Here is a 144,179-nt window from a genome sequence, read left to right on the forward strand (position 1 = left end):
GGATAAAGCCCAGTAACTGCACACAAAACCCTTCATGACCCACTCTGCCCTCCTCAACAGACACAGCTTCTCCCCACTGAAGAAAGCTTATACTGATTCCTTTGGTTTCCAGATGTAGCCCCTTCTCTCTGGGTTCTGCATCTTATAAGTTGTATTTCTGCTGCTTGGAGTTATCTCCTCTTTTTTTATCTTCTTCAATAACTCCTTCTGGTTTTTCAATTTTCAGATCTAAACTATCGTCCTCTAGAAAGCCTCTCTTGCTCTCCACACCATAGATTCTGTACTCTTCCTCTGTGCTTACCTCTGCCACATCATTTATGATACTACCTATGGTGGGTATGGGGTTTGGAGGGCTTTTTCTTTTCCTCTCCAGATTCCTTGAAGGAAAGAACTATATATATTTTTCTTTCTATACCCAGAACCTAGACCAGAAAATAGCCAATAATAAACACTGAATGTTTGTTGAATCAGTAAATAATTGTACCTTTTCCAGCTTTCCCTCCCACTGTTGCCTCCAAAAACCATCTTCTCCAGTCAATACATCTTTTAACTTCCCATCTACATACTTGTTCTTTCTACTTCCACACCTTCATATCATTTCTCCCTTTGTTAACTGGTGGACAGTGATACAGTGAAACAGGGGAGGAGGAGGTCAACATAATAAATCGGGAACTTTGAGTTTAAGAGGCGTGCAGTAAGCAGTTGGATAGTGCTCTCTCTTATCTTTTTCTCTACTTATGTAATTATGCCTGAACTTCCAGGTCCAGCTTGAATTCTGTTTTCACCACCTGAGCACAGATAACCACCTATGACCTCCCTCCAAGTGTACTATCTTGGCTCTCATCAAATAGTATTCTGAATTCGAAGTTATCCTTTTGTGAATGCATGCCTCATCGCATCTCTTCCCCTAGAGCTTGTGCTCTCTTAGGGTAGAGGCCACAATGTTTAGCCATGGGCCTTGCTCATAATAGGCCTTGAATAGATGTGTTGCTGTGTGTTTAGTTTATACAGTGACTAACCATCCTGGTTTGCCCAGCACTGAGGGGGTTCCTAGGTCATGGGATTTTCAGTACTAGAAATGGGAAGGTCTTTAACAAACTAGGATGAGTTGGTCACCCTAGAGCAGGTGTCCCCAAACTATGGCCTGCGGGCCGCATGCGGCCCCCTGAGACCATTTATCCGGCCCCCCGCCGCACTTCAGGAAGGGGCACCTCTTTCATTGGTGGTCAGTGAGAGAAGCACAGTATGTGGCGGCCCTCCAACCATCTGAGGGACAGTGAACTGGCCCCCTGTGTAAAAAGTTTGGAGACGCCTGCCCTAGAGTTTCTCCTAAGCAGCTTTGAATGTCCGTGTGTGCAGTCACATAGTGTTTCCTCTGGCGCACATTTCCTGCTTTGTTTCCACAGTTGGACTTTAATTGATTTGAGCTTTCACCACTGGAGGCAAGCTCCATGCAGGCTGACTTCGTCTCATTCATCACTATACTCCAAGTACCTGGAACAGGCCAAGCACATTATAGGAGGTTAATGAATTTACCTCCTATATTTTTTTTTTGATTGAATGAAAAGAAAACATTAAGCACCATTATATCTCTTGATAATCTTATTTTCCTTCTAGGTAGTAGGCTCCATAGTTCCATAAACACAAAATTTTTAAAGTGCTAGGCAAGGACAATGATCTTATGGTAATCAAAGTCTAATCCATTCTAACTTCATTTTTTAAATAAATGTCTTTATACAGAGTGAATAAAGAGAGCCTTGAATTTCCACTGATTTTTGCAAGAAAAGAATGGAGAATTCCAAAGATGCTACAATACAAAAAATTGCTCCTGAACATGGCAGAAGTCATCAGAATAAACTCCCAAGGGAAAAGGGAGGAGTATCAGATGAGAGAGACTCTAAGGGGGATCTCATTTGATCACTTTCTGCCAGATTCTATTTTTTTTTTTTTTTTTTTTTTGAGGCAGAGTTTCGCTCTTGTTACCCAGGCTGGAGTGCAATGGCGCGATCTCGGCTCACCGCAACCTCCGCCTCCTGAGTTCAGGCAATTCTCCTTCCTCAGCCTCCTGAGTAGCTGGGATTACAGGCACGCGCCACCATGCCCAGCTAATTTTTTGTATTTTTAGTAGAGACGGGGTTTCACCATGTTGATCAGGATGGTCTCGATCTTTTGACCTCGTGATCCACCCGCCTCGGCCTCCCAAAGTGCTGGGATTACAGGCTTGAGCCACCGCACCCGGCCTCTGCCAGATTCTTTATACGAATGGTGCCTAGCATATAGTAGGTATTAAATTTATGGTGGAGATTATACGTATTTATTTTATTATTTTATTTTGAGACAGAGTCTTGCTCTGTCGCTCAGGCTGGAGTGCAGCGGCACATTCTCAGCTCACTGCAACCTCCGCCTCCCCAGTTCAAGTGATTCTCCTGCTTCAGCCTCCTGAGTAGCTGGGACTATAAACACCCACCACCACAGCTGGCTGATTTTTGTACATTTAGTAGAGGCGGGGTTCACCATGTTGGCCAGGCTGTTCTCAAACTCCTGACCTCAAGTGATCTGCCAGCCTCAGCCTCCCAAAGTGCTAGGATCACAGGCGTGAGATACCACACCTGGCCGACATTATGTTTATAATTACCTACAGACACAGATTTTTGAAAAAGCCACACTGTTTGCTATAGAAGTCAAAGCATAGGGTCTGAAAACATTAATTTCCAATTTAATAATTCCTGAAAAACCTTAGTACTACCAGTATTATTTTGTCAAATTGTAGCCAACACCTTACATAGCAGACAAAGTGAGTTTACAGGATTTCCAAAGTAATTTGACCCAAAATATCAAGCCAATGAGAGAGAATACATTGCTGACATTCAGCAGCTACATATTTTAAGACAAGGACTGCCTCAAAACCTACAGATGCTGCCTTCAGATGGATGAAAGCAGAAGACCACTTATAGATTTACATAAAACACGCATATTAGAGGAACACAAAGGAACCATATAGTACCCTTGCAATCGTTACTCTTTATGATATACCCAGAGGACAGTTATGTGTTGAAATTAATCTCTACTTTTTCTTTGCCCATCCACTTCCAGTCAAATTCTGACACAAGGTGTGGCATAATATATTCTCCTCTTGCAATGAAACTTTACTTTTTGGGAACAGCTGTGTGGAATAAGTAAATTCATTGAGATATAGAAATCTTCATAGTGATGGAGAAATGTGGTAAGCGAATTTCTTGAAGAGCAGGCATTGTTTGTTCTTTTTTTTTTCGGTCTTCTTCATATGAAAACTTTGTGAGTTTTTTGTTTGTTTGTTTGTTTTTGAGATAGAGTTTTGCTCTTGTTGGCCAGGCTGGAGTGCAATGGAGTGATCTCGGCTCACTGCAGCCTCCACCTATCAACCGCCACTGCAACCTCACCTACAGTGATTCCCCTATCTCAGCCTCCCCAGAAGCTGGGATTACAGGTCCATGCCATCACACCCGGCTGATTTTTGTATTTTTGGTAGAGACAGGGTTTCACCATGTTGGCCAGGCTGGTCTCGAACTCCTGACCTCAGGTGATCCACCTACCTCAGCCTCCCAAAGTGCTGGGATTATAGACATGAGCCACTGCGTCTGGCCTTTGTTTTGTTTCAAGTCTTACTTCAAATACTACTTTTTCTGTTAAATTTTCTCTTTCTTCTCAAACCAAATTAGATCTTTTATTCTACACCATAAGGAACATTTCTGATAATTGTTTGTTCATTTGTTTACGTTGTCCCTCCTCACTGGATTGATTTTAAGGCCATCCTTATCTACCTCTTCATTCCTAGTGACTGGCATATTGCCTGACAAACAGAAGGCACTTGGAAAATATTTGCAGGGTTGAATAAAAGTGTGGAGTGTCTGCTAACATCAGACTCTTTCGTCCCACTCTGCAAGGACAAGGGTATATTGGCATGACTTGATCCCCTTCACTATGTCCTGGTTCTTTGTCTATACAGGTAAATAATTGGGTAGACCAGGGGCTATTGAACATTTTTGATTACAGCCCATTTAGATGGGGCAAAATATTTCATAGTTACGGAAAGACGATTCAGCGATAATCAGAAAGTATAAGTACAGGAGCAGGTTTGCAGGGATTAATAATATGTCTGCTGTACCAACAGCACACATTCAGTCCATCTGCAAATCCTATATACTCCTCTTCCAAAATAAATCTCCAGTCTAGCCATCCCTACTGCCACTGACCTAGTCTAAGCTCCTGGTTGACCAACACAATAGCCTGTACAATAGCCCACAAAAAATGAAGTTAATCTTAATAAGCTTAACTAAAAGAAGTTTATAGTTAAAAAGCAAAAATCACAGCAATTGAAAACTATGACTTCTAATCATATCAATATGCTCTTGTGCTCCCAAAGTAGCCAAATAGACAACACAGAATTAGAATTCTTTTTAAAAATCTGGAAAAGTAGATAGTAAAATGGTTACTATAGTGAAGCAGATTAATAAATCTACCATCTTGGCAGATTAATAAATCTACCAAGCTGCTCTTGTGACAAGAGCAGCTATGATCTACTTATTTAACATAAAAACCCTAATATAATACAATTTTTTTTAACTTTAGTCCTATGTTAGATCTCTAAACTTAGTCATCTTACATATATGCTACTTTGTATCCTTTGATTTTGCATCTTCCTGTTTTCTGTTCCTCATCCCATCGCATTGTTTCATTCTGTGTATTTGAAATCTTTTTTTTTTTCCCAATCTACACATAAATGAGATCATGCAATATTTTTCTGTGTCTGGCTTATTTCACTTAGGGTAATGTCCTCTAGGTCCATTCATGTTGTGGCAAATGGCAGGATCTCCTTCTCTTAGAAGGCTGAATAATATTCCATTATATGTATACGTATATTTATAATATATATAAAATATGTGTCTTATAGTGTATATAATGCATGTGTATATATATGTGTAAAATATATATAAATAATATCCCATTATACACACATGCACACACACACGCGCACACACACACACACACACACACACACACACACGTACATGCCATTTTCTTTATATGTTCGTCCATTGATGGATAGTTAGGTTGTTTTCATGTATTGGCTATTGTGAATAATGCTGTGCTTAACATTGGGACTGCACATATCTTTAGGAAGTGATATTTCATATCCCTTAGACATACATCCAGTAGAAGGATTGCTGCTGGAATAGCAGTTAGGATTTGGTGCTCTCTCCGGCAGCTTCTTGAAGTGTGAATTTGCTAAGCCTTAAGCAATTAAATATGTTACATCTCTGGAAACATATGTAAGAAACTGATAGCAGTGGTTGTCCCCAAAGCGGGGAACTGGATGTTAGGAAACAGGAGTAGCAGTGAGACTTTTCCTGTTGCCCTTTTACTCCTTTTGAATTGTATATAATGTGAACGTACTTAAATAAAAATGAATGAGGCACTAAAAATTGCATATTTTTGGCCAGATGCAGTGGCTCACACCTGTAATTCTAGCACTTTGGGAGGCCAAGGCAGGTGGATCACCTGAGGTTGAGAGTTCAAGACCAGCCTGACCATGATGAAGAAACCCTGTCTCTACTAAAAATACAAAAAACTAGCCAGGCGTGGTGGCGCATGCCTGTAATCCCACTTACTCAGGAGGCTGAGGCAGGAGAATCGCTTGAACCCAGGAGGTGGAGGTTGCAGTGAGCCAAGATCACGCTATTGCACTCCAGCCTGGGCAACAAGAGCGAAACTCCATCTCAAAAAAGAAAAAAAAAAAAAAAAAAAAAATTAGCATATTTTTATAAGTCAGATGCTATATTGATTTAGATTATAGTAAAGTGGCTAGTAAGACACAAACATTTTAAAGAGATGTGAAGTTTTGTTTTTTTTTTGTTTGTTTGTTTTGTTTTTTGAGATAGAGTCTCACTCTTTCACCCAGGCTAGAGTAGAATGGCACTATCAGGGCTCACTGCAGCCTTGACTTCCTAGGATCAGGTGATTCTCCCACCTCAGCCTCCTGAATCGCTGGGACTACAAGTGCACACAACTATGCTGGGCTATTTTCCATATTTTTAGTAGAGATGGGTTTTCACCATGTTGCCCAGACCGGTCTGGAACTCCTGGGCTCAAGTAATCCTCCTGATTTGGCCTCCCAAAGTGTTGGGATTACAGATCTGAGCCACTGTGCCCAGCCATGAGAGAAATTTTATTTGTGTAAGTTTGGAAAATACCACTACTCTTTGATTCTGTAGATCTGGCACCTTGGTCTGGTGTTCTATTGGAACAGTATGGGAATCATGACTCTTAAGGAATGTTGACAGTTGAAACTTTGCTTGGATGTGTTCTAGAGAATTTCACAGTGATTTGAAAAGAAAACTCTCTGTGATGTGCTTTTAAAAACCATTACACAACCATTATTTTGATGTTGTGGATATTATTGTTTCTTACATAATTTTTCTCAACAAAAGAATAAGGTCATTAAGTGTATATATGTTTATAAACTAAGGAAGTCAAGTAACGTGAGCACAAACCATCCAAGGAATTTGCTACTGATGAAGTCTTGGCCTCTAAATTGCTCTTTACCAAGGAGCTTCACATATGGGAAGGATCAGAAATTCGATGGCATGGAATCAAAGACACTCTTCCTGCTTCAGGGGCACATATAGATAAGTACTGTCATTGCAGTTTTCTATTAGATGATTCTTAGTGACCAAAACTCTGTCTAGGATCCAGATACCTTATTTACTCAAAATAGTGGATGGAAAATAAATGATATACATGTATGCATAACATTTTCATATTACCTTGAGTTTTTTCTTTCTTGTGTCATATTTAAAACTCAGGCCAGCCTTGTGAAGAAGGCTGTCATTTTTTTTTCTGATGTACAAATGCAGAAAAAGTGATTGGATAGGATTTCTATTGATAAGTAATATAGAGTCATGCACTTTGATCCTTGAGATATTGTTCCTCCCCCCCGGAAAATGTTTAGTGACTTGATCTGGAATGCCATCCTCTCTTTTCAGATTTTGACTTGATCTTTAAAATTATGCTCAAAATTTTTCCCCAAGAGGCTGTTTCAGACAAAGCCCAGATGGTTTTTGCTGGTTCAAGACTCCCGGCAATTTATTTCCAGTATTTTCTATCTATTCTATCCAGTATCTATTATTGATCATATTCCAGTGAACGTGGAATATGATTTATTGTATTGACGTATAGAATTTGCTTTATTGTACTGATTTTCTTTCTGCTATTTGTCTCCCTTTCTTATTTTATGTAAATTATTATAAATAGTACTACTCCTGACTTATAGACATTTACCATCTATTTTTCATAACTTCCAAATAACTAGAGAATAGTAGCTCCAAATTTCTGTGTACATAAGAATAACCTAGGGAAGTTATTAAAAATAGACTTCTCAGTGCTTTTCCCATAGGTTCTACTTCTGTCGGGGAGAGGAGTTGGGGGAGGTCCAGGAATCCGCATTTTCAATAAGCACCCCAGAGAATGCTGTTGCACGTGATCCAGTAACCACACTTTCAGAAACTTTGCTGTTGAGAAATAAAAATGTGATTGTTATCTTCTGCTTATATGTATTGTGTCTATCCTCTGCTCAGTGGGGGAAACAGAGGTATAAAATAAAATAACTGAGTTCTTGCTCTCTTGGTGTTGACAAACTTTCAGGGGAGAAAGAGATACTGTCTGCGACGTCAGACAGTATGTGATGATAGCTGTGAATGGTGTGGACACTAAATTCAACAGAAACACAAAGAAGGGAGGCATCACTTCTGGCTGGATTGTCATGCTTCATAAAAGATTGGGGGTTGAAGAAAAAAGTTTCAAAAAGATGGAAAAAAAGTGGATTATTTCAAGATGTTGGACCAGTGAAGACTAAGTGTTGAGGATGCAAAACTGCTTTTAGGGGATCAGTATGTGGAATGATGTGCTTGAACTAAAAAGAGTTTGTGTAGGCACATGGATAAATTTATACCTGGAAAGACAGGAGTCAGATTGCAGAGAGCCTTGAATTTGGACTCTATCCTGCAGGTACTGGGTGGTTTTCAAACCTGCAGATAAGATAAAAGTGATCTTAAAAAGACTGATCTGGCAGTGAGTTCGACAGCCCTGAGCTACGTTTGGTGGTCTTTGTATACATTGGGAGAAAGACCAGTTGTGAAAATTAGATTTAGCAGGATCTGGAGCTTGACTAGATGAGAAAGATAAAGGCATCAGAAATGCTGCTGAAATTTGAACCTCCTTGACTGGGGGGGATTGTGTACAATTTCACCACCCAGTGAATCTGAAAGAGGAAATGTTTTGAGGATAGTATGTTTGGTTCTAGGTGTAGAATTCAGCTTCCTACCAAATTTGGAAATCTTCTGTACATATCCATCAGATAGCTGCTTTCAATATACGACAGCTATTTTTATCATGTCGAAGGAAAAAGGTCTGGAGCTCGAGGGAGTGGATTACAGATTTGGGTCCACTGGCGCAAAGGGAGACAGACTGTTCAGATTAATAATTATTTATTTTTATTTTTATTTTTTTAAAGAACTTTACAAGATAATTTTCTTTTCTTTTCTTTTTTTTATAAGAAAAAGAATAAAGAAGAGGAAGAAAGAGAAAGAGGAAGAGGGAGAGAGGATGGGGGTATTGCTTTATTGCCCCGGCTAGAATGCAATCTAAATATGGTTATGCCTATAATTGTCCTTAATAATGGAGATATAAAAGAAAATGAGGGAAGAGAATAACAAATAAGGAGCCAACCAAGATTTCGTTTAAACTTCTAAGTTGATATGATGTGGTACTGATAAGAGTGTATATTTTGTATATTTAAAGTGGAGAGTTCTATAAATGTTAATTACATTTACTTGTTCCAGATCTGAGTTCAAGTCCTGGATATCATTGTTTATTTTCTGTCTCACTGATTTGTCTAATATTAATGTTGAAGTCTCCCACTATTATTATGTGGGAGTCTAAGTCTCTTTATAAGTCTTGTAAGTCTGTGTATTCCTGTATTGGGTGCGTATATATTTAGGATCTTTAGCTCTTCTTGTTGTTGCATTGATCCTTTTATCATTATATAACGTCCTTCTTTGCTTCTTTTGATCTTTGTTGCTTAATTGTAACTTCTGCTTTTTATTTATTGATTTTAGCTCTCTGGTTGGTTGGTAAATCCTTCTCCATTCCTTGTTTTGAGTCTTTGTGTATCCTTGAATGTGAGATGGGTCTGGATGCAGCATACTGATGGGTTTCAGTTTTTTATTCAAATTGCCTGTCTGTCTTTGGATTGGGGGATTTAGTCAATTTAAATTTAGAATTAATAATAATATATGTGAGTTTAATACTGCCATTTAATATTAGCTGGCTATTTTGCCCATTAGTTGATGTAAATTCTTCATTATATTGATGCTCTTTTTGATAGTTTTTTTAGAAAGGCTGATACTGTTCCTTTCTATGTGTAGTGGTTCTTTCAGAAGCTCTTGTAAAGCAGGCCTGGTGGTGATGAATTCTCTGAGTGCTTGCTTATTCCCAAAAAAGTTTATTTTTCCTTCACTTGTGAAGCTTAGTTTGGCTGGATGTGAAATTCTGGGTTGAAAGTTCTTTTCTTTAAGGATGTTGAATATTGGTCCCCACTCTCTTCTGGCTTGTAGGGTTTCTGCTGAGAGATCTGCTGTTAAGTCTGATAGGCTTCCCTTTGTGGGTAACCTGACCTTTCTCTCTGGCTGCCCTTAGTATTTTCTCCTTCATTTCAACCCTGGTGAATCTGACGATTATGTGTCTTGGAGTTGCTCTTCTTGAGGAATATCTCTGTGGTGTTCTCTGTATTACCTGGAGTTGAATATTATCCTGCCTTACTAGGTTGGGAAAATTTTCCTGAATAATGTCCTGAAGCCTATTTTCCAGCTTGGATTCATTCTCTTCGTCACATTCAAGTATACCTATCAAGCGTAGATTAGGTCTTTTCACATAGTCCCATATTTCTTGGAGACTTTGCTCGTTCCTTTTTATCCTTTTTTCTCTAATCTTGTCTTCTTGTTTTACTTCATTGAGTTGGTCTTTGACCTCTGATATCCTTTCTTCTGTTTGATCAATTTGGCTGTTAAAACTTGTGCATACTTCACGAAGTTCTCGTATTGTGTTTTTCAGCTCCATCAATTCACTTATATTCCTCTCTAAATTGTGTATTCTTGTTAACATTTCGTCAAATCTTTTTTCAAAGTTCTTAATTACTTTAGATTGGGTTAAAACAAGTTCTTTTAATTCACAGAAGTTTCTCATTATCCACATTTTGAAGCCTGCTTCTGTAATTGGAACACACTCGTTCTCCATCAAGCCTTGTTCCGTTGCTGATGAGAAACTGATCCCCCGCTGAGGGAGAGGCGTTCTGATCTTGGGCATTCTCAGCCTTTTTTGGCTGTTTTCTTCCCTTCGTTATAAATTTATCCATCTGTGGTCTTTGTATTTACAGTCTTTGTAATTGGGTTGCTGAGTGGACATCCAACTTATTGATTCTCAGCGCCGAAATCTGAGCAACCCACTGCACCGACTAAATCAGCTGCGTTAAAATTGATGGTGCTTTTCTGACTCTGCACCAAGAACCGTCGCTCCAAGGCGCGGGCAAAACTGCCTCGCCGGTCACAAGAGTCGCGCTAGCGACCCGTGGGGCTCCTCCGCTGGGAATCTCCTGGTGCGTGAGCAACAAGAATTCATGTGAAGGTGTGGCGTCCTCTCATTCTTTGCGCTTTCACTGGAAGCTACAATCCCGAGCTGCTAGTGATCAGCCATCTTGGATCTCTCTCTATTAATAATTATTAACGGCCAGGGTATGGAAAGCACTGCACAAGAAACTAAGATGACCAGTCCTTGTCCTTAAGAAATTCAAAATCTACACGGAATTTCCAAGAAAGAGATCCCAGTAAGAGCACATGGCAAGCCTGCAGATCCACACACCACTGACCAATGAATTTGTACTCTTCTGGTTGGAGTAGTTGAGGGCCTTTGGCTCAAGGAAGAGTGAAAATTAGCAGGAGTAAATTGGGAACGAGAAACTTCTTTTCAGAGGGCGTGGACTTGGAGAACTCTGAAGCAGTAGTTGCTAGACTGCCCAAACCCCACGCGAAAGTAGCTCTCTGGAGTTGTGGAGTCCAAACCACACAAGAGCTACAAATTTATTCCGCAACTATCAATTACGTGGTTTGGGGCCAGTGAGCAGCCAAGACCCGCCCAGGTGTCTAGTACCTCGCAACGATTGGACGAGCTCACTTCCTTGCCTTCCCCAGGGCTTCCTTGCCCCTCAGTCACACTACTAGTTCGCCACCCGACCTTTGCTGCGCCCTCTTTCAGTAGCGTAACACCTGGCGCTCCTTCGCGCCCTAGCCCTCCAGCGCCCCAGCAGTGGCTTCAGTTCCCTATTGGCCAGCAGAGAGGCGAGGGAAGGGAAGAGGCTCTCTAACAACCCCTCTCAAGTTTCCCGGTCTTCTCGCAGACAGTCAGGAAAGCAGTGACAGCCTGGAGCTGTCGCGCATGAGCGCAGAAGTGCCCGCTGATGGAGGGGCGCTTCCCCTCCTTCCCAGGAGATTTGCCACATTGTTGTGACGCAGGGGCACCCCGCTGGCCACCTTCACTTACGATTGGCTATGGCCGAAGCCCGTCACACAGCCCGCCCCATTCCTCTGTCTCCAGAGGCTGCACCTCACGCCGTCGCTACCGCTTAGCTGTGCGATTGGCTAAGAGGGCTGGCATGCTTTCGCGACCCCTCCTCCAGCGCTGCACCGGGAGGCGGGCGGGACCCCGCGGAAGTTGTCAGTCAAACTCCTCCTTCCTCGCCCCCCCGTGAGGCCCCTCCCTGGGCCGCGCGCCCTGGCGCGCGCACACGCGCAAACACTCCCCGCTCGCCTGTACCAACCACCTTCTCAAGTAGTAGCGGTCGCTCGCCGGGGGCTCTCCGTGGGCGGCCGACGGGCGCGTGGGGGAGGGGGTTCGGTCCGCCCAGCGCGGGAAGGAGCGAGTGTGTGCACACCGAGGGCCGGGGCGACGGGACAGCGCCCCGGGCAATGAAGGGCCGGCGCTGACCAGGAAGAGCTGGCACCGCGGCGCGGCTCCGGGAGGACCCGCGATGGCAGCGCCCCGGGAGGAGGCTCCAGGCAGGGCTGACTGCGCCGGCAGCAGTCGCTGAGGTGCTGGCCGGCCGGCTGGCGACCGGGGCAGAAGCGACGAGAGGCGCGCTGGGCGCCCGCACCCCCGCGTCCTCAGTTGTCTAAACTTCAGGCTCTCTTCCACCCGCCCTGCGCGCCTGGAGTCAACAACTTCTTCACCCCCCTCCGCCCCCGCCCTTGCCTCCGTCAGCCCCGGGAGCTCGCCGCGCACCGGGGACCAGGAACCTCCGGCGCTGAGATGTGGCCGTGAGGCGTTGGCGGGCGGCGAGGAGAAGCTCGGCGGCGTCCCGGGGCCGGAGGGCGGTGGGGCCGGGGCCGGGGCCGGGGCGCAGGGGCGCTTGCACCCCGCGCCTCTCCCCAGCCTCCTCCCGCCGTCTCCGCCGCTGCCCGTGCCTTGCAAGCAGCAGCCGGAGCTGCCAAGCGCCAGGACCGCGGAGATGTCGTCGTCGTCGCCGCCAGCGGGGGCTGCCAGCGCCGCCATCTCGGCCTCGGAGAAAGTGGACGGCTTTACCCGGAAATCGGTCCGCAAGGCGCAGAGGCAGAAGCGCTCCCAGGGCTCGTCGCAGTTCCGCAGCCAGGGCAGCCAGGCAGAACTGCACCCGCTGCCCCAGCTCAAAGGTAACCTCCGAGGGCGCAGCCCCGGGAGCGAGCGCAGGGGCTGGCAATGCTTGCCTCTGCGCCAGCAGAGCCATTTCCTCCTGGGCTTGGTGCTTCTGCTCAGCTGGGACTCGTAGTGTGTGAGCCGAGTTCCCCAGATGCCTTGGCGTCCCCTCACCCCCTCCTCCTTTCAGACAGGTTTTCTGTGGCGTCTTGGCTCCTTCCTTCTAATTCTCACCCGCACTCTTCCCGTCCTAGGGGAGGCCAACATCCCTCCCCACCTGCGCGCTTGCTTAACCTGCACTTCTTATCTTGCGTCCCGCGAGGTAGAGTCCTTCACTCTTCCTCCAGGCTTGCCCTTTCCCGGTCTTGCTTTAAAAACTGCACGAACCTTCCCCGACCTTCACTTTTCCGAGTGTCATCTCCTCTGTTCGGCCACTTTTAGCTAGTCGTTTACTTTTCCAATTATAAAGCTGTCTGCATCCACCCTTTTCTCAACCCCACTTTCCATTGATTGCCCCTAAGAGTCATCAGACCAGGAATCCGAATGCAAACAACAGTTAAGAGTTAGCTGACCTTTAGATGTATTTATAAAGAACAAGCCTAAAAATTTGACCAGTGTTGTATCTTACTCCCTGGATCGTTAGGTTTAAATGTTATTCTTTAGCTCAAAGAATAGAAAGATTTAAAATATTCTGTTGTCTGAGACAATACACATGGTCTCTTTGGAAATAATAAAGGAGTAGGTAGTGTTGCTTTGCAATCGAATGGGAACTTAGTTTGCCAGGTAGTGTGATTCCAGGGACTTTGTAGGTTTGTACAGGAATTCAAATTGGTATCCGTGCCTAATGCCTTGCAGGAGAACTTGGCACTCTTTTTGGCTCACTTTTCCTACTGGATTTAGAGGATTTTTGGTGTTATTTCCTGGTGTTCTAGTTTATTCGTTGTGTATTACTAATTTTTAATTTTATAGTTTTAATATCGTTCCTTTTTATGAGATAGAAATGATGATGGAACAAGATGATAATGCTCCTACACATTTAAGTAAAATTCGCAACCTGACAGAAATCCCTATCATCTGTTTTGCAAGGCCGGGAAACTAAAGGTTCATACTAAAATAGATAAATGTTCAGCAGATTTTTCGGTTCATTTGAAAAAGTTCCACCATCCCCTCCAAGGCCAGTCTGGTTCTGATTTGTCTTTGGGCCTGTGAATCCAGCCTTAGTTTGGCAAGGAGTCTTAAGAAAACCCCAGATCAAATCATAGTTGACCTACAACAGCTCCAGAACCCTATTCAGACCCTACTTGTCCCTGACCCTCGGGGTGCTTCTAAATCATGACATCTCACAGTTGGGATCAAATTGGCTTTTGAAAAGAGGTTTTGAGATAGGATTAGTCTGTACAATCGAATTTATCATTTCATTGCTCTTTAGCATACAACAGTTGTTAAAATTTACATAGCAAAATGGTAGACTATAATGATAGGCATTGCCAAGACTTTAATTCTTGAATGATGTCATAGCTATAAAAGAATATCATCTTTGGTGTTCATAGATTTAAAATTTTACACTTATTTAAAACATCATAGGTTTTTTTATACTACTGATTTTTTTTTTCCCCATTAAATTGTCAAACTGTAATTTGAAGGTTTGGTGCTTGATTTGCTTTTTAGTAAGATATTCTAGTTTCTTAGTATTGTACTTCTTAATATTATACTTCTATTTAATAAAAATACTTGAATATTAAATATTTGCTTTCAAGCCAGGAAATGCAGCTTTGGTACATTTTGCTTTTATTTTATTTTTATTTTTGAGACAGAGTTTCTCTCTTATTATCCAGGCTGGAGTGCAATGATGCCATCTCAGCTCCCTGCTCACTACAACCTTCGCCCTCTCAGGTTCAAGCAGTTCACCTGCCTCAGCCTCCCAAGTAGCTGGGATTATAGGATTGGCCACCAGGCCCAGCTAATTTTGTATTTTTAGTAGAGATGGGGTTTCACCATATTGGTCAGGCTAGTTTCGAACTCCTGACCTCAGGCGATTCGCCCACCTCGGCCTCCCAAAGTGCAGGGATTACAGGCATGAGCCACAGAGCTATGTTGCCCAGCCACATTTTTCTTTTAAAAGACTGACAAAAACATGCATAGTGTCAGTAGCCATCTCAGTTATATGATGAAGGATTCAGCAAGTTGAGGTGCCATATAGTATTTGGTCCCTAGTAAAGAAAAAAGTAAATTGGAGCTTTATATTAATTGTAGATGTTTGCGTAATAGTACAGTATTCACCATAAGGAAAATTATGTATTCAGGATAAATTTATGCTAATTTAATTGAGGAAAGAAGACCCTTACATGGTTTACAAACTAATAGGAACAACTTTGTTTTACCCCAGATCCCATTCTTGAAAGTAATTTTTTTTTTTTTTTAATTCAGTTCCTTCAGTTGGAACTTTGGCAGTGCACTTGATACCACAGTGTTGTGTTTTTTCTGCCAGTGGTAGTTTTTTCCATGTGTGGCCTTCACAAAAACAGTGGAAAGCCTTTAGTATGTGTATGAAAGAGAATTTTCTTCCTTCTCTGAGAATATCATCTTACTGTGGAGTGATTCAGATAGCCATGGACTCCATTACTTTTAAGTGTTTATACCAACCTGCTTATGTTACACTGTGACCACATGGGTCTGAACTGGAAAGGTACCAACTAGTTTTCCTGAAAGCATAGTAAGTCTTAACAAAATAATCTAACCTTTTCACCTGTAAGTAGTTTATTTGTGCAAAATGTTTAGTAAGTGGGTTGTAGGATTTTAATGGCAAAATGTTCAGAATAAATTGTTTTATAATTGGAAGTATTTCATAAACAAGCCTTGTTAGAAGACTTTTTAGTCTATTTAACCTATTTTGTTTAAGACTCTGGAAGGATTGGTTTGATAAAGTAGTTGATGCCTTACATTTATATAGCATTTTAGCATTTTAAAATTATTTTACCTTAACAATTTTTTAAATTATCAAACAGTATTGTTCATACCAAGTGAAACAATCCAAAGATGTGTAACCCTTAATTCCTGTGTATCTCCTGCTTTTTCACCTATACTAAGGTTAATACTGTTGTTTGACAGTCCATGGCTCAATGTATTTTTACAAACATCATATTCATTGGGTTATCCCTGCAACTTTTTGCAAGATCAGTATTCCCATTTTATTGATGAGAAAGTTGAGGCCTAAAAAGAATGAATAATTTCAGGCCTGTGATTACTTATCTGGATGATGTTGCAACTGACACTGGGACCTAGGTCAAATGATTTCAGTATTTGTGCTGTTAACCTGTTTTACGTACATTTGAAGCAGTGTGATATAGTTGGGTCTCTGGGGTTAGTCCTGGGTTAAAGGTAAATTTTTAATCTTTCTAAGTAGTTTTCCTTATCTGTAAAATGGGGATAATACCTTCAATCTCCCCAGGCCTGTGGGGATTAAGGGAAATAATTGAAGTGCCTAAAAATAGTTAAAGAATGTTAGTTTCCATTCTCTTAAATATTTGAAAATCCAGATTAAAAATATTTTTAAATGAAGGATTATTAATAGAATTACTTAAATAGTAAACTTTCCTAGTGTGTTTAAAGTATGATTTATAATCAGTTTTCAAATATGATTTATGTGAAGTGCAGCTGTAACATCTTTCAGCATGAGTGTAGAAATGGAAACAGAGTTAAGTCAGCCTCTTTAAAATATTAAAAGCTATGGTAAGACTTTTTTTTTACCAAGCAAAGAAACCAAACTAAGCAGTAGAATTGCGTAGATGTGCATTCCTCATAGGAGATAGCCAGGAAATAGATAGCAAGATCAGACTGAAACTGGCTTTGAGATTGAAATCCCCTTCAGAAGAGGTAAAACTTTCCCAAGTAGCACTCAGATTCTTTGTTGGTCCATTCTTAGCAACTGGGTCCCCACTGAAGGTATTGAAGCCAGTAATTGTGGCGTTGACTGCAGTGCCTCCGTATAGGGGGAGAAATGTGTGTGTGTTCTGGAATAGGTGATCTAAGGTAATTGTGGAACAAGAACACTGACATTATCTCAAGTTTTATAACTAAACCTTTTTGTGGAGAGAAAACAGTACTACTCACTCAACTTTTAAGGTTTATAGAACTTCTCAAAGTTACTATCAATTCCATCTAAACACAATTGGGATGGCACTAGAGGAGAGTTCAAATTCATCTGAATTTAAGAAAAGTGTTTACAAAGGGACATAACATTTTAGTAATTTTAGGACTATTTTCTGAGAAGTTATTGTCATATCTCTTATGGAATATTACTTTAAAAAAAATTTAAAACATTTTTAGGATATACTAAGAGAAATTGCTAAATAAAGTATTCACTGCTAGTCCTCACATAAAGGAAAAACTTTTCTATTTGAACCTATTTTAAGATCTTTTAGGATTCCTGTTTAGAATTATCTCTTCCTTCTCTTTATTTTATTACCTTGTCTGATTTTTAATTGTGGATTATTTTATGTGTGGATTATTTTAGAAAGTGTCTGAGTAAAGTGCTAATCCAATAAAATGTATTTGGTAAAATAGTGCAACCATTGTAGTATGTTACTATCATATAAACAGTAGATTTAAGTTGTCTTCCTGTATCAGTGATGACTCATTGCTTTCAACTTAAGTTTAGCCGTTTTCACTTGCAAGAATAACATTTTTCCCTTGATAAAATCACAAAGATGAATTAGACTTTAAGGAGTTAGCGCTGCTTTGGATTTCAAAGAGGTTTACTAACAAAAATAACACATTTAGATTTTTGTGCTTCATTTTTAAAAGCTTTTTAAATTGTATAAAGCTGGAGATAAAGACTAGTTTGTTTTTATGTGTTTAGCACTGTGGTTCCCAATCCTGGCTATACCTGTTTGTTTTTGTTTTTTTGAGACTGAGTCTCGCTCTGTCACCCAGGCTGGAGTGCGGTGATACGATCTCTTGGCTCACTGCAACCTCTGTCTGTCTCCCAGGTTCAAGTGATTCTCTTGCACGAACCACAATGCTAGCTAATTTTTGTGTTTTTAGTAGAGATGGAGTTTCACCACGGCTGGTCAGGCTGGTTTTGAACTCTAACCTCAGGAGATCTGCCTGTGTTGGCCTCCCAAAGTAATGGGATTACTGGCGCGAGCCACACCGTGCCTATACCTGGAGATTTTAAAACAAAACAAAACAAAACAAAACAAAACAAAATCAATACCTGGGCACATGCCCAAGAGATGTAAATTAATTGGCCTAAGGTAAAATCCAGTTACAGTATTTTTAAAAGCTCCCAGGGTGATTCTGATGCGCAACCAGGCTTGAGAATCGCCGGGTTAGCATTGTCTGTCTATTGATTTAATTCTTTAATTGAGACTTTGTCCTTTTCTCTCTGATACTCATGGTTCATTACCCAGCCTATTAACATTTCCTGCCCTGGCTTCACCTCCTGCTATTTACATTTGACTCTCTTAACTTTGCTGCCCCCTGTGGCTTAGCTACTTTACTGAAGGGGAGATAGTGCTGTTAGATTCTGGAGTTTTGGGTATGATGGGATGATTCTATTGGTTTGTTGTCGTTATCATAATTAAAACCCAACTGTTATTTGGTGCCAGGTGGTCAATTTTCTTTTCTCTGTGATTTTTGGAGCTGGCAAGCAAAATCGAGAAGGTATGATATAGGTTTGCTCAATTTTAATCCCATCATTCAGCATAACAAGTAGTAATGATTCCAACCACTTTTGGGTGTAAAACTAGTTTCCTCTGTATGCTTACAGCAGTGTTCTGTTTCTTGAAGATCTAGGCCTACTACTATCATTGTATATGATACTGAACAAAGGAACTATTCTTGAACCTTACAGCATTTTTGGTCATGCCTTATTTTTATTTCACATCAAGAAATGTTTCTCTCCAGAGTGTTTTCATGGCCATCATCTAACTTAATCTTGACCACAGCTTTTTATCGAAGGTAGGGCAGTGAGAACTCAGGGTTGCTAATATTCCATATTTCTATTTTGTCTTTGTCTTTTCTGGTATCAGTTTGAGTAATACTTCTGTTTGTTGATTTCTTGTTTTGGGTAGGTGTTCAATTGTTATATTGTGATGCTCTCTCTCCAGAATGAGATGGTGAATTTTTTTGTGAAAGCAAAAGTCATTATCTGTTTTTTGTAATCCTGTTATGGTACCAAATACGGTATTTTGTGCATAATAAATGTAGTCATAGAGACAGAATCAGTGTTTTGATGAATAAATTGTCTATTGGTTGTCTTCTAGTTACCCCTTCCCCTTTATTGATTGTATCTCTTTTAGTGCTGTTTGGTGCTATCTACCAAAGATTGATTCTCTTCTGTTTTGTTTTTTGGTTTTCCTTATTATTTGAGACAAGGTCTTGCTCTATCACCCAGGCTGGAATGTCGTAACACAATTGTAACTCACTGCAGCCTCAAACTTCTGGGCTCAAGCCATTCTCCCAAGTAGCCAGGACTACGGGTATGCGCTGCCACACCCAGCTAAGTTTTTTATTTTTATACAGACAGGTTCTCGCTATGTTGCCCTGGCTGGTCTTGAATTCCTGGCCTCATGTGATCCTCCGTCTTTGGCCTCCCAAAAGCTGGGATTCCAGGTGTGAATCACTGCCTCACCCAGTTTTTTTAATTTTAATACATGTATGCCTAAAACTGGCTCAGGATGATTTAAAGCAGGAGTGTCCAAGGGAGAGCATGTTGTCTTGGGTTCTTAGTTTCTGTTTTGGGTTGTGCCAGTGAAGCCCCTACCTCGTTCCTCTTTTCTGCTATTCACTAGAGAGAAACTGAAAAACCATGGCTTCAGGCTGCTAAAAGCCTAAAACAAAATGAAACAGAACAACAACAACACAAAAATAAGGTGGATTGGACAAGCTTGATTTAAAGTAAATGAATTCTGGGTCCTTAATACCTTAGCAATAAATAGTAAATGTAGGGTTAAAACAAAAGATTATTTGTATTTTGCCGATAACCAGTATGAATGACGTGTAACATTATTGATAAGTTTGTTGCTAGGAAAGTTACTGTATAAGGTTCTTGAGGAAAAGTAATACTGGGTTGACTCCTAGATATGGACATGTGTATATAAAATTATGAAATAATTTGTAGTAAAATCTGAGTTTCAGATGCAATATTTATAAGGATGTCCTTGAAGGAGGTGAAAGGAACCGGTTTGAAATATATAATAAACTCTTAGTATATTATTATGTGACAAGGAGTCTAAATGTTTTGCTGAAAGACATGACAGACTGGGATTGTGCAAAATAAACTCTACTTTTCTGAGGAGGATATTGACTAATAAGCAGTTTCAAGCCTAGTTTTTGTCTCTCTTTTTGAACTCTTATCTGAAGGATTTTATTTATGTGGACCTTTTAAGTGAATAATGAAGAGTTTTAGAGATCCTGTAATTTTGATTGGGTTTCCTGAAGAAACATACTGAAATTTTTTTTTTGGCCAGGGTTGGTGGGGGGTGGGGGTTAGGGGGGTGGTAATCTAACTTGGATACTGAAGGCAAGGGATTTCTTAGATACACACTCCTCCTACTGGAATGGTGATGCTAATTGCAGCTACTATAACCTTACTACGATGTTGTATCTCGTTGAGCTTTCCAGTGCTGAATGGGATCTCAGAAGTCATTCTGGTTTAGCCTCCATTGGGATTTGATTTCACTTTTGGTATTCTAAATAAATACCTTGCCATTAAATCAGAGAAGTTTTCTTTAAAGTAGGGAGGAAAGTACAGGGTTTTAAAACCCTTATTCGCTCCGGTTTTGCTTAATGAGTAAACTGTTTAGATAATAGCTAAAAGAAGTTAAATACCTGAAACAGAAATTTTTAAATGGCTTAGAACTTGCAGTTCAGTAGTATCAGATCTAAAATACAGCTTCAAAAATTGCATATTTTTTTTCAGCAGAATGCAGATTTTTAAAAATTATATATTTTGTCTAATTGGTTTTACCTTCGTTTCACATTGTGTCAAGGATATTCCATAATTATAGCTATTACTGTAAGTCAATGATTATTTGAATTCATTGTTAATCCCCTGCCTCTAAATTGATAAGTGAAAAAAATGAGACAGTTTTGATTATAACTCCTGAATTTTGATTAGCAAAATTGGGGAGATTTTTAAAACATAACTTTTCAGACGGACTTAAAAAAAATCTATTGAAATTAAAAGTAAAATGAGACATAACTTCTGTAGGAATATATATCTGATTTTATTAAAACAACAAAAAGCTTGTTCTACCATTCTTTAAATTGGATAGAGGCAAAATATTTCGTTTGTTGCTGTGAAATTAGACACATACTTTATTTTCAAAAATCTAGTACAGAAATCTTTTCCTCTCTTTGGTTTTCCATAGTGCATAAAAATTTGATGAAAAAGAAAATTTTGGTGAACCACTGCAGAGATTAAAACTTGATAAAGTGAATAAAATGATGCATGTTTTTTTCAAATTTAATGTCTTTAGGAGTTTATAGTTGGTGGCAAATACAGACTTATAAGTAGGCAGTTTCAAATAGCATGATAAGTGTCATGATAAGAGTAAGTTCTAAAACGTTAAGAGAGTATGTGAAGGACTCAACCCAGTTTTGGTATGGGAGGGGACAGATCGAGGGAAGTTCCCTGGAGAAAGTGACAGGTAAATGGCCATCTAAAAGGCCAGAAGGTGTTAGGCCAAGATAAGTAGGCTAAGAGGTCTACCCAAACGACAGTATATGCAGACCCAGAGTTAAATAAGCATAGTATATTTTGGGAATTACCAGCAGTTTATATAACTGTGATATAGAATATAGGTTATATTCGGTATCTCTGTGTGATATACTCTGTATCACTAGAGAAGTGGAATATTTGGGGTCTAGTGCATAGTCTTGTTACTGTGTTGTTGCTATGTTGAAGAATGGATGTAGGCATTTTATTGCATTCATACCTTACAGTACCATGAAGTGTGTATTGGGAAAAGATTAGTGAGGATACTGACACAGTAATCAAGACAAGAGATAAAGGTGCTTTTCCAAGTGGAGATGGGGTGGTATCACAGGCAAGACCTGGTGAGAGGGAACAATCAACGATGATACATGATACATTTCTTTTTTTTTTTTAAGAGTCTTGCTCTGTCTTCAGGCTGGAGTGCAGTGACGCAATCTTGGTTCACTGCAGCCTCTATGTCCTGGGTTCAGGTGATTCTCCTGCCTCAGCCTTCTGAATAGCTGGTGCTACAGGTGCCTGCCACCACACCCAGCTAATTTTTGTATTTTTAGTAGAGATGGGGTTTCACCATGTTGACCAGGACGGTCTCAATCTTCAGAACTCGTGATCGGCCTGCCTCAGCCTCTCAAAGTGCTGGGATTACAGGCATGGACTGCTGCACTTGGCCGATGATACATTTCTAACTTGGGCAACTGGATGTATGATAGCAGTTTATTGAAAGGGAGAAATGGAGACATTAGATTTGGGAGGAGAAGATAATGGTACTTTGTTAATCAGGGCGAAGTGTCTGTGGGAAATTGAAGTGAAGCTGCCTAGTAGGAAGGTGGATTATTTGGATATGGAGCAATGTGCTAGAGATAATTTGAGAGTCTTTGGCTTATACGTGGCATTTGAAGCGATGCAAATAGAAGCGACTGCCCACTGAAAATGGATAGAATGAGAAGACGCAAAGAAATACCAACACTGGGATAATGGGTAGGGGAAAAAGGTACAACGAAGAGTCAAGAGAGACAGCTGGAGTTGGGGCCAAAGAAGACAGGAAAGAGTGAAGATAAGGATGTCAGGGGATAAAGTCTTTAAAAACTGGGGGATAGTTTGGGAAAGTAGTAACAGTGGAGAACTGTGGACAAGTCCAATAAGAACTGAAAAGTTTGCTGGGCACGGTAGCGTGTGCCTGTAGTCTCAGCGACTCGGGAGCCTGAGGTGGGAGGATTGCTTGAGCCCAGGAGTTCTGGGCTGTAGTGCGCTTTTCCGATCTGGTGTCCACACTAAGTTTGGCATGAATATGGTGACCTCCAGGGAGCTGGGGACCACCAGGTTGCCTAAGGAGGTTTGAACCGGCCCAGGTTGGAAATGGAGCAGGTCAAAACTCCCGTGCTGATCAGTAGTGGGATCGCGCCTGTGAATAGCCACTGTACTCCAGGGTGGGCAACATATCGAGACCCTGTCTCTTACTAAAAAAAAAAAAAAAGAAGAAAAAAGAACTGAAAAGTTTCCATGGGTTCGTTAGTCTTTAGGCAATATTGGTGACTTGAGAGGTGTTTGGAGGACTGATAAGTTGAAATTAGATTTTTGTAAGGTGGATAGTGAGTGGAAATTGTAAAAGCTGAATGAGTAAGTATGGACAACTCTTTAAGAAAGTTTGGCAGTTAAAAATTTAACTACTGTATAGAGAATGCATTGTAGCAGAATACAATTTTTTTTTTTTTTTAGACAAAAGTTTTATTCTTGTTGCCCAGGCTGGAGTGCAATGGTGCGATCTCGGCTCACCACAACCTCTGCCTCTCAGGTTCAAGCGATTCTCCTGCCTCAGTCTTCTGAGTAGCTGGGATTACAGGCATGCACCACCATGCCCAGTTAATTTTGTACTTCTAGTAGAGACAGGGTTTCTACATTTTGGTCAGGCTGGTCTCGAATTCCCAATCTCAGGTGATCTGCCGACCTCAGCCTCCCAAAGTGCTGGGATTACAGGCATGAGCCACTGTGCCCAGCTAGAATAAGATTTTTTAGAAAGAGGCGCTGGGCGTGGTGGCATGTGCCTTGAATCCCAGCTATTCGGGAGGCTGAGGCTGGAGGATAGCTTGAGTCCAGGAGTTCTGGGCTGTAGTGTGCTATGCCGATCTGGTGTCCGCACTAAGTTTGGCATCAATATGGTGACCTCCCGGGAGCAGGAGACCACCAGGTTGCTTAAGGAGGGGTGACCAGCCCAGCTCCAGAAACAGAGCAGGTCAAAACTCCCATGCTGATCAGTAGTGGAATCGCACCTGTGAATAGCCACTGCACTCCAGCCTGGGCAACATAGTGAGACCCTGTCTCTTAAAAAAAAAATTTTTTTTTAATTAAAAAAAAATAAAAAAAAATAGGAGGGGAGGACAAGTTAGGAGATTAAGTCAGGTAAGACATTATGTGACTTGAGGTAGGGTAGTAGCCCAAGATGGAGAGAAAAAGATGCATTTGAGATATGTCTTAGATAGGACCATGTTAATGAATTGTTTGGGAGGAAATGGAAAGGCAGAGGTGTAGGAGTCAAGGAAGACTTTTAGGTGTTTTAGCTTGGACACCTGGGTGGGTAGGAATGTGTCCCACCACTAAGAAAGGAGTATACTGGAGGAGGAACCAGGAATAGAGGGAAAATCCAGAGTTGTATTTTGGAAATTTTAAATTTGAGATGCTGTTTAGAAACCCATTTATAAATATCAAATAGACGATTGCATATGTGAATCAAAGAGTGCCCATTTTGTAATTTCTGTGACTTCTAAACATTAACTATATCCTTTTTTTTTTTTTTGAGACGGAGTTTCGCTCTTGTTACCCAGGCTGGAGTGCAATGGCGCGATCTCGGCTCACCGCAACCTCCGCCTCCTGGGCTCAGGCAATTCTCCTGCCTCAGCCTCCTGAGTAGCTGGGATTACAGGCACGCGCCACCACGCCCAGCTAGTTTTTTTGTATTTGTAGTAAGAGACGGGGTTTCACCATGTTGACCAGGATGGTCTCGATCTCTCGACCTCGTGATCCACCCGCCTCGGCCTCCCAAAGTGCTGGGATTACAGGCTTGAGCCACCGCGCCCGGCCTAACTATATTCTTTATATTAACTTTTAATGGCCTGCCAAGACTTTCAAATTTGCTTATAAGAAGACGTGGATAGTTTGGGTTGCTGGCCACTTAGTCTCCTGGTTAAATTGGGATTATCTATTCTCTACTCAATAGAACGTCTTCTGTGTACACTGCATGACAAGATGTCATTAGTATGTGCATGAAGGAGATCACAAAATATGCTGGAATAAGTGCATGAATAAGGTTAAAGTGCCTGTTTTTGTCTTTAGACTATATGCTTTGAGACCCAAGAGACATATCTTCCTACATAGCATTTAGATAGTTGTTTTATATTTATTGAATGGAAGAATGAAGCAAAAGCTATTAAATTGAAAAAAAAAAACATTTTATATCATACAATAATTTACAACTTTAGGGTGATTTATAACTGAGTAATGTTTACCTGCAATGCTAAACTGGTTAGCATTTTATAGATGAAAAAAACAAAATCTAGGTAGATATATTCTTGTGCTGGTCATGTATGACTTGGTCTTCTCACTTGGTTGCCGATTCCTCTATTTAATGGAAGATCTTTGTTGCCTGCACTGAAGCAAAGTTGAGTACCTTATTTCCTTAAACTGTAACACAGAAATATTTATAATTGAGAGCCTTATTAAGAGAAATACGTTTCTTTTTGATAACTTGAAAATGAGATTTTCATAAGGTGAAGAGTGAATGGAAATTGTAAAAGCTGAATAAGTCTTTAGACTATAGTTTTCAGTCTAACTAAAGTCTTTAGACCTATTCTAACTATATAATATAGTCTTTAGACCTAGACCTATCAATCTATAGACTCTAGTCTTTTGACCTTAGACTATAGTATAGTCTTTAGATTATAGGTACGGGGCAAGTAAGCCAGTATTGAACATGGATTTTTCTAAGACCCGTTAAAGCAAGGAATCTTTGTTTCTTAAATTTCTTCTGATATAAAAATGCTTCATTGATCTTCTTTGAGGTCTTCTTTTGAGCTCTGTCCTCTCCTTTTTAGGTAACCTAAAATTTTTCTGGAAAAAAAAAAAAAAAGCATTTGTTTTATGAATGAGTAGTGAGAAACAAGACGAAGTTAATTGTTAATCATTCAGCACATTTGTGTCACAGCTAGATTTTGGAGTCACTACTCAAAGTTATAATGATCTATAATTAGCATGAAGAAATTATAGATTATCAAGAACCGATTAGAATCTACTTATTTTTGCCTCTCTTTTGGAAATGTTGGGTATATTCTGGCCCCCTTTTACACAAAGTTTTTGGAAAGTTTTAAAAATACTGCTCCACATTAGCATAGTACTATCTTTCTGATCATTTTTTCTCAAATCTGAGAGACGAAAAAAAGGTCAAGATAATGGAGACTTGGATGTAAAAGTCAATTGGGCTAATACAACTACCACTTGACTGATTTTATTCTTCCACTAAAACTTCCAGACAAGCTGAAATTAGAGTTAGATGTCATTTCCTTAAATAGTTTTCCACATGCATTTGTGCTTGCAGTGAGTGAATGAACTAACCTAATTTTGAATCCAGAGTGAACATAAAGTAGCAAATATAACAATGAAGTGCTTTTAAGATACATTTATTTACCACAGTCATATTTTCTTCATAAGACTTTGTGTGTGTGTGTGTGTGTGTGTGACATGGTCTTGCTCTGTCTCACAGGCTGGAGTGCAGTGGTGCGATCTATGCTCACTGCAACCTCTGCCTCCTGGGTTCAAGCAATTCTCTTGCCTCAGCCTCCTGAGAAGCTGAGATTACAGGCACCCACCACCACAACTGCCTAATTTTTGTATTTTTAGTAGAGACAGGGTTTCGCCATGTTGGCCGGGCTGGTCTTGAACTCATGATCTCAAGTGATCTGCCTGCCTTGGCCTCCTAAAGTGCAGGGATTAAAAGTGTGAGCTGCCGCGCCCAGCCCATAAGAAATTTTGATTATTTATGTAGAAAAGGGAAAAATAACCCGACTTTCACCTAGCTCCTGTGTATCTAGTCACTGGTTTTGGTATTTACCTATTTCGATAATCCGTTTTTAATTTGGATCATCTGGATACTCTGTATATTTTTAAGAACTAATTCTTTTTAAGATCTTGAGAAGTAAGTTCTTCTATAGAACAGGAATTACTATTTTAGGTTATAATACAATACTTGCTGTGAGTCATAAGCTAATCTCAGTTTTCATGGTTTTCTAAAATAAACTTATTTAAAGAATATGTAATGGGAATATTTTAAACTACCCCATTATATATATTTTTTTTATAAAAACTTACAGACTTACTGTTAACACAACTCAAAGGACAATCTTACAATGGTAGAAAGTAAAAATTCCTACCTAGAGGAAATCTCTCTTAAATTCTTGAGCATCTTACCGTATTTTCTCATGAGTGGGATCATACTATGTATGCTGTTCTGTAGCCTATTACTTTCACTTAATAGAATATTACAAATAGCAAATTTTGGCATGAAAAATATTACCATCAATTTAGAATTGTTTCTGGATAAACTTTTTCTTTCTGGAAATACTGAACCAACTCATATGAAACCTTGGTGATAAGTTTCTTATGTTTCAAAGGAAGGAAATAATTTCTAAGAGTACAGATATTTAATTTTATGGAGATTATATGTGGATCTCTTAGAAAATCCAATTTAAGGAATGTGCCATTTAAAAATATATATATTTTATAGAATTTCCAGGGTTCTTGGATTTCCCCACAACCACCATCCCAAAGCCCATCTGTGATAATGGTTGAAAGAAGTGGGATGTCTGTAGAGTGTAGGTCCTGCATCTAGAGACTTGAACACTTTGTTTTTGTTTGTTTGTTTGAGACAGAGTCTTGCTCTGTTGCCCAGGCTAGAGTGCAGTGGTGTGATCTTGGCTCACTGCAACTTCTGCCTCTTGAGTTCAAGCAGTTCTCCTGCCTCAGCCTCCTAAGTAGCTGGGATTATAGGTGTGAGCCACCATGCCTGGCTAATTTTTGTATTTTTAGCGGAGACAGGGTTTTGCCATGTGGACCAGGCTGGTCTTGAACTCCAGCCTCAAGTGATCTGCCCTCCTCAGCCCCACAAAGTGCTGGGATTACAGGCGTGATCCACCATGCTCGGCCCAGTTAATTTTTTGAAATAAAATAGCAGTAGTAGCGTATGTACTTATATTTGAATGACAATTGATTAAAGCATGGACATATTTATGTTCTTGAAAGTTTTAGTATTGTAGGGCTTTTCTTAAAATAATACATTTATATATTAGAACATTCTCAAACTTGTAGTATGTATGTATTCAAATTTCTTAAAATTGATGTCTACAATTTTTTCCCACCATTTTCAATTTTAATGAAACCACAGAACCTTAATAAGTCATATTTAGTCACAGTGCTATGAATCATTTGTTAATAAACGTTTTCATTGTTACTTTATTATAGTCTGCTCTCTAAAGTTTCAAATAAAAGCTGATTTTAGATTCTTAGTTATTAATGTTCTAGGGGTATTGCCAAAAAAAGCTACATGTCCTATATTCTGTGCCAGTTTCTTAAATTAGAATCTTGGATTGCATCCTCAGCGTGTCACTGTAGTGGTATTGCTGGGTTGCTATGATACAGTGCTTGTTCTATAATTTGTAGCATGAATCCTATGTGAGATCTTACTTTAGATTTCAAGTATGTTAGGAGCAGTAATTAGGGATGTTTTCCTCTAAGGAAAATTACAGCTATGAAATTATTATTTGTTACAAATGATACCTGCTACTTCAAATTATTTATTCTTAAATATAGAGGATTAACATTGAACTACTTGAAATAACTTGGTTATCACCTGAGAAGTTTAGTTTATCACTGACTTAATGAAGATGGGCAAGAAGAGGAAGGGTTTATGATAATGAACATATTAAGATTCCAGTGTTCTTTTACTTGGTATTTGATATCTTAAGAGAAATGAATATAGACTAGATTTTCTGGGAAGATGCATTTGAAACAGTACGATTAAAACCACATTACAGGAGAAAACTACAAATTATCTTCTCGTATTGCATTAAAAAATGTTTGGTGAACTGTTCTTAAAATGAACCCTCTGTGGCCATCTTAATAAGCTATTATTACTACCTCTTTTTCATTGTAAGTGTTGGTTTTGGGATTTCATTTACATGTTCCTTGAAAATTTTTATTAATTTAGCATTATAAATTATAGGCACCATAAAGACAAAACTAGTGGATTCTGTGTTGTACACACTTTGGTGGTGGAATGAAGTTTATGTGATTATTGGTTAGTGGCATTGCTGCAATTGATCTTGAAACTTTTACTGTCTCTCTCAGCAATGTTTTGGATATTTGATATGAAAATATTTTAGAGACCAGAACTAGACTAAATTTTAAAAACAGCTCTATTAAGATATAATTCATATACCATGTAATTCCCCATTTAAAGTATACAATTCCATGGCTTTTAGTACATTCACAGATATGTGCAGCTACCACAGTCAATTTTAGAATAGTTTCATCATCTCAAAAAGAAATACCATGCCTTTTAGCTATCATCCCCTATTCCTTTAGGGATTCCTTAAGCAACCATTAATTTACTTTCCATCTCTAAATTTCCCTATTCTGGACATTTCATGTGAATGGAATAATATAATATGTGGTCTTTTGTAATTGGCTTCTTTCATTCACTTCGCATAATATTAAGGATTTATTCATGTTATAGCATGTGTTAGTGCTTCATTCCTTTTTATGGCTGAATAGTATTCTATTGTATGGTTATACCACATTTTATTTACCCATTCCTCACTTGATAGACATTTTGATTGTTTCCACTGTTCAGTTATGAATAATGCTTTGAACATTTGTATACAAGTTTGTTTGTGGACATACATTTTCATTTCTCTTGGGTATACCTGTAGGAGTGGAACTGCTTAGTCATAAGGTAATTCTGGGCTTAGTCACTTGAGAAACTGCCACACTTTTTTCCGTAGTGGCTGCACTATTTTACACTCCCACTTGTGGTATATGAGGGTTTTCATCGCTCCACATCCTTACCAATACTTGTTATTTTGACTTTTTGATTATAGCCATCCTAATGGATGTGAAGTAGTATCTCCTTGTGGTTGTAATTTGCATTTCCCTAATGACTGATGTCTCTTTTAACATGCCTATTGGCCATTTGTATATCTTGGAGAAATGGCCCTTTAGATCCTTTGCCCACTTTTGAATTGTTATTTGTCTTTTTATCATTGAGTTGTAAGAATTCTTTATATATACTTGATATTAGTCCCTGTGTCTTTTCACTTTCTTGGTGGTGTCCTTTGAAGCACAAACGTTTTAAATTTTGATTAAGTCTAAATTTTCTTTTTTCTTGTTACTCATGCTTTTGGAGTCATATCTAAGGATTGTTTCCCAAATGTGAGGCTATGAAGATTTACTCCTATGTTTTCTTCTAAGAATTTTGTAATTTTAACCTTTACATTTAGGTCTTTGGCAATTTTGAGTTAATTTTTATATAGGGTATGATGTAAGGATTCAAATTCATTCTTTTGCATGCAGCTATCACATTTATCTTCTCACCATTTGTTGAAAATACTTCTTTCCCCATTAGATGGTCTTGGCTCTTTTGTTGAAAATTAGCACATGGTTTTATTTCTGGATTCTCAGTTCTATCCCGTTGATCTATATGTCTGCTCTTATGTCAGTACCACACTGTCTTGATTACTTGTTTAATATAGTAAGTTTTGGAATGGGATAGTGTGAATTCTTCCTAGTCTGTTTTTCTTTTTCAGGATTGTTTCAGCCGTTATTGGGTCACTTAAAATTGTAACGATTAGGTTATTGATTTAAGATCTTTTGTTCTTTCCTATATAGACATTTATAACTATATCTTTCCCTCAGAACACACTTAAGTTTTGGTATGTCTTTATTTTCATTTGTCTCAGCATGTTTTTTTTTTTTTTTTAATTTTGTTTGAGGTTTCTTCTTTTACCCTTTAGTTATTTAAGAATCATTTAATTCCCACATATTTGTGAGTTTCCCAAAAATGTTTTAACTTCTATTTTCTAAGAGATGAGGGTCTCACTATGTTGCCCATGCTTCAGTGCAGTGGCTGTTCACAGATGCTATAATAGTACACTGTGGCGGCTAACTCCTGGGCTCAGAGGGATCCTCATTGCCTCAGCATCTCAAGTAACTGAGCCTACAGGTACATGCTACCATGCCCCCCACTCTCCTCCCTTTTTTTTTTTTTTGAGACACGTCTCACTCTGTTGCCCAGCCTAGAGTGCAGTGGCACAATCTCAGCTCACTGCAACCCTAGCCTCCAGGGTTCAAGCTGTTCTCTTGCCTCAGCGCCCACTGTAGCAGGGACTACAGGCGCATACCACCATGCCCGGCTAATTTTTGTATTTCTAGTAGAGATGGGGTTTCACCATGTTGGCCAGGATGGTCTCTATCTCCTGACCTTGTGATCCACGTGCCTCTGCCTCCCAAAATGAGTAGGTGTAGTTTCCCCCTGTACTGTGTGTATGTCAGAAGCCTCTGATCCTCTTCCTCAGAGAGGTGCAGCTTTGAGAATGCCCAGGCACCTTGGGATGACAGTGGTTTGGGCAGGGTTCTCTTTGTCTTTTCCTGACTGTACTCCCAGTTGTTAAATTCCATTGATTTTCAGCTGATTGCTCAACTGTTTTCAATAATGCTTTGGGGCACACATTGTTCTACAAACTAATCCAATCAAATCCAGGCTCCTTTGAAGGCGTAGTTCCCAAGGTCAGTATGTGATATTTGTTCTAACCACAGGAGGCCTCCATGCTGCTGTTTGTTGTTGTTGTTGTTGTTTGTTTTTGTTTTTGGCTCTCCTGAACAATAACTGGCCTACAGTTTAGTCTGTATCCTCATTGAATTTACAGATCTCCCCATTATCTTTCACCAAAACCTCTACTGTTCTTAAGAGCACCCTTACGGATGAACATTTTAAAAAATGCCCTGTTGTAAAGAAGTCAGTTGTTTTGGTACTTCTCCCCCCAAGCAAAATCTTGAGTCAGGGCTATGAGCTGGGGGTAGGAACAATGGTATGCTTCTTTCTGAAAGTCTGCTTTAGGAGCTGAGCAGTTGGGGGAAGTGGGAGCAGTAGCCTAGGGTCTTTTTGGCTTGCCTCTTCCAGAGTGGAATCAATACTTTATGGGCCAGAGCTAAGGTAATTGAGGCCCCAGTAATTTTAGCAGTGCTGCACAAAAGGCAGAGCCTCTGTGGCATGTTTGGAGGTTGGGCAGAAGAAAGGAGGCCTGCCTTTCAGATGCACTTGTCTAGAACTTATCCTCAGCAACAATAAGTAGCTGTGGAAAGGATGAGAAATGCTGATGGGTCCTACTCCTTACCTAAAGATGTCTGGGAGCTAGATGTGGAGGGATCCATGTGTTCTTGGCTGCACCTCTTTGATGTGGAGTTTCTCTAGCTGAACCAAGGGGGAAGGAGCTGTCTTGGTTAATAGTCATGTGCTGCATAATGATGTTTTGGTCCATGATGTGGTATATAGGATGGTGGTCCCATGATACTACAATGGAGCTGAAAAATTCCTGTCCCCTAGTGATGTAGCTTTAGCTCATAGCACATAACTCACGTGTTTATGGTGATGCCAGTGTAAATAAACCGATTGTACTGTTATATAAAAGTATAGTACATACAATTATGTGCAATACGTAATACTTGATAATAAATGTTACTGGCTTATGTATTTATTATACTATTCTTATTTTATGGTGTACTACTTATTAAAAAAAAAAGCTGTAAAACAGCCTCAGGCAGATCCTTCAGGAGGTATTCTAGAAGGAGATGTGGAGATAACAAAGACAGTGATGTGGATGATCCTGACCCTGTGTAGGCCTAGCTAATGTGTGTTTGTGTCTTAGTTTTTAACAAAAAAGTTTAAAAAGTTAAAAAGTCCGAAAAGTAGAAAACGTGTAGAATACTGATAGAAAAAATATTTTTATACAGCTGTACAACATGTGTTTTAAGCTATGTTATTGCAAAAGAGTCAAAAAGTTAAAATTTTAAAGTTTACATAAAGTAAAAAAGTTACGGTAGGGGGAGCATCAGGAGCCTGGGCTTGAAGGGGGAGACTATACCTATCATTTTAAGAAAATGGCAGACAAGGGGATGGGTGCAGTGGCTCACACCTGTAATTCCAGCACTTTGGGAGGCCGAGGTGGGTGGATCACCAGGTCAGGAGATGAAGACCATCCTGGCCAACATGGTGAAACCCCGTCTCCACTAAAAATAAAATACAAAAATTAGCTGGGTGTGGTGGCACATGCCTGTAATCCCAGCTGCTCGGGAGGCTGAGGCAGGAGAATCGCTTGACCTAGGGAGGCGGAGGTTGCAGTGAGCCGAGATCATGCCACCGCACTCCAGCCTGGCAACAGAGTGAGACTCCGTCTCAAAAAAAAAAAAGAAAATGGCAGAAGACAAACCAGACATGGGGGAAATCGCCAACTTCGATAAGGCCAAGCTGAAGAAAATGGAGACTCAGGAGAACACCCTGCAGACCAAAGAGACCATTGAGCAGGAGAAGCAGAAATTTCCTAAGAGCCTGGAGGATTTCCTGCCTCTGTCATCTTTGAGACCCTAGTTCTGATACGGAGAAAGAGCCACCTGCGAGATGGACACGAGTCACAAGCTGCACTGTGAACCTGGGCACTCTGTGCCGATACCACCAGTCTGTGGGTCTTTAAAGGGACTCCCAATTGGACTGTCAGATTCTCTGGTTTGCCCCAGAATATTATAGAAATAATTTGTATGAATAATGAAAATAAACACACCTCATGGCAAAAAGAAAAAAAAAAGTTACACTAAGCTAAGGTTATTACTGGAGAAAGAAAATGTTTTAAATACATTTAGGGTAGCCTAAGTGTACAGTTTATAAAGTCCGTAGTAGTGTACAGTAATGTCCTAGACCTTCACATTCACTCACCACTTACTCACTGACTCATCCAGAGCAACTTCCAGTCTTGTAGGCTCTATTCATGTTAATTGTCCTATACAAATGTGCCATTTTAAAATCTGTTATACCGTATTTTTTTACTGTACCTTTCTATATTTGAATACACAAATACCATTGTGTTACAGTTGCCTATGGTATTTAGTACAGTAGCATGCTTATAGGTTTGTAGCCTAGGAGCAGTAGGCTCTACCATAAAGCTTAGATGTGTAATAGGCTGTACCATCTAAGTTTCTGTAATATATTTATGATACTCACACAATGATAAAACTACCTGAGGATGCATTCTCAGAATGTTTTTCTATTGTTAAGTGATGCATGACTGTCCTACTAGCTCTTGCTATTCTAACCGAATTTTCTTTTTTTTTTTTTTTTTTTTGAGACAGAGTTTCGCTCTTGTTGCCCAGGCTGGAGTGCAATGGTGCGATCTCGGCTCACCGCAACCTCCGCCTCCTGGGTTCAGGCAATTCTCCTCCCTCAGCCTCCTGAGTAGCTGGGATTACAGGCACACGCCACCATGCCCAGCTAATTTTTAGTATTTTTAGTAGAGACAGGGTTTCACCATGTTGACCAGGATGGTCTCGATCTCTTGACCTCGTGATCCACCCGCCTCGGCCTCCCAAAGTGCTGGGATTACAGGCTTGAGCCACCGCGCCCGGCTTCTAACCGAATTTTCATAGCTTATTCCTTAGTAGATGTTTTTTGCTATTTGCCCTTAGGACCATTTCAGAGACTGTAAATGTCTGTTTTAAACATAATTTCTATCAGTTTCCCTGGTGAGTAGGTCTGTGGAACTTCTCTCCTTGTCTTATCAGAAGTTGATCTCCCACTGGACTAGTATTTTAGCTTTTTTTGTAGTAGTAATTAGTACCTTAGCCTTATCTGGGACTTCATAGCTTTCAGGTAGGTAATCATGCCAATACATCTGAAAACCTAAGAGGAAATGGAAAAATTCCTTGAAATAAACAACTTTCTGAAACTGACACAAGAAGACACAAAAAGCTGAATAATTATGTATCTATTTGACTAAATCCTAGTTTAAAACCCCAACAAAGAAATTACAAGAAAAGGAATTATAGACCAATATCCCTTATGAACATACATTTTTAAATTGTATATAAAATCTTAACAAATTGAATTTAGAAATATATAAATAGAATGAAATATTTTGATCATGTAGGATTTATGCCAGGAATGCAAGGCTGGTTTTACATTCAAAAAATGATCTGTTAAATAAATAGAATAAAATAAAAATGATCACTTCAATATAAATAAAGAAAATAGAAAGTTCCTTGTCTGTATAGTTGCCTTCTCTTTAGTACTTTTCTAGGCAAATTCTAGCCACTTCAGTAGCCCTGATCGCTAGTCTTTATTTTGCTCATTAAATCTGCTTGTTCTTTTTTTTTTTTTTTTTTTTTTTTGAGACAGAGTTTCGCTCTTGTTACCCAGGCTGGAGTGCAATGGCGTGATCTTGGCTCACTGCAACCTCTGCCTCTTGGGTTCAAGCAATTCTCCTGCCTCAGCCTCGCGAGTAGCTGGGATTACAGGTGTGCGCCACCACGCCCAGCTAATTTTTTTTTGTGGTTTTAGTAGAGACGGGGTTTCACCATGTTGACCAGAATGGTCTCGATCTCTTGACCTCGTGGTCCACCCGCCTCGGCCTCCCAAAGTGCTGGGATTACAGGCGTGAGCCACCGCGCCCAGCCCTGCTTATTCTTTTAGGGTTTCTTTTTCTTGTGCTTTCTCTGTCTGGAGAACCCTAGCAGATAGGGAGCTGGTGCAGTTGTGGGGCTTTGTTTTTCTTCACACAGGGATCACAGTCCTGTATTACCTGTCTTCTAGCATCTGAAAACAATTGTTTTATGTATTTTGTTTAGTTTTTAGTAGTTTACACTAAAAAGTACATAGGGAGGGTTAGTCTGCTGGAAGAAGTCTTGCCCACACTTTTTGTTTTCTTACCCAGTACCCATTGGGTAAGTGATGTATGACATTTCATGTATAAATTCATGTACACTGTTTATTCATACTTAGATTTTTCTGTTTACCAGTGTGGTTGAATATCTTTTCATATGATTATTGGTCATTTATGTTTCATGTGATTTTTTTTTCCCATAGATTTTGGGTTTTTTCCTTAATGATTTGTCGGTGTTCTTTTGTACCTTCTGTATACCAGTTTCTTTGTCCACATTTAGTTTTTTAAAATTCTCTTGCAACTAATTTTTGTGTGTGAAGGAAGGATCTAATTTTTTTTTCATATGAATAGTTGGAATAATTTATTGAATTTTAAATATTTCCTACTAACTTAAAAAAAAACCCAACTCTGTTATATACTAACCTTTTGTGTGTATACACTGCTATGTTTTTAAATGCCTTATTTGTTTTCCCCAGTGGTCTATGAATTCCTGTACAACACCATATGGTTTTAATTAGTAAATGTGGTAAGATGACTCTTCCCTTCTGCATCTTAAAAATCATCTTGGCTATTCTGGGCACTTTGTTTTTCCAGATGCATTTTTAAGAATAACTATAATGGTTCTACCAAAATACTCTATTGAGAATTTAACCTGAATTGCATTCCTTGTGTAGATTCATTGGGGAAAACATTGATTCTTCTCATCCACGAATTTAGTATATCTCCATTTATTTATCTCTTTCATGCATTTCAAGAATGTTTTATAATTGTATTCATAAGAATATAATTCTTGCTTGTTTTTTGTTAGACTTCTCAGATTTCTTGCCCTTGGAACACAGTCGCCATATTATGAGGGAGTTCAGACCACATGGAGAGACTGTATGTTGGAAGTTCTGGTAGTAGCCCCAGCTAGTCTGTCAGTCGAAAGCCATCAACTACCAGACATGAGTGATTTAGCCTTCTCAAAATCCCATCCTCTTATCATTCTAGTCCTTTAGCTGAGGCCTTAGACATCATGGAGCAGAGATAAGCTATCCCTGTTCAGTCCTTTCTGAATCCCTGACACAAAGAAATTGAGAAAGGTAATTTTTTTGTTTTGTTTTTTAAGATGGTTTCTTGCTTTTTTGCCCAGGCTGGAGTGCAGTGGCATGATCACAGCTCACTGTTGCCTCGGCCTGCTGGCCTCAGGCAGTCCTCCCACATCGGCCTCCAAGTAGCTGGAACTACAGGTATGTGCCACCAAGTCTGGCTAAATTTTCTTTTTCTTTTTTTTTTTTTTTGTATTTTTAGTAGAGATGGAGTTTCACCATATTGGCCAGGTTGATCTCAAACTCCTGACCTCAAGTGATCCACCCGCCTCAGTCTCCCAAAGTGCTGAGATTATAGGCATGAGCCACCATGCCTGGCTAAGTCTGGCTGATTTTTAAATTTTCTGTAGAGACAGGTTCTTGCTGTGTTGCCCAAGTTGGTCTTCAACTCCTGGGCTCAAGCAGTTCTCCTGCCTCAGCCTTCCAAAGTGTTGGGATTACAGGCGTAAGCCACCACGCCCAGCCTAATAGTTTTTTTAAGCCACAGAATTTTAGGATAATTTGTTACTAAGAATAGAAAGTGAATACCCCAGGCATCATTAGGCTTATGATTTGGCTTGTTTTATAAGTCTTCCTATGGGAACACATAATTAGAATATTCTAATATAGTATGTGGGAAATAGTTTCTCATCCTGAATTAATAGGTATTTATTACTGTCTTATGAGCTTGGGGGAATTTATATTTATATTATATATGGTTTTAAAAGTTTGTAAGGCAGAGGAATAGACTCAGACATTGAAAATTCATCATGAGCTCTATGCTTCTTGGGAAACTGGATTTATTCTCCGTTGAGGGTGAACTAACATCCCTGTGTGGTTGCGAATGAGGTTTCATTTTCCATGACATTTCTGTAGTCAGATAAACGTAATACAGAGTTAAAACACCCAAACTTGTCTTAAAGACCTCTTAATCTAGTTGTATGATCTTTCTATGTAAGTTTCATAAATTGACATTAAAGAATATAATGTAAAACTTCTTTGCAACATTTTCCTAAAGATTCTAATTTAATTCAAAAAGTTCTTACAAAGTTTGCTAATATTGAATGAGTCATTCAAATAAGCCAGGCTATATACTCAACTATGTAGATTTTATTATTTCTCTGATATTTTAGATTTATATAAATATGAAGTATACATACAAGTATATCTCATTGTTCTGTGCTTCACTTTATTTCATTTCCCAGATATTGTGGGTTTTATTTTATTAAAACAAATGGAAGGTTTGTGGCAAACCTGCATTGAGTAAGTCTGTTGGTCCCATTTTTCCAATAGCGTGTGTTCGGTTTGTGTCTCAGTGTCACATTTTGGAGATTCTCACAATATTACAAACTTTTCATTATTATTATATCTGTTATGGTGGTCTCCAATCAGTGATCCTTAATATTACTACTGTAATTGTTTTGGGGCACCATGAACCACACCCATATAAGATGTCAAACTTAATCAATAGGTGTTGTGTTCTGACAGCTTCACCAACTGGGCACTTCCTGGTCTTTCTCTCTCTCCTTGGGCTTCCCTATTCCCTGAGACACAACAACATTGAGAGTAGACCAATTAAATAACTCTGCAATGGCTGCTAAGTGTTGAAAGAAAGAGTCTCACATCTCACTTTAAATCAGAAGCTAGAAATGATTATGCTTAGTGGGGAAGGCATGTCGAAAGCTGTGATTGGCCAAAAGCTAGGCCTCTTGTACCAAATAGCTAAGTTGTGAATGCAAAGGAAAAGCTCTTGAAGGACATTAAAAGTGCTTTTCCAGTGACAGCATGAAAGACAGGGAAGCAAAACAGCCTTATTGCTGATATGGAGAACATTTGAGTGGTCTAGATAGAAGATTAAACAGCCATAACCGGAGGTTGCGGTGAGCCGAGATCGCGCCATTGCACTCCAGCCTGGGCAACAAGAGCGAAACTCCGTCTCAAAAAAAAAAAAAAAAAAAAAACAGCCATAACATTTCCTTAAACCAAAGCCTAATCCAGAACATGGCCCTCACTCTTCAATTCTGGAAGCCTGAGAAAAGTGAGGGAGTTGCAGAAGAAAAGTTTGAAGCTAGCAGAGATTGGTTCAAGAGGTTTAAGGAAAGAAGCCGTCTCCATAAAATGAAAGTACAAGATGAGGCTGCGTGCTGAAGTAGAATCAAATCAATACAATGTATCCATATTTTTGTAATATGTAGAATATAAAACAATAAACTTTTTAAATTGAGACTGAATCTCTGTCGCCTAGGCTAGAGTGCAGTGGCGCTAGCATCCCCCCACCCTCAGTGTTCCAGGGATTCTCCTGCCTCAGCCTTCCCAGTAGCTGGGATTACAGGCGCCCACCACCACATCCAACTCATTTTTCTATTGGTAGTAGAGACGGGGGTTTCATCGTGTTGGCCAGGCTGGCCTCAAACTTCTGACCTCAAGTAAGGCCTGCCTCAGCCTCCCAAAGTGCTGGGATTTCAGGCATGAAACACTAGACTGGCTCATTTTTTGAGTACCTGTTATGTGCCAGGCATTGTGTTAGATACTAGAAAGGGAAAGAGAGGTAGAGAGAGAGAAAGACAGAGATAATTAGATAAATAAAACTTGGTTCTTACATTGATTGATTGAGATGTTGTCTCTGTTGCTCAGGCTGAAGTGCAGTGGTACGATCTCGGCCCACTGCAACCTCTGCCTCCTGAGTTCAAGCAATTTTCTTACCTCAGCCTCCGGAGTAGCTGGGATTATAGGCATGTGACAGCACACCCGGCTAATTTTTGTATTTTTAGGTAGAGATGGGGTTTTGGCATGTTGGCCAGGCTGGTCTTGAACTCTTGAGACCCGCCCACGTTGGCTTCCCAAAGTGCTGGGATTACAGTTGTCAACCACTGTGCCTGGCTGTTGGTTCCTGCTTTTAGTTGAGGGGTGTTGAATATGTAAAATGTAATTGCCATATAGCACAGTAAATACTGTAATAGAGATATGCACCAAAAACACATTAGGGTAAGACTGGATAACCTAACCAGTTTAGCTTCGGTACCATAAGGAAAGCTTTTGAGAAGTGTATTCCAGCCTGGGTGACAGAGCAAGACCTTGTCTCAAAAACATGAAAAATTAAAAAAAAAAAAAAGAAGGGACTTATGCTGAAACTTTGTAAGTAGGTAGAGTTCCCAGGGTGTTTCAGGTTGGAATGTGGAAAGAAGGGCATTCCTGACAGAGGAAACATTGTGCAATCTTCAGGGAACTGCAGAGAGTATGGTGTAAAGTGGCATGCTGGAAAGGGTTGAGAGATGACTCTTCACAGTAGACAACTGCACTTTATGTACAGTCCAGAGGAGTTTGAACTTTAATTATTGGGGTATCATTGGAAAACATGGAGCTTGAAGACACCAATTCTCATTTCAACAAGATTTTGAAGTTGTTTGGAGGGTAAGTCAGGAGTCATAGTGGTTATGGGACCAGATAAGAGGAGCAATTAGAGTATCATTGCTGTACTTCAGATGAGGCATGGTGGGAGTCTGAAATGGGCAATGGGAATGACAAGAAAAGGATAGATTCCACATATGTTAAACAGACGGAATCAATAACATTTAATGATTAGCTGGGCGTGATGGCACATGACCTTCACTACTCTGGAGGCAGAGGCAGGAGGGTCACGTGAGCCCAGGAGTTTGAATCTAGCCTGGGCAACATAGCAAGACTACATCTATTAAAAAAATTTTTTTGATGATTGATTGTGAATAATGAGAGAGGAGTCCAGTATAAATCCCTGAATGATGGGGTTAAATGGGTACATTTCTCACTAGATTTCTGGAAGAAGTTTTATATATGTGAATAGCTTCTACAGAATTAATAAATATATAAAAGTAACTTCTGAGTAGGTTATTTCTAAGTTTTTCTTCATTTTTATTTATAGATGCCACTTCAAATGAACAACAAGAGCTTTTCTGTCAGAAGTTGCAGCAGTGTTGTGTACTGTTTGATTTCATGGACTCTGTTTCAGACTTGAAGAGCAAAGAAATTAAAAGAGCAACACTGAATGAACTGGTTGAGTATGTTTCAACTAATCGTGGTGTAATTGTTGAATCAGCGTATTCTGATATAGTAAAAATGGTAAGCCTCTAGACTTATGTTCCTCAGATTTATATAAATTTAAGATCTGAGGTATAATTATGAATTAATGAAACTGATTTTAAATAATGTCCAATAATTAATACATCCCCCACAATTTTAAAAAATAGTTCCTGGGATTTCCAATCTCTGTTTTAAAAGATAAAGATAGCCCCTATCTCCAAGATTAAAATTCAGATTCTTATGAGATGAAGAAATTATAGGAATACATACACAGTTAAACTCTGAGATCTGTATCTGTGATCTGTAGATAATTATTTTTGATGACGTACAGACACATATGCAGCCACACACGCAAGTATTCAGTAGGGGTATTTTATAGAAGACAAAATGTATATTGGGCAAAAAAAGATCACATGGAAATAAACCAAAAAAAAAAAATAGTTCATTTGAAAGATTATTCATTCATTGCTTATACAAGTTTGGGAATTGAGAAACACAGTGGCTGGTGACTCTCATATTGGATGTTGCAGATCTAGAGCTTACGAGAAAAATATAGGCCCAGGTTATACAGATTGGTAGATGATTAATGTCATGGAGGTGAATAGTTACTGAGAACTTATTTATTTATTTATTTATTTATTTTGGAGATAGTGCCTTGCTCTGTTGCCCATGCTGGAGTACAGTGGCGCAATCTCAGCTCACTACAACCTCTGCCTCCTGGGTTCAAGCAGTTCTCTGCCTCAGCCTCTCTAGTAGCTGGTATTACAGTCTGCCACCACCACGGCCAGCTAATTTTTGTATTTTTAGTAGAGCCAGGGTTTCACCATCTTGGCCAGGCTGGTCTTGAACTCCTGACCTTGTGATCCACCTGCCTCGGCCTCCCAAAGTGCTGGGATTATAGGCATGAGCCATCATGCTTGGCCGTTACTGAGAAATTTTAAAGGGGAAAGAGAAGATCAGTGAAAGACTAGGGATCTTCACATTTAAGCAGTGGGTAAGGGCGTCAGGTATAACACTTTAATTGAAACTGAGGATCTGTAAGAGGTTAATATAAATAGATGGATTATTTGATGTGAAAAAAACTACAGCCAACTTTATTGAAGTAAGGTTGTTCAGGATGCTTGCTGTTTATTAGTAATTCAACCGTATTTTCCATCAAACAGTAGGATTTTGCTTAGTATTTGTGGGGTTTTTTTTGTATTGTATACTAACAAAATATAAAAATGTAGGCTAGTGCAGTGGCTAGCTTATGTTTGTAAACGCAGCACTTTGTGGGGCTGAGGTGGGAGAATCACTTGAGGCCAAGAGTTCAAGATCAGCCTGGCCAGCATAGCAAGGCCCCATCTCTACAAAAAATGCCTAAAAAGAAAAAAAAAAAATTGGCCAGGCATGGTGGCATGAGCCTTTAGGCCCAGCTACTCAGGAGGCTGAAGTAAGAGGATTGCTTGAGCTCAAGAGTTCAAGACTGAAGTGAGCCTGGGTCGACAAAGCAAGACCTTGTCTCTAAATAAATAAATAAATTCAGTGGGACAAATTAGAGAGTCGCTGAGTATGTAATTTAAACATATCAGGGTATGGAAGGTAAAAGCAAATATAACGTACAGTTGCCTTCATTTCCCTTGCCCACATATGTTCTCAGCAAAGAACCAAATGTGTTAGTAGGAAAGTAGGCCAGGGCAGTGGCTCACTTACGCTTGTAAATCCAGCACTTTGGGAGGCTGAGGTGAGAGAATCACTTGAGGCCAAGAGTTCAAGATCAGCCTGGCCAGCATAGCAAGGCCCCATCTCTACAAAAAGTACTGAAGTGCCTTGGCCTCCCAAAGTGCTGGGTTTACAGGCATGGGCCACCATGTCCAGCCTCAAAAAAATGTAAAGATTAGCTATGGAGAGAACATTAATCAAAATGAAATTGGCTTCTTAAACTCCCACAAACAATAAAAGGAAGTGATAGTTTGATAACATAAATATTGATGGACTTCTTTGAGTTTTTACTTTATCATTTTTAAAGTTCAGGGAGAAAAAGCATTGTTTCCCACGGTTACTGATTTCAAATGGCTTGTATTCAGGAATTTTTAAAGTTGTGAGAAGTAATCTCTAAAATTGTTGACAGATAATTTAAAGTCTCAAATATTTGAGTCAAATCTGCTATATACTAATAAATTCTGGGATCTGATTTCTTTGCCCAGGTAACAAGGAGTGTGTTTGTTGCTTTTAAAAATTTTTTATTTTGACTTTTGTGGGTACATAGTAGGTATATATAGATTTTATAAAAATTTATGAGTACTTAATATGTGAGTAAGACTTGAGTCATCTTACCATTTAGACTCTTGAAGCCCTTCTAAATATTTGTTATATAGTTAATTTTATTGTTGGCTACAAGGGTAACTTTTTCTTTTACTACTGACAACAGTAATAAATAAGATCTCGAGGACAAATTCTATGCTCTTGTGAGATTTTTTCCAAATTCTAATTGATGGCTTGCTGCTGCTCTTTGTGAAATTAATGTCCATCAAACTGTTAATTAGCTTTGCCCTCAAGTACTGGCTTTGAGTTCTGGCTGATCAAATTTTAGGTTATTACTTATTAAGTCTTATGGTTATAGTAATTGACTATTAGCAGTTATTTGTATAGCAAAGATGCCACTTCATAAGAATAGTTGGGAATTTGCCTACACTATTGAACACTCCTTGTCTTATCCTCTACCTCTGGAATAGTTTATCTCAGATGATCAGCCCCTTAGTAGTTTGGCCTTAAATGTTTATTAAACGACTTGGTCTATCAGTCTGTTCATTATTCTTAAAAAAATGGTAGATTGGGTTCACAATCTATCCTTTGCTAGAGAAAAAGGATACGTATTTGCTTTAATACTAAGATAATGTAAAGCATGAAATTATAAAATATTTCACTGGATCTAAAATGAAGAATCTCAAAGCACCTCCTGATTTCAAGGAGGTTAATACGTTTTTTAAAAGTCTCAAAGTAGATGAAATACAGTAAATTAAATCATCAAGAGGTATTATAAACTGTGTTTATAATAATAGTGAAGGCATTCTACCCTTGCCCACCTCTCCCTTAGCATGGTATGTATGTATAAGAATGGATATATTGGCCGGGCGCGGTGACTCAAGCCTGTAATCCCAGCACTTTGGGAGGCCGAGGCGGGTGGATCATGAAGTCAAGAGATCGAGACCATTCTGATCAACACGGTGAAACCCCGTCTCTACTAAAAATACAAAAAAATTAGCTGGGCATGGTGGCACATGCCTGTAATCCCAGCTACTCAGGAGGCTGAGGCAGGAGAATTGCCTGAATCCAGGAGGAGGAGGTTGCGATGAGCCGAGATCGTGCCATTGCACTCCAGCCTGGGTAACAAGAGCGAAATTCCGTCTCAAAAAAAAAAGAATGGATATATTTGACCAAGCTCTGAGTTATAAGGCAAGTATAGAATATGGGCCAGGTAAGAATATGGGAGGAATTGTAGAAAGTTGAAATGAATCAAATTAGACAGGTAGAATTAGTAACTTTCTCCCTCAAATTCCGTTTACTCCCTCCCTCTATATTCCCCCTTTGTCTTTTTTCTTTTCTTTTCTTTTCTTTTCTTTTCTTTTTTGAGACAGGGTCTGGCTCTGTCACCCAGGCTGGTGTGCAGTGGTGTGATCTTACTCACTGCAACCCCTGCATCCTGGGCTCAAGCAATTCTCCTGCCTCAGCCTCCCCAGTAGCTGGGACCACAGGTGTGCACCACCATGCCCAGCTAATTTTTGTGTTTTTGTAGAATGGGGTTACCCCATGTTGCCCAGGCTGGTTTTGAACTACTGAGCTCATATGATCTGCCCGCCTTGGCCTCCCAAAGTGCTGGGATTATAGGTGTGACCCATTTCGGCCTGGTCCCCTCTTTATTTTTAAGCAAAATTTGGAAAGAACAATTTTTAATTTAAGGAAGATGAATCCAGAGGCAATCTGTAATCTTTAGGAGCTTAGGTCTGAGGAAGTCAGAGTTACTGGATAGAGGAAAGAGAGAAAAAAACACCTGCCTTCTTTGTATCTTGAAGAGGTTTATAGATTTTGAACTAAGCTTACGGCTATAACTTTTTTCTTAAAGTAATCTTTAAAATATTTCATTTTGCATGATTGAATTCAATTACACATACAACAAAGAACATATATTTAAAATTATTGTTTCTTTACAGATCAGTGCTAACATCTTCCGTACACTTCCTCCAAGTGATAATCCAGATTTTGATCCAGAAGAGGATGAACCCACACTTGAGGCCTCTTGGCCTCACATACAAGTATGGAACATAATTACGTATTAGCAGTATTTTTATATTTATGCTATCTTGCAGAAATCATGGTTTTCTCATTTAGATTCTGAGTGTCTATGTAAAATATTTGACTTTTACAATTTTCTTAACAGTATTTTCTTTCATGCAAATACAGTTTTTCAGTGGTTTTTCATTGTAATAAAATACACTTACAGGTATTTACCATTTAAATCATTTAAAAGTGTACAATTCAGTAGCACAAAGTACATTCACCATACTGTACAACCTATCACCACTCTTTATTTCTAGAACTTTTTTATCATCCCAAATGGAAACCCCATTGGCATTATCACTCACTCCCTGTTCCCCTCTCTTTACAGCCCCTGACAACTACCAGTCTGCTTTCTGTCTCTGGATTTGCTTATTCTGGATACTTCATATAAATGAAATTATATAATATGTGGGCCTTTGTTTCTGGGTTCTTTTAGTTAGCATGTTTTCAAGGTTCATAAATGTAGCCTGTATCAGTACTTACTCCCTTTTTGGATGAATTATTCCATTGTATGGATATATCACATTTGTTTACCACTTATCAGTTGATGGACATTTAAATTATTTCCACCTTATGGCTATTGTGAATAGAGCTGTTACGAACAGTTCTACTTAGAATTTTTTGCTTGAACCCATAATTTTTTTTTAAAATATATATATATTTTATTGCATAGTAGGTTCTGGGGTACATGTAAAGAACATGCAGGATCATCGCATAGGTACATAGATGGCAATGTGGTTTGCTGCCTCCATCCCCATCACCTATATCTGGTATTTCTTCCCATGTTATCCCTCCCCAGCTCCCTACCCCCCATTGCCCCTCCCTTGGTCCCCCCACAGACCTCAGTATGTGATGCTCCCCTTCCTGTGTCCATGTATTCTCATTGTTCAGCACCTGCCTATGAGTGAGAACATGCAGTGTTTGATTTTCTGTTCTTGTGTCAGTTTGCTGAGAATGATGGTTTCCAGGTTCATTCATGTCCCTACAGAGGACATGAACTCGTTTTTTATGGTTGCATAGTATTCCATGGTGTATATGTGCCACATTTCCCTGTCCATTCTATCATCGATGGGCATTTGGGTTGGTTCCAAGTCTGTGCTATTGTAAACAGTGCTGCATATGAACATATGTGTGCATGTGTCCTTATAATAGAATGATTTATAATCCTTTGGATATATACCTAGTAATGGGATTGCTGGGTCAAATGGAATTTCTATTTCTAGGTCCTTGAGGAATTGCCACACTGTCTTCCACAATGGTTGAACTAATTTATATTCCCACCAACAGAGTAAAAGTGTTGCTATTTCTCCACATCCTCTCCAGCATCTGTTGTCTGCAGATTTTTTAATGATCACCATTCTAACTAGTGTGAGATGGTATCTCAATATAGTTTTGATTTGCATTTCTCTAATGACCAGTGATGATGAGCATTTTTTCATATGTTTGTTGGCCTTATATATGTCTTTGAACCCACAAATGTTGATATATTATGTTTTTCTTTTCTTTTTTTTTGAGATGGGGTCTGGTTCTGTCACTCAGGCTGGAGTGCAGTGGTGTGATCTTGGCTCACTGCAACCTCTGCCTGCTGGGCTCAAGCCATCCTCCCACCTCAGGCTCCTAAGTAGCTGCGACTAGAGATGTGTGCCACTATACCCGCTAATTTTTGTAGTTTTAGCAGAGATGGAGATTCACTGTGTTGCCCAGGCTGGTCTTGAACTTCTGAGCTCAAGCGGTCCATCCACTTGTTTCCCAGAGTGCTGGGATTACAGGTGTACACCACCATTACAGGTGTACACCATACCTGGCTCAAAATACTTTCTAATTTCCTATGTGATTTTTCCTTTGACCCATTAGTTATTTAGGAATGTATTAATTTCTACCTATTTGTGACTTTCCCAAATTTTCTTATTAGTTTCTAATTTTATTCCAGTATGTTTGGAGAATATACTTTTTTTCTCAAAGTTTTTCTTTTTTACTGCCTGTATAATTGCAGGATGGAAAATATATTTTGTATGATTTCGATTCTTTTAAACTTACTGAGACTTATTTAATGGCTTAACATAGAATCTGTCCTGGAGAATGTTTTATGTGTACTTGAGAAGAATATGTGTTCTGTTACTGTTGAGTACAGTGTTCTTTAGAAGTCTGTTAGGTCTAGTTGGTTTTTAGTGCTGTTTAAGCTTCTGTTTCCTTGTTCATCTTCTGTCCTGTTATTTAAAGGGGGACTGAAGTCTCTATTATTGAATTGTCTGTTTCTCTCTTCACTTCTGTAAGTTTTTGCTTCATGTATTTTAGGACCATATTGATAAGTGTCTGTATGTTTGTAATTGTTATATTTTCTTCATAGATGGCCCTTAAAAGGTCCTTTGTCTCTAGTCACAATTTGTGTTAATTTTGTCTGATACTACTATAGCCATTCCAGCTCTCTTTTGGTTATTCTTGGCATGATATATCTTTTCCAACCTTTTACTTTTAATCTATTTCAATCTAAAGTGTGTCTCTGGTAAACAGCATGCAGTTCGATCACGTTTTAAAAATAATTTCTACAGTCTCTGCCTTTTTTATTAGAGTGCTTGACCATTTGTTTCATATAATTGCTGATAAAAGATGGGCTTTACATCTGCCATTTTGCCATTTGTTTTCTATGCCTTATGTCATTTTTATTCCTCTACTTTTCCATTGCTCTCTTTTGTGTTAAATAGGTATTTTCTAGAGTGCCATTTTCATTCCCTTGTTTCTTTAACTATATTTTTTTGATTTTCTTTTTTTTTTTTTCTTTTTTTCAGTAGTTGTCCTGGGGATTACAGTTAGCAATTTTGAAACAATTTTTGAAACAATTTAGTTTGAAACAATCTAGTTTGGTTTAATACTAACTTAATTTCATTCAATATTATACAAAACTTTGGCCTAGTATACATCCATTCACTCCCCACTATTTTGTGGTATTGTCATACAAATTACACCCACCATGCCTACCAACACAGTTTTGCAATCATTGCTTTATGCAGGTGCCTTGTAAAGGTGGAAAATATTTGAGTTACAGATAAAAATACATTTAGGCTGTCTTTTATATTTACTTCTATATTTATCTTTACATGTGCTGTTCATTTTTCTTTGTGGATTTGAGAAACTGTATGGTATCCTTCCATTTCTTTAAAAGCCTGAAGGAATTTCTTTAGTATTTCTTGTAGGGCGTTTTGGCTAATGACAAATTTTTTCAGTGTTTATCTAGGAATGTCTTAATTTTCTCTTCATTTTTGAAGGAGAGTTTGTTGGATATAGAATTCTTGGCTAACAGTCTTTTTCTTTGAACACTTTGAATATGTCATCCCATTTTTCTTCTTATATCCATGGTTTTCTGATGACAAGTTAGCCATTAATCTTATTGAGGATCTCATCATGTATGTGAAAAGTCATTTTTCTCTTGCTGCTATAAATGTTATCTCTTTGTCTTTAAGTTTTGTCAATTTCATTATGATGTATCTAGGTGTGGATCTTCTTGACTGTTCTACTTGGTGTTTATTGAGTTACAATTAGAATTCATTATGTAAACTAATATTTTTCATAATCTTTGTGGTATTTTTGGCCATTATTCAAATATTTTTTCTGCCCTTTTCCCTCATATTGTGGGACTCCCATTTATGTGTATGTTGCTATAATTGATGGTGTCCCACAGGTCTCTGGAGCTCTGTTCAGTTTTCTTCCACTTCTATATAGATCCTGGATATTTATGCCAATTAATTTGCTGATTTTTTAAAAATTTGGCAAGTACTTATATTTTTTAGTGACCTTTATATTTTCTGTTACTATAAAAGATGAGAGAGGACAGGTGTGGTGGCTCACGCCTATAATCCCAGTAGTTTGGGAGGCCAAGGTGGGTGGATCACCTGAGGTTGGTTCGAGACCAGCATGACCAACATGGAGAAATCCCGTCTCTACTAAAAATACAAAATTAGCCAGGCATAGTGGCGCATGCCTGTAACCCCAGCTACTCGGGAGGCTGAGGCAGGAGAATCGCTTGAGCCTGGGAGGCGCAGGTTGCGGTGAGCCTAGATTGCTCCATCACACTCCAGCCTGGAAAACAAGATTGAAACTCCATCTGAGGAAAAAAAAAAAAAAGAAATATTTAATTTTATAGGCAGTGTCCTTATTTTCTAGCTCCTGTAATTTAATGTTTTGCATCAGTTATGTAAAGCAGTAAATAAATCTCAAAGTTTATCAGCTTAGGAAACCAAATCATGAATACATAGTTTCTGGGTTTACTTACTTATTTTGAGACAGTCTCACTCTGTTGCCCAGACTGGAGTGCAGTGGCACAGCACACTCATGGCTCACTGAAGCCTTAACCTCCAGACTCAACAGATCTTCCTAACTCAGCTGGGACGACAGACAAACGCCACCAATGCCTGGCTAATTTTTTTATTGTTTGTGTAGACCAGGGGTCTTGCAATGTTGCCCAGGACGGTCTCAAAACTCCTGGGCTCAAGTGGTTCTCCCACCTCAGCTTCCTAAAGTGTTTTGGGATTACAGGTATGAGCCACCATGCCCAGCCTATAGTTTTTTAAAAACTATATTAAAAAAAATTTTTTATCAACTCACGACGTTATATAATGAGATCTGAAATCTCCCTACTAAGTTGGTAAGGAAAGGTGTGTTTTTAATATGAAGTGATAATTTAGGGTAGTATTTTATAGGCATCATCTTAGCCTTTATTTAACTTTCTCTCATAGTTGGTATATGAATTCTTCTTGAGATTTTTGGAGAGCCCTGATTTCCAGCCTAGCATTGCAAAGCGATACATTGACCAGAAATTCGTACAACAGGTAAGGAACTCTTTTGTGTTAGATTCTCTTATATTCATCTTAGCAGTGATTTATTAACTTATGATTAAAAGTCTTTCAGAACTTTAATGGTTTATTTCAATTTGACAGCACTTAATATTACTGCCAAACAATTAGGATAAAAGTGAAGTAGCTCTGAGAGTACAAGAATATTTTTATCAAGGGTGAATGTCTAATGAAGTCAATCAAATTATCCTATTTAATCCTAAATTCTCATAGTTATTTTATAAATACCAGAAAAACAAGCCTTTCTGCAGTATCTGAGAAAATTTGGTTTGACCATTCAATCCAAGGACAAATCTTTTGTTTTACATTTGTAAGTCTTTGAACTTGACATATATTTTAAGCATTGAGACTTTGAAATGACAGGGGAGAGAAGAGATAGAATAATTGTGAAGAGTCTGGGCTTCAGGCTCCTGTCCTGTCATTAAGTATCAATTACCTTTCCCTTTTTCTTTCCTTTTGCACCTAAGCATCCCACCACCCAATTCCTAAACCACAGATAAAATACAATCATTAAGAACATAAGGAGGTAGAGTTAATTGTGATGCCTTTTTTCTTTTTATAAACTGGCTATATTAGCTGTTATTTTTGGAACCTACATATTCACAGTTTCCAAGAATGTATTCATTTTTATTTTCAAAATCTTTTCAGAACTTTAAAGCCCTCTTTTTTCTTTTCTTTTTTTTTTTTTTTTTTAAGAGGGAGTTTTGCTCTGTCACCCAGACTGGAGTGCAGTGGTGCAATCTCAGCTGACTGCAACCTTCACCTCCCAAGTTCAAGCGATTCTCCTGCCTCAGCCTCCCAAGTAGCTGGGACTACAGGCACGTGCCATCACGCCCCACTGATTTTTTTTTTTTTTTTTTTTTTTTTTTTGGAGGTGGGTATTTCTAGTTGAAACAGGGTTTCATCATGTTGGCCAGACTGATCTTGAACTCCTTTTCTCAAGGGATCCGCATCCCTTGTCCTCCCAAAGTGCTGGGATTACAGGTGTGAGCCACTGCACTGGCCTAAAGGCCTCTTTTTAACTATATGGAATTGGCTGGCCTCAAAGAAAATTGTGAAGTAGACCAAACCTTTCTAGTTTTTCTCTTTGAAATATTTATCAGTATGCAAGGCCTCTTTAGGAACTTGATGCTGAGGCCAAGATTAAAATCATTGCAAGGACCTTTCCTACCCTTCAGACCACCTTTGTATGTGCTCTATTATAAAGATTCTACCAATGTAAGTTTGGCATATTAGAGCTCATTTTTGGTTATTCGTAACTACCCTTGACCTCATATAAAGTATTCTGACCAGTTGCTGTGAAGGAGTGATAAATGAAGAACATAGCCTAAAATATTTCCTTTAACCACTGAAGTAGCTCTTTATAAACTATAAAGAAGTATTAGGTGTGTATTAACAGTAACATGTACATTTTACTCATGAGTAAAAATCAGATTAAATGGAGTTACGTTATTTTGGTAATTGCAAATGAATGCCTATTTCCTTGTGCAGTTCTTATGTGGGATACATTAGGGAGCTCTAGTAATGCCTTATGAAACTGTATTTAATACAGTAACAGGTTGAGGGGAACAGTTGCCTTAGTGCTTTGTTAGTCTAGAACTGGAGGTATTTCGGCTGCTGTATTATTTTGTGGTGTGAGGGGAGCAAGAAGAAAACTGGTGGGGCAGGATCTGTTTTCTACCTTCTACTTTAAATGCCTGAATTATCTGAGAAGCTAAGGCCCAATAATTGCTTTTAGCAGTTTATATGGCTGTGCTTTCACAGATCACTTCTCTGACGTATTCTTAGGTGTTGCTTTAATAAATAGTATGTATGAGAATTCTTTGATTTTTGTATTTCAAAATGATTTGTTAGGTGGTAAGTTTTAAGATGTAGAAGAACAGGAGAAAATTTTATTAAAGTTGGACATTCTTTATTTCAAGAGAAGAAAACAATTGCATGATTCCAATTTATGTTCGAATCAGAGAATTTCAGAAGAAAGAAGGAAACTAAGATTTTTTGAGTACTTTTAATGTGCCAGGTATTATTCTTTTTTTTTTTTTGAGACGGAGTTTCGCTCTTGTTACCCAGGCTGGAGTGCAGTGGCGCAATCTCGGCTCACCGTGCTTTTATATAAAGAGCTAGACCATGTCTAATTTCACACAGCTAGTAGCTGGGGATAATCAGTATTTAAACTAGGCTCTCTGACCATGATAGTGCATTTTCTTTATAACAGAATAATTGGTTGGTTTCTTTTTTTTTTTTTTTTGAGGCGGAGTCTCACTCTGTTGCCCAGACTGGAGTGCAGTGGCACAATCTTGGCTCACCACAACCTCCACCTCCTGGGTTCAAGCTAGTCTCCTGCCTCAGCCTCCTGGATAGGTGGGATTACAGGCACCTGCCACCACACAAAGCTAATTTTTGTACTTTTTTGGAGATGGGGTTTCGCCATGTTGGGCAGGTGGTCTCGAACTTCGGACCACAGGTGGGTGATCTGCCCGCCTTGGCCTCCCAAAGTGCTGGGATTACAGGTGTGAGCCACTGCATCTGGCCAGAATAATTGGTTTCAATGTTCTTCATTTTATCAATGAAGAAACATAGGCTCAAAGATTATGAATCACTCTTAAAAGCATTTAGTTATTAGTATCAGAGCTAGAATAAGAAACATAACTTCCTGATTATCATTTTGTGTGTGTTTTACTATTTTTAAATTGTTTATCTAAATTATAATATTTGAAAATGCATTTCTTTAAATAGATTCAAAACTGAAACTTAGCTAACAACTGTTCTCTACTCTTTTCCTCCTGAAGTTCAACTCGTATTAAATTATATTCTTGAATTAGACTTCACAACCTTAACAATTAAGGGCTCCTTTTATTAATTTGAAAGCATTTCTTCCAAGTAAACCCAGCATTAGAAACTTGAATTTGAGTGTCTGAGTAGGTAAGCCCCCTTCAGGAGCCAGAGTCTTGGCTCTTTGCCCAGGCTGGGGTGAGGTGGTGTGATCATAATTCACTGCAGCCTCTAACTCCTGAGCTCAAACAATGCTCCTGCCTTAGCCTTCCTCAGTAGCTAGGACTACAGGCATGCACCAGCAAACCTGGCTAATTAAAAAACAAAAATTTTTTTTTTTTCACCTGGCGCCTTGGCTCACACCTGTAGTCACAGCGATTTTGGAGGCCAAGGCAGGAGAATCGTTAGGCTGAGAGTTTAAGACCAGCCTGGGCAACATAGCGAGACCTATTCTTTACAAAAAAATCATGAAAATTAACTGTCCCTCTATGTTGCCCAGGCTAGTCTCAAACTCCTGGCCTCAAACCGTCCTCCTGCCTTGGCCTCCCAAAGTGCTGCAGGACTATAGGCATAAGCCACTGTGCCTGCCCACCTTCCCATTGCCCCTTTTTTTTTGTCGGGGGGGGGGGAGTCTGTCTCTCAGTTTAGAGTGCAGTCATGTTATCATAGCTCACTGCAGCCTCTACCTCCTGGGTTAGCGTTTTTGTTTTTTTATTAAGACATTGTTTTGCTCTTGTTGCCCAGGCTGGAGTGCACTGCAACCTCTGCCTCCTGGGTTCAAGCAATTCTTATGACTCAGCCTCCCAAGTAGCTGGGACTATAAGTGTGCTGACATGCCTGGCTAAGGTTTGTTTGTATTTTTAGTAGAGACGGGGTTTCACTATGTTGGACAGACTGGTCTCAAATCCCTGACCTCAAGTGATTGTCTGCCTTGGCCTCTCAAAGTGCTGAGATTACAGTCAAGAGCCACCACGCCTGGCTGCCATTTTTAATTAGAATAATTTTATCTGAATTTATTAGGTACATTAACAGAAATTCTTATACTCCATAGATATTTTTTGCTGGAGTCTCATCAAGGCCTTAACAGCCCTCCAAACAAAGAATGGAAACTATAAGTATGTCACTTGTTTGGGGAGTATATAAATATGACTTAAGTCATCCACTCTGGTTTCAGATGCATGTGTTAGCAATTATATATAATTCAAAACAAAATAGAGAACTTCTGATGAGGTTCAGAGCTTGCCATCTTTATTGTAATTTTAAACATGAAAGTTCAGAACATAAAATTTCCTTAACAACTTCACAGATATTTGTAATCTAGAGAGAGTATTTTATATTTTTCTAAGAAAATCCAATGTTAAAAATACAGTATTGCTTTTTTTGACAGAAGAAATTAAATTTCTTTACCATTTTAAATGGAAATTTGAGATTTTGACTTGACTTTTTCGAAGGTCTCTTCTCTCAGTCTTTGCTAAAAAGTTGTACAGAATATCAGAGTGTCAATTGGCCCAGTTTAGGTACAGGAGAATGCTGATTGCTGAACTGGTTTAAATTTTTTCAACTATTTGCTAAGCTGAAAACTACAGGCTGGGCAGTAGTGACTCACGCCTACAATCTCTGGACTTTGGGACTCCACGGTGGGCAGACTGCTTGAACTCAGGAGTTCGAGACTGGCCTGGGCAACATGGTGAAACCCTGTCTCTGCCAAAAAATGTCAAAATTAGCTGGGGGTGGTGGCATGTGCCTGTGGTCCCAGCTATTTGGAGGCTGAGGCAGGAGGATTGTTTGACCCCAGGAGGTCAGGGCTGCAGTGAGATGTGATTGCATTACTACCCTTCAGTCTGGGCTACAGAGCAAGACCCTGTCTTTAAAAAAAAAAAAAAAAAAAAAAAAAAAAAAGTAGTCCTCATCTTTTATTCCAGTGTTCTTTTATGTATGATTTCTACTCTATTAGTATGTATCTGCCAATATTTTATTCTAATAACTGAATATTAATTTTTCAATTGTTGGCCTGGTAACTATCTTGAATTTATTGTAAATTCACAAAAAGAAGTCTTATTTGTGTACATCTTTCTAGTAAACTAGAAATATACATTTACATATGGATATTTTAAAAAACTATTTGATGACTTGCAATCTAAAAACTTAAGATTTTCTATGTAGTTGGGACTATCGAAAAGCATTAAGAATCCTAAATTTTAATGCTCCAAAATTGTAAGCCTGTTTAGTATTCAAGAGTAGGATTGAATTTTAAAATCAGTGGGAAGGTAAAGAAAAATCTACTTTTTGAAATATTTATACTTATTGTGAATGTCATATTTTGAAGTGACATAAGTGAGAAGAAAATACTCTCTAAGCTTCTTTATTACTTAGCAAGAGTAAAGTCAAGTGTGGTAAGTCAGAATTCTAAAAAATTTTTAAAAGATTTCATGGATCATCTTTATTTATTTATTTATTTTTTATTTTTTTTGAGACGGAGTTTCGCTCATTACCCAGGCTGGAGTGCAATGGCGCGATCTTGGCTCACCGCAACCTCCGCCTCCTGGGTTCAAGCAATTCTCCTGCCTCAGCCTCCTGAGTAGCTGGGATTACAGGCACATGCCACCATGCCCAGCTGATTTTTTTTTTTTTTTTTTTTTTTTTTTGTATTTTTAGTAGAGACGGGGTTTCACCATGTTGACCAGGATGGTCTCAATCTCTCGACCTTGTGATCCACCCACCTCGGCCTCCCAAAGTGCTCGGATTACAGGCTTGAGTCACCGCGCCCGGTGGATCATCTTTAAAATCAAAATTAGAATAAAGCTTTAGCTCAATTGTTTTTTAAAAGTAATTTCTCAGATTTCTTTTAAAGCTCCTGGAGCTTTTTGATAGTGAAGATCCCAGAGAACGTGACTTCCTGAAGACTGTTCTGCACCGAATTTATGGGAAATTTCTTGGATTAAGAGCATTCATCAGAAAACAGATTAACAACATTTTCCTCAGGTAAATTAATCATTTATTTGTAACACCTTTTCCTCCTACATATCTTCTTGTATTCAAGTTCTTTTTTGTTTTTTGAGACGGGTCTCACTAGTCATCCAGGCTGGAGTGCAGTGGTGAGATCATAGCTCATTGTAGCCCCTATCTCCCAGATTCAAGCAGTCTTCCTGCCTCAGCTTCCCAAGGACTACGGTGTGCACCACCACACCTGGCTAATTTTTTTTTTTTTTTTGCTTTTAGTAGAGACAAGGTCTCGCACAGCCCAGGCTGGTCTGGAACTCCTGAACTCAAGCAGCCCTCTTATATGGGGCCTATCATTTGCTTATAGTCATCCCTCGGTATCTGTTGGGGGAGGGATTGGTTCCAGGGCCCCAGCTAATACCAAAATCCAAGATGCTCAAGTCTCTTATATAAATGGCATAGTATTTGCATATAATATTCACACATCCTCCTGTATACTTTATCTCTAGATTTATAATACTTAATACAGTGTGAATACTATGCAAATAGATGTTATTCTATATTTTAAATTTGCATTTCAAAAAATATTTTTGATCTGTAGTTGTTTGAATGCCAACTACAGATCTAGAACCTGTGTATACAGAGGGCCAGGTGTACTTTATAAATATTAATCTGTTAAGTAGTTGCTTCAGATTGGGAGATTTCATAACAACTCCCACACTTAAGGTTTGGTTTGTTTTAATTAATTGAAGATCTGACAAAAATTGGATTACTATTCCTACATTGCAACAATTAGAGATGAGTAATATCTGCCTCCTCTGGAGAGAAAATCTTTCTCAAGTTCTCTGTCATCTCACTTCTTAAGCCCATTTCAAATACCTGCCCTATTCTATTTATGTCCTCCTGCTTTAAAGGCAACCCTAATCTTGAAAAGCTATGCAGCCCATATACTTAGAGGTTGAGAGAGATTTCTGAATAAAAATGGCTTTACTACATATGAATCTTTTTCTATTGGATTTCCCTGTAATTAGAGGTTTCTTATTTTGAAAAGTATTTCCTTGAGAAAACTTACCTTTCTTATAAATTACTAAGTTGAATATTCCAGGTGAAATGATATTCTGTTATCTTCACATATGGCGAGTTTTGGCAAAGGCATATGTAGTCAGTAGGAAACATCTTCTTTTGTAAGATTCATATGAATTAACTGATTTGGGGCAAAACAGCTTATAAGAAAACCCACAGCATGCTTGTGTGTTTCTAATAGCTGTCCTTTGGATTGATTTTTTTCACCTTCCTGCCTGTTTCTCTTAGTTTTCTGAAGTTTTGATTTTCATTATTTCTGTTTTGATTTTCATTATTTCTATTTTTATTTTAAATTTAGGTTTATATATGAAACAGAACATTTCAATGGTGTTGCTGAACTTCTTGAAATATTAGGAAGGTAGGTCAGGTTTTTTTGTTCTTTTTAAGAATTAAGTACCTTTAATGTTTTATGTATTAAATCTTAGCTGGGGTTGGAGGAATTATTTCATATTTTAGAGTTTAAACATAGAGCACATAGTTTCTCAGCTGAATTCTTTTTTTTTTCTTTTTTGAGATGGAGTTTTGCTCTTGTTGCCCAGGCTAGAGTGTAATGGCATGATCTCGGCTCACTGCAACCTCTGCCTCCTGGGTTCAAGTGATTCTTCTGCCTCAGCCTCTGGAGTAGCTGGGATTACAGGTGCCCAGCTATTTTTTTTTTTTTTTGTATTTTTATAAGACACAGTGTTTCACCATGTTGGCCAGCCTGGTCTCAAACTCCTGACCTCAGGCAATCCACCCACCTAGGCCTCCGAAAGTGCTGGAATTACAGGCATGAGCCACCATGCCCAGCCTCAACTGAATTCTTATACCTTTTGCCATAACACTTTGCCTTCCTTATTCACTACATATCAGTATTAACGAGAATTTTAGACTGCTCTGTTACTATTTAGAGAATGATTTCAGTTTCCTTTATTAATAGTAGAAAATGACTGTGGAGCAACTACTTCTTAATTTCAGATTATCCAGCAAAGTAAAAAAAAAAACTACCCATGTACTTCAGAAAATACTGAACGTTCTAACAATATTGTGATATTTACTCTCCTAGGGCTTTGGGGGAACAATAAAGGTGACAATGCATAAAGTGACAGGTTTGACAAAAAATGATGGAAGATAGAAATAACTGGGGAATTAATCGATAGTCCTAATTTTCTTTTGGGATCATCACATGACTTAGAGAAACAGACTTCATAGAAATAGTCTTCCTAAAGTAGTTTGAAGATGAACAGTCATACAACACCAGGATTGAAGCAGAGCACTGTTCCTTATGTACTCATGGATATGACAACTTTTAGAAACAAAGTAGTAACTACTTAACCCTTCCCCTGCCTTTCTTTCCCTCCAGTATTATCAATGGCTTTGCATTGCCACTGAAAGCAGAACATAAACAATTTCTAATGAAGGTTCTTATTCCTATGCATACTGCAAAAGGATTAGCTTTGTTTCATGCTCAGGTAAGTTTCAGAAAAATTTCAAATGAAATGAATATTATTTCAAAGGCAAATATAAAGGCAGAGAAATGGAAAAATACTGAGGTGACAGTTTTAAGTATAATTAAGCAATTTGCTTATAAAATTACCCAAATTTTTATCATTTTTAAATATTTCATTATTAAGACCAATTATTTCTGTATTTACACTTACACTTTAAGTGTAAGATATACACTTATATTTAAGTCCAGGCCTTGACCTAATTATGTGACTTTGAATAAATCCCACATATCTACCAAATGTTTCTTCTAGCTGCAATAACCTAGACTTAAGAGAGATTTTGGTCTCTTCTATTAATATTTAGAGAATAACATATCAGCATAGGCATACATGTAGAAACATGCTGAAAAACTAAATTGTTAGCTCCAGTCTTATTTCAGTTAACTTTATAGTCAGAAATTACTACTAAAACTTTTTTGAACTTGAAGTTACTTTCAAGGCTAAAAAGTTAGACAACTGTGAGTATATTTTCACAATTGAGGTATTTCACAAGTGTGAGTATATTTTTATATCTTGAAATAATTTGTCAAAATGAGGTAGTCTAAAAAATATTGGCTAAATATAAAAAATCCTACTTATTAAATGTTATTTCATTCAGTAATATTTGTAAATTGTCCCTTACCTTTTAGCTAGCATATTGTGTCGTACAGTTCCTGGAGAAAGATACAACACTAACAGAGCCAGTAAGTGTTCTATTTATTTTCATGTTTTTGGTTTCCATTAATAGCATTTCATTGTAGCTTTTTATAGCTTTTATAGTTATTAAATAGAAGTAAGAATGTACCTTAAGCTAAAATCATTTAGAAGAAGAAATGTGAGATTAATTCTGCATTCAAAGAAGGAGTTAGGAAGGGAGAGTTCTCATGAGTTATGTCTTGAATAACCAACATATAGACTATTATTAATATGTAATAGTTAAGATGTGTGATGGTAGGATCAGATGACCACAGTGAAACTTTATATGCATAGTGTCTTCACCAATAATCTTTTAAATCTTCATTCACCTTTTGGAATTAAAATATACTTTGAGGGTCCCAAAACTACTATTCCCTTGAATTTTGTTTTGTCTTTAGTAATTGAATTTTTGCCTCTCATTAATGATAAACCACTTAATAGAGATAGAAAACCTTTCCTTGCCTTGGGTGATTAAGATTTAAGATGTAATATTGGAATAAAGGTTGATTATGAACCAACAAGGCAGTTTAGTCTTTGAATTCTACTGTTACTTGCCTGTAGAATGAAAATTCAGGAGAGAATGAAAACAATTAGTTATGAAAATTTACAGAGGATTCAAGAAAAACAAAAGATGAAGTAAGGTGAAACAAAAGTATAAAAGCATAGAAAACATTTTAACCTTGGTGAAGTATTTTGAGAGAATGCTTTCTAGGCCTGTTAAATTGAAATACTTACCTAGTATTAGATTGGTGCAAAAGTGATTGCAGTTTTTGCCATTACTTTGGCAAAACCCACAATTACTTTAGCAGCAACCTGATATGTAGTTAGGCAAAGGGATTGAAGGATCAAAACTAAAGTGTATATACTTCCTATATTATGAACTGTCTCAGGCTATCCCTAGGGATGCTTGAAAAAATTAAATACTTAGTATTCTCCCTTTCACTTGAACTTTGTGTAATGGAACAAAAGACATTTTTCCACTCCTTAATTTTTTTGAGTTTTTTGACTTTTAGATTCACAGTCTTTTCTAGAAACAGCTGTAAACAGTTTTAAAAGATAATTCAGAAGAATTTGAAGCCATATATTTACACGTGAAACCATATAAATCTCTTAAGTGGATTAAAACTTGGCTGGGTGCGGTGGTTCACAACTGTAGTCCCACCGCTTTGGAAGGCTGAGGCAGGGAGATAACCCGAGGCCAGGGGTTTGAGGCCAGCCTGGCCAACATGGTGAAACCCTGTCTCTAGTTAATATACAAAAATTAGCTGGGCCTGGTGGCATACACCTATAGTCCCAGCTACTCAGGTGGCTAGGGCACAGGAATTGCTTGAATCCAGGAGACATAGGTTCCAGTGATCTGAGCTCGTACCAGTGCACTCCAGCCTAGGCAACAGAGTGATACTCTGTCTTAAAACCTTAATCCATGATATCCATGATAACTCCCGTTAGAATTGAGAAAAAGAAAACCCTTAACTATTAATATGTTTTGAGAAGTCATGGTTCATGCTTGGTAAATAGTATACAAATAGAATTTTACTAAATTAATTTGGGGTAGATAAGGAAGATAGGCAATTGCTTTTTAAAGAATGAAAGAGGCTGGGCATGGTAGTTCATGCCTGTAATTCTAGCACTTTGGGAGGCTGAGGCAGGCAGATCACCTGAGGTCAGGAGTTCAAGACCAGCCTGACCAATGTGGTGAAACCCCATGTCTACTAAAAAATAAAAAGTTAGCTTGGTGTGGTAGTGTGTGCCTGTAATCCCAGCTACTTGGGAGGCTGAGGCAGAGAATTGCTTGAAGCCGGGAGGTGGAGGTTGCAGTGAGCTGAGATCATGCCAGTGTACTCCAGCCTGGGTAACAGAGCAAGACTCCATCTCAAAAAATAAAAATAGTCTCTTGTGTTTCATGTATTTTGGTTATGAAGATTGTGCTAGCCATGAAATAGACTGGGAAGCTGTCTGGTTTTTGTTGTGCTTCATAATGGTTTAAATAACAGGAATCATCTGTTCCTTAAGGTTTCTCCCTAAAATAACCTCCCTCTGTCACCCCACCAAGTTATATTTTCCTTTATTTTCTTAGAAGTAGCACTTAGTATTAAAATTGTTTTATTTATGTATTTAATTGATCACTTGCATTGGTCTTCCTCCATTAGAATGTAAGTTCCTTGAAAACCAGAGACCTTATCTGTCTTGTACATTAGTGTGTCCCTAGCATCTAAAACAGTATCTGGTACATAATGGCACTCAGTAAGTATTGAATTAATACAATTCTAAAGCTGAGCAGAAAGTCTTCTTAAACACATATATTAAGCAGTATTGATTTTCTTTGGAATCAGTGTTGATAAAATCACAGCTGTGGAAAATACCCTGGGATTAACTAGCTTCATCGTTTAATTCATACTAAACTTTTTCTTTTTTGCAGGTGATCAGAGGACTGCTGAAATTTTGGCCAAAAACTTGCAGTCAGAAAGAGGTGAATTTTGTTCACTAAATGTAGTGCATTTTGCTAGAACTTGTCAGTCCCAGGGTTATAAACCATTTTGCTTTGGGCTGGCTGTATTGCTGCTGCTAAAGGGCGGGAGAGATGTACAGAGACTTGGTAGAAGACCTGTGGTAGAGTAAATTCTGTGCCATCCAGACATTTTTTTCCCCATTGTATACTCTGTAGATTAACCTTCTCATATGTATGGTTTCAATATTAGTTTCACATAATTTATCATATTTCTTAAAATAATTTTTTTTTAACCTAGGTGATGTTTTTAGGAGAAATCGAAGAAATCTTAGATGTCATTGAACCAACACAATTCAAAAAAATTGAAGAGCCACTTTTCAAGCAGATATCCAAGTGTGTATCCAGTTCTCATTTTCAGGTACGATGTTTTCAGTGAAGCCGTTTTTATTTTACACTATTACTTCTTTCCTATTTTAGTTTTGACATTTCTCTAAATGTCTTTTTAGGTTGCAGAAAGGGCACTGTACTTCTGGAATAATGAATATATTCTTAGTTTGATTGAGGAGAACATTGATAAAATTCTACCAATTATGTTTGCCAGTTTGTACAAAATTTCCAAAGAACACTGGAATGCGTAAGTATCTTTTATATTGGTCATATTTTTTTTTAACCTTTTTGTCATTGATTTCCTAATTCAGACATGAAACCTATTACAGATTTAGAACTTACTCCAAGGTTAACATCACAGTTTCATTTTGTTTTGTATTTTATATATAATAAGTTATAAATATGTGTGTGTGTGTTCTTCAGTATGTGGTCCTAATTTCAGTTTATTTTTTAAATTTTTTGGAGATAGACAGAGTCTTGCTCTGTTGCCCAGGCTGGAATGCAATGGTGTTATCATAGCTCACTGTAGCCTCAAACTCCTGGGTTCACAGTCCTGCCTCAGCCTCCTGAGTAGTTGGGACCACAGGTGTACACCACCACACCCAGCTCATTTTTATATTTTTGGGCAGATGAGGTCTCACTATATTGCCTAGGCTGTATTGAAACTCCTGGGCTCAAGCAGTCATCTCATCTTGGCCTCCCAAAGTGCTGAGGTTATAGGCATGAACCACTGTGCCCAGCCTTAACATCAATTTAAAATTGCAAATCTCCCTGGAGGTTGAACTATCTGGTATGTCATTCTGCACCAGAATGTGGTCAAAGCCTGTTGGGGAGACCAACTGAACATTTTTGGAAGATGCACAGACTACTCTGTTGATGCAGAGTTGTGTTGATTTGCTCCCAGTATACAGTCTCACCTCTATAAATAGCACTGTCCCAGGGGAAAGCTGAAGTGCTAAGGGTAATATATATTCTAACTTCTTTAACATCCTTAAACTGCTTTCTACTTCAAGTTTTCTTAATTGGATCTTTGTCATCTTCTTTTAATGTTGTTACTCAAGATTTCAGACATGAGATTGTAGAGTAGAAATAAAGATAACTGTGAACATTTTAAAGTTTAACGTACACATTAAAGTGGAAAGGATTTGTTTTCTTAGATTGTCTCTACCACCACTTGCTATATGACCTTGAGCATATTACAAACCTCTTGAACCTCAGTTTTATCATCTCTAAAATGGATTAAATGAATTAGCCAAACTTTAACCCATTTTCCAGATCATAGTGTTACATTTCCTCTCTGTTAGCAGTATTATAACTCAGAACTGGCTCATTTTTATTTCAGGACCATTGTAGCACTGGTATACAATGTGCTGAAAACCCTAATGGAAATGAATGGCAAGCTTTTCGATGACCTTACTAGCTCATACAAAGCTGAAAGACAGAGGTATTTGATATTTTGAATTACAAAATTATCTATACATTTTATGATAGTTGAATGTGATTCAGTTCAGGAAGGTATCTTTCCTAAGTTCAAATTTTCATATTTAAGAAGTTAATTACCTCATAGTAAACATTACAATGTGAAAGTGTTTTTTTAACACATAAGTCATTTCCAGATAAAGTAGCCCCAGTATTTTTATAAATTTGTTAAAGCAGAAAAAGCAGTAACATTTATTTTTGAGGGTGGTTACATAATTTACATCCCCTAATGGTTAGATTATGATTTTAATGTGGATCATAAATCCTGTTTATCTCATTCTGAGCCTTAGATTTCCTCAGTCTGTTGGCATCTGCATATGAAATATAAATTTATGCTGAATTTTAAATATCAATTTGATTTTTTTATCCCTACATTTACAAAAATCCTTTTTGTCCACATGGGCTTCCAAAGTGAGCTTTACTCTTCAGCTGTTCTTTTTTAGCAGTAGGTAATTCTTAAGTTGTAGATGATCAGAGGTGGTATTTTAAAGTCAGCATAGTTCTCCTCTGGGAGGAGAGAAGTCACATAATGATATATTTATGGCTTAGGGTACTATTAATATGTTGTTTTTGCAGTAATATGTATTTTACAGTATAAATGTTAGCACATATCAGCCTTTAGGAACATGGCTTAGTGATTACCTCTTTTTTGAGAATTTCATAAATTACTATAAAATAATCTTTCAAGAATTACTTCCTTCTCATATATTTATTTCAAACTCAAGAAGGGCTGTCTTAAGTGGTTAGTGACCACTGTACCTGAGCCCACCCAGCATGTTACCATTTACTTCTAATAAGCATATGACCTGTTTTGTTTAGAAAAGCTGATCTATTTTGACAAGTTCCTAGTTATGGTTATCTTAAAGTAGAAAATGGATAGCCTTTCTTCAAAGCCATCTAGTCCATTATTAACTAACTCAGTGCATTATTTCCTTTAAATAGCAGCATTCAGGCAGGAATAGATATTAAGTCCACATTCTGAGCCTCAGGAAGCAATGGGAGGAAAAATAAGATGAAGAGGATCATAAGAAACGTGTATTTGAAAAATATGTATTTCACATGACTAAGAATATAATTATTATTTCTTATCTGCATAAATCAGCAAATCCTTTAAAAGGATTTGTCCTTTTAACTTGTAACTGTAGAATTACAAGCCTATGTTCTACATGTTCATGTAGCCTTTCAGAATAGTCTGGTTCAAGTTATTCAGAAATGTTTTCCTTAGAACTGATATTAAGTAGTTGAAATGACATATGAAATATTTTGACTTGTCATTTTGTTTTAGAGAGAGACTACTGAAAATAAAGTTTTCATTTGACATGTAAAAGACAAGAGAGAGTAAGATACAAACTGGTTAGCGGTTAGAGATGTGGCTGTTAGTGGCAAAAGGATGTGGCTTCTGCCTGGTGTGGCGAAGGACGTGCTTCCTACTGACCTAGCGGCCTGCCCCTTCAGCCTTTGTAATAGTGATGGGACTACTACAGCAACCGCAAGATGTTTACGTGAGAAAATTAGCATATAAGTACTCTGTTGACTATAAAGTACAGTGTCAATGGTAGTGATAATGTGTAGGGGACACAAAGCAAATGGTAACGTCTGGTTGGTACAGGAGATGCACAGACTCAGTACATGTAGGAGAGTGACAGGAAGAAGTTAGGTGCTCCAGCAAGTGGACTTAAGCTTTAGCAGAGAGATTTAAGTGAAATGTGGGCAAATCATGTGTTCTCCAGTAAACTGTCAAACAGCACCTCTTTTTGGGTTCTGAAATAATTTGTGATCACAAAATTTTGATTTATCTACAGAGAGAAAAAGAAGGAATTGGAACGTGAAGAATTATGGAAAAAATTAGAGGAGCTAAAGCTAAAGAAAGCTCTAGAAAAACAGAATAGTGCTTACAACATGCACAGTATTCTCAGCAATACAAGTGCCGAATAAAAAAAAATCCTCCCACCTCTGCCAGATAGGCAGTTTTGTATGCTTTTTTTGAAATATGTAAAAATTACAAAACAAACCTCATCAGTATAATATAATTAATTAAAAGGCCAATTTTTTTCTGGCAACTGTAAATGGAAAAATATATGGACTAAACATAGCCCTGTGCTGTATCATGGCCACAGTATATTGTAACCTTTGTCTAATCATTGGATTTATTGTGTCACTTCTGAAGTTTCACAGAAACGAATTTTATCATCTATGATATGAGTGAGATAATTATGGGAGTGGTAACAATTATGACTTGAATTCTTGATTGTGTTGCACATAGGTATGGTAGTCTGCTCTGTATATTTTTTCCTTTTATAATGTGCTTTTCACACTGCTGCAAACCTTAGTTACAGCCTAGGAAAAAGAATACTTCCTAAAATAAAACTAAGGTATCATCCTTACCCTTCTGTCTCACCCAAAAATATGATGGGGGGAATTACCTGCACTAACCCCTCCCTCAATAAAGATATTACTGTTTATTGGAATTTAGGAAAAAACCTTAAATCTCCAGGCTTTTTAAAGCACAACATATAAATAAAAGCTGGGGAAGTAAACCAGAATCCTTCAGATTTTTCCTTACCAATATCGCCCTTCCTCTGCAATTCCCCACAGTGGTAACAGACGGGTAGAGGCAGGTCAGGTAAATTACTTAGCCTGCCTCTCAATTCATTCCTCCTTTTCCTCTCAAAGGCTGAAGGCAGGGCCTTTCCAGTCCTCAGGACCTGCCCTTCACCTAGTCCCTCCTAACCCAGGGATGGAGGCTTTGAGTCCCGTAGTGTGGTGATACAGAGCACTAGTTGTCACTGCCTGGCTTTATTTAAAGGAAATGCAGTAGGTTTCCTCTGTAGAGCTCTGAAAAGGCTGACTATATAGAGGTCTTGTATGTTTTTACTTGGTCAAGTATTTCTCACATCTTTTGTTATCAGAGTACCATTCCAATCTCTTAACTTGCAGTTGTGTGGAAAACTGTTTTGTAATGAAAGATCTTCATTGGGGGATTGAGCAGCATTTAATAAAGTCTATGTTTGTATTTTGCCTTATGTCATCTTTGCTTCTTTTAGCTCTAAGCTTAGGCATACACTGAGAAGCCTGCCCCCCTTTTTTACATACATACATACATATATTTATAGAAACTTTTAAGACAAATTGTGGGATGAAGTCTAATTTAAAAATAGGAATATTGTGTGTCAAGGTTGAGTGTTCTAGCCTTTTACGAAAATACCTGTTTTACAGAATATTTGTAGAAAATTCTAAGTTCTAGGGTATCCCTCCATCATCTTTATGTCCTTGTATGTTTAGAGGATAGGTTTAATTTACTTTGAAGCTAGTTTTTCATAATCCATAATAAATAGCAGGGAGACCAGGGGAGCCTGTGGCACAGTTAGAAATCAGACATTCTTGGCCAGATGTGGTGGCTCACACCTGTAATCCCATCACTTTGGGAGGCTGAGGCGGGTGGATCACCTGAGGTCAGGAGTTGACCAGCCTGGCCAACATGGTAAAACCCTGTCTCTACTAAAAATATAAAAATTAGCCAGGCATGGGGGCGGGCGCCTGTAATACCAGCTACTTGGGAGACTGAGGCATGAGAATCACTTGAACCCAGGAGGCTGAGGTTGCAGTGATCCAATATTGTGCCACTGCACTCCAGCCTGGGTGACACAGTGAGACTCTTCAAGAGAGACAGAAAGAGAGAGAGAAAGACAGACATTACTGTAATAAAGTGTTATCCACTACTGATGTTTACTTCCGCTTTCTTTAATATCAGTTAAAAACTCTAGCATAGGGTCTGCACACTACTCCCAGGTCATCATGAAAGCACTGTACCAAAAGGAAGATAACCAAAATTCTTCCTTTTAGTACAAAGGCTCCTATTTTATTGTTCTCAAGTAATAGGTATTTTAGAGTCACCTTGTCATGGCCATCAGGTTAAGGTGTTACACACAGGACCAGCCAGTATTGCTGACAGATGTCGACAGCACAGCTGGGTGATTAAAAGGATGATCCTACACACAAGAGAAGGAAAAGGCGAGCACCTGCCTTTTCAGAAAGTGAAGGTTAGGTCTAAATGTCTATTCTGTAGAAGGTTTAGGTATATTTCTTTTACTGAAGAGAAGCCAGAGTAGATTTTGAGAGGTTACAGCCAATAAAGGTTTTTTTCTCTGAAAAGGTAAAAATCGTTCACTTCCTAATTATGTACTTACATGAAAGCACATTTAGTAGGTCTCTCAACCTTTTTTTTTTGAGATGGAGTCTCACTCTTGCCCAGGCTGGAGTGCAGTGGTGTGATCTTAGCACACTGCAACCTCCACCTCCTAGGTTCAAGCGATTCTCCTGCCTCAGCCTCCCGAGTAGCTGGGATTACAGGCACGTACCACCACGGCAGCTAATTTTTGTATTTTTAATAGAGATGGGATTTCACCATGTTGGTCAGGCTGTTCTTGAACTCCTGACCTCAGGTGATCCACCTGCCTCGGCCTCCCAAAGTGCTAGGATTACAGGCATGACCCACCACGCCTGACCTCAACTTTCTACAATACAGAAAATATAGTATGTTCATTGAAACAAATTTTATTAGATATTTAAGTAATATTAAAGTCATTGGCCGGGCCCAGTGGCTCATGCCTATAATCCCAGCACTTTGGGAGGCTGAGGCAGGTGGATTACTTGAGCTCAGGAGTTGGAGACCAGCTTGGACAATGTGGTAAAACCCCCATCTCTACTAAAAATACAAAAATTAGCCAGACGTGGTGGCACGTGCCTGTAATCCCAGCTTCTCAGGCAGCTGAGGCAGGAGAATCATTTGAACCCAGGAGGCGGAGGTTGCAGTGAGCTGAGATCACGCCACTTCACTCCAGCTTGGGCAACAGAGTGAATGACACGTCTCAAAAAAAAAAAAAAAAAAGTGACATGTCACTGTTAGACATGCTTTAAAAAAACACAGCTCCCTTTTGGTCAGTACTGTTAATGTAAGCTTTTATGCCTGGCTTTGCATTTGCCCTGCTAAAATAAGATTTTATAAAGAGACCTAGGCTAAAACCCGAATTCTCATGCCTCTGTGGAGCAGAAAAGTGGCAGGGAATACTTCTTTACACAGTTCACTAGTAATCATTCAACCACAAAAGTTTCTTCCTGGACACAAGACAATTTAAAATGTCTATTCATACATTTGAGTTATTCCCTTTGAATTATCAGAAGCCAGATTACAAAATTTAGAAAATGCTACCAAGTCATCTTTGAGGTAGCAGGTACATAAACAATTTAAAACTCTGGAAACAATTTTTAGAATCTTAATGTAAAAAATAATCTAGACTTTTTAAAAAAAATGCATACTCATCCCTGTCAAACGCTAGGCTAAAAGCTTTCAGAGTCATACTGTGTGTGCCCCTCCCTCAGATGATGGGTGGTTTTGTAAACACAGTAAAGAGTTAACCAAGCTTACTCAGAGGGCACCAGGCCACTCTTCGTGGACACTTGCCATCAGTTGCCATGCCCAATAAACCCTTCCCTGGAAGCACAACATACCTTGAGAGTCAGATCCATCCATCTTGGGAGTCCAGACTCACACTAGCTTTTTGTTTTTGGAAGTCACCAAATGAGAGTATTGGTGCCTGATGATTTAGCAGATATTCATACTGTCACACTCATTCCTTTTGTATTAACCTTTTATTTACCTGTTAATGAAATCATCAAAATACACTGAGTAGGCACCTACTATGTACATCTGTCCTAGTGCTCTTGAACGTTAATCTAAACTCATACATCAACAAACATTCTAGCCAGACAAGTAGGTAGCTAGTCAGTCCATTAAGAAACTTAATTACTAGTTTCAAGTAGATTTAAAGTCTCATTTAACCTTTAACAAATCAAAGAGCATATCACAGGCTGGACATCAATGGCAGATGATGCCAAAGTTATAGGCTTTTGCCTTTGTGTACAGTGCATACACTCCAAAGCATGACCTGCGCATCTTGATAGTCAGGATTTTTGGAAAAAGAAAATCACACTCTTCTGTCCACTTTTAAAAGGTGAAAAGTAGAGCCTTCATTACCGTATTAGAGCTTAACCTAATAAAATACAATGAACCAAACAGGAAGAAAGGCATCTTCCACAAACTCTATTCAAAAATCATTGGCCAGCTCTTTAAAAAGTTCATTAATAATTTAAATATTTAACTAACTTTTAGATAATCCAGTAGGTCTTTTCTATTAGGCTCTACACAGTCTCTTTGGGAGCCAGGTTAGAAGTTGCAGTTTGACATGTTGTTCCTCCCAGCAAGGCCCCATTTCTTCAAGTGAGTACAGGATTGTTGATAGCTCAGTTTATAAAGTGGAAGTGATGACAACTCCCATTGATGTGGACAGTTCTGTAAACATTACAAGGTGACTTCAGCTTATGTGGTTTGTTGCCTGACCTCTTCTTTTAAGGTATCTCTTTCTAATTTTGATCATCCATTTTATACTCAGTTTGGCAAACTCTGCTGCTTTAAATAATGCCAAGAAGGCCCCACAGAGAAGAGCAATTGTGTTCCAAGGATTGGCAGTGATTATCTGTGAAGCAAACAGAAACAAACATAGGATTACTGGTTTGCTTCAGTCTTGATTAAGTTACAGTGTTACTGTCAAGAGCCCTTCCCAAATTATTAGGACTGTAAGAAAATTACTTATGTTCTGAAACTGTGAGAACTCTATACTTCATTCAGACTATACTTTTAATGTCTATAGCTCAGTTTGAGGAGAAAAATACTATCCCCTCCCTATGATGAAGTGATTCTGAAAGAAAGCTGTTTTTCAAAAAAGCTCTGCACAAATAAGATATGCAATATTTAATTTTGTGGCCTAATCCGACCATATGTGACCTTGCTTTGAGACAAATTTCCCTGCAACTATACTCAATCCATTAAGAAGGTCAGCTCCTCTTGTTCCCATCTCATAGTTACCTTAGTTTCAAGTATTTCCTCGTTTCTAGTCCAATGGCTGTCTTTCTTCCCAAACTCAGAGGAGGATTCCTGCCTCCAGGCCTCTGCTCTTACTCCCCATCTGTGATGCTTTCCTCCTGTCTAGATTTACTCATCCTTTAAAGTCTCAGAGCTTTCCCTTACCACTAAGCTAAAACCCTTCCTGGATTTCAGCAGAGCTATTTATCCTATGAACTCCTATCATTTAAACTAGTCTGGAATCAATAATTTAAAGCAAGAGGATTGTTCTCTCACTAAATGTTAAACTCTTTAAGGCAGAGGTCTTATCTTGGATTTCTGACTTCTACCACCATCTGGTAAAAATAAAATGCTTTTTTTTTTTTTTGGACAGAGTCTTGCTCTGTCCCTAGGCTGGAGTACAATGGTGCCATCTCAGCTCAGTGCAACCTCTACCTCTGGGGTTCAAGCGATTCTCCTGCTTCAGCCTCCTGAGTAGCTGGGACTACAGGCCGCACACCACCACACCCAGCTAATTTTTTTGTATTTTTAGTAGGGACGGGGTTTCATCATGTTGGGCAGCATGGTCTCGATCACTTGACCTCGTGATCCACCCACCTTGGCCTCCCAAATAAAATACTTATAAGCTCAATTTAGCAGGGTGACCTCAGTATGCTCTTCAATGTTCACATATGCAAAATGGTGACACCATCACTGTTTATAGGACTCTTGTGAAGCTGAGTAAAAGCATGCATCAGGTACTGGGCTCCACTTGGCCCATCATAGGTACCTCATACTGAACATAGAAGGTTAAAAAATGGTTCATCACACATTTACACAACAAGCTGCAAGCTCATTTCCCCAGTCTTGATTCAGTAAGTCTCTGCACATCCCTCTGCATACACAGCCTTGCCGATCCATAATTAATAGTTGTAGTTAGTGGGTGATAGTGGAACAAGCACATCCATATCACAGAATCCCTGCTTGGGGTTGGAAACTAACATGTTTGGGTCTCAGCTATGAAACTGTTTTCCATAAGCCACGATCACGTCAGGACATATTGTGATGACCTGAATGCCAGTTAATGCTAGATTTGGGCCTGGCTCTGGTAGACGGTGTGTCATGAATGTTACTTTAGCAAAGCTGTCCAGTTATTCCTGCCCTTCCAAGATCATGAGTCAGAATTTGACATTAGAGGATGTGGAGCTAGAGATGGCTAAAGAGAACCCTCCAGTGATAGTCCTCTGCAGGAACACCACACTGAACTATCCATGTAAAAAGTATCTAAATAAGAGCCAAAAAATCAGGTGAGAGATCACAGTATCTGGCTTAATATACTAACAGGAAAAGACACACTGAAGAAGACAGAAAGGAGGGTCTCACATTTTCTACACACCCCTCTTCCAACCCTAGGCAGTGCAGCAGAGAGAATCTGTGAGCTTGGGAGAGGGAAGTGAGTCTAGGACTTTGCATCAGAACTCCACAGGGGAACACAGCACCAGGCAGAATTCTGAGGTCCTGATTCCAGGCTAGAGCCCGTGAAAAGAGTATTAGGCCCACCCCAGATCAGAGCAACATCTGCCACTCTAGTGGGAGGAAACCAAGTCTGGACCCACTTTACAATAAAGTGGCTTTGGGCCCCAAATAATTTCAATGGCAGCCAGGCCATAGCAATCACAGCCCTAGTGCTGCACTGGTCTGGGAATCTACAGGTTTGAGATATGATCCACAAGCTGCCTCAAATCCAGGCAGTACAGCATGGTGAAACACTCCTGCTTGGGCAAAGGAGAGGGAAGACTACGAGAGACTCTGCCTTGGAACCTAGTACCAGGCCTGCCACAGTAAAAAACACAGCACCAGGAAGCATCCTGAGTCCCCTAATTATAGGCCATTGCTCCCAAACAGCACTTTTAAACCCACTATGGCCAAAAGGCGGTCTGCCACCCTAGTGGGATGGACCCAAACCCCAGCCAGCTTCATCACTGGATGACTAAAGTGGCCTTAGGCAAACCCCAGTATTGCATTGGTCTAGGAGCCATGGGAGTACCGGCCTTACCCCTCCCCAACTCCAGGCAGCCCAGAGCAGAGAGGAACTCCTTCCCCTTGAGGAAAAGCGATCAAAGTCAGCAAGGGACTTTGCCTGGGAACCCCCAGGCATTCTCTCTCCTCCCCACATACAGCAGAGCTGGGTATCTAGAAGTCTGCAAGATAGTCACAGTATAACTTGGCTTAGACTGCCCTCTAGTGCTGAAACAGCTGCAGTGACCACACATTTAGGGAACTCATCAGTCCCTTTTCATTTTGTAGAAAACCCTCTGAAACAGATGGGTATACACAAGGGCAGACTGTGAAGACTGAAATAAATAACCTAAGTTATCAATGTCCATGAGCACCAGAAAAATTCAGAGAAATACGACCTCATCAAACAGACTAAACAAGGTGCCAGTGACCAATCTGGAAGAGACAGAGATGTGTGACTGCTCAGGGAATTAAAAAATGCTGTCCTGAGGAAACTCTAAGAACTCAGTGAAACACAACTCAATTCAGAAATTTATCAGAGAAATGCAACAAATTAAAATAATTTTTAAAAATTCAAATAGAAATCCTAGAGCTGAAAAGTACAATTAACAAACTGAAAAATGCCTTAGTGTCCCAAACACAGAATGGATAAAGCAGAAGAAAGAATTAGTGAGCTTAAAGGCAAGTTATTTGAAAATACACAAATGAAAAAAAAAAATGAAAAGAACGAAGAACATTCACAAGGTCTAGAAAATAGCCTCAAAAGGGCAAATCAAGAGTCAATAGTCTTAAAAAGAGTAGAGAAAGAGATAGGGGTAGAAAGTTTAGTCAAAGAAATAATAGCAGAGAAGTTTCCAAACCTAGAAAAAGATATGAATATCCAGGTACAAGAGGTTCTAGAGAAGGATATGAATATTCCAGGTACGTGAAGGTCAAAGAATACCAAGTAGATTCAACCCAAATAAGACTACACTAAAGTGTATAATAATCAAACTCTCAAAGGCCAAAGCAAAGAAAGGATCCTAAAAGCAGTTAAAAAAAAAAAAAAAAAAAAAAAAAAAAAAAGGAGCTCTGATACATCTGGCAGCAGACTTCTCAGTGGAAACCTTACATGCCAGGAAGAAGTGGGATGACATATTCAAAGTGCTGAAGCGGGAAGAAAAAAATACTGTCAACCAAGAATATTGTACCCAGCAAAGCTACTGAATCCTTCAAACATGAAGTAGAAATACTTTCCCAGACAACATCTGAGGAAATTAATCACCACTAGAACTCTCTTATGAGAAAATCTAAAGGCATTTCTTCAATCTGAAATAAAAGGACACTAACATGCAACAAGAAATCATCTGAAGGTATAAAACTCACTGGTAAAAGTAAGTACACAGACAAATCAGAATCCTGTAACTGGGGTGTATAAACCATTCATATCTTTAGTATGAAGACTAAAAGATGGATCAAAAATAACTGCAACAATTTGTTAAGAGACAGGCAATATAAAAATATAAACAGATATAATAAAAAGTCAAAATAGAGTTGAAATGTAGTTTTTGTTTTCTTTTTTTGAGATGGAGTCTCCCACTGTCACCCAGGCTGTAGTGCAGTGGTGTGATCTCGGCTCACTGCAATCTCCGCCTCCTGGGTTCAAGCAATTCTCCTGTCTCAGCCTCCTGAGTAGCTGGGACTGCAGGTGTGTGCTGCCATGCCCAGCTAATTTTTTTGTATTTTTAGTAGAGATGGAGTTTCACCAAGTTGGCCCAGATGGTCTTGATCTCCTGACCTTGTGATCCACCCACCTGGGCCTCCCAAAGTGCTGGGATTATGGGCATGAGCCACCATGCCCAGGCTAAAGTGTAGTTTTTCAAGTTTTTCTTTATTTCTTTGTGCTCAAAGTTAAGTTGTCCTCAGTTTAAAATAACTCATTTTAATTGCAGGGTGTTTTTTATAAGCCTTATGGCAACCATAAAGCAAAGATATATAATGGAGAGAATAAAATAAAAATCAAGGAATTTAAAGAAACAATCATTTATCCACAAAGACAATAAGAAGAATGAAGTTACAAAACCAGAAAACAGAAAACAAAATAGCAGTAGTAAGTCCTTCTCTATCAATAATATTGAATGTAAATCAACCAAATTCCTCAACTAAAAGACATAGTGGCTGAATTTATTTAAAAACCAGACCCAACTGTATGCTGCCAGACAGTATATACTTCACCTATAAAGACACACAGATTGAAAGTGAAGAGATAGGCCAGGCACAGTAGCTCACACCTATAATCCCAGCACTTTGGGAGGCCAAGGTGGGTGGATCACTTGAGGTCAGGCGTTTGAGACCAGCCTCGCCAACATGGCGAAACCCTCTTTCTCTACTAAAAATATAAAAATAAGCCAGGTGTGGTGCCTGTAATCCCACCAGTCAAGGGGCTGAGGCAGAGGAATTGCTTGAACCCGGGAGGTGGAGGTTGCAGTGAGTCAAGATCATGCCACTATGCTCTAGCCTGGGTGAGACAGCAAGACTCCATCTCAGGGGAAAAAAAAAATAAAGTGAAGGGATAGAAAAAGACATCCCACACAAACGTTTTAAAAAAAAATGTGTAACTATACCTACAGCAGATAGAATAGACTTCAAATCAAAAGCTGAAAAAAGAGACAAAGATCATTATTATAAGGGAGTCAATTCAACAAGATGTAACAACCATAAATATATATGCACTCAACATAATCAGAGCAACCAAATACATAAAGCCAATATTAATAAATCTAAAGGGAGAGACAGACTGCAATCAATAATAGTAGGGGACATCACTGTCCCACTTATAGTAATGGACAGATTATCTAGACAGAAAGTCAACGAACATTGGAATTAAACTATACTATAGACCAAATGGACCTAACTGACATTTACAGAACATTTCATACAACTGCTACAGCATACATATTTTTCTCATCAGGACATGGAACATTCTCCGGGGAAGACCATACGCTGGGCCACAAAACAAGTCTCAACTAATTTAGAAAAATCAAAATCATATCAAGTATCCTGTCTGACCACAATGAAATAAAAGTAGAAATCAATAATGAGGAATTTTGCAAACACGTGGAAATTAAACATGATGCTCCTTAGTTACCAAAGGTCAATGAAGAAATTAAGAAGGAAACTTTAAAATTTACTGAACAAATGAAAATGGAAAAAAATATACCAAAGCCTATGAAATTAGCAAAAGCAGTACTAAAAGGGAAGTTTATAATAAATGCCTACATCAAAAAAAGTAGTGATTTCAAATAAGCTAATGATCACCTTAAAGAACTAGAAAAGGACAAACCAAACCCAAATTTATTAGAATAATCATCAAAAGAATAAATGAAACTAAAACTCAAATGAAAAGTTAGTTGTTTGAAAAGATAAACAAAATCAATAAACCTTCAGCCAGACTATGAAAAACAGAATAAAGACCCAAATAAATAAAATCAGACCAAAAAAAAAAAAATTACAGTTGATGCCACAGTAATACAAAGGATCGTTAGAGACTTATGAATAACTATACGCCAATAAAGGAAAACCTAAAAGTGGAAAAATTCCTAGATACAGAGTCTACCAAGATTGAACCATGAAGAAATAGAAAACCTGAATAGACTAAAATGAGAAACAAGATAGAAGCAGTAATAAAATGTCTTCCATCAAAGAAAAGCCCAGCATCTGATGGCTTCATTGCTAAATTGTTATCAAAACATTAAAAAAAAAAATAGCAATTCTACTCAAACTATTCCAAAAAATTGAAGAACATTTCCAAACTTGTTTTGCAAGGCCAGCATTACCCTGATACTAAAACAAGACAAAGGCACAATAAAAAATGAAAACTACAGACCAATATCCCTGATCAACACAGATGCAAGTCCTCAACAAAATAACAGCAAACCAAATTCAGTAATACATTAAAAAGATCATTCACCATTATCAAGTGGGATTCATCCGAGATGCAAGGATGATTCAACATATGTAAACCAATAAACATAATACATCTTATTAACAGAATCAAGAACAAAAATCATGTAATCATTTCAAAAGATGGTGAACAAGCATTTGAAAAAATTCAACATACTGTCATGATAAAAACTCTTAATGGGCTGGGTGTGGTGGCTCACAACCGTAATTCCAGCACTTTGGGAGGCTGAGGCGAGCAGATCACTTGAGGTCAGGAGTTTGAGCCAGCCTGGCCAACACAGTGAAACCTCATGTCCACTAAAAATACAAAATTTAGCTGGGCATGGTGATGTGCACCCATAATCTCAGCTACCTGGGAGGCTGAAGCACTAGAATCACTTGAACCTGGGAGGCAGAGGTTGTAGTAAGCTGAGATCATGCCACCGCACTCCAGCCTGGGCAACAGAAACTCTGTCTTTAAAAAAATAAATAAATAAAACTCTCAAACAACTTAATAAACTGCGTATAGAAGGAACATATCTCAAAATAATAAAGATCATATATGACAAACCCACAGCTAATATCATATGGGGAAAAACTGAAAGCCTTTCTTCTAAGATCTAGAACAAGACAAGGATGCCTACTTTCATCATTTTTGGTCAACATAATATTGGAAGTCATAGCCAGAGCAATTGGACAACAGAAAGAAAGAAAGGGAATCCAAACTGAGAAGAAGTCAAACTGTCTTTCTTCTTTGCAAATGACATGATCTTATATTTTGAAAAACAAACACTCCACCAAAAAACTGGTAGAACTGATAAATTCAGTAAAGTTACAGGACACAAAATCAACACCCCCAAATCATATTTCTATATGCTAACTGTGAACAATCTAAAAAAGTTATAGCAATGCAAGAATAGAATAATAAAGGAGCGATCCCATTTACAATAGCTATAAAAAATATAAAATACCTAGGAATAAATTTAACTGAAGAAATAAAAGATCTCTATGATGAAAATTGTAAAATATGAATGAAAAAATTGAAGACACAAAAAATGGATAAATAGCCTCTGTTCAGGGATTGGAAGAACTAGCATTGTTGACATGTCCACACTACCCAAAGCAATCTACAGACTGAAGGCAATTCCTATAAAATGCCAATGGCATTCTTCACAGAAGTAGAAAAAAAAATCCTAAATTCTGTATGGAACCACAAAAAAAAACACTAAATAGCCAAACCAATCCTGGGCAAAAAGAACAAAGCTGAAGGCATTACACTACCTGACTTCAAAATATACTACAAAGTTATAGTAAACAAAGTAGCATGGTATTGGTATAAAAACAGATACACAGACCAATGGAACAGAACAGAGAATCCAGAAATAAATCTATGCATATGCAACCAACTCATTTGTGACAAAGACACCAAGAAAATACAATTGAGAAAGCACAGTCTCTTCAATAAATGGTGCTGGGAAAATTGGATATCCATATGCAGAAGAATGAAACTAGACCCTATCTCTTACTATCTAGAAAAGTCCAGTCAAAATGGATTAAAGACTTAAATCTAAGACTTGAAATTATAAAACTAGAAGCAAACACTACGTTAATGCTTTAGGACATTTGTTTGGACCAAGATCTTTTTGGTAAGACCTCAAAAGCACAGGCAACAAAGGCAAAAACAGAAAAACGGGATTACATTAAGCTAAAAAGCTTCAGTTCAGCAAAGGAAACAACAAAGTTAAGAGACAACCTACAGAATGGGAGAAATTATTTGCAAACTATGCATCCAACAAGGGATTAGTAACCAGACTGTATAAGGAGCTCAAACAACTCAATAGTAAAAAAGCCAAATAATCCAATTTTAAATGGGCAAGAATTCTGCAGAGACATTTATCCCAAAATACGACATTCAAATGGCCAAAAGGCATATGAAAATATGCCCAACAACACTAATCAATCAGGGAAATGCAAATCAAATCCAAAATAAGGTATCACCTCCCCTCACTTAAAATGACTGCTATCAAAAAGACAGTAACAGATGCTGGTGAAGACATGGAGAAGGGGGAATGCTTGTATACTATTGGTGGGAATGTAAATTATTAAAGTCACTATGAAAAAACAGTATAGAGGTTCCCTCAAAAAGCTAGGAAAACTACCATATGATCTAGCAATCTCATTGCTGGGTGTGTATCCCCCCCGCCCAAAAAAAAACACAAAAAACAAACAGACAAAACCACCAAAATCAAAAAAAAAAAAAGAAAAGAGGAAAGAAAGGAAATCAGTGTATCAAAGAGATATCTGCACTCCCATGTTTACTGTAACAGTATTTGCAACAGTCAATATATGGAATGAACTCAAGTGTCCATCAACACTTAGGATGAATGGATAAGGAAAATGTGGTATATATACACAAGGAATATTATTCAGCTATAAAAAGAATGAAATCTTGTCATTTGCAGCAACATGAACAAAACCAGAGAACATTATGTTAAGTGAAATAAGCCAGGCACAGAAAAACAAGTATCACATGTTCTCACTCATGTAGGAATTAAAAAAATTAGTCTCATGGAGGTAATGAGTAAAATGGTGGTTACCAGAGGCAGGGAAGGGTTGGGGAAAGCAGGAGATGAAGAGAAACTGGTTAATGGGTACAAAAATACAGTTAGATGATATGACAGTACAGTAGAGCAGTTATATTTAACAAGAATGTATTATATATTTCAAAACAGCTAGAAGAATGTTCCCAATGCAAGGAAATGATAAATGTTTGAGATGACGGATAACCCAGCTACCCTGATTTGATCATTAGACCTTGTATGCATGTATCAAAATATTACATGTGCCACATAAATATGTATATTGTGTATCAATTTTTTAAAAATATGGCATTAATGCTTTGCTAATTATTTATTTGTGCTGTTCTGCTTTGACTTACTACAAGTTGTAGGTATTTATCCTACAGAGAACCATTTAGAAAAAGAACAATGTGCAAATGCAGTAACCTGTATAGTAGTAACTTAATGCTTTCTACTCAGTTTATTCAATGAACGTTACTACTAAGCAGCTACTCTGCACTAAGCACTCTGCTATATACCAGATAAATTATGCTGAGCAAAATGAAAGTTTCCCTCCTTCACAGAGAAGGTCTAGTGATGAAGACAAGACCAAAACACAAAGAATATATATAAAACTAGTATCATAAATTACGAACTGATTTGTGCTATGAAAAAAGATGAGGACAGGTAGGTAGACTTACCAGTCTCTAAGAATGAGCCAAAATGCTTCAGGGAAGGGGGTTTTGCTGTCATAATCTTAAATAATACTCACATCTTGGACTTTCTGGATGAAAGGATCTTTCCATTCAAAGACCACAAAAAACAACTGAGCACTTTTTTCGGCAGCTGGCCTCTGGTCAATGTAGTTAACCACACTTGTCTAGATATGAAGGAAAAAAAGCAGTGTTACCACCTCTGTGCACCCTTCCCTCACCTGTGCCCAGGGAAATGTGAGAGGTAGGAAGGGGATCGTAGACTGTGGTTCTCCTCACACTATCTTCTGGAGAGAAAGTGGCAAAAATCTCATATATACAAGATCCTGAACACTGGTAGCAGAGCCAAAGCTTTACCTTGGTTTACATAGTTCTCTGGGGAAACGGGATCTTGGATATACAACAGGTGTTTTGGATTGTCACTGAAACTTGTCACTAGGTATCTGTACTCACAATTAAACCATATTCAGGATGGGCATGGTGGCTCATGCCTATAATCCCAGCACTTTGGGAGGTCGAGGCAGGCAGATCACCTGAGGTCAGGAGTTCGAGACCAGCCTTGCCAACATGGTTAAGCCCTGATTCTACTAAAAATACAAAAATTAGCTGGGTGTGGTGGTAGGCACCTGTAATCCCAGCTACTTGGGAGGCTGAGGCAGGAGAACCACTTGAACCTGGGAGGCAGAGGTCACAGTGAGCCAAGATCGTGCCACTGCACTCCAACCTGGGGGATAGAGCAAGATTCTGTCTCCAAAAAAATAAATAAATAATAAGCCATATTCAAACTACCATGTAAGTCTCACAATTAAAAGCAATAAAAATTCCAAATTTCAAAATACTTGGTTTTCAAACCAAGTATTTGTCTGAACTTTCAACCCTTGTTTCAACCCTTGAATTTTACAGGGACAAAGCACAGCTGCATAAATCCACAGAGCTGAGCATTCCCTGTAAAGACTTAGTAGATGTGCTTGGGGAGATCTGGTTGTCAATTACTAAAGAGGCTGTGTGGTGTAACGGAGAGCAGACAGGTTACAGAGGCAGAAACCAGCTCCACCCAGAGGCTCGGACCCATCGTCAGAGCTGAGCCTCAGCTTTGCCACCCGCAAAATGGAACAAAACGCCTATGTCACTACAGTATGGGGCACACCTGTGTGAGAGCGTTCTAAACTCTAAAACGTGATTTAAAAACACATTTTTAGTTTTGTTCAAAAGCACTCATGACACCATCAAGACTTCCAATGTAGACAGTAATAAAAGACATTAAAATTTCTTAAATGTATAGGTTCACTAGGGTTTTCACCCTTTGGTTTCAGGTCACAGTGGGAGCTACCAGGACAGCGAGGGTAAATGGGGTTGCACTTAATTGTAAGGTAAATGAACACAGTCTCCTTTCTCAGAGCTGTTGTGTAGTCAGATAAGTCCTGAATCAAGTAAGACAGAAAAGGCCAGATAAGACAGATAAGACTTGAATAAGGACTTGAATCTTGGAGCAAATTTGGAAGTAAAAATCTTGGAGATGACAGTTATCTTACAAAATAGGAATATTTTAAGGTCCAATCACCAAGGGGGTTGTCATTTCCCAAAGCAGGAAAAATAGCCTTGCTTCCTTGAAGAAAACTGGCTTTGAGCCTCTTCCAAGTATCCAGCCTGAGGAGCTACGGCTCATGAAAGGGCCCTGTTTAAGACTAACCCAACACAGTCCCCTCCTGCCTAACTTCTGGCCAGTGACGGCCTAGTTGGCTGGAGTGTGTCCTTCTGCTTGAAATGCACATCATGAGCCATTGGGATGCAGGAGGAAAAGACTAGCATTTTTTAATATTTATTTTTATCTCATCCTTCTAACATTTCTGTTTTTGAATGTTAAAATGTATATAACATTAGAACACTAATAGTGTGTTCTAGAGATGTCTCCTCATACTAGAGTATCCTCATACTAGAGATGCAGTAGACCCTTGAACAACACAAGTCTGAACTGGGCGGGTCCACTTACACACTGATCACCTGCAAAGTTATATGTATATGGAGTATATGCTCAAAAAGTTTTTACTCACGGGAAATCTGATAAAAAAGTTTTTAGCCCACTGGCCTAGAGGCCAGGAGATATGCCTGATATCTCTTGCTATGATGCTCGTTGAGAGCTGAAGAGGACCTTAGGAAAAGGATCAACATGCGCACTTGGGACCACTATGTCTTACTCTCAATTCCCTGCAAATAATCAATCTGCTATGCCACTGCCAGTCTCTCAGTGCTGCCAGATGCAAGACGTCAGACACGGCTGGGCGAGTTACTGAATCTCACTGCAAGCTGCAGTGATCTCTGCTCCACGCATGCATTCTGTGAAGACTGGCCGGTATGTGCACTGCCTGCAGAACAGACTCCCTGGCATAGCATAATAAGCCCCCCATGGGGGTCCCTTCTCATCCCAGCCAACGCCTAATCACCCTCAAGGCCCTGCTCAAAGGACCCTTCTCTGCAAAGCTTCCCTCTGCTTCAGACTCAAATGTGGAAAAGTCACCAGCAGTTTCGAGCAAACCCAGAGCCACCTACCTCCTGCCGGAACTCCACTGCTTCCCGCCCATCCTCCTCCTTGGTCTTCACCAGTGACATCTTGACCCAGGTGCGGAAGCCCCCAGAGAACTTCCAGCTGGAATAGGCACTCTCACAGGCCTGCATGAAGCCTACCCTGTTTGGGCTTGGAGGGAGGAAAGAAGGAAGGTCCAGGTCAGCCCAGCTTTGGCAGCGGCAGCAGGACAGCGCATGCTGGGTTCTTTGCTGGGACAGCAGGATGCTGCCCACTCCCTGCCTCCTCTCCAAATTGTGTTTGCCTCAATAGGGCTGTTTGTCAGTCACCAACAAAAGCAAGGCCCGTCCCTGTTTTCTCTCCATTTGGTTTCCAAATGAAGGGGGAGTTGTCACTGGCCTCCAAGGCAGGAGCATGATCCCTGAAGCTCCCAATGGGAGAAATCCTCCTCCCTCTTCCCATCATTCCTATTAACTGCTACCAAAGCTGTTGGCAATGAAGTTGGCAGAAGCTCACCAGAACATGGCTCTCACGGCTCCTCAGAGAATTCTGGACTTGAGCAGAGCCTGGGGAAACCCTCACTGGCCCATCAGTTCCCTCTGGAAGGCCCAAAGAGGGGAAGAGGATTCTTTGGGGAGCATTCAGCCAGGTGGGACACCTATAACATCAGCCCCAAGACAGTGCAGATACAGCAAAGTCAAAGCAAACATAAAAACAAGTAAAAACTGCAGCAGTGTACTGAGGAAGCTCACAAAAAGAGCGTGGAGTGGGGTCTGGATCCCAGGGAAAGTCTTCCAGGAGGAAGGCAAGAAAAGAGAGAGGGGATTATAGGTAGTAGAAAGGGTGGAAGATGCTAAGGCAGAGGCTGCAAGCTCTGGGGTGGAAGAACAAAGAAGTGGTGGTGTGGAATGGAGAAAGCTTGCTGTATGTGCAGCTGGGAAGCAGCCTCCCTGCTTGCTCTGAATGGAGCCTCTGGGCAGGACCTGGTAGGAACTAAGTCCCTCTCAGCTCAGGCACGTGAAGAACATGCTCCTGCCCTCTAGGCTCCACAGTGTGACCCCAAAGCAGTGTGTATGGAGCAGACAGGAACTTCCTGATAGTCAGTGGACATTCATCAATGTAAATTAAAGACTAAGAGAGGTGGCAGAGCTTACATCCTCATACTAAAGATGCAGTAAACCCTTGAACAACACAGGTTTGAACTGGGTGGGTCCACTTACACACAGATTTTCTTCCACCTCTGCCACTCCTGAGGCAGCAAGACCAACACCCTCCTCCTCAGCCTACTCAACATGAAGGCAATGAGGATGAAGCCTTTACAATGATCAGTTCCACTTAATGAATAGTAAGTATATTTTCTCTTCCTTATGATTTTCTTAATAACATTTTTTTTTTTTTTGAGACAGAGTTTCACTCTTGTTACCCAGGCTGGAGTGCAATGGCGTGATCTCGGCTCACTGCAACCTCCGCCTCCTGGGTTCAGGCAATTCTCCTGCCTCAGCCTCCTGAGTAGCTGGGATTACAGGTACGCGCCACCATGCCCAGCTAATTTTTTGTATTTTTAGTAGAGACGGGGTTTCACCATGTTGACCAGGATGGTCTCGATCTGTTGACCTCGTGATCCACCCGCCTCGGCCTCCCAAAGTGTTGGGATTACAGGTTTGAGTCACCGCGCCTGGCAACATTTTCTTTTCTCTAGTTTATCACAAGAATACAGTTTATGATATATATATAACACAAAATATGTGTTGTTTATGTTATTGGCAAGGCTTCTGTCAATAGTACGCTGTTAATAGTTAAGTTTTGGGGGAATCAAAAGTTATACACAAATTTTTGATTGGACAGGCAAGAGTGGTTAAGTTTGGTAACTCCAAACCCCAAGTTGTTCAAGGGCCAGCTGTATTTTTTCAAGCAAACACATACTGAGCCCTCACTAAGGGCAAGACACGGTTCCTGTGCACGCTGCGGAGAAACCAAGGAACCCGACAAGAACTTGCCCTCATGGGGGCTTACAAATCAAAGGCAGCTTCCCTTACTCTTCAGCAGCCCCAGGCAATGGGCCAGACCACATGATCTCTCCGGAACCAGCCAGCACTAAGTGCATGGAGAGCCAGCGTGCTCCTCCACACCAGACTTGCTTAACTTTGGTAAGATGTTGAGTGGACTGGTTGAGCTCATGAGGTCCCTTCCTGGGCCAGTGGGTCATCTGAGAATTCCCCTTCCCTTCCCTGCCCTTATCCCTCCGTCTCTAGCTTAGAGATGTGCAAGGCTGAAATGAGATAAAAAGTAGACAATAAGCCTACTCTGAACTCTAAAAGGCCACCTTTGCAGGAACTCCTGGAAAGAAGAGAAGAGGAGGTAGTCAATGGCGCTGAAGTCCTCACTACTCTTGTTCAGGCGGAACTGGAGGAAGACCAGCTCCCGCTTTTTCACTTCTCGGGGCCCCTGGACAATCAGGGCAGATTTCTGCAGAGAAACAAAGGACAGAATGTCAGTCCTGTGAGAGCATACAGAGGCCTCTAGGTCTGAGGGCAGAAGCACTGACTGGAAAGCCCATAGCTCCTCGCCCAGTGGTCTCCAAAGGGACTGCTAGCCAGACCCTCGTGTTCAGGTGACAGCAGGTGCAGGCTGGGATGCATGCTCATTCCTGGGGAGTCTTCCCTGCACCAGAGCTGAATGCAGCTCATCCTCTGTCCACTTTTCTCATTGGTTGAGTTATGGAAGCTCTTAATTTAGCAAGCATGTTCACTTTCATTTGTTCTGTGTGCAAATCTTTTCTTCCAGTCTGTCATTTTTCTTTTGTTTCCAATGTCATTTGTCATACGGAAACTTTAATGTAGGGAAACCTATAAATCCTTTTCTTTATGGCTTTGGGTTTTGCTTGCTGAGGAAAGCCAAAATTCTATCAATATTCTTCTCTAGTTCTTTACAGCACTTTTAAACCTTTTCTAGATACTACCTGGCTTTAAGCTCTGAATATGGTATGAAATAGGGATCTAACTGCTACTTCCCAAACAATGGATACAGACAGGTTTTAAAGCCTCTTCCCCTCAAAAATAACCAAATTTGGTTAGTTTTGAACATGTGTTCTTCTAAGAATGCTTTAAAACTAGCCTGCTTAGTTCCATAAAAAAATTCATTGAGACTTTTAACTGTGATGGAAACGGAATTTATATATTAATTTTAGAAAAAATATCTTTTAAATTAACTTTTTATAAATGCTCTACAAATATCTGAAAGAGTGAATACATTGTCAGTTACAAAGTTTTGTGCCCCCACATGTATACTCACACATACCACACATACTCTAAATTTATTAACTGTACTATTCAATTCTTATCCTTTCTGGTTTTTGTCTATTTGATCTGTGAATTTCTGAGAGGGGTGTTTAAATCGTGCTCTAAAATGATGGTATTTTTTTACTTCTAATGGGTTTTGCTTAAAACATATAAATGGCATGCTGTTTTGTATATAAGGTTTTGGAACTGTTCAGTCATCTTAATGGAGATTACCGAGTTGAACCTGTTGTCAATGTTAAACATCCTTCTTTCAACCTTTGCACATGGAATTCCACATTGACTATTAATATTGTCATTTCTGGTTTTCGCTGTATTTTCCCAAAACAACTTTGTCCATCTATTTATTTTTCAATCTTTCTGTGCCATTTTGTTTTAAGTGTGCAGCAGAGAGCACTGTCCCGGTTTCCATGATCCATTTATTCCTTTAGTACTAGAACGGCTTTCCCAATTCAGATTTCAGCAGAATCCACTCGCCCTACTGGAGCCTCATTTCTGGCCTCAAATGTGGTCATGTGATGAAGTTCCTAATGTGTGAAAGAAAAGGAGACTCATTCAACTCCATGCCTTTTCTTGAAAAGGGAACTGCTAGCTGGGTGAGGTAGCATATGCCTGTAGTCTCAGCTACTCGGGAGGCTGAGGCTGGAGGATCGCTTGAGTTCAGGAGTTCTGGGCCATTGTGCACTATGCTGATCAGGTGCCCGCACTAAGTTTGGCATCAATATGGTGACCTTCTGGGAGCAGGGGACCACCAGGTTGCCTAAGGAGGGGTGAACCAGCCAAGGCTGGAAATGGAGCAGGTCAAAACTCCTGGGCTGAAGAGTAGTGGGATCGCGCTTGTGAATAGCCACTGCACTCCAGCCTGGGCTACGTAGCAAGACCCTGTCTCTATTATTAAAAAAAAAAAAAAAAAAGGGAACTGCTTACCCTCCACTTCTACCTTCCCAGTCGTGGGCATGTGTACACCTGCACACACCCACACACAAACACAGCCCACATGGAACGGAACAATGCCCAGGAGACAGCACAGTGACAAGACAAAAGTCATGGCTGGATCATCCTTTGAGGCAGCACTGCCCACTATGTCACAGAGCCCACATGCCAGGACTGTTCTCAGTCCTTCTCCCTCATCTCAGCCACTGTATTTGCGGGTTTTGTTTTTATTGGTAGCTTAGCCTATACTCTGACTAATACACAATTTGTTAGCTGACACTGGAGTGTTTTATGATTGCAAAAAACCTAAAAATGAGGCATCAGCCAAACATTTGCATGGTGGGAAAATGGCAAGCAGTAAGGAAACAGATAAGGATCCTGCAGGCTGGAAAGGTGGTGCACATTATTGTGCCGGACCAGAGCATTTGGTAAAAATTAACTACCATTAAGTTGAGAGCATGAAAGAAAGCACCAGAAAATCAGCAAAATTCTTAAGATTTTACAAATATAACAGGATAAGACCCTCGACTGGGGTCACTTTTATATGGACTTGATTGGACACAAACAGCCAGAAGCCTACACATTTCTGAAATCTCACTGCAAGCAAAGGTAGTGGGAGGAGGAGGTAAGTCAGAAGCCACCCTCCAAGGTTTCAACTGTTTAGCCCTAAAGCCGCTTCCAAAACCACACAAGCAGGAAGTGAGTGGCACAAGCTGTGCAGCCCCCAGGGAGGGCGTATTTCCTAATGTCCACTTCAGGTATCGCCACAGAGCACTACCACCAAGGTAGAACCTTCCAGCAGACAAGGCCAGAGCACACAGGAGTCTCTTTCTGAGGGTAGCAACAGGTTCAAACCAAGGAGCTTACTTCATGCCAAGAAGCCCTCTTACTGGTCCCAACCCGCAGGGTTCCACCACTGCTGCTGGTCAGAGCTGCGAGCCCTTCTTCTTCCTTTTCCAAATGGGAGCTCTACTGCTCTCATCTGATTCTTCCTCCACTGCTATACGCTGGTTTGGGTAGGAAACTTGAGGGATAGGGAGGACATAACTTCTCTGTTAGTTTATAGCTTGTGGAATTCAAGGAAGTGATGGAGGAGACAAACCATTACTCAGAGCTGGAGGTAGTAGCTGCATTCAACTTCATTTCCATAAAAACAACTCTCTGTGCCCTCATTTCAAGGGTTTTTTACAAAATGTAGTCGAATTATGTAACTATTGTTAACAAGTGCAACTGGCCTACACAGGTTTGGAAATGACCCTCACTGACTCCTCGTAAGCATATGCCCTTCAACTAGGGGAGAGGACGGCATACAGAGAATAGGCACTTGGTGGGACAGACGCAGCCACAAGTGTTCATTAGTGTGTTTTACAGAGGGAAGAGAGTTGCGAATCCAGAGAGCTTCCATTATACATATAACTCCACAGCAGAACTGTTTAAAAGTTGTTTTCCTTTTTGTTTTAATTAGCTTTCATTTCCCTATTCTAGAGTCCATTCTATTTGTTCATCTTGGTCCTTTTATGTCACTGGTTTCATGCAAATGTCTGGAGACCATTAATTCTCCATTCTTATTTATGAATGAAGGATTAGGTTAACTAGTGTATGTCTGGGGTTTTGGTTTCTTCCAAAGTAGTAAATTTCAGTTTCTCTAATAGGCCTGCCTCTCCCTTGCATGGGAAAGCTAAGTATGCTCTGTGGAAGCACATTGATTATTCCAGTGTGTTTCACTTTGGAGGGAGTCCTTTCCTTTAGTTCTCTCTCCTTTTCAATTGTAAGTCTGCTCTGTTTCCTGGGCCTAAGCAGAGAACCTTCCCTTAGCTTCTGTAGAGAATGGTTCCAGGGTCTTTTACGCAGAAGCAAACATCCCCAGCGGCTCTGCATACCTGGTTAGGGTATAGGGTGCATCTGGCCCAGCCAACAGGCAGTCCAGTAATGACTACCCTGCTCTCTGAAGGTGCTGATTCCAAGCTGGGGGTTTGGAAGGAAAGACTGTACCTCTACAGCAGCTCTCTCCTGCATCTGTTTTGGGTTAGGGGTTTTCTCTAATTTATTTGTTCCACCAAGCTGTTTTTTATACTTTATACCAGCTCCTCAAAATGTCTGGTCCACTGGTGATATCCTTTTTTTGTATGCAAAGCTATTAGTGATGTTCTAGTCTGTTCTATCCCATTCCTTGCTGGAATCATTTCAGTAGGATTTTAGGAGGGAGCCTAGAATTTTGTTAATATGTGTATTAACAAAAAAAATTAGTGTGATTTTATCTTAAACCCACCAACAGTTCCCTGTTACCCAAGGGAGCAAGTGTGGCTCTACAGCATGATGCACGTGCTTTTCTCATCTGGCCATTATTCTGTCCACAGCTTCATTTCCCATCAGTCTTCCAGGGCTCCTGATCCTACGAAACATCTCCCCACCAACTGCAACTGTGCCCAGGAGCACAAGTACAATATGTCCTCTCTTCCCTTTAGGTCACGGTGGCACTTCCTCTGCCTAGAAAACCTTTCCTTTGCCATTTGATCTGGTAAACTTTAGTGTAGCCCCTTTCAATCCTTTCTGAAGCAAGGATACTAAATGAAAAAGATGAGATATAAATCAACACAAAACTCCTACCCTGCCTTCGAAACCCTGTGCAGTGCCACTCCTCCAGGTGCTCTGAGCTCCATCCCACAGTCATTGTTCCCATCTGTACTGTGCTGTGCGTGACAGTACGGCCAGGCCAGAGCCCAGGAGTACTTGTCCCCAGATCGGCGCTCCTTTACGCTGGCATATTTATTTCAAACTATGAATTCCTAGGCCCCCACCTCAGAAATTTTGATTCAGTTGGCTTCACATGGAACCTGGGAATTCATATTATCAAAAAGTATCCTGGCAATTCTGTCAAGCAGACAGGTACAGAACCCACTTTGCTACATCAACCAGCCCCACCCTGTCATTCTTCCATGAGGAACAGAGTCTCACCACACTGTCAGAAATCCCTGAGCATTACTCAGCAAAGGCTGGAGGCCCCACTGTCCTTCCTGAATGCAGGCGAGCCAGTCACAGCCAAGCGTCCCCCTGGCACAGCCACGTGTCTGCTTGGGGACCAAGGCCCCACACTGAATGAGTGGAAGAAAGACTCCTGGGAAGAAGGAAACTTGGGCCCTTGGAGTGCAGGGCTAACAGAGCAGCTGCCCAGACCCAGCTCAGGCAGACAGGAATTACCACAGTCTGATTGGAGAAGGGGTCCGTGTAGTTGATCCTTTGGGTGGTGCAATTCATGTCACCCGGCTGGCCAGGGCTTGTGAGAGGAGGAATGACCTCGTAATGGTGCTTGCAGCTGAGCAACTGGGCTTGACCAGGGTACAGGGCAATACCTGGGGGCATAAACAAGAAAAGCAAGTGTCAAAAATCACAGTCCTGACCACATCCCTGATAGCATCTCATATGCACCAACAACCAATGTTCTGGACTCCCTGGATGACTATAGGGAAGGGAGAAGAAAAGGGTTTCAGAGGGTGGGCAGCCACATCCCCTGGCCTCAGAAGTCCCACTCTAGCAGAGGGCATGAGCCCCTCCTCAGTAAGCCCCTGGCCATCTGGGATACAGCCACCCTGATGCCCACATCAAAAACCTGCTCTACCTCAGAGCCCTGCTTCACACCCTCCAAGGGAGGATCCTTTGACTGAGCCTTGCTGTGCCTTCCCTCCGGGCCAAGTCCCACCTGCAGAATCGGTGGGAGGCTCTAAGCTGTGGAATTCCTCAGAACTCATTTTGTCTCTTAGACTGGGAGTCCCCAGTGTGCAAGTCACATCCCAAGAGTCCTCCCTCTTCTCAGCCCAGGCACCTCTAATGACAGCAGCTGTCCAACCTCAAGGGCAGCAATGCTAAGACAGCAGCACGTGGCATCAGAGACAGACAGACTTCAGAGACTAAGAGACCAGACAGAAAAAGTAAAACCCACAGATACAGAGACTGAAGCAGGCACACAGAGAAGAGGGACAAACACAAGACAGGAAGGGACAGGCAGAGGAGCCATGACCAGCACACCTGACTGTTGGAGGCTGGCAGGAAGCCCCAGAGAGGGGGCACCTGGACTCTGGCTCTGCCGTGTGAGCAGGTCCTCCAGCAGGTCATGCAGGGGCATCTGTGGACAGAGCGGGTGGCACACACTGGGTGGCCAGGGCCCAAGTCACACAGCTCATGCTTTCCCATTTACTCTACAGCCCCCAGAACATCCAGTGCCAGCCCTGTAGCCTGGAGCAGACGGCCTGCTCTGTAGCAGAGCGGATTCCCCCACTCAAGGACCAGACACCCGAGTGGGGCAAGAAAGGTATACAGGGTGTGGCCTGGGAGTCACTTTTCAGGCAGGGTTCCTGCCTATCTTGAATGGCCTCACCTCCCCTGCCACCTCCCCACTCTACAGTCCAGCCTTGACTCCTGCTTCTCCTTATCCCTGTCCTCTGGCCCCAGACAAGTTAGTCTCATTCTCTCCAGAGAAGCCCTCTGCTTTCCTACACACCCTTAGCTCTGCTGATCCTCATCCCAAAGACAGTCTCTGCCTAGCTATGTGCTTTTCAAAGCCCAGCTCAAACCTTACCTCTCTGCCAAGCTTTCCCTGACCCCTCCAGTAGCCTGTAGTAGCTACTCCAGGCTCTGTCTATTTCTCTCCTCAGCACATAGTATGTTCTCAGTGGCAGCTCTTTGGGAATGAACTCTATACCTAGACTATTCTTGGGCTCCTCTGCCCTGCCCATAGTGCCACAAATACAATGGCAGCTCAGGGAGTATCTGCCAGTTGACACCCAGATGTGGGGCCCTGAAGCCTGGTCCAGGGGCAGGCTCTACCTGGGGCATCATAGCGATCCACCTCCTTGTAAGACACAGACATGACAGGGTGCTTGAGTTTCTCACGAAAGTCTGTGATGGTCTGATAGACCAGGAAGACAGCCACAGCCATGAGCAGCAGGTAGATGAAGATGAGCAGTACCGAGAAGACGTTCTTCAGGCAGGCCTTGCTGAAGCGGATGCTGCTGGAGGCAGACTCGCTGTCCAGGCCTGACAACAACAGAACACCATGTGACTCAGGACACAGGGACAAGGCACAGCCAGAGATGGCCAGCAATCTCCAGAACCTTGCCTACCTCACCAAGGAGGTGAGGTCACTTGCACGCCCAACCTTTCCTTCTCACCCCACAAATCATAACAAAAGGTATGTAAACATTTACTATATAGCGTTTCTGCCAGGCAGAGGACACCAAGCTGAAGGAGACTTATTCACTGTCTTTAAGGAGTTTACTCTCAAAAGATAAAAGGTAAAAAATAATAAAATTTTTAAAAGCAAAACAAAACAAAAATGAAAAAAAAAAAAAAAAAAAAAAAAAAAAAAAAAGAACAGGAAAAGGAGTTGCCTCTCTAGAGGAATAGGAAGTTACAATCCAACAAGTGAACTGTCCTCAAGCTACCTCTCTGGCCTTACCCCTTACCACTCCACTTCCTCAATTCTCCCAACTCTAGCTCTACTCATTGACTTTCCGTTCTTCTGGCATGCTCTTCTCAACCCAGGAGCCTCTCACATTTACCATTCCCTCTGCTTGATTTTTTCTTTTGCAGCTGAAGCCTCACTCATCCTAAGCCCCAGAAGGTATCTACTTGGCATCTGGCTTCCAACAGTGACAGAGTAGCTTGGTCACACCATACTTCCATGGAAGCATTTTAATTAAGAAAGACATTTTCTTGGCCGGGCACAGTGGCTCACGCCTGTAATCCCAGCACTTTGAGAAGCCAAAGTGGGCAGATCAGCAAGGTCAGGCGTTCAAGACCAGCCTAACCAACATGGGGAAACTGTGTCTCTACTAAAATTACAAAATTAGCCAGGCATGGTGGTGCATGCCTGTGATCCCAGCCACTCAAGAGGCTGAGGCAGGAGAATTGCTTGAACCCAGAAAGTGGAGGTTGCCGTGAGCCGAGGTCACACCATTACACCCCAACCTGGGCAACAGGAGTCAAACTGTCTCCAAAAAAAAGAAGGCATTTTCTTGAGGAAGCATCTCCTTACCCCTAACCTTTATTTAGGGACCTCTTCCTCGGTGTTCCCAGAGAGCCCCATATGTCCCCTACTTCATCACTCTGCAATGTCATGTCTATACATCTTTTAATCCCCTAGGCTGTGAATTCCATGAGGGCAGGAATGGGGCCAGTCATATCCATAACGGAATCTTTAGCCCTTCATGCTGTGCCTGGAACATTCTGCGTTTACATAGTGACTGATTAAACACATCCTGATGCCATTGGTATAACACAACTCTGTCTCCCCTACCTCCCTGAGGCTAGAAGCTAGATTAATCTCATTATGCATGGAACTGTATCCCCTATGCCCAAATTCATGTTGAAGCCCTAACATTCAATGTGACTATATTTAGAGACAGGGCCTTTAAGGATACAATTGAGGTTAAATGTGGCCATAGGACGGGGCCCTAATCCAATAGGATCAGAATCTTTATAAAAGGAGGAAGAGACACTAGCAGCCCATGCATACAGGAAAAAAGAAAAGACACAATGAGAAGGCAGCTGTCTGCAAGCCAAGGAGAGAGGCCTCACCAGAAACCAATGCTGCTGGCACCTTGATATTAGACTTCTCCCTTCCAGAACTGTGAGAAATAAATGTCTGTTGTTTATGCCACTCAGCCTGTGGCATTTTGTTAACAGCAGTCCAAGCTGACTAAGATACTCCCACAGGGCTCCTTGTGCCCTCTCTACTCCTCAGCTGAAGATGGGGCTCCCTAAGAAGAAGCCCTATGTCCTCCACAGCCCAGCTGAGCACAAGGCTGAGAATAAGGGAAGCATCTGAACGTAAGCCCCAAAAGGCATCTGGCTTCCAACAGTGACAGAGTAGCATGGTCACCCCACCCTTCCTCAGAAAACAATTATAAACTTTGGACAACATATTTTAAATTATTTGAAGGCACTGGAGAAATGATCAAAAGCAGGGAGAAATTGAAAGAGAGTCTACCCTTTAAAGAGAAGATTGAGTACTTGGTGAGATTTATAAATCTGTAGCTTTTTGTCTAAGAATACATGCCAATCCCTGTAAGGCATGGTTTAGAGTGACAGGACAAAGTTCAGGACTGGAAGGGCAGCCAGAAAGTTAAGAAGAAACCGTGAAAGGGAGGGAGCCACATAGTGGTGAATCTCCCAAGTCTGCAACTAAATATATGTTCAGATGCTTGGCTGGAGAAGTCACAGGGGCCAGTAAAAAAGTAGCAATTGGAAACTGAAGGAACTGCATGGAGATTTTAACTACGGCTAACGCAGTGGAGATAGGAGTTCAGAGCTTAAATCTTGCCATATTAACTATATGCCAAAAAGAAAATCCTTCTGAAATCGTAACAGAATCCAGAATCTCTACATCATTCATAATGTCCAATGTTCCATCAAAAATCACGAGACATGCTAAGAAACAAGAAAACATGACCTGTACCCAAGAAAAAAAGCTATCTAAAACCAACACCAAGATGACCCAGTGCTGCAATTTGGCAGAGGTACTTTATAGCACTTAAAGGAAAATACCTGGATAAGGAATAAAGACAAGATCAATAGAGAAACAGAAACTAATAACAAGAGCCAAATACATAGAATTTCAGTTTCACAGGATGAAAAAGCATTCTGGAGATGGATGGTTGCACAGCAATGTCAATGCACTTAATATCACTGAATTATATACTTAATGGTTAAGATGATGAGTTTTACATTATGTGTATCTAACCACTGTAACAATGTTCCATTAAATTTAAAAAAACAGATGGAAATTCTAGATCTGACAAGAAATAAATGAAAGAAAAAGTTCACTCTATAGGCTTGATAGCAAAAGATGGCAGAAAAAGAGCCAGTGGGCTTTAAGTTAAACAGCAACTATCCAATCTGAAGAAAATATTAAAGGAAAAAAAAAACCCTAATGGAGCCCAGATAATTGTTACAGTATCTAGCAGTGTAATGACATGTAACTGGAGACAGAAAATGCCTCACAGAAAGTATCTGAAAAAAACAATAGCTCAAAACTGGAGGAAGACATTAACTTACAGATCCAAGAAGCTCAATAAATGCCAACCAGGATAAGTAAAAAAAGACCATCCTGAGGCAAATCATAGTCAAACTGCTAATTAAAGAAAAGAGAAAAATCTTGAAGGTGGTAAGGAAAAAAATTTTTTAAAAAATGTACGTATATATGTGTGTAAGTGTACATATACATATATCACATATAGTGCACTGATACTAATGACAACTAATTTCTGAACAGAAACAATGGAGACCAAAAGACAATGGAACATCTTCAAATGCTGAAAGAAAAAAATTTTGTCTACCAGTATAATTCTCTATCCAGTAAAACTTCAAAAATGAAGATGAAATATTTTCAAACACAATGGCTGAGAGAATTCATCACTAGCAGACCTGTGTTACAATGCATGCTAACAAAAATTCTGAAAGCTAAAAAGAATTGACACTAGATGGTAACTCTCAGATGTAAAGAGCAGTGAAAGTGTTAAGTGAGTAAAACAAAAAACTGCTCAAAAAAAATTACAACCGCCTACAGCAGAAATTACTCAACAGTAAAGTTTACAACTTGCAAAAAAAGAAAAAACAGAGAAACAAAAAACCCCAGAAAGACAAAAACAGCAAAATGGCAGAATCAAATCCAGCCATATCAATAATTACATCAAATGTAAATGGACTAAATAGTTCAATTAAAAAGCAGAGACTGTCAGCCTGGTTTAAAAACCAAACCCCAAGGGTGAGCTCAGGGAATGTGGGGGAGGGCTCTTTTATCTTCCCCCTTGTCATTTGAGGTTTTGATCTCTGGGTAAAGAGGCCGTTTATTTTTGCAAACACAAAACATTTTTGCTTTCTCCAGTTTTCTGTTAAGGTGGCGAAAGAATGGAAGCTAATAAAGTTCTACTGACTTTTGAGACACTAAAAAATAAAATAAAATAAAAACCCAACCATATGCTTTGATAGGAAATGGATTTTAAATACAAAGACACAAAAGAAAATCTACTCATAATTATTTCATTTTGCTTCATTTAAAAGCACAACAGCAGAACTGGCACAAAACTATCAGTCTCCTGGGTTGGTAAAGACAAGGAAGTAATTCATTCTTTACTTCTACAAGATCAAGCACCACCTCTACATGCAAGATTTTGTACTAGGTGTTGCAGGGAGATATCAAGAAAGGAGGACTGATGGACTGTAACCCAAAGTACTACAGAATTTGGAAAGGTGAGAATATAAAACATAAGGTTTCCTTCAACTGGAGGAAAAATCGGAAGCACAGGGAGAGTGGCAGTTATCAGCAAAGACTGTAGAGGGGGTCATGTTAGTTCTGCACCTAAACTACACGGAGAATCTTAAGAAAGAAATAATTTGGTTTTCATTATTCATTTATTTTCCAAACTGAAAAAGTAGATATACTGCACAGTGGTTAAGACTTAGCATGAGCTTTAGAGTCAGAGTTGTGAGCTCCAGCTGCAGCTTTGCTACTAACTACTCCATGGTCCCAGACAAGTTACTCAGTGCACCCAAAGCCTTACATTTTTCATGTAAAATTGGAATAATCCCATTTTACAGGACTTTTGAGAGAAGTAAATGAGAGAATGCTGCAAAATGCATTACATAGTGCCTGCTCAATGGTAACAATTACTGGTACCAAAGAAACCGAAATATCCTCTACCCTTCAAAAAATGAAGTGCTCAATTATGAAAATAGAAAAAATAAAGATCACAGAACTATAATCTCTTTTGAAAAATAAAACTGAAAAAATATATGCTGAAAATAAAATGGAGGGAGGGCAGAATATACTGTCTTTCATATAGTAGGTATGTAATGTTTCCATGTTTGTCAAATGAATAAATAACCCAAATAATAGGTGAACTAAGTCTTGCCACACTAATTCAATATGTCAGAGAATACTAGTGCAATCAGGCATGTACAGCTATAAATCAAGTAATGTTCCTTGCTGTTTTATTGGCAAAATACTTTAGAAAGTTTTTACTTTACACAGAAGTGCAAATTTCTAGAACTGTCAGTGAGGCCCCTTTAAGTTGTAGGGAACAGGTTACTGTGGGCAGTGGAGGTTTATTCTATAGGTACAAGAAGTGAGAACCAGGGAAACCCAATGGGTAGCTGAGAGCTAAGCTACCAAGGTCCAAAGCAGCTCTAGTTGTCCAAAAGAAATTAAAGCAATTCTTTCCCATCTCAGTTTCTTTTGTGCCTGATTCCACTTTTGCCTCTACCTACTGTTATTAGACACTGTGTCAATTTCTGCTCCTTCATAGCTTTGCTATCCTTCTTTCCATGTTTCTCTCATGACCCTGCTGCACTTTACTAAGTCCTTCTCCATGAGTCTTGCATTCAAATTCTCCCCCAGGGAGTATCCTACATATGGTGTTCCGCTGGATACCTCACAAGACACTGACCTCCTTTATGCCCAGCCTATGGATGGCTTCCCTTTCTTGGGTGCTGACCCCTGAGCAGTCATCTGTAGCTGGGCTGCAAGACCACAGGATCTATGCACAGGAACCTACCCATAGTTATTTAGCTTGGAAAGTACAACCAACTCCCATGGTCCAAATGGGACCATGGGTATATATGAGCTGCTCATAACTGCAGCAGCAATGAGTACCAGCTTACTACATTCTAATGGGGTTTGAAAGGATTAAGATAAAACTGAAGGAAGTCTGAAGTGACTGATTTGGTGCATAACATCTGAATCTAATTTTTAAGAGTTGATAGGGACCTGAAAGGCCATCTGACCCAACTCCACTCTTTGTACAACAATCCATATCCCACAGCCAGTAACTGACACAATCAGATGAGAGTCTTAGAGTCCTGACTCCTAGCCCAATGCTCTTTTCCTACACAACTGTGAGGATTATTATTTAAATCAGTCATTAATAAAAGAAGATCTAATTGAAAGAACATAACTTCACAACAAGTAGAGAAGTCTGAAATTTTTTTTTTTTTAAGAGACAGGGTGTCACTCTGTCACCCAGGCTGGAGGGCACTGGTGTGATCATAGCTCACTGCAGCCTTGAACTTCTGGGTTCAAGTGGGGTCTCGTTCTGTCACTCAGGCTAGAGTGCAATGGCATGATTTTTGCTCACTGCAACCTCCACCTCCTGGGCTCAATCAATCCTCCCACCTCAGCCTCCCGAGCATCTCGGACTACAGGCATGTGCCACAATGCCCTGCTAATTTTTGTATTTTTTGTAGAGATGGGGTTTCACCATGTCACCCAGACTGGTCTCAAACTCCTGGACCCAAGTGATCCACCCACCGCGGCTCCTCAAATGCTGAGATTACAGGCATGAGCACCTGACCTGGAAAACTTTTTTTTTTGAGTTAGAGTTTCACTCTTTTTGCCCAAGCTAGAGTGCAAGGATGTAATCTCGCTCACTGCAATCTCCACCTACCGGGTTCAAGCAATTCTCCTGCCTCAGCCTCACTGAGTAGCTGGGATTACAGGCACATATCACCATGCCTGGATAAGTTTTTGTATTTTTAGTAGAAACAAGGTTTCACCATGTTAGCCAGGCTGGTCTTGAACTCCTGACTTCAGGTGATCTGCCTGCCTTGGCCTCCCAAACTGCTGGGATTACAGGCATGAGCCACTGCACCCAGCCCGGCAAAATTTTAAGACAAACTGTACTACATCCACGCTGAAGAATAATTGGCATTTGCAGACAGGTGTGTCCACTCTGCATTAAACCAGATAAACACGATTTGAAATGTTTTGCCTTCATGATAGCCTCAGTTAGGGAAACAAATGAAGTTCTCCCTACGTGTTTTTTGAAAATTCTAAAAATAGGCATAAAACAAAAAGGTCACATGCTAATTCTAGCACTGTAATTCATCTGGTAGAGGTACTTAGAAAAAATTACTCCTGTGGGAACATTGACCGAAAGTCTTATCTTCTGTTTTACTCACAGAAGCCAGGTTTAGCTTCTTTACAGGACTTTTCTTGATCCACAAATAGGCGTGTGATCTAAATAAAAACTGTAAAACTATTTACTTATCCTCCACACTTGCTATTAGTAACACTCCAATTCTGAAACTAGACACTTTATCATAAAAAAAAAAAAAAGGTGCTGGATATTTGATAAAATGTCCCACGCACTCTGTAGTGAGAAAATGGAATGCTGGCTTTTTGTAGCAAACTGGATGAATGTGCTTTAAAAGTGTACATCCTTTAAATGAATGCAAACTCGGGGTAGTAGGAAGACAAAAATAATGCACAAGATTTTGCTGGGAAAGGTAGTTTATATGCTTTGTAAAACCCATGACAGAATTCCTTCAAAACTCCAAACTTGCCCCAGAATGCTAGTCTATCCACTAAGGGGATCTGTGACGGGCAATTCAGTTTCTGAAAATACCATGGAACCTCTATTCAGAGGAAGGGGCTTAGCTGTTTGCTGTAATCCTGTGAAACTCCACCTTGCAGGAAGCATTGGGCTAAGAGGCATTCTGAATTCTTTGCCTACCTTTTTTTGTTTAGTGTGGTAAGTTCTGTTTCTTCCTTTTTAGATGTAATTTACATAGCATACAATTTACCCTTTTAAAGTAAATACATTCAGCAGTTTTTAGTATATTCACAAGATGTATAACCACCACCACTAATTACATACAATTTACCCTTTTAAAGTAAATATATTCAGCAGTTTTTAGCATATTCACAAGATGTATAACCACCACCACTAATTTCGATGAAGTCATACTTTCATAATACACTCCACACCAGGCACTGGAGTTACAGTAAAGGAGAAGACAAAATCTGTGTGCCTCATAGAACTTGCAGGGCAATGCCAAGGAGTGGATAACAACTAACTGAATAATTGAACTCAATAAATGTGACCTATCAACTGTGCTAAGTGTTACATAGGAAAGCGTATCACAGGGAGAAAAGGACCTCATCAGGGAAGTCAAGGAAGGCTCTTACTCACCCTCTTTGTGGTGTTAGCACTTGGCACAACAAATGAAGCAGTCCACAAGTGATCTGCTAGAGCGAAGGGAGAACTCGGAGCAGGAAAGCTCTCATGTAGGAACAACTGAGCCAGAGTCAGAATACTTTTGGAGCAGATGACCTTGGGAGATAGCAGGTGACAGACCAGATCACCCTGGGAGATAGCAAATTTGAGCCCTGCCACTCATGAGCTCTGGGCATGTTCCTTAATGTCTGTGCCTTGGGTTCCTCAGCTATAACCTAGGACTAACCAACCAATTGCCTCACAGAGTGGCTGTGAAGATTATGGGATAAAGTGTATACAAAAAGCCCTATAGGCCGGGTGCAGTGGCTCATGCCTATAATCCCAGCACTTTGGGAGGCCAAGGCAGGTGGATTGCCTGAGGTCAGGAGTTTGAGACCAGTCTGACCAACATGGTGTCCGTCTCTACTTAAAAAAAATGCAAAAAATCAGCGGGGCATGGTGGCAGGCACCAGTAATCTGAGCTACTTGGGAGGCTGAGGCAGGAGAATCGCTTGAATCCAGAAGGCAGAGGTTGCAGTGAGCGACAAGAGCGAAATCTGTCTCCAAAAAAAAAGCCCTATAGGCTGGGAACAGTGGCTCACACCTGTAAGAGACCAAGTTCTCTCAGCACTTTGGGAGGTCAAGGCAGGCTTGAGCTCAGGAGTTTGCGACCAGCCTGGGCAACACTGCATAACCTTGTCTCTTTAAAAAAATTAACAATTAGCTGGGTATGGTGGTGCACGCCTGTAGTCCCAACTCCTCGGGGGGGCTGAAGTGAGCCACGATCACACCACTGCACTGTAGCCCAGTCCACAAAGCAAGGCCCCATCTTAAAAAAAAAAAAAAGAGCCCTACACAGGCCTAGTACATGAAAGCACCCCCAAAATGGCAACCATTATCATTACCATTATTTTCATTACTATTATAAGACTCAAAGGGGCTGAGTGCAGTGGCTTACATCTATAATCCTAGCACTTTGGGAGGCTGAGGCAGGCGGATCACTTGAGGTCAGGAGTTCGAGACCAGCCTGGCCAACATGGTGAAACTTCATCTCTACTAAAAATACAAAAATTAGCCAGGAGTGATTTCAAATGCCTGTAATCTCAGCTACTCAAGGGGCGGGCTGAGGCATGAGGATTGCCTGAACTCAGGAGATGGTGAGTGCAGCAAGCTGAGATCGTGTCACTGCACTGTAGCCTGGGTGACACAGCAAGACTCAGTCTCAAAAAAAAAACAAAAAAAAAAACAAAAACAAAACAAAAAAAAAAACTATACTCAAGAGGCAGGAAATGAGCTCTGAGAGTTGTGTCAGTCCATCAAATTTGAGCCAGGCCGGGCGCGGTGGCTCAAGCCTGTAATCCCAGCACTTTGGGAGGCCGAGGGGGGTGGATCACGAGATCAAGAGATCGAGACCATCCTGGTCAACATGGTGAAACCCCGTCTCTACTAAAAATACTAAAAATTAGCTGGGCATGGTGGCGCGTGCCTGTAATCCCAGCTACTCAGGAGGCTGAGGCAGGAGAATTGCCTGAACCCAGGAGGCGGAGGTTGCGGTGAGCCGAGATCGCGCCATTGCACTCCAGCCTGGGCAGCAAGAGCGAAACTCCGTCTCAAAAAAAAAAAAAAAAAAAAAAAAATTTGAGCCAACTCACTATTACGACAGCGAAATGAACTGAGATCTGAATCTTCTGTGGTTTAGAAAGTGAGCCCAGCTCATCTGTTTCCCCCAAAGCAACTGGGAAGGCTCTTGCCAGTTGATGAACTACCCAAAATTTGCTCTGCCTGAGGCCTGGCTTCCTATTCTCACTGATCTCAGGCTTTGCCGCTCCAGGAATCTGAGGCAAAAGAGAGGCTGCTAAGGTCCAAGGTCATCAGGGCCACCTCCTAATTTACCTGGACACTTCTTTATGAAAGGAAACACAAAGGCAAGCCTCATCACTTCAAATCTGGCCTCCTTCCTCGTCTTCCTCCTGCCTCCAACTATGCTCTCTGGTTGGGGGCAAGAGGGTAGTGCAAGGTGTGGGAGGCAAAATAAAGGCTCCCAAAGATGTCCAAGTGTTAATCCTTACAGCCTATAAATACGTCAAGTTGCATGGAAAAGGGGAATTAAGGCAGCAGATGAGGCGAAGGATGTTAATCAACTGACTTTAAAGCAGAGAGATTTTCCTGGGTTATCTGGGTGGGCCCAATGTGATCACAAAGGCCTTTTAAACATGGAAAAAGGAGGCAGGAGAGTCAGTGTCAGAGTGATATGATGTCAGAAAGACTTGACCAGCCACTGCTGCTTTTGAAGCTGGAAGAAGGGGCCACAAGCCAAGGAATGCAAGAGGCCTCCAGAAGCTAGAAAAGGCAAAGACCGAGTTCTCTCCTTGAGCCCCTAGAAAGGAATTCAGGCCTGCCAACAGCTTATATTTCACTCAGTGAGCTCCATTTTGGACTCCTGACCTCCAGAACTGTAAGATAATAAATTTTTGTTTTTTGAAGCCACTAAGTTTGTGGTAATTTGTTATAGAAACAATACAAAACTAATATACAGAGCTTTCAGATTGTTCTCCCTGAAGCCTTAGGGCTTTAGAGGCAATGCCTGATATCAGAGGGAATGTTAGCCATGCCACTATCTTTTACATATTGGGCTTTAATAAAAAATGCTTAAAATAATGTTTTGCATGAGCATTTTTGGTTTTTGTCTGTTTGGTAGAGACAGGATCTTGTTTTGTTGTTGAAGCTAGTCTCAAATTCCTGACCTCAAGAGATCCTCCCATCTTGGCTTCCCAAAGTATTGGGATTACCACCACTTAAAATAGTGTTTAAAAACCACTGGTGTAGTAGAGAGAGTTTAGGGTTGGGTAGAGCTTAATTCAGGCTGTATTTTCCAGCTGTATGACCTCCCCGTGCTTTATTCAACCTCCCTGACCCTGGAGGCCTCATCTGTAAAAGAGGGATAACCACCTCACAGGGCTGATATGAGAATTAAATGGGGCAAATGGGGTAGGACAGATCTTGGCACAGGGGAAGCAGTCAGGAAATGCTAGCTGCCCTTCCAGCCTCCTTCCTTCCATGTAATATATTTTTTTTTTTTTTTTTTAGACAGAGTTTCAATCTTGTCACTCAGGCTGGAGTGCAGTGGCATGATCTCGTCTTATTGTGAACTCCACCTCCTGGGTCCAAGTGATTCTCCTGCCTCCATCTCCCGAGTAGCCAAGATTACAGGCATGTGCCACCACACCTGGCTAATTTTTGCATTTTTTAGTAGATATGGGGTTTTACTATGTTGGCCAGGCTGATCTTGAACTCCTGACCTCAGGTGATCCACCTGCCTCGGCCTCCCAAAGTGCTTGGATTACAGGAATGAGGCACCATGCCCAGTCCCTTCCATGCAGTCTTCTCTAAGGAGCAGGCTGAATCACATTAGTTCCTGTACTGTTCCCTCTCCCACAAATAGATGGCACCCACCCAAGAAGCTGAAGTCAGGCTGGGGCTTCATTCATTCACTCAATACATCTTTATTACGTGGTCAAGGCTAGGGTGGTGAGCAAAACAGACTGGTCTTCTGTCCTCAGGGAGCTTCATTCTAGTAGAATAGGGGTCTCCAAACTCCAGGCCACAGACCAATATTGGGTCCATGGCCTGTTAGGAACTGGGACACACAGTAGGAGGTGAGCAGTGAGCAAGTATTACTGCCTGGGCTCCACCTCCTGTCAGATCAGCTGTAGTATTATATTCTCACAGTAGTGCAAACCCTATTGTGAACTGTGCATACAAGGGATCTAGGTTGTGCACTCCTTATGAAAATCTAACTATGCCTATAATCTGAGGCAGAACAGTTTCAGCCTGAAACCATCCCCAAACCACCATTTGTGGAAAAATTGCCTTCCACAAACCAGTCCCTGGTGGCAAAAAGGCTGGGGACTGCTATAGCAGAATAGACAGACACTAGTCAGACAAACAAATGCACCACTCCAACAGCAACAGCTGGAAAGGAGAGGCACGTGGACTACGAGACAGTGCTGGAAGGTGGGAGGTAGTCTGGCCAGAAGGTTAGAGAAGGCTCTGTTGAAAAAAATGAGAGAACTGAAAGCTGAAGAATGATTAGGCATTAACTATGTGAAGAAGGAAAGTGAATTCCAAGCAGATAAATAAACAAAAAGGCCCTATGGTAAAAGGGAATGAAGCCTAAATTTAAAAAGATCAGCATGGCTGAGGGCCAGAGAAAAAGGAGATGGATAAGGGGAGGGAAGAAAGGGAGAGCTACTCTGAAGTTCAGCTGAATAAGTGGCAATTCCATTCCAAGAAACAGGAAATACTGGAAGAGGACCAAGCTGGGACTGAGAAGATCATGAGGTCAATTTTGGACACGTGGAGTTGAGGGAACCTTTGGGAAATCCAAGCAGAACTATCACCTGGGTACGTGGAAATACAGGATGTGTAAGTTTAGAGTTTGTTAACCTCTGGGCTAGAGATGTAAACATGGGAGACACATGTGAGCACGTGTGGCTGAAGCAGGGGAGCAGGCCTGAGGGGAGCTGCCTATGAGAGTAAGAGAAAGGGGCCTGCAACCAACACTGAATGCCTAAGAGCTGGAGAGAGTAACCGTAATGGAGCCTGGAAGGAGTGGCCTGAGAAATGCTCCATTACAGAAGCTAAGGGAGCAGCGTGTATCTAGGAGGAAGTAGCAGCGTCAAACATTGCTGTAAGGCTCCATAAGATGCAAGTGACTGATAGGACTCTGCTTACCCAACTTAGCAGCATTACTGGATAGATCTGGTATCTGAAAGGTGGGGCCTATTAGATCTTCTTTGACTTGGATATTAGAGGCTCACCTGTTATCAGCTTCAAGGGAAAGAGGAACAGAAGAACCAAGATCCAAGCATTTGCCATTGTATGCCATGACCTGGCCTCAGGAACTGGCTCAAATTGGAGTTAAGAACAGATACCAGCCCAGACACAGCCTCTGTTCCAAAGCTGGTTAAATATGTATAGCTTTAAAACTAGGGCAATTCTTGAGATCTGACACCAGGGTGCAGGGCACGGGGCTCCTCCTCTCCCACAGTTGGCAAGGCGCCTGGACTGGGGTGTCCAACTGCAGCAACAGCATAGCAAAGCACCAAACCCACTCACCTGGTAAGACACCTGGACCTTGGACTTTGACTGTCTCCTCTTCCTGCTCGTCTGCCAGCTCTGAGTTCTCAACCACCTGGTCCAACTCCTCACTCAGCTAAAGGGAGAAGCAAAGAGAGCAAAACTTAGTCAACTATGTCAGCCTTGCTCTTCTAGACTAGAATAGGAGAGATATCCAAGATGGCTGATCACTAGCAGCTCGGGATTGTAGCTCACAGTGAAAACGCAAAGAACGAGAGGACGCTACACCTTCACATGAATTCTTATTGCTCATGCACCAGGAGATTCCCAGCGGAGGAGCCCCACGGGCCGCCAGCGCGACTCTTGTGACCAGAGAGGCGGTTTTGCCGGCACCATGAAGCGTCGGTTCTTGGTGCAGAGTCAGAAAAGCACCATCAATCTTAATGCCGCTGATTTAGTCGGCGCAGTGGGTTGCTCAGATTTCGGCGCTGAGAATCAATAAGTTGGACGTCCACTCAGAAACCCAATTACAAAGACGGTAATTATAAAGACCACAGATGGATAAATCTACAACGAAGGGAAGAAAACAGCCAAAAAAGACTGAGAATACTCAAGATCAGAACGCCTCTTCCTCAGCAGGGGATCCTAGTTCCTCATCAGCAACGAAACAAGGCTTGATGGAGAACGAGTGTGTTCCAATTACAGAAGCAGGCTTCAAAATGTGGATAATAAGAAACTTCTGTGAATTAAAAGAACTTGTTCTAACACAATCTAAAGAAACTAAGAACTTTGAAAAAAGGTTTGACGAAATGTCAACAAGAATACAAAATTTAGAGAGGAAAATAAGTGAATTGATGGAACTGAAAAACACAATACGAGAACTACGTGAAGTATGCACAAGTTTTAACAGCCAAATTGATCAAGCAGAAGAAAGGATATCAGAGGTCGAAGACCAACTCAATGAAATAAAACTAGAAGACAAGATTAGAGAAAAAAGGATAAAAAGGAACGAGCAAAGTCTCCAAGAAATATGGGACTATGTGAAAAGACCTAATCTACGCTTGATAGGTGTACCTGAATGTGACGAAGAGAATGAATCCAAGCTGGAAAATACGCTTCAGGACATTATTCAGGAAAATTTTCCCAACCTAGTAAGGCAGGATAATATTCAACTCTAGGTAATACAGAGAACACCACAAAGATATTCCTCAAGAAGAGCAACTCCAAGGCACATAATCATCAGATTCACCAGGGTTGAAATGAAGGAGAAAATACTAAGGGCAGCCAGAGAGAAAGGTCAGGTTACCCACAAAGGGAAGCCTATCAGACTTAACAGCAGATCTCTCAGCAGAAACCCTACAAGCCAGAAGAGAGTGGGGACCAATATTCAACATCCTTAAAGAAAAGAACTTTCAACCAAGAATTTCACATCCAGCCAAACTAAGCTTCATAAGTGAAGGAAAAATAAAGTTTTTTGTGAACAAGCAAGCACTCAAAGAATTCATCACCACCAGGCCTGCTTTACAAGAGCTTCTGAAAGAACCACTACACATAGAAAGGAACAAACAGTATCAGCCTTTCTAAAAAATACCAAAAAGTAAAGAACATCAATATAATGAAGAATTTACATCAACTAATGGGCAAAATAGCCAGCTAATATTAAATGGCAGTATTAAACTCATATATATCATTATTAATTCTAAATTTAAATTGACTAAATTCCCCAATTCAAAGACAGACAGGCAATTTGGACAAAAAACTAAAACGCATCGGTATGCTGCATCCAGACCCATCTCACATTCAAGGATACACAAAGACTCAAAACAAGGGATGGAGAAAGATTTACCAACCAAATAGAGAGCAAAAATAAATAAATAAAAAGCAGAAGTTACAATTTTTGCCTCTGATAAAATAGTCTTTAAAGCGACAAAGATCAAAAGAAGCAAAGAAGGGCATTATATAATGATAAAAGAATCAACGCAACAAGAAGAGTTAAAGATCCTAAATATATATGCACCCAATACAGGAATACCCAGACATACAAGACTAATAAAGAGACTTAGACTCCCACACAATAATAGTGGGAGACTTCAACATTAATATTAGACAGATCAATGCGACAGAAAATTAACAACGATATCCAGGACTTGAACTCAGATCTGGAACAAGTAAATGTAATTAACATTTATAGAACTCTCCACTTTAAATACACAAAATACACACTCTTATCAGTACCACATCATATCAACTTAGAAGTTTAAACGAAATGTTGGTTGGCTCCTTGTTTGTTATTCTCTTCCCTCATTTTCTTTCATGTCTCCATTATTAAGGACAATTATAAGCATACCCATATTTAGACTGCATTCTAGCCCAGGCAACAAAGCAATACCCCCATTCTCTCTCCCTCTTCCTCTTCTTTATTCTTTTTCTTTTTTTTTCTTAAAAAAAAAAAAAAAAAAAAAAGACTAGAATAAGAAAGCAGAAGCTGCTTCTCACTTGTCACCAAAAACCACATGATGTATAGTGCATTACAGCAATTTTATAGATGAGGACACCAAAGTTCAGAAAGCTCAAGAAACTTTCTGCCTGCTACGTTCCTAGGACTACTGTAGGAAGTACCACAAACTGAACAGCTTAAAATAACAGAAATGTCTTTTCTCACAGTTCTGGAGGCCAGAAGTCTAAGTCAAGGTGTTGGTAGGGTTGGTTCCTTCTGTGAGTGGTGAGGGAATCTGCTCCATGCCTCTCTCCTGGCTTCTGGTGACAGCCAACAATCTTGGCATTCATTGGCTTGTAGAGGCATCCAATTTCTGCTCTCTGCTGCCATCTTCACAAGGTGTTCTCTCTCTGTGTCTTCACATGGTCATCGTCTTTAAGGACACCAGCCATGTTGGATTAGGGGCCCACCCTACTCCTACATGTCCTCATCTTAATTAATTACACCTGCAATGACTCCATTGCCAAAGAAGGTCACAATCTGAGGTACCTGGGGTTGGGACTTCAACGTATCTTTTTTAAGGAAACACAACTCAACGACCACAAAGCCAGGGAAAGATACAGCCAGCAGTCAAATCCAAGTTGGTATGGTTCTAAAGCCTATGGTCTTAACCACTTCCCAAAGGAAGAGGAAATGTGGCTTAGAGTCTGCTGAAAGAGAATAGGGAACAGTGAAGGTGGTGTCAGAGCTCTCTCTGGCACTCTGGCCGAAGTCCACCAACTTGGGCTGCAAATAGCAGAACAAAGCAGGAGGAGCAGGCAGTCCATCACAGGGCTAGGTGCTAATTATAATCAGCAACCTGGTAGCCAGCAACCACAACCTCAACCTCACTTCACCAGTGGTCTCACCTGTCAAATGGGGAAATTATACCACTGAGAAGGGTAGAAGGATGGAAAGGATACCATGATAATCAACAAGTCTCTGCAGGATGGAGGAGGAGGGTAAGAGAGGTCAAGACTACAGCTTAAAAGGGATGTCATTCCTGAATTGGAAGGGAGAGGTGACAGCTTTCCCAAGCATTTTTTTCAGGCTCACAGTATCAGTGTTTAAGGTTTCAAGACATTTTCATTAAAAACTCACCTCCAAGAGAGGAGTGAAAAACAGCTCTTATGCATCTGTTTTTCTATCTCCCTCCCCACGACTCCACTCCAGCCCCTTATAATCAGGCAAAACCACCAGTTTAAAGCCCTCCAAGCACAAAAGAGAAGGCTGAGTTTGGGGCTTGGCATGGTGGCTCATGCCTGTAATTCGAGCACTTTGGGAGGCTGAGGTGGGCGAATCTCTTGAGATCAGGAGTTCGAGACAAGTCCGGTCAACCTGAAACCCCATCTCTATTAAAAAATACGAAAATTAGCTGGGCATAGTAGTACACACCTGTAGTGCCAGCTACCTGGGAAGCTGAGAATCTATTGAATCTATTGAACCTCAGAGGCGGAGTTTGCAGTGAGACAATATCACACCATTGCACTCCAGCCTGGGCGACAAAAATGAAACTCCATGTCAAAAAAAAAAAAAAGCAAAAACGAAAGCAACCAGTGGGAAAGGGGCAGGGAGGCTGGTGAAGGCACCAAGAGATATAAGCCACTAGTGGGAGCACAGATAAAGAAGTCCCCAGAGGTTTTACTGGCCAAAGGGAGAGGAGGATGTTAGTTCTAGGTCACAGGCGTCCCCAAACTGCTGCATGCGGCCCCCTGAGGCCATTTATCCGGCCCCCCACCGCACTTCAGGAAGGGGCACCTCTTTCATTGGTGGTCAGTGAGAGGAGCACAGTATGTAGCGGCCCTCCAACGGTCTGAGGGACAGTGAACTGGCCCCCTGTGTAAAAAGTTTGGGGACGCCTGTTCTAGGAAGTCTCAAAGTTCCCTAATTCAAGCCTCACCCAGCTTCACCCTGATCCAGGTGCTAACACTCTCCCAGGGAGTTCCCTGATTACCCGAAGACATAATGAGCCTATCTCCTTGCCTGCCCGTGGCCAAATTCTCAGTATATCCTGCCCTTCCTAAGGCAAAATCTCCCCCTCAATAAATAAACCTACTCACAGCTAGGTACACTTACAGAATGTTTCAGGCAAGAAAGATGCTGGACATTCTCTGGGTGGCCCCTTTCTTTGAAGAGGGAAGACACAGGCGGTATAGAACAGGTCTCTGAAGAAGGCAAGGGGAAGGGACCCTTCCAGTGCTTTCCATCTTGGAGATGCCTCCAAAGAGAAACTGAGGCCACCTGGGCCTCGGCCCTGCAAGCAGGATAAGTGCCTATTATTTCAATAAATATTTTATGATTCCTGCTAGGTGAGGAGATATGGCTGGCTATGTGTGGATGGTGAGGCTCATGTTCCTGCTTAGCTAGGACCCCAAAGCACCCTAGACGAAGGAGCTGCCCACACCCTGTTAACAAGAGCTATCATTCACTGTGGTGTCACTATCTGCCAGACAGTGAGCCAAGTACTCTCCACACCAACTTATTTAATCCCCAACCAATCCTAGGAGGTAGAGACTTTCAGACAAAGAAATTGAGGCTCAGAAACTTATGTGACTTGATAAAAGTCACACAAATGGCGAGAGACAAAGCCAAGACAGGAATGTGGGCTTTCTGACTTGAAATCCCTAGTATTTGTCCACTGTGACTATCAACCAAAAATCTTTGAGACACCTCATTCTCCAGGATTCCCCCACTGTTTAGGGTGCAGAATCTAGGGGCCATGGAATCCACAACATTGGTTAAAATCCCTCAGACTCCATTCAGACAAAGAAAACAGAAGGAATAAAGGGGATGGGAGGAGAAATACAGAAATCTGTCCAAGGCCAGATTCCAGACAAGATCCTATACTAAAAAATGGCAGGCTTTAGGCAAATCTCATCTGCCTTCAACTTGGCTTCTCCCTCCACTGTAGGACTAAGCCACCTGCTTTATATAGTCCACAAAGCCCTTCTGTGAATCACAGTCTTTTTACAAAGGGAGATATGTACAGCAGTAACTATTGACTAAGGCAGAAGGCAGCAAGTTCATATGAGAAGGCCAAACAGAACGCCAGACCAGTCTGGAAAGTCAACCCCCACGGAGCACATGGAAACTGAAGTAGCCTTTGACTTATGGGGGCGTTTTACCCAGTGAAGTTTGGCGGAGGGTTGATGAAAAAATGGTGTGAGCACATGCACAGAAGCAGGAGCGCGTTTTAAAACTGAATTTCCACTGTGGCCAGAGCCTAGGTGGGTGAGGAGTTGGCAAAGGTAATGAGAGACACGGCTGCTACGCTGCACAGAGCTTTGGGAGCTAGCTGAGAAGTCTGGACTGTTCTAGGGAGACCAAGGGCAGCGGCACGTCTGAGGAAAAAAAGGAAAGCTCCGAGGTCAAGGCAGTGCCTCCAGGCAAATCTGGAGAGTATGAGAGACTGAAGGGAACGATAGTAGCACAGTATCACACTCAGCGGTTACAGCAAACACAGGGACACAAACTGGAGGAGGACCGGTGCCTGCCCTTGGACAGTGAAGGGGCACGGTGGAGGTGCACAGAAGAAGACGGTTGCTAACGATGACCAAGGTCTGGGGCCCGAGAAGAGGAGGAGGAGGAGAGCAGTTTCACTAATTACAGCTGGGGAAGTCAGGAGGCAGGGCTGGCCTGAAGGAAGCGCTGGACGCAAAGCCTGCAGCTCAGCACAGAGAAAAGACAAAGAACTGGAAAAGTGGTAAGGTCGTGGGAGGAGGTGAGACTGGAGGGAGAGACGGAGAGGAACGAGCACCAGCAAAGTCCATGAAGGCACTTTTTCACAGTTAGGCGGTCACCAAAAAACAGGTAATCAATCCTGTCACAAGCCGCGGAGACCACGAGGTCTTGGGCTCGGAGCGGGAGGATGCCCACGACGCCAACCGCGCATCTGCTCTCGCCGGGAGGAGGGCGCGGGCGCTCCACTTGTTGCAAAGAACGCCGGGTTCCTCGGAGCCACCAGGCTCCCGCTCTGGCCCGGAGCGCGGAAAGCTGGGCCGGAGGTAGCTTTAATCATTCACCTGCTGTTTACGGGTCGCGGCGCCAGGGACCCTACTCCGGCCCTCGGCCAAACGACCCGCAGCATCCGGAGGCGGCTGGGCGCCCGCTTCGCCACCTCGCTTCCTTCCTGCCGCTGGGCCGCTCCTCTGCACCCCCGGAGCCCTCTACAGACGCACCCGCCGGTCCCTCCGAAGAGCCCACGGCCGCGCAGTCCTGACGCTCCCGCCCCGCATTCGCCCAGACGCCCCCGGACCCTGCTCCTCCGCCTCACGGGAAACTTCCCTTCCGTCTCCCACAACCTCCTACCTCCTGGTAGGATGTGGAACGCTCCTGCCGGATCATGGCACTGACGAGAGCTTCGGCACACCTGAGACCGCCACTACCCGCGGCGCAGGGAGGCAGCACTGCGGCCGCTGCACCTGGACCTGCGGGCTCGGCGAGGCGAAACCGGTCCAGAAGGGCGTCCCGGAGACCAGGCGTGGCGGTACTCGGCGCGTGCGCCTGCCCGCTGCCGCCCAGGAGCCGCGAAAGGGTTGCTGGGAAATGTAGTTCTGATTGGAGGAGGCCCTCACACCCCTAGGGGCGGCAAAGCTTGCCTGTGACCCTGGGCCAGCTAAGCTGGTCCTTAGACATTTGCCTCTGCGTCTCTCACTTCCTCTCTTTGTTGGAGGCGGAGGGACGGAGAAGAGGAGTAGAAGAAAGTGGAACAAAGTCAGATGAGAGATGAGTAGAAGCCCCTAAACTATAATTGCAAGAGGAAGCTTGGCCTGGCAGTTTAGAACCGTAATAAATGTCTGGAGAGCACTTTGTATGTTACAAAGCGCTCTTACTCACATTATGCCCTTGATTCTGCAAGGAACTCAGTAAGAGGACATTTTTCTCCCTCTTTTACAAATGAGGAAGCTGAGGTACTTTGTTTCAGAAAGGATGTGGGTGGAGCGGTAATCAAGTGAAGATTATTTCATCCAGGGCAGACTACAGGGCCGATGTTCTCTCCATTATTCCAAGGGCAGGGGTACCCCTAGGTTCCTTTCCTGGCTCTGACCTTCACCATTAGGTCTTGCAATACTCTAAGCCCTCCTCTCCTCGCCTTGGAATGCAACTGCTAAACCCTGCCCTGCCTGACAAGGCCTATGTAAGCAAAAAGAAAAGATCGTGCAGAGAAAGCCCAAAGGCACTGTTCAGCCACAGAAGAAGCCTCAAGCCCTAAATATAGCCTAAAATCTGGTGTTGGCACTGTGGCAGGGTGGACCTGAAGACTACGTCTTCCTCTCCTCCCACTACCTGAAACAGCTGTTGTGTGGGGGTCCTCAGCTGCTTAGTGGTGAAGCAGATAGAGGCTGCTTGTTGTGCCTCGGTGAATGCTGCTCTGTGTCCCTTGCAGCTGCAGCTTGGTAACCCCTCCACTCAGGCCACTGGGAGCCTCTTCCCTCCTCAGTGATAAGCAGAGTAGCACCAGCCATTTCAAAGAACCCTGGACTTCCTGGAGCATTAGCAATGGGAGGTACCCATCACCTCTCCTGAACACTCACACCTATCCCCGGTCTTCTGCTCTTACATCTGTTATATGGGACAACATACATAGTGTCTAACACATCGTAGGTACTCAACAAATGTTTGTTAAATTTATGAATGGAACACTGATTCCAGCCATTTCATTTAACAGTTGTTTACCAAAAAAAATCAACAGCAGACCACTAATTAAATTCCTTATTGTGTTAATACAAGGGTACTTGATAGAACAAGTTCACACGATCATAGAATATTAGAGCTAGAAGGAACCAGAGAATTCTATTGCAACCCTATCATTCTTCTCTAGTCTTTGTTGGTAAAACCAAACTGGAAAATTATGGGCTCCCACATTTGAAGGAGATACTGGCTAATAAAATATAAAACATGGCTTAACAAATATAATGTGCTGGGTACTGGGATACAGAAATGAATAAGGTATCCTTGGGTCCTGGCTTTTGTGGCTCTTTCATGCTAGTGTGGAGAGACAGAGCATAAACAGGTGATGAGTTGATAGATGCAGCAAACTACCACAACACACCTTTACCTATGTAACAAACCTGCACATTTTCTGCACATGCATCCTGGAACCTAAAATAAAATTTAATTTAAAAAGAAAGAAAAGGGTGCAGTGGCTCACGCCTGTAATCGCAGCACTTTGGGAGGCGGAGACGAGTGAATCATGAGATCAGGAGTTCGAGACCATCCTGATCAACATGGTGACACCCCCCCATATCTACTAAAAATACAAAAAATTAGCTGGGCATAGTGGCAGGTGCCTGTAATCCCAGTTACTTGAGAGGATGAGGCAGGGGAATTGTTTGAACCTGGGAGGCAGAGGTTGCAGGCAGCGGAGATCGCGCCACTGCACTCCAGCCCAGGTGGCAGAGTGAGACTCCATCTCAAAATAAAAATAAAAAAATAAATAAATAAAAGAATACTTTCCATTTTTCTTGCAGGTGACTAACTGATTCCAAGTGCTTTGAAAAAATATGTCTGGCTTCAAGTAGAAAATGACAATCACAGGGGTGCCTGGAGAAATCCAAGAGCCTAAGAGCACGCTGTTCATGTGTAGACTCATCCTTGGCATCTCAGGGAGTGGGGAGCTGTATGTGGTTGGTAGAAATTACAAGGATCTTTTGGCTTAAAGATGTTCCTAACAAACAGAACTGTGGAAAGAGAAAGGTCCCAAGCAGAGAAGCAGCACAAGGTATGATAGGGATGTTATAGTGACATGCATCAGGAAGGGGATGATATTCTATTCGGGATTTTCAAGGGCCTCCTACATCCCAGAGATCTTGTGACACAGTGTAACATAGACACTGTACTTCAAGCTTTACAAGTCCACTACCATCGTTAGTTTTAACACAATCCTATGAAAGAGGTAGGCTGGCATGTTACTAATGTGGAAATTGAGATTCAGAGTAAAGTTAGTGGACACAGATCCTGTTTAGGTCACTCTGCACTAGAAGCATATCTTGTCTTTCTGTTTTTTGTTTTTTTTTGAGACAGAGTTTTGTTGTTGTTGCCCAGGCTGGAGTGCAATGGCATGATCTCAGCTCACCGCAACCTCCGCCTCCCGGGTTCAAGTGATTCTCCTGCCTCAGACTCCAGAGTAGCTGAGATTACAGGCAAGCGCCTCCACGTCCGGCTAATTTTGTATTTTTAATAGAGACAGGGTTTCTCTGTGTTGGTCATGCTGGTCTCAAACTCCCAACCTCAGGTGATCCGCCCACCTCAGCCTCCCAAAGTGCTGGGATTACAGGCATGAGCCACCATGCCTTATTTAACTTATTTAACTTACTTATTTAACCCAGCCCCATCTTGTTAAATAAGTAAAAGTATAAACATTTGGTATAGTTGCTAGGGGGAAGGATAGTCTGGTGGGTAGGGGCAGGCTGTACGACACAACCTGTGTTTGACTTGGCTCTGTCACCTGCTGTGAGAGCTAGATGAAGTACTTAAGGTTCCCTGACATAGTAACAGTTATGTCACAGAGTTAAAGTGAGGATTAAACAAGCTTAGAAACATCAAAGTGCTGAAATCAATACCTGACACATAGCGAGCCCTTTTCTGGTCTCCTTTGCTCATTCTCCCAACCACCAAATGTTGCAAGCTCAGTCCTCTCTGTCCACATGCACTTCCCTTGGCAGTCTCATCCATTCCCGTGGCTTTACATACAGCATCTATGCCAGTGAATTCCAAAATGTCTATCTCCAGCCCAGAACTCTCCCCTCATTCTAGACTTGTATATTTAATTGCCAATTTGATACATTCAGTTAAATGTCTAACACACGCCACAAAGTGAACAAGCCCCCAGTTGATCTTGATCTTCTCCTCCAATATCTGCTCCTGTATCAATAAATGGCAATTCCATCTTTCCAGTTTCTCAGGCCAACAACTGTGAAGTCACCCTTGACTCCTCTCTGTTTCTCACATCCCAAGTCTCATCTGTCAGCAAATTCTATCAGCCACATCTTCAAAACACATCCATAGTCGGCCACCTCTCACCACCTCCCCAGGCATCACCCTGGTCCAAGCAACCATCATCTCCCACCCAAATTATTGCGGTAGCCTCCCGGCTTTAGCCAGCATTATTCCATTATCATTTAAACTTACTCTGCCACGGGTGTCCTAACCAGAGTGACTCCATCTTGAATAAAGGCCAGATAAAGCCAAACCTGTAGGGTGACTTTCCCAGGAAGTTAGGCACTCTTCATCACAAGGTGTCTAGGGTTGAGGAAACGAGTTAACAGAAAAAGGCATTCTTAGTTTAAAAATAGGTTTTACTGTAATGATACTATTAATAATATACCCATAAACTCTTGCTGAAATCAATAGTTACACAAGAGACTATGAATACTAATATCCTGTCACAAGCTGATCACAAGACTTTGTAATAAAGTACACTATTCTTAGCCCTAATATCCTATATAAGCAAACATTACATCAAGGTAGAAGTGTTCCTCCTCTTGCTTTCTGAGCATGCCCTACTCTGTAATAGAGTGGTTTCTAACAAACCATTTAAACTTTACTATACTCTGTGACTTTCCCTGAATTATTTCCCTGCAAGATCTAAGAACCTGCTCTTGGGGTTTGGGATGAGACCCCTTTTCGGGTAACATTTTCCTATTACATCTCCACCAGGACCTTAACGAGGTGAGACCCCCACCCCCCGCCAACCCAAAGGAAATAGACTGTGCAGCACCAATTGGAAAATATTTTTATATGGTAAAGGACAGGGTACCCGTCCAAAGTTGGGTTAGAGGCCCAATTAGGAAGCTTTGGAGGCCCTCCACATCCTCACAGCTGGATATGGATTCAGTGCTACAAGATATTAACCATTATTCCATTTTAGCCCTCCTTGCACTCTCTGCTGCTCATTAAAGGCTGCTCCCTGCCAGTTTCCTGATTGCTGTCAATGCTTTACTGCTGCTTTTCAAAGGCCTCACTTAACCAGTCCTGGTTTTCTTTTCTTTTTTTTTTTTTTTTGAGACGCAGTCTTGTTCTGTCCCCAGGCTGGAGTGCCGTAGTATGATCTCAGCTCACTGCAATCCCTACCTCCCAGGTTCAAGTGATTCTCCTGCCTCAGGCTCCTGGGTAGCTGGGACTACAGGCCCTACCCCTACGCCCAGCTAATTTTTGTATTTTTAGTAGGGATGGGGTTTCACCATCTTGGCCAGGATGGTCTTGATCTCTTGATCTGGTGATCTGCCAACCTTGACCTCCCAAAGTGCTGGGATTACAGGTGTGAGCCACCACACCCCGGCCAGTCCTGGTATTTTTAACTTTCACTTTCCTCATGTGACTTTGGATTATCGGCTCTTTGCCTGTCTGCTCCAGCATACTGTTAAGATACATTGGAGATGAATGGCTCTGCAATATTTACTTTCCCTACATGTAGCCCATTTACATGAATTATTTATTACCTCCCCTTCTCCCAAAAGATTAATTGAAACTTGGTATGTCCAAATTTTTTTTTGGGGATGAAGTCTAAAGTCTTGCTCTGTTGCCCAGGCTGGAGTGCAGTGGCAACCTCCATCTTGACTCACTGCAACCTCTTTCCTCCAGGTTCAAGCACTTCTCCTGCCTCAGCCTCCCAAGTAGCTGGGACAACAGGTGTGCGCCACCGTGCCTGGCTAATTTTTGTGTTTTTAGTAGAGACAGCATTTTACCATATTGGCCAGGCTGGTCTTGAACTCCTGACCTCAAGTGATCCACCCACCTCGGCCTTCCAAAGTGCTGAGATTACAGACGTGAGCCACCACACCCAGCCTGTACTTACAAATTTTAAATGAAAAATTCCAGGGTGTATGATTGAGCCAGGCAGCAATTATGCCAGTCCCCTGTAGGCAAACGGATCTAGGATAGGGAATAGGAGATTTGTTTCGAGCAGTTCCTTTTTATCTGCTCACTAATCAAATGACCTTTACTTCTTGGTTATGGACAGCAAGATCATGTAAGTCTCACCCTCTGTCCGTCACTGTCCTGAGCCTGAACATTCCTTTCTGAGTCTGTGTCATTTCCCTTACTTAGTGAGACATTTATTTTGTCACGTTCCCTATTGTAGTCTCTCTCATTTATTTTATTTGGGTAATATGAATAGCTGAATTAAAGTGACTACAGGGGTTGGGTGTAGTGGCTCACACCTGTAATCCTCGCACTTTGGGAGGCCAAGGCAGGAGGATTGTTTGAGCTCAGGAGTTCAAGACCAGCCTGGGCAACATAGCAAGACACTGTCTCTAATTTTATTTAAAAAAAAAAAAAAATTGTGACCACATGACCACTTTCCCTTGCTCATTTGGCTTTGAAAGCTCTTTCATCCTTTCCGTGGCGCTTGGCCAGTAGCAGTACAACCTCATTCATGAGGATCTCTACTTTCCCCTTTACCTGCTCCCCTCATGGGTAACACAGCCTTAATCCTAAGAAGCTTACCACTAGGGTACATATTAGAGCATTGGGACCAATTTAAACTAGGTGGGCTTAGGAAAAAGAAATTTATATTTTTATGTAATATTGTTTGTCTCTAATGGGGCCAAATAATAATGTTATTTGGAAAGTCAAGAAAAATGGCCACCTAAAGAACTACAGCCTTTACTAGTATACTTCAATGTTTAAGCATTTTTATTGCTTAGTCAGATTAAAACTTATAACAAGCATGTGCATGTGCAATTAAAGCAAAAGAGGAAAAATACTTAGATACTCTAGAGGATTTTTTAATGCAAGCCTTTTCTTTTAATGCCTGAATGCCCTGCCTCTCTGTTGGGAAGAAATTTATTAACCCGGCTTCAAACTGTAGTCTCCTTCAGAGATCACAAGGTGGATGAGGAATTGCTTTTACTTGTCTCCATGACAAAGGAGAAAAATTAATAGAGATTCAGCTAGTTTGCATGTTGTAGTAACCTCCCAAGTAGATCCTATGGTTTGGGACATTTCAGTTCTGGGGAGGGCATTAAATATCCTCCAGTTTGTATTTAACTTAAACCTGGTGCCCCATATTCCCTAGAAAAGACAATATCCTCTGAGACCAGAGGCACAAAGAGGAATCCAGCCATTAATAACTAGCTTTCTGCAATTTGGTTTGCTGAGACTCTGAGTCTCCCTGTAATACCGCAATCTTGCCAGTTAAAAAGACAAATGGAGACTACAGATTTGTTCAAGACTTCCTGATTGTCAATGAGGATATTGTTCCCATACCTCCTATAAGACACAATCCCTACAGGCTGTTAGCCCAGGTCCCTGGGGATGCTAACTGGTTTACAATTTTAGATCTTAAGGAAGCCTTTTTCTGTATTTTGGTGCACCCTGACTCACAATCCATCTTTGCTTTTGAATGGACTGACCCACATAGTCATTTAGTTTCTCAATTAACTTGGACAGTTCCTCCCCAGAGGTTTGAAGATAGCCCTCATTTATTTGAAAATGCATTGGCTAAAGAATTTAAGATGTTATGATTGGATAAAGGCACCATTATTCAGTACTTAATGATCTGCTTATTGCTAGCCCAACCAAAAGGGACTCAGACAATAACACCATTACGCTGTTAAATTTTCTGAGAACTAATGGGTATATAGAATCTTGCTCCACGAGGCTTAGATTTCTTTTTATTTGTTTGAGACAGGGTCTGGCTCTATTGCCCAGGCTGGAGTGCAGTGGCACAACCTCAGCTCACTGCAACCTCCACCTCCTGGGCTCAAGCAATCCTCCTACCTCAGTCTCCTAGGTAGCTGGGACCACAGGTGCACACCACTACACCCAGCTAATTTTTAAAAAAGTTTTTTTTAGTAACAGAATTTTGCCATATTGCCCAGACTGGTCTTGAACTCCTGAGCTCAGATGAGCCTCCCACCTCAGCCTCCCAAAATGTTGAGATTACAGGTGTGAACCATTACACCCAGCCAAGGCCCAGATTTCAACTCAAAAAATTAAGTATTTGGGATACATCTTAACTCCTGGCACCTGGGCAATAGCCCTGGTACAAAAAGAATCTATTTTGGGTGTTCCAGAACACAAAACTAGGAAACAATTACGGGCTTTCCTAGGGATGGCAGGATTCTGCCATTTATGGGTACCCGGATTTGGGCATATGGCTAAGCCTTTAGATGAGGCTCTACGAGGAGCAGACTCAGATCTTTCTGAATGGGATAACAATTACAAACATGCTTGTAATACTAAGAGTACATTTCCAGCCTTAGGAATCCCCAGTCTTGATAAACCAGTCTTCCTTTGTGTAGCTGAAAACCAACAAACAGCCCTGTGCATTCTTGTTCAGAACTAGGAGATCAGAAAGGAAACTCCACAATAATATAACTGGTGGTATACTTTGTAAGCAGTTACACCAGGTGTCCCCAAACTACAGCCCGCGGGCCGCATGCGGCCCCCTGAGGCCATTTATCCGGCCCCCCGCCACACTTCAGGAAGGGACACCTCTTTCATTGGTGGTCAGTGAGAGGAGCACGGTATGTGGCGGCCCTCCAACGGTCTGAGGGACAGTGAACTGTAAAAAGTTTGGGGATGCCTGAATTACACCATGTGGCTTCAGGATGGCTCAGAAGTCTCAGAGCAGTTGCAGCAACTGCTTTTCTGGCAGATGAAGTTAACAAATTAACTTTATGACAACATCTGGAGGTTTTGACCCCACACCAAGTACAAGAGGTTGCAGAAGCTAAAGGATACCTATGAATGACCAAGAGATGCTTATTAAAGTATCAGGCTTTATTGCTTAGACACTCCTGATATTACTTTTAAAGTATGCCAAACCTTAAACCCGGCTACCTATCTACCTGAGTCTGTGGACCCTCTAGGACCTAGGTCATTCTTGCATGCAAACTTATGGAGCAAATTTATTCCAGCCAGCCAGACTTAAAAGATGAGCCACTAGACAATCCTGAAATAGAATGGTTTACAAATGGTTTTATGTATCAGGGAAACTGGAGAGCCAGGTAGGTTATTGTCAGCCAGCATGAGGTAATTGAAGCCCAGGCTCTACCAGCTTCTAGCACAGCTCAGAAAGCAGTTAATTGGTGTGCGCAGTGGCTCACGCCTGTAATTCTAGCACTTTGGGAGACTGAGGCAAGCGGATGACCTGAAGTCAGGAGTTTGAGGCCAGCCTGACCAACATGATGAAACCTCGTCTCTACTAAAAATACAAAAATTAGCTTGGCATGGTGGCAGGTGCCCATAATTCCAGCTACTTGGGAAGCAGAGGCAGGAGAATCTCTTGAACCTGGGAGTCAGAGGTTACAGTGAGCCAAGATTGCACCATTGCACTCTAGCCTGGCGGACAGAGCGAGACTCCATCTCAAAAAATAAAAAGCAGTTAATGGCTCCTACCATAGTCCTTCAGTTGGGAAACTATTTAAAAATGAACATTTACACTGACTCCAAGTATGCCTTTCTGGTCTTCATGCTCATGTTATCATTTGGAAGGAACAGGGATTCCTAACTGCTAAGGGTTCCCCTGTGAAATACCATTTGGAAATCTAAAATCTACTAGATGCCGTTCTGCTATCTAAGGAGGTTGCTGTGTCACTGCAGGGGGCATCAGAAAGGAGATGTCACTATAATAAAAGGGAATTCTTTTGCAGCTGCATTAAGGGAGCCAATCAACTTTGTGGGCATGTTGATATCCACTGCCCTGGTGATGATAAAGCCAGAGTATACTAAAGAAGAACAGGAATGAGCTAAAACCTATGGATTAACTTTAAATACTTCCAGATGGCTAACTGATGAAAATGACAGGCTATATGTACTAAAAGCTGATCAACGGAAAGTAGTTAAACATATGCATGTCTCTTCTCATGAGAAGAGAAGTAGAAGAGAGTCTTCCCAAATGAGTCTTCCCAAATGACTATTTCAATTAATGTCTTATCTTTTTATAGGAAAAGATCTTCTTAAAACAGTAAAACAAGGGACTTAGGCCTGTGAACTATGTGTCCAAAATAACCCAAATAATCAACCTTTACCTCCTCCTTTAGTAAAGCCCGTTTGGCACAGGGGAATATACGCAGGTGAAGATTGGCAAATAGACTATATTAAAATATCCCCATGAGAAGGATTCCAATTTTTTTTTTTTTTTTTTTTTTTTTTTTGAGATGGAGTTTCATTCTTGTCCAGATTGGAGTGCAATGGTGTGATCTTGGCTCACCAAAACCTCTGCCTCCCGGGTTCAAGCGTTTCTCCTGCATCAGCCTCCCGAGTAGCTGGGATTACAAGCATGCACCACCACACTCAGCTAATTTTGTATTTTTAGTAGAAACGAGGTTTCTCCATGTTGGTCAGGCTTGTCTTGAACTTCCGACCTTAGGTAATCCACCCACCTCAGCCTCCCAAAGTGCTGGGATTATAGGTGTGAGCCACCACGCCTGGCCAGGATTCAAATATTTATTAGTATTCATTGATACCTTTACCAGTTGGATTGAAGTTTTTCCTACCTGGTCTGAAAAGGCAACTGATGTTTCTAAATTTTTATTAAAGGGAATAATCTCTAGGTTTGGGCTGCCTAGAAGCTTACAGAGTGACAATGACCCATTTTTCACATCAACAAGAACCTAAAGTATATCATTAGCTCTAGGAATTGAGTGTCGCCTTCATTCAGCATGGAGGCCTCAGTCTGCAGGAAAAGTAGAAAGGGCCAATCAAATTTTAAAGAGTTTCTTGCCAAGTTATGCCAGGAGACATCAGAAACCTATTTGTCTCTATTGCCTGTGGCCTCGTTGCTAGTTTTGGCTGCCCCGAAGGGAAACTTTCAGCTCAGCTCTTTTGAAATAATGTATGGAAGTCCTTTCTTAACTGCAGACTTCCTGGTAAATATAGATACCTTCAAATTACAGAACTATGTTATTAACTTAGGTCAGGTGCAAAAAGCTCTTCTTGAATATGGAAATCAGAGACTTCCTCCCCCCACCTAAGGAAGAAAATCAGGTTATAATCCAGCCAGGAAACTGGGTTCTATTAAAAACTTGGAAGGAAGGGTCTCCAGCAGATCAACTTTCCCCAAAGTATTTGTACAAAGTACCCCATCAAGTACTCCTTAGTACCCCAACTGCAATTACACTTCAAGGAATAAGCAGCTGGGTTCATTGTTCTCAAATTAAACCCATTTCTTATGAAGTCCCACAGGGCTGCCGGAACACAAGAGACTGATCTCACTTATTCCTGTGTACCAAGCACTGATCTCTGGTGCCTGCTCAGAAGAAACAAGAAGGATGGATAACTTAAAGATTTGGATTAACATCTTAATTCTGCGCATGTATTGGAATCAGCTAAGAAGCAATCTCTTTGCCAAATGGGCACAAATTTTAGCCTCCCTACACAACAAAACTAACTGCTGGATATGCAGGGGAACTAATGCCTCCTCCACCTCAGGCTGCCCTGGCACATCCTGCCAGCTACTATGAGCATATAGTGAAATTATGATGATTGGGGTAAACAAACGACCCTTTTTCCCTTTTAGTATAGAAACACAGGGACCAGTGTTTCCCTTCCCACAGTGAAACAAAGAAGCCTCTTTTCTATTTGATTAAAAAATTAAACTCCACTCTAAGTTATCCTGTACATGATGAATGGATGACAGCTGTCTAAGTTCAGGTATTAGGCAGCGTGTCCCTATGCTTTCAAAGACACAATAGCAGTGATTGCCACACTGAAACCTGTAACATGGAATGGTCACTATCCCAACACTGTAATTGCACCCTTCTTCTAACTAGCCAAATGCGGGTGGGATGGCAAGATAAGTCTTTATGGTTAAGTGCTTATATTTCTACTTGAGGTTGATTAAGGGCATGTGGGTCACATGGTTGGCCATACATGCCTTATAATTGGACTGGAAGATGTACATGGGGTCATCCTCATCTTCCAGGATATATCCTCCCTCACTAGATTAGAATCTCTCCTCTAACTGGGAAACTGTAAGAGCTCATCATAAGTGACAAAAGCAGGCTTCTTGGTGGTTTGACCCATTGGCTATCTTCACCCCACAGACAGCCACAATTGACATTGAGCTTCAAGCCAAAGCCATAACTAAACACAGCTGCAGTTTTCAATAATACAGGCCATGACCTTACCCTCTTGACTGAAGAAACATTTCAAATTAGACAGCCTTATGAAACCTTATGGCTCTGGACATGTTAACAGTAGCGTAAAGGGGGAACTTGTAATCAAAACAGAATGTTATGTATATATTCCAGACTATTCACATAATATTACCGAGGCCACAAAAGACTTAGATATCCACATCTCTGCCATTGACACTGTCAGTTGTCCATATCTGACAAGAATTAGACATCCACATCTCTGCCACTGCCATTGTCAGTTAACCCTGTATCAGCCTGGTTCTAACAACTGCCTAGTCCTGGGGAAACTTTTTTTGTTTAGCATGCTTGGGATAATTCTATTCATTCTGTTTTGTTGCTGTGGAATATACTGAATCGTACTTTTTATGTAGGAATAAAAGTTAAGCTCACTCAATGCTTCTTTAAATTTAACATAATAATTTTCTAGATTTCACCTTTGTCCAGGACTAGAATTATATATGATTGGTCCTCATCATACAGATGCCTTCTGACTGGCTAGCTCTCTACTTTAGCCAAAGGGATCCTAATGGTTAGGCAGGAATATCATTGCTTCTGTTCAGCTTGAAGAAGTTACTGAAGATGGATCTCTGTCCCTCTGCACCCCTTAGGATTAAGGGTCTCCTTGCATAAAGGAGGAGGGAATTACGTCAGAAGTGTCCTAACCAGAATGACTCCATCTCGAATAAAGGCCAGATAAAGCCAAACCTGCAGGGCGACTTTCCCAGGAAGTTAGGGCACTCTTCATCGCAAGATGTTTATGGTTGAGGAAATGAGATAATGGAAAAAGGGATTCTTGATTTAAAACTAAGTTAAAACTAAGTTTAAGCTCAGTTTCACTCTAAAGATAACAGTACACCCATAAATTCTCCCTGAAATCAAGTTACACAAGAGAATAACTATACTAATAGTCTGTCACAAGCTGATCATAGGCCTTTGTAATAAAGTACACTAGTTTTAGCCCTATAAAGGCAAGCATTACATTTAAGGCAGGGGTGATCCTATATAAGCATTACTTGCTTAGTACTACTTCCAAGCAAGGATGCTACTCAGATATAGAGTAGTACTATTATTAGAAATGGAGTAGTTTCTAATAAACTATTTTAACTACTATACTCTGCGACTTGCCCTGATTCTTTGCTGTGGAGATCTAAGAACCTGCTCTCAGTTCTGGAATGAGGCCCCTCTTCTGTTAATTCTTCTATAACATTTACTGAGAGTAAAAGCCAGTCTTGAAAATAACCTGCAAGGCCCCCTAAGATCCACCCCACCCTTTTACCACCTTCCCTTCCCTTGTTCCCCCAGCAAGCTGGGCACCCTCGTTATGTGCTTGATCCTTTGACCAAAGTCAAAGGTCCTCATCCCTCTTCCCTCTAGACACCCTCCTTCGCCTCCCGTAGATTTTTATATAAATACCATGTTCTCAGTGAGGCCTTTCCTAATCTGCCTCTTTAAAATAACCATTCAATGTCCATGCACCATTGCTCACGCCTGTAATCCCAGAATTTTGGGAGGCCGAGATGGATGGTTCACTTGAGGTCAGGAGTTCGAAACCAGCCTGGCCAACATATAGTGAAACCCATCTCTGCTAAAAATACAAAAAAAAAAAAAAAAAAAAAAAAAAAAAAAAAAAAAAAAGAAAGAAAAGAAAAGAAAAAAAAAGAAATTAGCTGGGCATGGTGGTGGGTGCCTGTAATCCCAGCTACTCTGGAGGCTGAGGCAAGAGAATCACTTGAACCAGGGAGGTGGAGGTTGCACTGGGCGGAGATTGCGCCACTGCACTCCAGCCTAGGCGACAGACTTCGTCTCAGAAATAAATAATAATAATAAAATAAAACGGCCTTGCCAGTGTTCCCTGTCTCTTTGCCCTGCTTTTTCTCCCTAGTATTCACCACCATCTAACATAATGCTTAGCATCTTACTTATTGTCTATCTGCCCATGCAATGTAAGCTCCACGTGGGCATGGATCTGTCTTGTTCACCGATGAGTCCCCCAGTGACCTGGTACATGGAGGTACTAAAAAAATATTTGTTGCATAAAGTAATGAGCAAAGTTTTGCACAAACGTTAGCTGTTATTATTTCAGGGCATATCGGTGATAGCACCCTACTCTGCAAAAATCTCTTGGGAACCAGAAACTTAAACAAAACTATGAAGAAAAAAAATCAGCCAAAAATAAAAGCGAATTAATACAGTTGAGGTCCTATTTTAGAAATATACATTCCTAGGTGCTGGTAATGTCGGGCTCTGTCATCTTTGTACCCGATCAAGGAACTGCTGTGACATTTTTTGGTAACTTCCAGTCTGTAGTTCGGATTTAGGAGTTAGGGGTAAAATCCCAGTTCCCAGGTTTCCAGCTGCGCGGCCGAGTAGCCCGGCCGGCCCCACCCGGGGCGCCGGAGGCTCGCGGAGGTCCGGGGTACTCGGTTCCCCGCCCTCGGGGCGGCTCTGGGCTTGGGGCGGGACTCTGGGCGCGCTCCGGCCCCGCCGCCCTGGCCGCCCTTTCTTTGCGCTGCGTGCTCACCATGGCGGGCCCTGCGCCGGGCCGGCGGCTGTGGCCGCTGGCAGCGCTGGCCCTGGTTTTGGCGCTGGCCCCGGGGCTGCCCACAGCCCGGGCCGGGCAGACGCCGCGCCCTGCCGAGCGGGGGCCCCCGGTGCGGCTCTTCACCGAGGAGGAGCTGGCCCGCTATGGCGGGGAGGAGGTAGGCGAGGGCGGCGCGGGCCGAGGTACCCGGGGTCACGTCCGGTCTGCGGCGAGCCGGGCGAAGACCTGGGAGGCCCCCTGGGGGACGCGCGGCCCGCGGCGGGCGCCCGCTCCCGGAGTCTCGGCTCCGCACTTTGCCCGGGCCCGCTGGGCCTCCTCTCTCCAGGCCCGGACGGGTGGCCGAGGGGTGAGGGCGAGTCCTCAGCAGTCGGAGCGCCCGGCTTTGCCCGCACACCCCACCCTGAGCATCCACCTCGGTCCCTGGGAAATTCCCCCTCTAGCTGCCTTTACGTTGATGATCTGCGTACAGACCTCAGAACTTTTTGGTTTTCATGTTAGCCTCAGCCGAGGCATTTACTGTGCCCACGCATAGTGGGGCGTGGCGGGGAACCGAGGGAGGGAAGCAAAGACCGCTCCCTGCGTTAGGTGGGACTTGGGGAAGGTCCTGGGATAAACCAGTCTTTGCCTGCACTTCCTTTTCCTGCTCCTGTATCCCAGGCCGCCTCTGCATCGGACTCCTCAAACCCACTTTCAGTGCCTGTGTCCTGGGGCTCTGCCAAAGCTGGAGGCCAGGGCAGAGGGTGGACTGGAGACTAGAGATCTCCCCCCACCATACTCACACACGTCAATCAATAGTCTAGAGGCGTCCAGAAAACTCACACCCACCTGTCCACCTGGGTTGGTGGGTTCCAGTACGATGGCTGTGTCATGTGACAACAAGATACTGCTCCTGACAAGGACCACAGGGGGCTGATACTATATGCAGAGCAGGGAACGGAACTAGGGGGAGGTCATAGTACCATAGCATTTCAGAGCTGGCAGGAACATATCTCCTGCTTTTACAGATAAGGAAACAGACCTGCCCCCTGTTAGTGGTAGAGCAGGAAGAGGCCCTATGTATTTCAAAACCCTCTGGCCTGGTCTCCCTAATTCCTGAGTTAATTGGATTTATATGGACTAGCATTGCAAGGGGGTACCAGAAACCTAGCCTTTAGGCAGTGATGCCAGTTTGGGCATCATTTGAGAAGAGGCTGATTAGAACCATGAGTCAGTCAGTGAGGACACGGAGGGAGGGGGACATGACTGGGATGTGAGGATGTTAAAAGGTGCCTTTTTGGGGGCAGCAGAGGGAACCAGATGGTTCAAAGTCTGGGCATCTGTGCAAAAAAGAGTTAACACTGGCAGGCCTGCTGTCCTTAGAAAAGCCTGCTTGCAAGGGTGAGGTTTGTCTGGTGTCTGGATTTCCATCCTTCTCTACCCAATACGGCTGGCTCACTTGCCTAGGCTGTATATACAGATGGTGTAGGTGGCATTGAACACTGTACATGCTCGGCAGAGGGGTCCCTGTGTGACCAGCTTCCAGTGAAAGCCTTGGGTGCTGAGTCTAATGGGCTTCTCTAGCAAAAGAATGTTCTGCCAGAAGGATGAGAGGCCATTGTCAAATTTTGTTGTTGTCGGGGGGAGTGTGTGCTCTGTGTGACCCCTCATGGGAGGGGAGAGCATAGGAAGCGTGCACGTAGATTCACCTAGATTCAACCTCTTTTTCCTTCCCAGCTGTGAGTAGACTATATGCTGAGTCCTTGGAATCTTCTAGGGACACTCCAACTGACCCGATGATTTTTGGGACCACTGGCACAAAATCTAAGGAAAGAGAGAGTTCACCACTGAGGTTACAGCAGCAGTGCCAGAACTGCAAGATGAGGACTGAGAAAAGACCCTTGTTTTTGTTTGTTTGTTTGTTTGTTTTGAGACAGAGTCTCACTCTGTTGCCCAGGCTGGAGTGCAGTGGCACGATCTTGGCTCACTGGAATCTCCACCACCCAGGTTCAAGTGATTCTCCTGCCCTAGCCTCCTGAGTAGCTGGGATTACAGGTGAAGAAACTGAGGCTTAGAGTCTACGTAACCTGTCAACAGTTTCTCTGCTGGTAAATAAAAAGTCAGGATTCAGACTCATACCTGTCTGATTGTAAGCCTATGCCCTTCCTAGGGCAATTCTTCCATATTGAAAACTTGAACGCCAACCTCTTGCAGCTTGTAGTAAAAAATGGGTATAGTAATATCTGCCTCACAAGGTCATTTTATTTTATTTAAATTTAGTTTTTGAGACAAGGTCTTGCTGTCACCTAGGCTGGAGTGCAGTGGCTAATTTTGTTTTGTGTGTGTGTGTGTGTGTGTTTTGGAGACAGAATCTTGCTCTGTCATCAAGGCTAGAGTGCAATGACTTGATCTTGGCTCACTGCAACCTCTGCCTCCTGCGCTAAAGCAATTCTCCTGCCTCAGCCTCCCAAGTAGCAGGGATTAACAGGTGCCTGCCACCACATCCAGCTAATTTTTGTATTTTTAGTAGAGACATGTTTTCATTTTGTTTCACCTTTCACCAAGACCAGGCTGGTCTTGAACTTCTGACCTCAAGTGATTCACCCACCTCAGCCTCCCAAAGTGCTGAGACTACAGGCGTGAGCCACGGTGCCTGCTGTCTCTGTGTCACTTCTATTCCCATGTCTGCATTTATACTCCCAAGCCTTCCACCCACCCTCCACCTTCTAAGTTGCCATTTCTCAGGCCTGAGAGTCTGTGCCTGTAGGCTGTGCTGTCCAGGATGTCTATCTACATGGGGTCAGAACTCACAACCCCAGCATGCTCTGTTTACTGATAAAGCCATTCCTCTGCCTGGCATGCAGGGTATTTATGTCACTCGGAGGCCTCAAAAATGCTAAACATTCTTTTCTTCCCCATTAATTTGACTTCTCTTAGTGCTTACACCTTCAAGTAAATAGTTTAAGGAAGAGATACAGATTTTATTGTTAGAAAAAGGAGAGTGGGCCAGGCACAGTGGCTCACATCTATAATCTCAGCACTTTGGGAAGCTGAGGTGGGCAGTTCACAAGGTCCGGAGATTGAGACCATCCTGGCCAACATGGTGAAACCCCGTCTCTACTAAAATACAGAAAGTTAGCCAGGCGTGGTGGTGGGCACCTGTAGTCCCAGCTACTTGGGAGGCTGAGGCAGGAGAATTGAACCCTGAAGGCAGAGGTTGCAGTGAGCCAAGATTGTGCCACTGCACTCCATCTTGGTGATAGAGTGAGACTCTATCCCCTCACCCTCCAAAAAAGAAGAGTGTTGGCTGGATGCAGTGGCTCAAACCGGTAATCTCAGCACTTTGGGAGGCCGAGGCAGGTGGATTGCCTGAGGTCAGGAGTTCTACACCAGCCTGGCTAACATGGTGAAAATCCATCTCTACTAAAAATAAAAAAAAAAGTAGCCGGGCATGGTAGCACATGCCTGTAATTCCAGCTACTCGGGAGGCTGAGCCTGGGAGACGGAGGCTACAGTGAGCCAAGATTGTGCAGCCTGGGCAAAGGAGTGATTTGTCTTAAAAAAAAAAAAAAAAAAAAAAAAAAATAGGCCGGGCGCGGTGGCTTAAGCCTGTAATCCCAGCACTTTGGGAGGCCGAGGCGGGTGGATCATGAGGTCAAGAGATCGAGACCATCCTGGTCAACATGGTGAAACCCCGTCTCTACTAAAAATATAAAACATTAGCTGGGCATGGTGGCGCGTACCTGTAATCCCAGCTACTCAGGAGGCTGAGGCAGGAGAATTGCCTGAACCCAGGAGGTGGAGGTTGCGGTGAGCCGAGATCGCACCATTGCATTCCAGCCTGGGTAACAAGAGCGAAACTCTGTCTCAAAAAAAAAAAGAGTGGTAATAAGATACATGTTTTTGTTTATCTTATGTATGTGAATGTTATATTTATATGGCTCTTTGCACATAGAAAATAAGTATCGGCTGGGCACGGTGGCTCACGCCTATAATCCCAGCACTTTGGGAGGCCAAGGTGGGTGGATCACTTGAGGTCAGGAGTTTGAGACCAGCCTGGCCAACATGGCGAAACCCTGTCTCTATTAAAAATACAAAAATTAGCCGGGCATGTTGGCATGTGCCTGTAATCCCCACTACTCAGGAGTCTGAGGCAGGAGAATCACTTGACCTGGGAAGGCAGAGGTTGCAGTGAGCTGAAATTGCGCTATTGCACTCCAGTCTGGGCGACAGAGCGAGACTCTGTCTCAAAAAAGAAAAAAATAAAAGAAGTATCAAGGAAAAAGCCACAGAATGAAAGTACGACAAAATAGTGGTGTTAAATGATAGCTGTAATACATTTTTTAAATTGATGTAAATACATAACACCACTTGATAAGCAATCAAAACTGAGGAACAAGGACTCCTGGTGAAGGAAAGACAGGCCGTTTCAAATGACCCTTGTTGAGTGAGGTGGAGTAAGTGTCTAGAGTCAATGGCAGTCCTTTAGGGCCTGTCTTTTTTTTTCTTGAGACAGAGTTTCGCTCTTGTTGCCCAGGCTGGAGTGCAAAGGCACGATCTTGGCTCACCGCAACCTCCGCCTCCTGGGTTCAGGCAATTCTCCTGCCTCAGCCTCCTCAGTAGCTGGGATTACAGGCACGTGCCACCATGCCCAGCTAACTTTTTGTATTTTTTTTTAGTAGAGACGGGGTTTCACCATGTTGACCAGGATGGTCTCGATCTCTCGACCTCGTGATCCACCCACCTCGGCCTCCCAAAGTGCTGGGATTACAGGCTTGAGCCACCGCGCCCGGCCCAGGGCCTGTCTTTAGGGGCCAGTTTGGGAATAATAAAAGGCAACTTTCTACTGAGCTCCTGCGTTTTGTCTGCCAGGTGCTACATTCACTGTTTTCCTCAGCATTCCCTTGAGGCGAGTAGGCATTACCCTCATATGACAGGTAGAGAAGCAGGCCCCTCACATGGCAGGTTATGAGGTAGTCAGGTATGTTTCCTTGGGCAAGTTGCTTAGCTTCTCTGAGCCTCAGTTCCTCTATCTGTTAAACAGGTCATGAAAACCCTTCACCGTAAGCTCCACAAGAGCAAGAACCCTAAACTGCTCCCCTACTAAAGAGAAGGCCAAGCAGCAGGTGCTTGCAGAGCCTGAGATTCCTGTGGAGCCAGCTTCGACTCCCACCCTCGCCTGGGCTGTGAGCCACCTGGCTGATGCCCCTGCACCTCTGATGGCACCAAGACAAAAGAGAGGTCTGGTCTTGGGTGTCTTGGGACTGTACCCATCGTCCCAGCCTGAGCCCAACCTGATGGAAGTTAGAAAAGTCATGCCATCTGGTTCTGTGTTATTCACTCTTGGTGGGGAAATTCGGAGGTAACATTTTATGCCTGCTGACAGAGCCATAAAAGAGTCTAAAGCCCATTGTTAGTAGAACCGTAGGGAAACAGCATTGCTTACATATCTCTAGCACAACAAATGGCTTAATGTTGTCACAGGACAAACTAATAAAATATAAACAGTGATTAAGTTGTTCATATACTTAGACCCAGGAATTCCATATATTGAAATAGGTCACTTTCCTATGCACTGACTGGGTGGAGAGCAATTTTTAAATAAAAGCCTCAATGAAATAAGTCACCAAATTAGAAAGTAATTTATAGAAACATAGTATTCATAATGCTACCATTTATAGTTCTAAGGATTGGAAACCACCCAAATGCCCATAATAGAAAGCTACCTAAACAAATAAGTACATGATATCACTAATATAAGATGGGTCTCTAGGCCGGGTGCGGTGGCTCATGCTGGTAATCCCAGCATTTTGCGAGCCCAAGGCAGGTGGATCACCTGAGGTTAGGAGTCTGAGACCAGCCTGGCCAACATGATGAAACCCCATCTCTTCTAAAAACACAAAAAATTAGCCGGGCATGGTGGCGGGTGCCTATAATCCCAGCTGCTCAGGAGGCTGAGTCAGGAGAAGCACTTGAACCTGGAAGGTGGAAGTTGCAGTGAGCCAACATTGTGCCATTGCACTCCAGCCGGCAACAGGAGTGAAACTCCATCTCAAAAAAAAAAAAAAAAAAAAAAAAAAAAAAAAAAAAAAAGAAAGATGGGGCCCCATGGAGCTGTTTAAGTGACAGTCATTTCGGTGGCAGTGTTTACATGAAGGAATGTTACCCATAAGAAGCAAAATATAGACTAGATCTCATTCATATCAGTTACATCTGTGTCTGTACATTGATAAAGAAGAAAGCAAATTTGGACTGATAAATAATTCATCATTTACTGTTCTTTTGAATTTTCATCTCTGTTAAGTTGCTTCATTTCCTTTCTTTTCTTTCCTTTTTTTTTTGGAGACAGAGTCTTGCTCTGTTGCCCGGCCTGTAGTGTAGTGGCACGATCTTGACTCACTACAACCTCCGCCTCCGGGGTTCAAGCAGTTCTCAGCTTCAGCCTCCTGAAGGTGGGATTCAGGCATGTGCCACTACACCCAGATCATTTTTGTATTTTTAGTAGAGATGGGGTTTCCGCATGTTGGCCAGACTGGTCTTGAACTCCTGACCTCAGATGGTCTGTCTGCCTCAGCCTCCTAGAGTGCTGGGATTACAGGTGTCAATCACTGCACCTGGTCCCTGATTTCCTTTATAAAGGAGGATTGCCACATTCTTGTCATGAGACTTTATGACTTTTCCAAATTCCTATGTGTGGGCATGATGCTCCCCAGGCAGGTGGTGAGCTTGCCAAGGACCAGGCTTAACAGAAGGCCACTGGGACTTGACCCCCTGCTCTTTGCTCAGCTTGTGATGGGAGGAGAATTTACTAACTTACACTGGAAGAGCCAGCTCTTCCCCTCCTCTTCACAGCTTCTCCCCTGCTTTCTAGGAAGATCAGCCCATCTACTTGGCAGTGAAGGGAGTGGTGTTTGATGTCACCTCTGGAAAGGGTAAGTGCTGTGGCATTTTGAATTTTATTTCCAGGGAGCACAGTAGCCAGAGTGAGCAGCACCTGGAGGTGTGAGGAAAGGGAGGGAATGTTGAGCAAGTCCTTTTCCTTTCATTTAATTTATTTATTTACTTTTGAGACAGAGTCTAGCTCTGTCACCCAGGCTGGAGTACAGTGGCGTGATCTTGGCTCACTGCAACCTCCACCTCCCAGGGTCAAGTGATTCTCCTGCCTCAGCCTCCCAAGTAGATGAGATTACAGGTGCCTGCCACCACGCCCGGCTAATTTTTTTGTATTTTTAGTAGAGATGGGGTTTCATCATCTTGACCAAGCTGGTCTTGAACTCCTGACCTTGTGATCTACGCACCTCGGCCTCCCAAAGTGCTGGGATTACAGGCGTGAGCCACCACACCCGGTCTTCCTTCTATTTTAAATGAGCAGATTGAGTTAATCTTTGTCAGTGTTTTACCTCAGCAGCGTTTTTTTCCCCCCTGATTATAACATACTCCTATTTAAAAGCCTTCCATGGCTTTCCATTACCTGGGTAGAATCAAATTCAAATGATGATTTACTCTAGTTGAAGCAATGAGAGAAGTGTTCTTTACTAAAGATTTGGCGTTATAGAACATTACAGAACACTTTAGTGCCATTTAATATAACTACAAACAGTATCTTGGAGGTAGTTTTGTAGTGGTTCATCTATTATTTGATAACAAACATGCTGAATGGAAATAGACTTGGCTTCCACCAATATTTAAGAAGATGGAACATTTTTCTTTTGTATCTTTTTTTTTTTTTTGAGACAGAGTCTTGTTCTGTCGCCTAGTCTAGAGTGTGGTAATGTGACCTCCTCCACCTGCTGGGTTTAACGGGTTCAAGTGATTTTCTTGCCTCAGCCCCCAGGTAACTGGGATTACAGTCATGCACCATCATGGAAGGGTACTCCAAGATGCCCGGCTAATTTTTTGTATTTTTAGTAGTGGTGAGATTTCACCATGTTGGCTAGGCTGGGCTCAGCTCCTGACCTCAAATGATCTGCCCACCTTGGCTTCCCACAGTGCTGGGATTACAGGTGTGAGCCTCTGCACCCAGCCTGCATCTTTAATATTTTTAAGAGACTATTTTATCAGTATTAACACTTATGTTAAAAAAAAAAAAAAAAAGAGCAAGAGAGGGATCCGGGCACAGGGGCTCATACCTGTAATCCCAGCACGTTGGGAGGCCAAGGTGGGCGGATCGTGTGAGCTCAGGGGTTCAAGATCAGCCTGGGCAACAGGGTGAAATGCCATCTCTACACAAAAAATACAAAAAATAGCCGAGCATGGTAGTGCTTGCCTATAGTCCCAGCTACTCCGGAGGCAGAGGTGGAAGAATCACTTGAACCCAGGAAGTGGAGATTGCAGTGAGCCATGATCATGCCACTGCACTCCAACCTGGGCAAGAGTTAGACCTGTCTCAAAAAAAAAAAAAAAAAAAAAAAAAAAAGAGGTCAGTAGGTACTATTGTCTTTCTGTATTTTCTGAAAGTTCCCACTCAGCCTCCATGTGTGACTTATTCCACATTTAAAATGAGTGGCATCTAACCTAATTGCTGGGGTGGCTTATTGGACTTTATGTCACCATTGTTTTGCCTCTCCGTGGGCCTGGAGCCGTTTTTAGGACTGGGTGAGGGCCTTGGGAGCTCCCCACTTGGAGGCGCCTGGTTACTCGGCATGTAAACCCATGCTCATGTCTCTTCCTTCCTCCCTATTACAGAGTTTTATGGACGAGGAGCCCCCTACAATGCCTTAACCGGGAAGGACTCCACTAGAGGGGTAGCCAAGATGTCCTTGGATCCTGCAGACCTCACCCATGACACTGTGAGCCAGATTATAAGCCTTTGGCAAGATGCTCTACCTCCTTGTCCATTGCTTGCTTGCTTTATTTCTCTTTCTCTTTCTTTCATTCTTTCTTTCTTCTTTCCTTTCCTCTTTCTTTTCTTTCCTTCTTTCTCTCTCTCTTTCTTTCTTTTCTCTCCCCATTTCCTCCCCTCCCCTCCCCTCCCCTCCTCTCTTTCTTTTCTTTTCTTTCCTCTGGGCAAGAGCAAGCCTTCCTAACTAGCCTATTTGCCCTTCAGTCTGCTTGGTGTGGTGGCCAGCCGTTTTCTTGAAATAGATTATCTGACTGTGTCATCCTTACTCCGAAACCTTCCGTGGCTGTCTGTGGCCTAGAGTCAAATCCAAACTCTTCTGAACTTGTGATCCAACTCAATGATCATCACAATTTGGCCTCAACCTGCTTTACAGCCTAATGCTCCTTATGGTCTGCTCCTGCCACCCCGTCCCCTCAGCCCCTTACAGCCTTGCTGTTAGTCTCTGAGACCCATTCCCCTTGCCATGCTTCATAGCTTTGTGGATGAACTGGGTTGGGAAGAAAGCGCTCCCTCTATGCTCATATTTCTGTGAAGGAGAAAATAGCATTAAAAAAATTTTGAGGCTGGACATGGTGGCTCATGCCTGTAATCCCAGCACTTTGGGAGGCTGAGGTGGGCAGATCACCTGAGATCAGAAGTTCAAGACCAGCCAGGCCAGCATGGAGAAACCGTGCCTCTACTAAAAATACAAAAACTAGCTGAGTGTGGTGGCACGTGCCTGAAATTCCAGCTACTTGGGAGGCTGAGGCAGGAGAATTGCTCGAATCCAGGAAGTGGAGGTTGCAGTAAGTCGAGATAGCGCCACTATACTCAAGCCTGGTTGAGACAGCGAGACTCTGTCTCAAAAAAAAAAAAAATTTTTTTTTAAAAAAACCTATTCAAGGTCTAAATAATCCCAATACTAAGGCTGGAATTTCCCCCAACTGTATTCAATATCAAAGTGACATTGAGATAAATTGAGATGAGCCAAACTCATAAGCCACAACATCACAAAAACAAATGAAGAACTTAAGAAAGGGGAAGGTGCCAAATGTATAATGGGAGCAGTGTAGAGAGAGGGAGGATTAATCAGGGGAGAGGAGGGGAATGCAGAGGCAGGAGGACACGCCCCGCCCCCCACCCCCCCCCCCCGGCATGGTCACGGTGCTCTCTGGAGCCCTTCCTCCCTGATCAGTCAAACCGCAAAGCGTGATGAAGCATTGCTCCCCTTATGTTATACGACCCCCCGCCCCAGCACACACACAGCGGCGTCTCTTAGGTCATTTGTCCATTATTTGGTTTGTTGAGATATCTTTTCTCTTACGTTAGGGAGGTGGGAGGGCCAGGCAGGGATGGAGCAAGGCCAGTGCCAGACACCATCCAGTTATCCCATCCCCTGTCTTTCTTGGGCTTTTCTCCCCAAGACGGGTCTCACAGCCAAAGAACTGGAGGCCCTGGAGGACATCTTCACCAAAGTGTACAAAGCCAAATACCCCATCGTCGGCTACACGGCCCGGAGAATTCTCAACGAGGACGGCAGCCCCAACCTGGACTTCAAACCTGAAGATCAGCCCCATTTTGACATCAAGGACGAGTTCTGATGTTCCACCTGCAGGAGCAGATTCTTGGGAGGGAGGCAGGAGACACTAGGTGCTGAATCTCCTGAGAAACAGGCCGCCTGGAGCCCCTGAGCCACCCCGATAAGAATAAAACAGATACCCTAGAAGAGCAAATGCCTCCTGTTGTCCTTGGTCAGGGGTTCTGTCTGCCCAGGGACCCCTGCCCTCACACCAGGGGTCAGTAAGAGTCAAAGTAGGATGCCTCCTAGATGTCAGCGTCGGCTGGCTGAGCAGTGGAATTTGTGCAGCCTTTACTTTATGCTTTTCTGTACTTGTCAGATTTTCAGCCATGACCATGTTCACTTTATAATCAAAACAAAAATAAACGTCCCATTTTTACAAAAGGAGAATTCTTCGCCAGAGGCCATCTCCTTGGAGCCCCATCAGCACTCCCCGGAAGTGGGTGGGCTGTGTTCTCCCATAGTCCTGCCAGGGGTGGGTGGCAGGAGGCATTGAGGCAATGGGGCAGGAATGGAGAGTGATGAGGTGCGAGGGCGGGCGATGGGAAGGGAGCCGGCGGGAGTGAGGGCTGGAGTGAGGGTGGGAAGTGGCTTCGGTGCATGTGCAGCTGGAGATTAGTGAGGAGGGCCGGGGTCAGCGTGGGCAGAACCTGGTGGAGGTCATTCCAAGAACGGGGAGGCACCCTTCTCATGCTGGACTGAGGTCAGATTTTAGGAAGAAGTCCCTTTTGTTAGAGGGGGTGGATTTTTCCCTCTGGGGAGACTAGGCAATGTCTGGTAACATTTTTTTTTTTAAATTTTTGCTTGTCATGATTGCAGGGTGCTACTGGTGTCTAGAGGCCAGGGATGCTGGTCAACATTCTGTAATGCACAGGACAAAACCATCTGGTCTGAAATGTCACTCATGCTGAGGCTGAGAAACATGTGTTAGACAGATCCTGGAAATTTTACAGTACAGATTAATTTCCGTGACACAAAGCTTGTATTTTATTAAAATAGATAGCAACTGCCCCCAAGAGAGAATTTTCACATTAAGCAGAATATGTTAAGGTGATTGTTCAAAATGTTGATTCCACCCCTAGTGCTTACGATCCAATATTTCTAGAACATGGTTTGGAACAGTGCTTATAGTGAGCTGCTTAGGAAGTTGTGATACAGACAGGCTCAGGCACACATTGAGACACCACCTTATGCCTTATCAGTCATCGAGAGGAGAACTCTGATCCTTTTTGAGGACCAGCTTTGACCTATGATGTGTTCCAGGGCTGGGGAGTCTAAAGGTGAACCTCTGGGTTGCGCTCAAGAAGATGAGAGTTTGATGGGCATCCAGAGTAACGTGGCTGGATCTTATCAGATAGGACTTTTTGGCCTAAAATTCTAAAAGTTGCTCATGCAGCCACAGTTGTCTGTACCAGAACATTTTGCTCCAAACCAGGATGTACAAATAAATACAAATGGTGCACAAGTCCTTGGGAACAGCTGAGAGCAGACTTCTTTGACCTACGTGCCCACCACTCTCTACGTCACCATGTAATGTGGGGGTGGGAGGGTGGCTAGAATGCCCCTCCTTAGGCACAGATTTCTGCAGCGGGTCAAGGTCTCCAAATTCAGGCTCTGGGAACGTTCCAACACCACTGTTTGCCCCACACCCACCTCTTCCCCCAAGAAAGCAGATTTCCCTCATGGTCTCAGGCTCACCACCCCTCCCAGGATAACCCTGTCCAGTTCCCTGAGTGCACATCAAAGGCTACCAGCCAGCCTGGACAGTGTGCAAAAAATTGGCAGCCTGTGTGGGTTCCAGAAAGGATGGGTGCAGCCCTAGGGGAGGGGGCACAGGCCGGCCTGAGAATCTGCATCACTGAGGTTTGCAGGGCCTGAAGAAAGTCTCACTAGATCCTGGGAGGCCCGGTGTCTGCCTCGTGTGCCCCCTGCTCCTATGTCTTTTTATAATGGTTTCTTTTCTCTGAAGGTTCATATCCTGCTTTTAAGACTCAGCCTAGGTGCACCTGTACCAGGAAGCCTTCCCTCCTGTGTGAGCCCCTTAGCCTAGACTCACCTGCTTTGCTGTGATTGCCTGTCTGTGAGCCTGTCTCCTTCAAATAGGAGCGTCTTGAGGGCCCAGCACACTCTCCTACAGTGACCAAACTTTCTGATTTGCCTGGGACTTTCCTGGTTTTAGCACTGAAAGTCCTGCATCTTGGAAGGCAAAACCCCTCTGTTCTGGGCAAACCTGAGAACAACCGGCACCAGTGCAGAGTCAAGGCCTCCTTCCAGCTGAGGGCCATGTGCCACCCTGGGATGAAGAAGGAGGAAGGATGTCGGGAGAGCACAGGGGGTTGGGTTCTTAGCTAGCCCCTGCAAGTTCCAATTCAACATCTCCAACAGGAAGCTCAACGCCTGGTCTGCACTGGTGCTCAGTTGTTGATACGGGTGTAATTTGTGAAGTTCTCCACATTTAAATTCCTTCTGCCGGGGTGTAGCCCCTCCCTGCTCTCACAGGAAACGTGTTTCCTTGCACCCCAGAATGCTGATCAGTACCCTTCCCTCTCTGAGCTACGGGGGCCTGGGACACAGAGCCTTCCCCACTTGCAGATGGGGAAGCCCTCATGCCATGTAAGAGGAAAGAAAAAGAAATGAGGTTCTTCGGTGGTACTGCTTCTGTATTTCACACCATTGAGATAAGACTGCTAAGGCCCGGTTGCAGCGGCTCATGCCTGTAATCCCAGCACTTTGGGAGGCCGAGGTGGGTGGATCATCTGAGGTCAGGAGTTCGAGACCAGCCTGGCCAACATGGTGAAACCCATCTCTACTAAAAATACAAAAATTAGCCAGGCACGGCGGCATGTGCCTGTAATTCCAGCTACTTGGGAGTCTGAGGCATGAGAATCACTTGAACCTGGGAGACAGAGGTTGCAGTGAGCTGAGATCATGCCATTGCACAACAGAATGAGACTCTGTCTCTTAAAATAAAATAAAATAAAATAAAAAAAAGACCGCTAAGAATTAAATGCCCCAGAGGGTGAGTGATGGAGTTGACTGTCTCAAAGAAGAGCAGGGCAGAGGGGTCTGACCAGCAGACCAGGTTCCTAGAGATACAGGCTGTGCAAAGGTCATCTGGCCTAAGGTCTGGCCCGGGCCTCAGCCCCATCCTGGATCCAAGACCTCTAGACGCTCAGCCCATACCTTCAGGCACCTGCTCCAGCAGGTTTCCTCACCACCGCCACCCAAGGGTCTGAACAAAGCAAACTCACCCTTTACATTGGCTTCCTTCAGAAGGCTGCTTTTCAAGCCCCAGTCTCCAAAATGCATGGTCCTCTGGGCACCGCCAGCCTCCAGAGATGCTGCTTTGAGGGGCTGAAGCTGGAAATCCACTGCTGGAGCCTGGCCCCTGAGCGGCAGGGAGTGCCCTGGTTCCAGGTCCTCCCCTGGATCACTGTGATGACCAGAGATGACCTGCAGGTCCCAGAGAATGCAGCTGGTCTCTCTGCCGGATGGTGGCTTCCAGCACACTAGGGCCTTGCCCAGGCAGGTCTGGAACTGCGCAGGCTGAACTGGAGAGGCCCGAGCAGGCTAGTGGGCAAAGTGACCGACCAGGCAGAAGTTAGCCCTGGGGGCCTCTATCCAGGACATCCGATGCAATCATTGCCTGGAGGATTATTTCATGCCACGTTGTGTCGGTCATCTTTTATGCTCCATTTCACAGCCTGTCAGCCCAACCGTAATCTCTCAGTGCCTGATTTAGCTTTCGTCCCTGGGCTCCTCTGCCAGGCAGAGCTGCTCAAGCTGTGCTGGGATAGCTGCAGAGCGGCAGGTGCAAGGAATTAGCATTCTCTGGGGGCAACCTGCAGCTAATCGGGGATGGGTGGCCACATTCTCCCCACAGCCCTGAGGCTCATTCTGCAGGTTCCTCAGAAGGCCTCTAATGATACTGAGCCTCAGCTGCTCACAGCGGTGTCAGCTCAACTACACAGCCTTAGACTGGCCGAGTCTCCTTCCCAGTTTCGTGTTCCCAGTCCCCTATGCCTGAGCCCGTGGGTCTTTCATAAACGTATGTTCCTGCACACAAACATCTGTTGCAGTTTCTGCTTTTGGGAGGAATCCAGCCTGAGACACAAGTCGACTTCCTCAGATACTGACACAATCCTGTTATGCCAAACTCAGCTTTACTAATAGCATTGTACACGTGGACAGCAGTTTACAGTTTATAAAGTTCTCATTCCAGCTACTATAGCTGTGTAAACACTTGCCCCAGAACTTAGAGGCGTCACTATGATGACATCACTCAGGATGGAGCCACTCATGATGCTCAGAGATTTTGCGTGCCAGGGACTGAGAGGGTGCAGTTGGGCACAGCCTGTCTGCCCCTGATGTCTGTGTTGGGCATCAGATGGAATTACGAGGGCTCACTCACATTTCTGGCCAGTGGTACTGGCTGCCAGAAGCTCTACTCCTCTCCCTGGGTGACTCACAGCATGGTGGCAGGACTGTCCCTCCTCAGCCTCTGAAGTCTGACAGCATCATTTCTACTCACCAAGCCAGACAAGCACAGAGTCCCACCTAAGGTCAGGGGGCATGGGGCCATTCTGGGAAAATACAACCTACCGTGCTTACTTCCCACGTTATCTCCTTTGAGTCTCACAAAAGAGACTGCGTCTAATCTTTGAATCTGTAGTGCTTAGGTCAAGTAGCAGCTGTGCATGCAGCAAATCACATTTGCCTTGTGGACAGAGACAGGTCTTAGAGTCAGACTGACCTGCGTTTGAATCCTGGTTTCATCACTCAGTACCTGTATGATCATGGAGAAGTAATTGAGCTTCTCTGAGCCTCAGTTTCCTGATCTTTACAATGAGGGCAAAAACACTCATTTCTTTTGCTGGTGCTAGGATGTGGTGCAGCCGTGTGTGTAATATGCCCAGCGGGCTCCTGACACCTGTGGGGTGCTCAGCTTCTCTCTGTTGCTTCCTCTTTTTCTCCATCCCACTTCCCACCTCCTGCACTGATGGGCATCTTGGACTTCCCAGCAGGTGCAGGGACACAGGTGAGCAGAAAGTGTTTAGGGACGTGTCCAGGGTCTTGGCAACAGGCTGGAGTTTGGAAGAAGTCTGGATGCGCAGCCGCAGTGCCCTCTCTCTTCCTCATCCCTGGTTGCATCCTGCCCAGCCCAGAACTGAGAACATTAACCCAGCTCCTCTGATGGAAGACTCCTCCATACAGCTTCAGAGTTTCGGGTTTCCCAGATGCCCTATAGCTTCTCACAGAGTCCCAAGGGCAGTGGGGAAGCCTGCTCCTCTCCCCCAGGGGCCTTGCTGGGACTGCAGTCTTGCTGCCCAAGATTGGTGGCTTAATAGCAGGTGTGCCTGGGCGTACCACTGTGGTGCAGCTCGTCTTACCCCCTACTCCCTGATGGTTTGGGTCTCTACAGCTTTCCACCTCCCCTGGTTGGGCCCTATCCCTGACTCCAAAAGGTAAGTGAGTTTGGATCCGGAAGGTGCCGTATTTACAGTCTCCCCTGGGTCCTTGTTCATGCTGTTGTTCCTCTGCCTGGAATGTTCTTCCCACTTGCCTGCATTGCATGTAAAACCCTATCTTGGCTTAGACAGCACTTCCTCAAGGAAGCTTTCTCAGAGCCCTCCCTGCCGAGGCGGCATGCCTCGTGGTATCAGATCCCACTGAACTGTCATTGTATTTACTTTGTGTTTTCCTCCCAACCAGGCTGGGATGCACTTGCCCCATTCACAGCTGTATCATGTAGCACAAGCCCAGCACCTTTATGTGTGATAAAATGAATGAATGGGCAAATGAACAAGTGGTGAATGAATGAATGAGTCAATGGATTGGTGCTCCCTCACCCAGGGCACATGCCTTCTTTGCAGCCCTCTTCCACCCCTTACTCACGGATGTGCATTTGATTCCTGAAGCATCAGAATGGCTCCCCACCCTCCATCCAAGTCTCCAGCAGAGCCTGCCTGGGCGTCGCTTCCAGGATTACTCCTAGACCAATTTTGCCTGAGTATTTCCGCAGCCTCATCATCTGGGGAATATATAAAAATAGTAAGTAGTTCCCCTGGCAACCACCACAGCAAATGGTAACCAGGGTGGGCAGTCCAGGAAAGCCTCGAGGTTGGGAGGAAAACAAACGCCATCCTCACTGCTCACTCTCTGAATCTTGGCTGGCCAGGGTGACCTCTGAGCTGCCTCACCTAGCCTCGTGGCTTCCCAGAGACCACCTGCTCTGAAGCCCAAAGGGAAATAATGGGCTGGAGAAGCTGCCCCATCAGCCCAGACCATCTGTCCCTCTCAGTCCCTGGGCTGCCACCCCTACACTCTCTCTGTAGGGTCACCAAGCCAGGCTCTAGGAGATCCTGAGAGAGGGAAAGTCCAGCAGCTGAGACACTAAGTGGGACTGGAGGCAGAACCTGGAGTGAGTGTGACCCTGAGGCGTGAGGGAGTGGAAGCCTAAGGTCTTCAGTGGGTGGTGGTGGGTGCAGCTATCTCAGAGTAGCCTCATCAGCCAGGCTGCTGCCGTCTTTTCCCTGTGCATGAGCGAGGCTTTGCTCCCCTGCCATCCCCCGACCTCCTGGAATATTGAGTTCACTGCATCCCCGTGGCTGTGGTTACTGCCACCCTGTTCTCGCCCTCCCAGCTGAAGCCTACTTCCTGCCTCGCTGCCCCAGCCTGCCTCTCGTCTAAGTCGGTCCTGATGGACATTACAAGAGCCAGGCCATGTGAGCTGTGCCTGGGACTCCTTCGTCTCATCTCCCCCATGTTTCTGGATTTGGCGTCAGCATTGAGGACTCTCTTACTACTCAGGATCCCTGAAATAAATCTGTTGCCTTCCTGCCTGAGCGCTCTCACTTCTTCCCCTTTCACATTTATGCATGACCCTCCCCTTAATTGTCACTCATAACCTCTGTCTGATTCTTACCACTCCACTCTCTCTGCCATTCCTTCAAAGATCAAGCAGTTTCCTTCTGTTAAATAAAATGTATGGGAGGCGATTATTTGGACTGAGCTCCTGCATTAGGCTCCAACAGACCCATCCAAAATGGAGTCACTCACACTAAGGTTCCACACCACGAAACCAAAAATGAAGCTATTTACTTGTAAGATCTGAGCTTCTGAGAAATCGGAATAGAGCTGATAGTCATATCCCATTAAGCTAGCAAGATCAAGATCCTCAATAAGAAAAGAAAAGTACCTTTGAAATGGCCAATCTGCATTTTATTCCGTGTTTCGGCTTTCTTCAGCCTTTTCTGCCTATACAGCTCAGCCCTTAGCTCAGCTCATGAGAATTCCTTTTTATTTTGTAGACTGGATGCTGCCCAGTTCATGAATTGCTAATAAAGGCAGATTCAACTTTTAAAATTCAATTTATTGAAATTTTGTTCTTTGATATGTCCCACAATTTGTCTGTCACATCTGATTTCACATATCCATCCATCAACAAAGCAGATGCATATTTCATGCTTATTATATGTCCAGCACTGCCCTAGGTCCTGGTTTTGGAGTGAGGTGGGAGGAAGAATTGATTAAAATAAATGCAGGAAACTGCTGTGCTCTTAAGGGTTCCCAAAGAGGAGAACAGTGGGCTGAGTTGCAAAGTGGTTTCTCTAGGACCAGGAGCTGTAGAGATCTACAGGGATCACAGCCACAGTGGCCTGAGCAAGGCAGGCTGGGGTAGATTGCTGAAGGGTGTTGGTTTTTTTTTTTTTTTTTTTGAGATGGAGTTTTTGCTCGTGTTACCAATGTTGGAGTGCAATGGCGCGATCTTGGCTCACTGCAACCTCCGCCTCCTGGGTTCAGGCAATTCTCCTGCCTCAGGCTCCTGAGTAGGTGGGATTACAGGCACGTGCCACCACGCCCAGCTAATGTTTTTGTATTTTTAGTAGAGACGGGGTTTCATCATGTTGACCAGGATAGGATGGTCTCGATCTCTTGACCTTGTGATCCACCCGCCTCGGCCTCCCAAAGTGCTGGGATTACAGGTTTGAGCCACAGCGCCCGGGCGGGTATTGGGTTTTTCTTGGAAACTTGTCCTGGTCTGACCCACCAGCAGCTGCCTGCGTGGGACGACAGTGCCCCCTGGTGGTCGATTCCTGGAATGCTCAAGCAGCTGTTTTGTAAAGCCCAGAGGATTAAGCTCCCTCAAGAACTTCTATTTTTGGTTCCCAGTATTTCCATAATGAAATGCTAACAGGAGCAGCCAAATGGCTTCCCAAAGGACTCGAAAGCTGTACTGCCAAACTCCTGTGTACTCCAGCTCTCTGCTTCCCAGGGGTCAGATCTTCTCTTTCGTTCTCAGGGACAGTTCTCTGTTCCATATGGTTTAATTAAAGGGTCCCAGGGATAGCAACTATATGTTGGCTTTGCCGAGTCTGACCTCAGAGGGAAGGTCGTGTGCACATTCAGAGTGACGTGTTGGAAAGAACACTGGATCCAGGATCAGGAGGCTCGTCCCACGCCAGCCGCTAAGCAGCTGTGAGATAATAATTTCAATAATAGCTACATTTATTTAGTATTTACTCTGAGCCAGGCATTGCATCAAGAGCTTCACATACAGAGTTGACTTTGATCATCACAACAAGCCTATGAGACTGATATTGCTATCTCCATTTTACAGAAATCAAGGCAGAGAGAAGTCAAGTAACTTGGCCAAGGTTGTACAGTGTGTGTGGCAGAGTTAGGACTTGAGTTCATGTTTCTGGGCATCCACTATGCTGCACTGAACTGTGGACCTCAAAGAATCGGAAACTAGTGATAGCGTCCAGACGCTGG

The 144,179-nt window shown here is 42.0% G+C and overlaps 3 protein-coding genes across 9 annotated transcripts; 2 read left to right on the forward strand and 1 right to left on the reverse strand.

The window, feature by feature from the left end:
• Positions 1-11,890: 11,890 nt before the first annotated feature.
• On the forward strand, positions 11,891-66,021 carry PPP2R5A (protein phosphatase 2 regulatory subunit B'alpha). 2 transcript variants are annotated; one of them, XM_074385153.1, is made up of 14 exons: positions 12,398-12,773; positions 36,572-36,668; positions 40,405-40,601; positions 44,753-44,854; positions 49,610-49,702; positions 55,350-55,480; positions 56,820-56,879; positions 57,864-57,972; positions 58,638-58,691; positions 61,103-61,153; positions 61,431-61,550; positions 61,639-61,766; positions 62,862-62,963; positions 64,801-66,021. In XM_074385153.1, exons 3-14 carry the CDS (start codon positions 40,476-40,478, stop codon positions 64,931-64,933), a joined length of 1,209 nt encoding a protein of 402 aa, XP_074241254.1. In that variant the 5' UTR covers positions 12,398-12,773; positions 36,572-36,668; positions 40,405-40,475; the 3' UTR covers positions 64,934-66,021. The 2 variants fall into 2 exon arrangements, with proteins under 2 accessions (XP_003930420.1, XP_074241254.1); XM_003930371.4 differs by lacking the exon at positions 36,572-36,668 and having other exon boundaries at positions 11,891-12,773.
• PACC1 (proton activated chloride channel 1) lies at positions 54,331-110,897 on the reverse strand. Of its 6 annotated transcripts, XR_012513539.1 has the most exons (9): positions 110,710-110,897; positions 103,965-104,061; positions 90,679-90,888; positions 89,056-89,207; positions 83,952-84,094; positions 81,655-81,799; positions 79,167-79,274; positions 69,162-69,531; positions 68,629-68,655 (listed from the first exon to the last, which is right to left on the reverse strand). XR_012513539.1 is itself a non-coding variant. In XM_074385154.1 (8 exons), exons 1-8 carry the CDS (start codon positions 110,743-110,745, stop codon positions 68,626-68,628), a joined length of 921 nt encoding a protein of 306 aa, XP_074241255.1. In that variant the 5' UTR covers positions 110,746-110,897; the 3' UTR covers positions 54,331-68,625. The 6 variants fall into 6 exon arrangements, 5 of the variants coding, with proteins under 5 accessions (XP_074241255.1, XP_003930421.1, XP_010339267.1 ...); XM_074385154.1 differs by lacking the exon at positions 69,162-69,531 and having other exon boundaries at positions 54,331-68,655; XM_003930372.3 differs by having other exon boundaries at positions 68,629-69,531.
• Positions 110,898-124,943: 14,046 nt separating this feature from the next.
• On the forward strand, positions 124,944-135,558 carry NENF (neudesin neurotrophic factor). The gene is made up of 4 exons (XM_039463468.2): positions 124,944-125,185; positions 131,876-131,936; positions 133,690-133,793; positions 135,250-135,558. The coding sequence occupies exons 1-4, from the start codon at positions 125,009-125,011 to the stop codon at positions 135,424-135,426; spliced, it is 519 nt and encodes a 172-aa protein (XP_039319402.1). The 5' UTR covers positions 124,944-125,008; the 3' UTR covers positions 135,427-135,558.
• Positions 135,559-144,179: the final 8,621 nt, after the last annotated feature.

The sequence above is a fragment of the Saimiri boliviensis genome, chromosome 14 (genome assembly GCF_048565385.1).
Source record: "Saimiri boliviensis isolate mSaiBol1 chromosome 14, mSaiBol1.pri, whole genome shotgun sequence".
In the NCBI taxonomy this organism is placed as follows: Eukaryota; Metazoa; Chordata; class Mammalia; order Primates; family Cebidae; genus Saimiri; species Saimiri boliviensis.

Bases quoted from the DNA above. Each gene is read 5' to 3' on its own strand.
- PACC1 (XM_003930372.3), bottom strand. From the start codon at position 110,745: ATGATCCGGCAGGAGCGTTCCACATCCTACCAGGAG. The intron at 104,062-110,709 runs GTAGGAGGTTGT...TTCTCCCTTTAG, and splicing joins GTTCCACATCCTACCAGGAG to CTGAGTGAGGAGTTGGACCA. The intron at 69,532-79,166 runs GTGAGTATTATT...TTTGCTTCACAG, and splicing joins TCATCCAGAAAGTCCAAGAT to ATAATCACTGCCAATCCTTG.
- NENF (XM_039463468.2), top strand. From the start codon at position 125,009: ATGGCGGGCCCTGCGCCGGGCCGGCGGCTGTGGCCGCTGGCAGCGCTG. The intron at 125,186-131,875 runs GTAGGCGAGGGC...CCTGCTTTCTAG, and splicing joins CCCGCTATGGCGGGGAGGAG to GAAGATCAGCCCATCTACTT. The intron at 131,937-133,689 runs GTAAGTGCTGTG...TCCCTATTACAG, and splicing joins TGATGTCACCTCTGGAAAGG to AGTTTTATGGACGAGGAGCC.
- PPP2R5A (XM_003930371.4), top strand. From the start codon at position 12,593: ATGTCGTCGTCGTCGCCGCCAGCGGGGGCTGCCAGCGCCGCCATCTCG. The intron at 12,774-40,404 runs GTAACCTCCGAG...TTTTATTTATAG, and splicing joins CCCGCTGCCCCAGCTCAAAG to ATGCCACTTCAAATGAACAA. The intron at 57,973-58,637 runs GTAAGTTTCAGA...CTTACCTTTTAG, and splicing joins TAGCTTTGTTTCATGCTCAG to CTAGCATATTGTGTCGTACA.